Raw genomic sequence first — 144,179 nt, forward strand, 5'->3', positions numbered from 1 at the left:
CCAGCACAGATGTATTAGTGGATGGCAGCATGAACACCGACACACATCAGCAGGATAGGAAGACACAGTCCACCAGGTACCCGGATCCCCACTGAATGCCCACTGGGTACACCCAGCACAGATGTATTAGTGGATGGCAGCATGAACACCGACACATCAGCAGGATAGGAAGACACAGTCCACCAGGTACCCGGATCCCCACTGAATGCCCGCTCGGGTACACCCAGCACAGATGTATTAGTGGATGGCAGCATGAACACCGACACACATCAGCAGGATAGGAAGACACAGTCCACCAGGTACCCGGATCCCCACTGAATGCCCACTCGGGTACACCCAGCACAGATGTATTAGTGGATGGCAGCATGAACACCGACACACATCAGCAGGATAGGGAAGACACAGTCCACCAGGTACCCGGATCCCCACTGAATGCCCACTCGGGTACACCCAGCACAGATGTATTAGTGGATGGCAGCATGAACACCGACACACATCAGCAGGATAGGAAGACACAGTCCACCAGGTACCCGGATCCCCACTGAATGCCCACTCCGGGTACACCCAGCACAGATGTATTAGTGGATGGCAGCATGAACACCGACACACATCAGCAGGATAGGAAGACACAGTCCACCAGGTACCCGGATCCCCACTGAATGCCCACTCGGGTACACCCAGCACAGATGTATTAGTGGATGGCAGCATGAACAGCGACTCTCGCAGGCAGGATAGGAAGACACAGTCCACCAGGTACCCGGATCCCCACTGAATGCCCACTCGGGTACACCCAGCACAGATGTATTAGTGGATGGCAGCATGAACACCGACACACATCAGCAGGATAGGAAGACACAGTCCCCCAGGTACCCGGATCCCCACTGAATGCCCACTCGGGTACACCCAGCACAGATGTATTAGTGGATGGCAGCATGAACAGCGACTCTCGCAGGCAGGATAGGAAGACACAGTCCACCAGGTACCCGGATCCCCACTGAATGCCCACTCGGGTACACCCAGCACAGATGTATTAGTGGATGGCAGAATGAACACCGACACACATCAGCAGGATAGGAAGACACAGTCCACCAGGTACCCGGATCCCCACTGAATGCCCACTCGGGTACACCCAGCACAGATGTATTAGTGGATGGCAGCATGAACATCGACTCTCGCAGGCAGGATAGGAAGACACAGTCCACCAGGTACCCGGATCCCCACTGAATGCCCACTCGGGTACACCCAGCACAGATGTATTAGTGGATGGCAGCATGAACAGCGACTCTCGCAGGCAGGATAGGAAGACACAGTCCACCAGGTACCCGGATCCCCACTGAATGCCCACTCGGGTACACCCAGCACAGATGTATTAGTGGATGGCAGCATGAACATCGACTCTCGATCGCAGGCAGGATAGGAAGACACAGTCCCCCCAGGTACCCGGATCCCCACTGAATGCCCACTCGGGTACACCCAGCACAGATGTATTAGTGGATGGCAGCATGAACAGCGACTCTCGATCGCAGGCAGGATAGGAAGACACAGTCCCCCAGGTACCCGGATCCCCACTGAGTGCCCACTCGGGTACACCCAGCACAGATGTATTAGTGGATGGTAGCATGAACATCGACTCTCGATCGCAGGCAGGATAGGAAGACACAGTCCACCAGGTACCCGGATCCCCACTGAATGCCCACTCGGGTACACCCAGCACAGATGTATTAGTGGATGGCAGCATGAACAGCGACTCTCGCAGGCAGGATAGGAAGACACAGTCCACCAGGTACCCGGATCCCCACTGAATGCCCACTTGGGTACACCCAGCACAGATGTATTAGTGGATGGCAGCATGAACATCGACTCTCGCAGGCAGGATAGGAAGACACAGTCCACCAGGTACCCGGATCCCCACTGAATGCCCACTTGGGTACACCCAGCACAGATGTATTAGTGGATGGCAGCATGAACATCGACTCTCGCAGGCAGGATAGGAAGACACAGTCCCCAGGTACCCGGATCCCCACTGAATGCCCACTTGGGTACACCCAGCACAGATGTATTAGTGGATGGCAGCATGAACATCGACTCTCGCAGGCAGGATAGGAAGACACAGTCCACCAGGTACCCGGATCCCCACTGAATGCCCACTCGGGTACACCCAGCACAGATGTATTAGTGGATGGCAGCATGAACATCGACTCTCGCAGGCAGGATAGGAAGACACAGTCCCCCAGGTACCCGGATCCCCACTGAATGCCCACTCGGGTACACCCAGCACAGATGTATTAGTGGATGGCAGCATGAACATCGACTCTCGCAGGCAGGATAGGAAGACACAGTCCACCAGGTACCCGGATCCCCACTGAATGCCCACTCGGGTACACCCAGCACAGATGTATTAGTGGATGGCAGCATGAACATCGACTCTCGCAGGCAGGATAGGAAGACACAGTCCCCCAGGTACCCGGATCCCCACTGAATGCCCACTCGGGTACACCCAGCACAGATGTATTAGTGGATGGCAGCATGAACATCGACTCTCGCAGGCAGGATAGGAAGACACAGTCCACCAGGTACCCGGATCCCCACTGAATGCCCACTTGGGTACACCCAGCACAGATGTATTAGTGGATGGCAGCATGAACATCGACTCTCGCAGGCAGGATAGGAAGACACAGTCCACCAGGTACCCGGATCCCCACTGAATGCCCACTTGGGTACACCCAGCACAGATGTATTAGTGGATGGCAGCATGAACAGCGACTCTCGATCGCAGGCAGGATAGGAAGACACAGTCCACCAGGTACCCGGATCCCCACTGAATGCCCACTTGGGTACACCCAGCACAGATGTATTAGTGGATGGCAGCATGAACATCGACTCTCGCAGGCAGGATAGGAAGACACAGTCCACCAGGTACCCGGATCCCCACTGAATGCCCACTCGGGTACACCCAGCACAGATGTATTAGTGGATGGCAGCATGAACATCGACTCTCGCAGGCAGGATAGGAAGACACAGTCCCCCAGGTACCCGGATCCCCACTGAATGCCCACTCGGGTACACCCAGCACAGATGTATTAGTGGATGGCAGCATGAACATCGACTCTCGCAGGCAGGATAGGAAGACACAGTCCACCAGGTACCCGGATCCCCACTGAATGCCCACTTGGGTACACCCAGCACAGATGTATTAGTGGATGGCAGCATGAACATCGACTCTCGCAGGCAGGATAGGAAGACACAGTCCCCCAGGTACCCGGATCCCCACTGAATGCCCACTTGGGTACACCCAGCACAGATGTATTAGTGGATGGCAGCATGAACATCGACTCTCGCAGGCAGGATAGGAAGACACAGTCCCCCAGGTACCCGGATCCCCACTGAATGCCCACTTGGGTACACCCAGCACAGATGTATTAGTGGATGGCAGCATGAACATCGACTCTCGCAGGCAGGATAGGAAGACACAGTCCACCAGATACCCGGATCCCCACTGAATGCCCACTCGGGTACAAGAACAAGACTCGAAGCAGATATTTCTTATTTTATTATTTGTAGCAAAATGTACATACACGTTATTTGCAAAACAGTCACCATAGATCTGACAAACTCATTGAAGCGTCAAAACAATGTGTTTACCTACATTTTGAAAATGTACAACCGTCAATACAATACGCCTCATAATTTAGTGTTTTTGAACAAAACCATTTGTACTAAATTTGAACGTAAACCCTTCATCTAAGACATAAACCTAGAAAATAACATGATCAAAGCTGACACAGGTGACAGGTTTCAGTATCAAACTCTAACGTTTCTAAAACAAAATGAAACTAGATATTCGACAGTAGTAAATCGTGGATTGGTTTGAAACAAGATCACCGAATAAAGGTCAGAAGTAGCTATCATTAAAACCTTTCTTCAGTACATTTTGTCGGGTGGCTACCTCAAGAGTATCACATAAGAGAGCTCTATAAGTGGTGCTTGATATATTAATAGTTTGACACAGTAACAGACAGCTTGATCACGAACTATACTACTCGACTTTTCACAGGGATAATACAATTTTCAATTAAACACAAACCAGATTCTCTTAATATATCAATGTATATTTGTACAGAAAGACACCTGTGATTTTCCCTATGGAAAGTAGAGTAGTACATTTGCATCTGTCGTTACTGCTTGAGTGTTAAATCGTCCTAGTATCGACTAAACCTTTGTACACAAAGTTTGAAGTAAAATACGAGTACTTGTATATCTACCAAATGAATCGCCTGAATGTATTTGTAATTGGCGCCTAAGCATTTACGAAGTTGGATAAAACCCATTGAAATCAATTTGAGAAAAAATCCTTTAAAAAATGTTAATAAACCTAAAATTCCATTACAATTTAATAAAACATAACAAAAGTATTGAAAACATCAACATCCAAAAAATTTCGATAAAACATTTGTTAAAAAAATACATTACAATCAATTTGATTATGAATCGTTTACTTTTAAACTTTTCCTTAAAATCATGTTTTCGATGAAATATAATGATACATGTGCTTGTTCATCTAAGTATATACTGATCATTTGCAAGTTATAAGAAATATACAATCTACCTAACGACTGATATTTTCTTAATAATAGCGACCTGTCTGACTTAGATGTTGCCCGATAAGTTTTAATTGGCATTAGTTTCGTCCTTTCACTTTTTCAATCGGCTCACCTCGGTATTAAGTTACGGAAAGAGCCGAGTCGATCCGAATGTGTGTTACCATCATGCATGGTCACAGTGTTGGTGAAAGTCCCACCCTGTGCGGTTATAGATAGAACATACACGGCACATTATACATACATACGGTGAAAACACATACAAGTAACGGTACTCAAGATACCCTCTTACATAGAATGTTTTACACATAAAACTAAGGACCAATAGTCATTTATATCGTACGGAATATATACATAGTCTCAAGGAAGACCCATATGTATAATTTCGATGTTTTAAGTATATATCCCTTTGGTTTTGCATTTTCAAACTATTATTGACTTATAGACCCCACGGCGAGACAACCTGGGATGATTTAAATTTATTCATTATTAAACATGTAATGAAGATTTATGGGAGAAAGTTTTTATGGATGTCAACTTCTTTATCATGAGGAACACAACGTTTCGGAGTATATCCTTGCTCCTTCATCAGGTGAATGAACCTGAAAAGATGGCAACTTCTTTATTATGAGAAACACAACGTTTCGGAGTATATCCTTGCTCCTTCATCAGGTGAATGAACCTGAAAAGATGGCAACTTCTTTATTACCAGGAACACAGCGTTTCGGAGTATATCTTTAATCCTTCATCAGGTGAATGAACCTGATGAAGGAGTAAGGATATACTCCGAAACGCTGTGTCCCTCATAATGAAGAAGTTGACATCCATAAAAACTCTCTTCCTTATGTGTATCACTTCTAAATGCCATTCAAAGACCTGAAAATGAAGATTTAGGCTGAACTGCCAGTAAAATATCGTACTTTGTATGTTAATGATGGATAAGAATGAACCAAACAATAAATTGTATTCTACGGGGAGGCATTTGTTAATGGTACCGTGGTTGTGTTTTGGACCTGACGTCAGAAGCATTTTAGCTGTGTAAACTGGTAACGTTTACTATTTTTGTCAAATCCAAATTTATAATTTTTTATGTCTCACAATTTATACGACTTTGAGACTTAACAATTTTCGAAAATACTTATCGAGCATGGTTCTGGTAGTTTAGTGTTGTCTTCATGTATTGAAGCAAAAATGATAATGAAAAATATTCTTAATTTCTTTCTCGTTCAAACCGTTCACAATTGACAGAAAACACATGTTTCAATTAGTGTAAAGTACACAAAGCAGATGTTACATGTTCGCATTTATGTAATCAATAATTGCATTCTTAATTCTTTGGTAACCATTTTCACTACATAAAAGTACAATCTCCAATTTGAAAGAAAGAACGCGTTTCTTACAGTCACACTAAAATGAATACAAATATCGCAATACGTCTGATTTCGAATACTATAAACAGCCGGAAAAAAAAGATAAATATAAAGTTGGATTCGATAAAAACAATTACAAACGCATTTTCTTCTTTTTCTCGTCAGTTTATTTTTCCTACAATACGACGTTTATAGGTTAATCATTGTATATTTACAAAGGCGAACGTTTGTTTTCACAGCTAATTTGCCCTTGACACCTAAAGGAATCTATTTCAAAGGATAGTCCAAACTGGGTATTTCTTTCACTGGGATTTATATTTAGAAATGAATTCCTATAAGTGTTGGCTCTACAAAATGTTAATTTATTTAATAGTGTTTCTCCGTTGTTGCTCGAAAATGAAAATGAAATGATCTTTTACGTTTGAAACACATGCTGTAATGAAAGCAGAGACTGACATGTAAAATGACATAGCAGAATTTTATTTCACATATGTGGGGAGAATATTTTGGCAGTGATGGCATGTTCACTCAGTGATTTTAAGGATTTAATACAACACTATTCTACATACTACATTTATAAGAAGATCGGTATATCGCGTATCACAATGTTATTGCTTATCATAAACATTCTGAATGACTTCGCTGTCAGGATCTAGCAAACCTACATCAAACAAATGATTGATTTTCAAAAGGAACATTTAGTTTTATACTTTTACCCCAATGAATTATTTTTACTTATTATAAACATTATGTATGACTTCGCTGTCTGCATCACACAAAGCTACATCAAACAGGGAATTGAACCACATGGTATTAAATAATTAATTTTTCAAAACGAATGTTTCGTCTTTAAGTTTTACGTCAATCATTTAATTTTGCTTATTATAAAAAATATGTATGACTTCGGTGTCTGCATCTAACAAACCTACATCAAACATTTTCATAATTTGTGAAACATAAAATGGAACCAATTATTAACAAACGACTGATTTTTTAAAACGAACATCATTTTAAAGAGAGAGAGCGACTTATTTTGCATATAAGACTATACGAACTACAATACAAAATTTCATTTAAAATCTTTTATGTCAATGAATTATTTTTGTTAAGGAAGAAGAAAGTGGAGAACAGTTTAACACTGCGTTGAAACTAATTATGACACATCTATTCAAGTTTCGACAAATATATTGTAAATATTGAATATACTTTGTAAAGTGCGTTCTGCAATTCCACAGCAAACATTTCTAACAAAGTCTGAACTGAGGTATACCTAACAACATATTTCACTGTGTACATGAGGTAAAATATACAACAAAACACTTTTTCTGTGGCGCACGTTTTACAATTTTCACGATTCACGATTACTACACTGCCCAAGACAACACGCGCTTTCAATGAATATGGAAAAATGTAAGTTTGGAAGAAAGTTAAAGAAAGACATCGAGCGGTAGCCAAAGGCGGTAACATATAAAATGTCATGTGAGTTAAACACGTGATATCGGATAACCCGTTTTGCACAGGACACCGACGTTCTTACAATCACTACAGCATCTTGACTTGTGTGTAGAATCAATTATCCTAAAAAGCACAATATTATAAGCCTAGTTTTAGGATTAAGCAGCGTTTGGAATGAACGCTCGATAGTTACCTTTAAATGAATAATTGTTTAAAATATAACTACTTGAAAGGATGAACGATGATCAGCATATTATTTTGGCACAGTGCATTTAAATCCCGGAAATATACACTGCTCAAAACAACTTAAAGAACTTCAGATTCCATTACTTTACTACAGTTAACCTTCAAGGTATATGGTTGCATTATTAAAGTATCAAGTGTTCTTAAATTCTTTCGAGTAGTATACTTCAACAATTTTCCATCTAACAGCAATATCACCTCTCGCATCCCTTTCTTCACAGACCTGTGACGGTTATCAGAATATAAAAGCGTTTGGGGAAATTACATGGCACCAAAGCATTCCAATATCATTGAATCACTGTTACAGAGACAAACACACTTCTCTCTGATGCGATACTATATATGCAAACCGATGGATAAGAGAGATACAGTCTGGTTGTCGTGTATATCACAACAGCGTAAATGTTAATAAATGCATTTGTATACATATTCGATGTCTGCATTGCTGACCCGAAACTGGTTCAGCAATATGTCATGGCGGCCGTAATGAATTTCAGATGTGAACAATGTAGTTTCTTGAAAATACTAAAACATACCGAGGTGAGAGCCTGTAAAACAGTTCGTGTGCTTAAACATATAATCGTAATGTATATGATGTAATGAATATACTTAGCAGAAAAATTAAATGCTATGCACACTTTGATCATAATTTTTATACATGTATGAAGTTGGCGATCAGATGGTATAGTCAGTGGTTCGTGCATTCGGACTGAACCCGACAAACCCAAAGTACTGTGCTAGTAAATACCAGCACCAAACCGTGTTATTTCATACACTGACATTTGCATTCAAACCTGGTTTGGTGACAGTAAAATTTTATTTAATTGTTCGTTATTACTCAATTCTTCAACATGAAAGCACGTTAAGCTATATGTCTTCTCAAATGCCATGGTAGTCTCTCCTAACATGATGAAAACTTTTAAAACTTCTAAACTTACAAATGTTCGGTCCCTAATCAGAAACGTATGGCGAAGAGAAAGTTTAAGTTTGAAAGTCATCCTTCAGACGCAGATTACATAAACATGTTCCTTACATCGCAACTCGGATGAGGTGAGTTCGCCATAGAGTAAATAAATTATCATGTCAGATGGGCATTCTATCATATTCTAAACACATGGGAAATGTTTATACAGATCGCAATATTGCATTTGATATAAATCAGTGTAGTTCTGGGTCCGTTGTCAACTGTATGTCTATCAACTGACATAACAGAGGGACTGGTAGACGTGTATGTTTTGTACGGGCGTGAACCAGTTGATTCCCTTTCTCTCAGTTGAAGAACCCGAGTTTTCCTCCTTATATATAGAACTAGTAATATACAATTAGAAACGTTTCAACCAATATACATTCATATAAACCATCTTTGTTAACACACTATATATTTTGAAAAATGTACAAGTTCCTTTGATCGTCTGCTCAGAAAGCGCCGACGGAAATAAAAGTCTTTTTTTTCCAAAGGGTGGAATATCCCTCAAACGATATCACGAATACAAGTAGTAAAAAGGTCGAACTTGCCAAATGCGAACATTACAACCACGCATGTTCATTTTACAAGGGATCGTCTTGTAAGTCGTGGTGTTGGCAGTTTCTCATGAAGCGTCTATGTTTGGTTTACATCAGTGATCAGTCGACTATCCAAGAGTGTTGAACTGTCGCCGTACCATCCCGACATGAGCGCGTGGTATCTGACGCACAGTTTCTTTGGTTACCCTTGACAACCACGTGGATGGCTTGGCTAAGAAATGGAAATATCTGTTGCAGAAATCCACCGAATTCAATGCACATTGAGTTGCACCATTAACAGTCAATACACTATATGCATATTTAAATAGTGGCAACTCTATTGAAAAACGTCAGCGCATTGAACACCAAGACGCGTGTTTTCCGATTTCAAGAAGCACCTCCAGTGCGGAGGATATGTTCCAGGTCCATGGTACGGACAGTGTACCATTCCCGCTTTCCGGAAGGACTTGGGGAGTCTTGTGAAACATTACTGTGTTTTTTTCACGTGTTCTCTACCTGCATCTGCTCAGCTCAAGTGTTTTGTGGCACGTTTTGCACTTGACATAGCAACACCAGTAGTACTTGCACTCACACCTCTCCACGACCTCCATAGTGAAACTGTGGAAGCCCCGCCCACAGCACATGGAGTCACAGCCGCCGGACTCGTAGCTTCTGTCGTCACAGAACCTGAAATAACAATAATTCAACATTAGTTTTTCCTTGAAATATGAAACCGTAAATCAACTGATAGCGATTGATTCAATGTCTGGGTACCTGGCACAATGTCTTTGAAGAATCGGGGAATCCTATGAACAGACGCCACAGATAATCCTGAAGGAGAGGTGAAATGGAGTTGAACGTCGTACTTAAGAATATTTCGCTCTTATGACGACATGTATGCGTGTGTATGTGGCTGTTTGTACTAGCCCAGATTTAAGCTGGTTTTATAGTGCTAGCTCACTGAGATACCATGCCGCAGTTAAGCATGAATACCCCACTTAGACACATTATACTGAGTCTCAGAGCCGACCAGTCCCATTAATGCCGACTGCCAGGCAGGGACCAACAAGTACCATATTTTAACGTCTTTTGGTATGACGAGGCCGGGATCGAATCCGCGACCTTCCGCTCTCCAGAGAATCCTAGAATCAAGATGGTACAAAACATCACAGGGTAGATGGTACAGAAAATCTTAGGGAATATGGAACAGAAAATCCTAGATTAAAAATGGTACAATACATCATAGGTACAGATGGTACAGGCAATCTCATAGATATAGATACTCCCGGTAGTGTCAGATGTTACAGATAACCACATGGTACAGGCAGTCGTCTGGTCACATGGACAGACAATCATGTAGTCAGCTGTCATACAGACAAACGATCCAATTTCGTCAGTTCTACACCTTTATCTCAGGAAAACAAGGATTTACAACCATTTCAACTTGATCTGAAGCACGCTGTCCAAAGACAACACAACAGACTGGGTGGTAGTAGCGATCCCTGTGTGTTTCCTATCGGCGTGTCAAGTCCACTAAAACTCTCCGTACTATCAAGCAATGAGATATCAAAGGGCGGGCCGATTCTATGTCTCTAAAAAGAGTTCCATAACCTAACATATAACTCTTTCAATCATATTTTGTGCAAACAACGTTAACATGAACCCATTTAATACAAGTGTCCACACATATCTCACTAATGGCTGACATCAGTTCGTTTCAAAATACGAGGACATGTGCATCTACCCGATACTAGACAAGATAGAACACATACAGTCTGAGCTTATGGAGTTCCATGAAGTCGAAGCTCTATAAACATATGGCGTCGATTATTCGGAATCTGAAGGTACTATATCTTATCTAGCGTTGATAGTGTGATACTAAGGTGTGTGAATCTCCTCCGTGACTGTCACTTTGATAATCCTGGCAGCGGACCGATGCTGAATAATGCAGCCTGACAAGGGATATACAGCAGTGTGCGAAATAGTTTCCAAATGTTGCTAGTCAGTCGGACTAACTATGCCTGAAAGTTACTAGCCCACAAAATAATTTACTAGCCCGACATTTGAATGTAGAAACTAAGCAAAAGATCACAAAGACAGATGAGAATAAGATATTGTCGGCATGACACGAGTTTCATCATTAAGCTGCTAATATGATGAACATTTTTATCAGGCCATAACCTTGCATGATTTAACAGTGTATTATAACTTAAGAGTGATAAATTTACAAATTGACCCCATGAAAATTCACTAGCCAGCCGGGCCGGTGACTGTGGAAATTTACTGGCCTACTGAATTTTTACTAGCCACGGGCTAGCGGGCCAGTGGCTGTTTCGCACACTCTGATATACACCACCTGCTTTCAATCACACGTTTCTACCCCGTACACTGCATCACCGTCTCAATAAAGAGTAGCCAATTACAGCTGACACGATATGCGTGGGAACGAATGTTATTTACGACAATATTTCCAGCCATTTCATAGCATTATGTTCTAGTGGTGGTCCGATTAATAAGAAATCATCGAAGATTGGTCGCAGTGCCTAAACGACCAAGCAATCGATCATGTTTTCTCATAATCGAACACAAACAATTCTGGAACACTTGTTTTCATTAACAGTATTTATCACTAGGTTGGTTTTGTCATACATTTCATAAGTCACTAGAAGCTCGTTCCATGTCATGAAATTTATATTCCTAACATACTTGTCATCCTTTAAAGATGATTTTTTTTTTGCCAAAAAACCCAAAGAACTACGTGTTTTTGTCCTAATTTTTTTTTGCATTAACAAATTTCATAAATGACGCTAACCAATTATTTTCAATGATTGATCGGTTGGAATGAACCAATCATCAATTATGAAATTTTAACCAATTCCCAACACTATTATGTTCACAGTGGTATCGTGAGTGAATGGTATGGGACTATTTCTGGTACTGATAATGGTCCAGTAATATTACATCCTGACGGCTGGGGCTAAATCGAAAAAAAGTACCAAAGAAAAGTCCTATACAAGAAAAGTGGCGTTCTGGGTTTAGAAGGACCAAAGGTGTTCGAAGTACTGATGAGATGGTCCATCAGATACTAAGGGTTATTGTTGCTTCTCAGGGTAAGACCCCAACATTGCTACAGTTCGTCAAGTCATTCCTGGTGTCCCCTGCGTGACTACTGAAATATTGTTAAAAGTGACCTAAAACAGTTTGTACCCACTCTATTTCAGACAAATCGGACACTGCCAGAAAATCCTACTCTAACTGTATTTATAATACAGGACACTTATATTTCCAATGAAAAGGTTCACCAGATATTTTGGGGTCGACAAAAAATATTGGGATGTAATGATAAAACCAATTAGAGCACATTTGAACGCACGGCTGTTTCATAATTGTATTGAAAATACAATTCCCAAGCGATAAAAGGAAGAAATTCTCTGAAGCGTTCTTTCCCCTTGCCTTTATTTATTAGTACAAGGGAGGCCATAGCGAGTCTCCTCGTAACGTGAGTGGTCTAAGATGACGCACATTTGCAGAAAATGAGTCTTGTTTCCGTCACTTGGACAATTTATGACTGGCTCTATCACATGTTTACGACGCCGGCATATGTTGTGTCTGGCAAAGCAATATATAGGACTGCACACAGTCTAGAAGGTCTGTGGAATACACCTATGGGAGCATTTCTCTCTAGCGAGTGTTGGAGCTGTTTATTGTATTATAGGTTTGATATTATTATTGGGGAGAACCTGGTATCACTGATTACAAGACAATACTTGGTCATTGCTGCTGTAACCTTAAGTAAGAATGGCACAAAGCGCTGTTTGACGGTGTTCAAACCTCAATAGCAATTCAGAGAGAGAGAGAGAGAAAAGTGAGATAGATAGATAGAGGGGTAGAGAGATACAGAAGGAGAGAGAGGGAGAGATAGGTAGAGAGAGTGAGAGAGACAAGAGAGAAACAGGGGACAGGAGGCGGGAGAGATAGGTAGAGAGAGGGAGAGTGAGAGAGACAAGAGAGAAACAGAGGAAGAGAGGAGGCAGGGAGAGATAGGTAGAGAGAGGGAGAGTGAGTGAGCGAGACAAGAGAGAGACAGAGGGGATCAGAGGAGGGGGGAGAGATATAGATATATAGATAGATAGAGACAGATGCAGAGAAAGAGGGAGAGAGAGCAGAGATAGAGAGGGAGAGACGATAGAGAGAGGAAGAGAGAAAAGAGAGAGAGTTTAGTTTGATGTAGGCGAATATAAAAATCACGTTAAATCATAACAGGAATAATCATAATCGGAAGGAAGAGGAAATAAGTGAGGGATAATTTTCATTACTTAAACGTCAGCATCATGCATATATTTGATCTAGACAGACTGTACATTCAACGCTTTTAAGCATTTGATCATGGATTCTCTGACAGGATCGACAATTAACCCTGTTCAGGATAAGTATTGCAAGCTCTGTCACGTGGAAAGAAAGGAAGAGATCAGAGAGGTACACTAACCTTCCGTGTGTTCCTATTGAGCCTGTCTTCTCGTCCGGACTGCAATAGTCTGGAGACTTTGTATAATATATGAGTTGATCGTCCCGAATGTCTCTGATGTTTTTCCTAATAGGAACTAGCACTTTCATTTTCTTTTTTCTTTTCCTTCTGACTTCCACTGCCAGAGCGTAACGGTCTTTCAAAGAAGCCCCAATGGTCTCGAAATCTGTCAGTGCTTTCCAGCAAGTCTTTATAGAACACGACCCGGACACGCCGTGACACTTGCAGGCCGTTATCAGACTCTCTGTCACCACCTGGAACACAAGTCACGTATTAACGCTGAACGTATAATATACCATATGACCAGTATATCTGTCATATCTTCAGGCCGGAAGATCTACATAAACTTTACGACCCGAAAATAGACGTAAACTTCAGGACTAGAAGTTCTATATAAACTTCACGACCGGAAACTCTTCATAAACTTCAGGCCGAAGATCTACATCAACCTCACGACCGGAAGATCTGCATAAACTTCACGACCGGAAGATCTGCATAAACTTCACGACCGCAAAATTTACATATTCTTCACGAACATGAAGATCTACATAAACTTCAGGCCCGGAAGATCTACATAAACTCAGGCCGGAAGATCTACATAAACTTAGGCCGGAAGATCTGCATAAACTTCACGACCGGAAGATTTACATATACTTCACGACCGGAAGATCTACATAAACTTCAGGCCGGAAGATCTACATAAACTTCACGACCGGAAGATCTGCATAAACGTCAAGACCGGAAGATCTATATAAACATTATGATCGGGAGACGTACACGACCGGTAGATCAATATAAACTAGGTAGCAGGTACATGTATAGTATGACCAGAAATTATTGAGAATTTGAGGAAGATGTTTAATTGGATTTCTAGTATAAACAACCTTGACCAGCTATCAAGTGCTTGGTTTCATTCAAGAGAGACAACTCCGTTAATCCTTTTTCATTAGTTTGTAAAGAGTTATCGCACTTTGTTTACTTGCTAGCAGACGACATTTTCAGTGATCCTCATGGATGATTTAGAGAAGAGGAAGTTGATTTTAGAGTATTATAACAAGGACATCAGATCAACTAAAGTGATTTCAAGTAGAACAGGCATCCCTTTGTCCACTGTTTATCGTGTTTTGAAAAATATTGCAAATGGATATGGCATTGAGCACCAGGGAGGCGCAGGTAGGCCCAGAAAATTGACTGTCGGTGACAGGAGGTGGCTTGGTATTTTTGTTTCTAAAAACAAACGAAGGAGTTTAGAAAACTTAAGGCTGATAGAGGAACTGCGGCTGTCTGTAAGGAGACAATTAGAACTAAGCTGCATGCAATGGGTTGGCAGAAAAGTCGAGGAATTCCATCACTGATCATGAAACCTGAACAAAAGGAGCGAAGGTTGAACTGGTGATTACAGCATAGAAATTTTAACTGGGACAATGTGATTTTCTCAGATGAAAGTTCTGTGTGGCTGTTTCCTAATACACTGAAATTCTGGACCAAACAAACTGAAAAACCTTTGTATCAGCTCCCAAAGTACAGTCCGAAATTTAACGTGTGGGGTGGCATATCTGTGTTAGGGGCAACGCCCCTCTGTATATTTGAAGGGAATATGAACAGTTAGCGGTACACAGATATTCTCGAGGGACATTTACTTCCATCTGCTCATGTGTTCTATGGAAATGTTTGGATTTGCCAGCAGGACAACGACCCAAAACATCGCTCAAAGCATTCACAGGCCTGGTTTCGGACCCAAAATATGACATGATTAGATTGACCAAGCTATAGCCCTGACCTAAATCCAATAGAAAATGTTTGGGGACTTATGAAGGAAAGTGTCAATAAGAAAAATCTGACAAATATTGCTGAAATGAAAGAAGAGGTGGTCCGATATTGGGACAGCATTGACCACGACTTTCTAACTTCTTTGATCAGTAGTATGCCCCGCCGCATTGCTGCCCATGGTGACTTGACAAAATACTAACTGTTCACCTGTCTTTGAATCTAGAGTTATGTTCTGCTAATATTCACATTTGATATGTGAGTAATGAGTGAAAAAAATAAAACATTTACAATCTTTAAATTCTCAATAATTTCTGGTTGTACTGTATATAACATACTGAAATCATTATAAACTACACACGGAAGATACATAAATCACACCAGCAAGATGAACATAAACTACACCAAGCATATCAATATAAACTACGATGCAGGTACATATAAATAACATACAGAAACTGGACGATCAATATAAACCACAAAAGATTGATCAACAGAAACTAAACCAGGTAGATCAACATAAACCACACCAGGTAGATCAACATAAACCACACCAGGTAGATCACCATAAATCACACCACGTAGATCAACAGAAACTAAACCAGGTAGATCAACATAAACCACACCAGGTAGATCAACATAAATCACATCAGGTAGATCAATATAAATCACAGCAGGTAGATCAATATAAATCACACCAGGTAGATCAATATAAATCACACCAGGTAGATCAACAGAAACTAAACCAGGTAGATCAACAGAAACTAAACCAGGTAGATCAACATAAACAACACCCGGTAGATCAACATAAATCACACCAGGTAGATCAATATAAATCACACCAGCTAGATCAATATAAATCACACCAGGTAGATCAACATAAATCACACCAGGTAGATCAATATAAATCACACCAGGTAGATCAATATAAATCACACCAGGCAGATCAATATAAATCACATCAGGTAGATCAATATAAATCACACCAGGTAGATCAACATAAATCACACCAGGTAGATCAATATAAATCACACCAGGTAGATCAACATAAATCACACCAGGCAGATCAATATAAATCACACCAGGCAGATCAATATAAACTAAACCAGGTAGATCAACATAAACCATACCAAGTAGATCAACATAAACCATACCAGGTCGATCAACATAAACCACACCAGGTAGATCAACATAAACTACACTGCGTAGGTCAACAGAAACTAAACCAGGTAAATCAACATAAATCTCAGCAGGTAGATCAACATAAACCACAAAAGATTGATCAACATAAATCACACCAGGTAGATCAATATAAATCACAGCAGGTAGATCAACATAAACCACACCAGGTAGATCAACATAAACCACACCAGGTAGATCAACATAAATCACACCAGGCAGATCAATATAAATCACACCAGGTAGATCAACATAAACAACACCAGGTAGATCAGCACACACCTCACCAGGTAGATCAACATAAACTACACCGGGTAGATCAACAAACTAAACCAGGCAGATCAACATAAATCACACCAGGTAGATCAACATAAACTACACCGGGTAGATCAACAAACTAAACCAGGCAGATCAACATAAATCATACCAGATAGATCAACATAAACCATACCAGGTAGATCAACATACTAAACCAGGCAGATCAACATAAATCACACCAGGTAGATCAACATTAACCACACCAGGTAGATCAACATAAATCACACCAGGTAGATCAACATAAACCACACCAGGTAGATCAGCACACACCTCACCAGGTAGATCAACATAAACTACACCGGGTAGATCAACAAACTAAACCAGGCAGATCAACATAAACCAAACCCGATAGATCAACATAAACCACACCCGATAGATCAACATAAACCACACCAGGTAGATCAACATAAACCACACCAGGTAGATCAACATAAACCACACCAGGTAGATCAACATAAACCACACCAGGTAAGCAGACCTATTTTACGTCTCGACATAACCGTCCTACAATCATTCTCCACATTCATAAGCTAATCGTAAATCACGCTAAGCATTAGATACACATTGACGACATTCCTACTAAAAGAGAACATATATATCTTCCTAACAATGACAGTGAACCTTTAAGAGTGGAATAGTTGCTTCAAAGTTCTGACGCCAGATCCGAAATGAGTGCCCGTCAGTTTCGTGGCAAACATCCCCCGCATCAAAGCTATCTCTGGTCTAATCAAACGAGCTGAAAAAGCTCAAAAAATATTTCTGTCTACTGTGCCTTTCTTGAGATGAGTGTTCTAACTGAATCGCAAATTTCTTATCAGCCAATCGCACTTCTTGTTCCCATTCTCCGCGGAACACTTAAGTGTTTCCGCCATTTTGTCCGTGAGAAGACGAACATTTGTCGAACATAATTTATCGCTGAATTTCAAGACTGCTTGATACAACACAGGCTTATGACTGGCTTTGAAATCTTACAGAGTCAGAAAGAGACATTTGCAGACAAGATAGAAGGAAGCTTATCAGGCAGACAGAATGTGTTGAATTGTGTTGCCAAGATTTAAATAACTGCAGCATTCCCAAAGGTTTAACAGACAAGCCAGCGCTGACTTACAGTAGTTCTTGTTAATAAAACATAATGTTACACAAAGTAACAGTTGAGACACTAATGTCAGGGGTGATTGAATAGTATCTAAAATATTCTAACTATATATCCCATTACACAGTGCACGACAATACAAAATACACAGGCCTGACTAAGGATTATTCAAACTCAGAATGAAAGAGTGTGTGTTGATATTCTATTAATATATCCCATTACACAGTGCATGACAATACAAAATACACAGGCCTGACTAAGGATTATTCAAACTCAGAATGAAAGAGTGTGTGTTGATCAACGCCAGTCGGCAAGGCCACGACAGGCTGTAGATGATCGATCCTGGACCAGGCAAACCAGTGATTCTACTACTATTTGCTACTACTTCATGAACTCTCCACATCTGGTCACTATGATGTGCTAGCAACCTGAAAACCTGATCATCTTTCGTGACAAGAGGAGTATTGTAGCCTTATGGTTGCAGCACTCGTTAGTCACGGCTCGGGTCTGAGTTCGATTCCCCGAATTGGTACACTGTGTGAATCTTATTTCTGCTGGGTAAATTATAGGGGCTGGTTCTCTAGAGAGTGAGCTAGCTATAGCAAAGCGTAATCTTTTACATAATCTGCCATACCGACCCTGAAACAATATATCCAAGGAAGCCTATGCAAGTCTAGAATATGTGGCAAGTCTAGATTTCCAAAACGAAGAAAGTGTCTGGGCTCATTATGTTTTGTGAACAGTTTTCTACTGTAAAATATGTTCACTTCAGAAATTAGATGTTAGTCTATATATCTTACACAAACTGCACTAAAAGATATATGCATGAACAACTTCCTTATAAAAATAGGAGCGATGTTTCGGCATAGGTTCATCGTTATCAAGAAGTGATGAACAGGGTGGATTGAGAGGCACATACACAAACACTGATGAAGTGATGTTACGTATGCTGTTTCTTGCATCACTCAGCAAAGCTCTAAATATTGAAGTTTGGGCGAGACAATCAACAAATTGTTTGGACATACTGAGCACCAATGATGGCTACTGCGATAGCGAAAGGCTTGTTTGTTTCTCAATATTGGTAGAATATATGAAGCTTATTCTTTGACTTCACCGCCATTGTATGACTGGGATACTGTAAAAACAGCTCAAATTCCAACCGAGTGCCTACGAACACACCTCTGTTGACAGAAATTGGTCCGATAAAAAAACCCTGTTACCATGCATCCCTGACCCCTTTGATCTCGTTTTATTACATAATTTATAAGCATCCTAAATAAAAACATCCGAGCGGAGAGACGGTCCCGGCGTTACAGGTGCAGCAGTGAAGACCTTACAGGTATAGAAAGACGTGAGTCAACACCACAGTACACGACAAACACGAGAGCGTAAACGGGGGGAGGGGCTATAGGAACCTAATGAACACAGCTATCGTAAATAATTCTCATTTCGTTTGATATGTTGATCGAATCTCGACAGATGTCCCAGAGGAGCCGGTGTGATTTATCCACGACCACTTGAGCGTGTGGTCAGTTGAATATAGTCCCTTTGATATGACGCATATACAACGTGCTATATATCAACAGAGCGAGGAGCTAAATAGCTAGCAAAACAAGCATTGTTGATATTGCCGAGCTTAATAAAGGCACAGGGCTGAATGCTAAATGCACTTGTGGTCATGATCAACTTCAAAACGTAGGTAGAGTGAAATCGGGTATTTGTTGAAAGCAATTTAAATATAAATTATTACCATACATCTAATATACATGTTTAAATTATTCCCATATTTTTTACAATTGTTCGAAACGTTTTGCTTTTGGAATTGTGAAGTTCACAGAGTTTATTTCTTGGTTTCCTCCCTCGGTGAATTAAGGATGGCTTCGCCTCCAACATGTTTGATGACGTTGTTCGCTTAGTCAAATGGTTCACGTATGGCTATGTGTAAATTAAATTAAAACTATTCCACCACCACGCCCGTATCAACTTGAACACTGCCGACTACGACAGTCATTGAGGGAGTCGTTTAAGGTTTGACAGATCCTCTACACTTTGTGTGATTTGTTTGTTGTTTAACGCCACACTCAGCAATATTCCAGCTATATGGCGGCTGTCTGTAAATTATAAATCAGTGATCAAAATCATCGATCTACGCAGTTAGGATACGATGACATGTGTCAACCAAATCAGCGAGCCTGACCACCCAATCCCTTAAGTCCCTTTACGACAAGCATGGGTTGCTGAAGACCAATTCAATCCCGGATCTTCACGGATCACGCCATGTATGAATGATAATTTACTCCATTGCCGATGTGACGTTAAATATTAACTCACTCACTCACTCATTATTTACTCAGACTCCGGTCATGCAATGTAGGGGATACTCGAAAGTGAACATGTTCACTTGACTTATTCTTAACACCATAGCAGCCATTTCAGTTAATATATCATGTTATTATATCAATTAACAAAAATCAAACACTTTTTGGGATAATCTACCATGAAGTATAGCAGCTATCTAAAAGTGGCAATGTTGATCATCGTGTGATTGATTCAGTAAAGTTCTTCTCCGCTTTTAGCAGTATTCCAATATCACGGTAGGGGTAACAGAAATGGTCTTCACACATTGTACCCATGTTGGGCCTCGACCAGGGGTCTTCGATGTCATGAGCGAACGCTTTACCCACTAGGCTACACCACGGCCTAGATTAAGTGAGAGTATTGGGTTTTACGAAAAATTATATCTATTCCAACCATATCTCGACGGAGTAAACGAATAAAGGAATTCAACTATTGTTCTTTTGTGGAAGCGAAACTGGTTGACTTCGCCATGGCCAGCCAGCACTTTCACCATTGAGTTACTCAACTGTCCAAAGATGGAATATGCGAAGAGATTATATTGTTCCTCTAAATATGGTAACATCAAGTATGTCATATTTTGACTAAATGGGATGAGACAAGGTGGAGGTTTACGTCCCCCGTAAAACAACACAGTAACATTACAGCATTAATGCACATTTTATAATGACGTTAGATATAAAAATGGTTAACTTTTAAAAATTGGAAAAATGTTTAAACTCTTATACATACATGCTACTGGCTGCACATCGCACCATATTTGATAAAACATGTAACCAAGATGAACGGGTATTTGCAATAGAATTCTTTAAGAAAGATAGCTGTCTTGGGGACTGACCTACATATATTGACAAGTGTTACGACCAAATCCATTACCAGGGCTCCAGATAATATTTCCTGATCAGGAGTACATACTCCTTATTTTTCCAATATAGGAGTACTGGAAAACAATAAGAGTACATTTAGAGTACTGAGTGAAATTTAATGGAGTATCAGTAATCTTGTGTTTCGTTTCATATATGCACCACAACATTGCTACTCTTGTGAAAACAGGTAAATAAACAATAAAACAACACTTTTTTTCAGATAAATACGTCAGTAAATGATTCTAAGACCGTACACCGTTGCTGTAGTGCATATCTGCTACGTTTTCTAAATTATTTCCTACCGTATCATGCATATTTTTAATCCGTATATACGCTGATACGGCCCTTATCTGGAGCCCTGCATTACTGTACACCCTAGTCAGCCTCGGGACAAGACATACGTCTCTTATGAACAGTGATGGTGAGGATATTGGGACATAGGTCTTTGTCAAAGTTTGTCCGAATCGTTAAACAGAACTTCATTAAACCCTTTAATGTCTTACGTAACATCAAGCCGTTCCTGAATAGCGCCTTGGGGGTAAAAGGGACATATTTACAAAGTAATGCTGTCTCCTTGAATGAACCCACCCTAGTAGCTGACACCTGTGGCGCTGAGATCAAAGAATCCAGGTGAGGCAATCTTTCTCGCAAGGAAACTACCTGTCTACTTTTTAGACTCAAATTTGAAACAAACAAGGAAATATGCAGACTGGATTCTATCGATTTATTGCTTTAGAAACTGCGTTTCAATATTATCTTAGTCATTCTTTTATGAACGGAAAAACACACCAGGTGTTCTGCATGAGTTGCATGTGGGAGCGGAGCGTTTCCCACCATAATATACCTTTCAGATTTCTTGTAGTGAACTTGAACGGGTTCTGCACCGTTTGGCCACTGATGAAAATACCCCAAAGCACAATATAGAGAAGCCATCAAAAGCAGACTAGCCGTTCATCTGATCTAATCGTCAGAAGTATATTGGACGTTCCAATTTGTCGGTCAGATGGTCAAGTTTGGTATAAAATGGCTACACTGCTTTACGTTCTGTATCTGATGTGAGGAACTGATCGTAAATCAGAAGACGGTGACGGAAATGGGCTGAGAATATACTGCATGTTGGTTGGGTGTTGTTTTTTAACGCCGCACTCAGCAATATTCCAGTTATATGGCGGCGGCCTGTATATAATCGAATCTTGACCAGACAATCGAGTGATCAGCATCATGAGTATCGATCTGCGCAATTGGGAACCGATGACATGTGTCAACCAAGTCAGCAAGCCTGACCACCCGATCCCGTTAGTCGCCTCTTACGACAAGCATGGGTTACTGAAGACCAATTCTAACCTGTATCTTCACGGGCCCACATACTGCATGTAATTAACGGAAAGTTAAGTGAGCCAGTGATATAGTGATGAACAGTTAGAAAGGGTATCAGAACAAAGTGTAACACCTCGCTCTGAGAAGATTGCCCGCTTTCGTCCCTAGTTGATAATGATCCACTAAGACTTACTAATGACACAGTTGGAATCGTACAATGGACTCTGATTTAAGGCGATAGTGATTACAGATTACAGACTTGGTTGACACATGACATCGGTTTCCAATTGCGCAGATCGATGCTCATGATGCTGTTGATCACTGGATTGTCTGGTCCAGACTCGATTATTTACAGACCGCCGCCATATAGCTGGAATGTTACTGAGTGCGGCATAAAACTAAACTCACTCACTCACTCTAAATAGCATTCAAAGACCTTCCCACAGAGCTTTCTTAACCCTTAACCAAACTGCCTCGTGGAACCAAGACCGGCACGAGAGTTGCTGTTACACCAGAAACAGTTCATGACAACTGAGGGGCGGTGGGCTAGCCTAGTGGTTAAAGCGTTCGCTCGTCACGCCGAAGGGTTGGGTTCGATTCCCAAAATGAGTACAATGTGAAACCCTCTTCTGGTGCCCCCATGATATTGCTAGAATATTGCTAAAAGCGGCGTAAAACTATACTCACTCACTGACTACTGCCCGCAAAGAATGACTGATGTCGTTCCGCTATTACTGTCTAATTGAACACATACATTAAGCGCACTATTCATTACATCCGCAACACGCTACCCCATAACGACAACTATAGTCAATTACCGTTATCACCACTCATCAACATCGCACAGCGGGGCCACCATCCTTACCATCAACCTCTCCTTAGTGAACTCTTGGGGTTCCAACCTTATCTATGGGAGGCCGGTAGTGACATATATGCCAAGGCGTTCGTGGTAATGAAATGAATTATCTGCGTAGTTTTCTAATTAATGAATTCTTGTGTTAAGAGGGTGCTTATAATTAACTACACCAGGTGATTGTAGTACTAGCTAGCCCATGAAGTTGGAACGATTGCATTGTTATTGGTGGGAAGTGAGTGAGTTTAGTTTAGCTACATGGGAGTGGTCTGTAAATAATCGAGTCTGGACCAGACAACCCAGTGGTCAACAGCATGAGCATCGATCTGCGCAATTGGGAACCGATGACATATGTCAACCAAGCCACCGAGCCTGACCACCCGATCCCGTTAGTCGCATCTTACGACAAGCATGGGTTACTGAAGGTTAATTCTAACCCGGACCTTCACGGGTCTCATTGGTGGGGAGAAAGGCGGGGTAGCCTAGTGGTTAAAGCGTTCGTTCATCACGTCAAAGACTCGGGTTCGATTCCCTACAGGGAAACAAAGTGTGTGACCCATTCCTGGTGTCCCCAGCTGTGATAATAAGCCAGCCGGTCTTTGGAACTCTCTTCCCTATGATCTGAGATGCTCTCCCTCACAGGACGTTTTCAAAACCCATCTCCAGACCTATCTCTTTGGGAGATATTAACATTGACTTGGACTGTTGTATGTGCTTAGAGCATGCCCATAAGGTATGGAGATCAGAGCTATACAACTGTTCTGATTATTATTATTATCATGTTGCCGGAATATTGTTAAGAGCGGCGTAAAACAATACTCAGCAATAGCACAGCGGGATCTAAATATTGTTATTCAGAGTGACGAGCGGACGCTTTAACCATTAGGCTACCCCACCGCCCCTAGAGGTAACAACGAGACATGAAACGGCCATAATTGCATATACACTATACGCCAAAAGAAACGTTACCCTCCTACCTTTATGAATTACTTAAAAACTACCGAAGATATGTTAGAAGGTTTTAGTTTACAAGAAAGCTTAACAACACAGCTTTATGCAAATCACGAAAAGAAATTCTCAAATGCATTCATATTCAGGTGAAATGCATCTTTTTGAGAAGAGTTAAATTGTCCTATTTTCGTCCAAGGCGAAATAAACCAATAACAGTGATTTAGATGTCAAAAACAAAGGTTGAAATACAATTCTGCTTTGAGACAAAGATAAACCATTGAAAGTCACAATTTTTCAACTATTAAAACAAGAAACAACGGTTGTAGAGTGTGTAAAATTGCAAAAGAATCATTCCTATGATTTCAGTCTTTTAAAACATTTTCTGCTGATTTGCATTAGTGAAAACAAGTAAAACGTGTCTTTGATATTGTGAGAAAATGTTTAGGAACATCTAAAATTATCTTTGTTAACCTGTTTGCTTGGAAAGTAACATTTTCCCATTTTCTGTTTACACATAACAATACCAATCGCCAAAACGCAGCAATATTCAAGCAGTATTTGCATCCATTTCACATGTAGAATGATTCTATAGGGTAAGAAGAGAGCATAAAATACATGATATGATACACAAGTACGAGAAATATGCCACGATTAACAGCTGAAGAGAGAGAAAGAGACAATGGGATGGTGCAGATGGGGTCGACATACAATGCTGTTGCCAACGCCCCCGGATGCCACCGTACTTATAGTGTATCACGGTTCAAAGACGTATTCAGGGCTTCAGACAGACTGGGGTCAGCGTAGACAGACCAAGAAGGGCACGTCCACGCATCACAACGTTAGTTGAAGATAGGTACCCCCGTCAATAGGCAAGGAGGGTAAAGTTTCTTTTGGCGTTTAGTGTATATAGAACGTACCCTCGACCCATATAATGTCTATACTTAGATGTTTAAAGAAGGATTAGAGTACTGCTGAACTCTGGAAAAAGTAGATCCGACAGTCTTGCAACACGGAAATCAGAGTGCAATACGGAATTCACGGAAGCTCGCTGTATTGCCAGGTCTTCTTGCTACCATGACATCAATGGATGTGTGTAATACAAGACGAATAGGATATTGATATTCCCTTGTTACAGTTCTTGATAAATTAATCATATATATCCTTTAAAAAATAAAGGAACAAAATAAATAAAGCTACGACTAACGGTTACTCTGACAACGCAAGCAACGGTCTATAAAACTGACATTACCATAAAACGTCAAATAAACAAGCGTTGGCGTCAAGCACGTGACAAGCCCGGACCACCAACACAGCGAATAAAACAGAATGGCCTGGTCATATCTATTTGAGTTTCTAAGTCTCTAAGAGGCCCTGCATGTCAGTTCATAGCACTAACCTCCTGACTTATCGCCGTCATCTCAGCTTCCGACGGACCAATTTTATCTCATGTGATAACTAGGCAGCGCTAGTGCCAGGATACCGAGGTCTCCACGGAGATGGTTACTGCTATGGCTAGCAGATACCAAAATACGTCTTACGTTTTGCGAATTTATTAAGGCAAATTAATAGTAATAATAATGTAATGATCAGGTGCATTAGCACTGAATATATACAAAATAGAGGAATAGAGGAGTGTACGTGTGTGGTGTGTGACGGGTGGGGGGAGAAAGAGAGAGAGAGAGATAAATAGAGTGAGGAGAGAGAATGGAGAGAGAAGAAAGTTTGGTAATTAGATAGAGGAAGAGAGTGAGAAATAGAGGTGAGAGAGAGAAGAGATATAGATAGAGAGAAGAGAGAGATGGACAGAGTGTGTGAGGGAGAGAGAGAGAAAAAGATAGAGTATATTTCTTAATTTGATGGGAGAAGGATCATGAAAATCATCTCAAATCATTCGGACGAGACGAACGCAATGCACAGAATTCTGATTACAATTTATTTGGGAACGTAAAGGACGTATGTCAATTTCTGTTCTCTATTACACATTACACCTTTTCACAGGTGTGTGTGATGATCATGGAAGCATTTCAGTCTGAATAAATACATTTGTATGACATTAATATTTATAGGGAAGGACTTTTAACTTGAGCGTCAGCGAATGCCCGCAGGTTAAACTATTTGCGTCCAACATCAGCAGAGAGCTTGATAGGATCTCCCCATCAGCAAGCAATGCCGCATCACACCACCTGAACGTATCACAGAGGAATAACATCTCTCTGAGATGCCCTTTACTTCATCGTGGATGGTACATGGTGGGATTCAGTCACTACACTCACTCAATCTTTACTACAACGCTCATGGATGTAATTAGAGGATTGCCTTAATATTTGATCCATATTCTGTTTGGCCATTCAACAGAACTTAAAACCGCATGCAAAGACTGAAGCAATAAATTTCATTTTTATTGATGCACGATGAAAAATGAATTGAATAAACTAGAACATAAATAACAAAAACCTGGAACGCAAAGTGTATAAATGAGAAAAAGAAGAAGGAAAAGAATAACGAAATATTAATGAAAAATATCTTGAACGGAAACTAGATATGGCCTACCTATTAATATATAATACATGCGCTCATAAATTTTGTCGTCAAAAAAGGTTTGACGGAAAACAATTTAAATTTTTTAACATAATATATAATTCCAAAATAAAAACTACCCGTGAGCTGTTGTTAATAAAACAACAAGGCTCTTGTGCTGCTGACTTTGCCCAATCTGTACGCTCCACACAAAGACCCTTCATTATGCATAGATATTGAGACGCGCTATGAGCTGATAAATATTCAAAAGCGAATGGTCAAGAGTCTAGTTCTATTCTTCAAATTGCATTCGAAAACATGTTATAGACATTCATATTCTGTGATAACAACTAAACTGAAGGTTCAGATAGCCCTTCACCGCTTTTTGTCACCCAATAGTCGCTACACGGCTAAATAATGCCGAGACGATGTAAAACTCACTCATTTGAAAAAATAGATGCGCTTCATACAGCAAGGGAGGGAGTGAGTTTAGTTTAACGTCGCTTTTAGCAATATTCCAGTAATATCACGGCCGGGGACACCAGAAATGTGCTCCACATATTGTACCCATGTAAGGAATCGAACCCGTGTTTTCAGCCTGACGAGCGGACGCTTTAACCACTAGGCTGCTCCACCTCCCCTTACAGCAAGTACCTGGCTTCAGTTATGCGCAGTGTCATACAATCTAATTACAAAATTCTTGGAAGAAAAGTATGCCGCATGTCGCCAGACTGAAGACGTCAAGCAGGTCCCAGTGCTCTACCTGGGACTTCAAGTGTCACGGTTGGGACACCCACGTCCCAAGGACTGATAGCCCCTGGTACGTCTCCGCCATGTCGTATCGTCAAGACAACAGCGGGTCAGCTGGATAGTTCATATTTATTTCCGACGAATTAAACTGGCAGGGGAGAGGCTGATGCCTCCCATGGCTTAATATCTACCTGTGTAGGTGAGTTGGCCGGAGGAGACCTATCAGAGATGACGGATGATCCCCTACCCCTCACAGACATCTCATTACCCAGGATGATGGAATGGGGACCCTCCCCGCCTTGACAGTCAGGCGTTGGGGATGGGAGGGGTGTTTGTGATGCGGAAGAGTACAAATTACAATGGGGAGATAAAGTATTCATGTAATTATCAATTTGGGGGGTGGGGATGAATATGGGGTGGGGTAGGAGGATGCGGCTGTTTTTTAGGAATAAGGATACTATTTTCAGGTTGCCGCTCCACAAATCGATCGTAGCGTAAGTCTGTCTTTAAATAGGAGTTACGTCCGTCTTAGCGCTACGATCTCTTTGTGAAACGGGCCCCTGGGTCACGATCCACAAAGCGTCCGTAATGTTACGAGCTATCGTAACTGTATAGTTTGTCATAGACTTACGAATCACGTAGAGGTACGAACGCTTTGAAGATCTGGCTCCAGGGCCCCGTTTCACAAAGCTATGGTAGCGCTACGACTGCCGTAGCTCCTATACTGTAACATAGACTTACGACAGTCGTAGCGCTACGATAGCTTTGTGAAACAGGGCCCTGGTTCGTAAACGTTGATAAGTATTACGACTACAACACGGCTATGGCCCTGTTATGCGGGCCGTTTGTACCATGGCAAGAAAACCAAAATAAAAGCCAAACATATTATTTAAGTTCATACTACTTTAGAACAAAAACGTTTGTATTTCACACTACTTGAAAACGAATGAATGGTAGAATATCACGCATATCAGGGGCTGTTGTACACCCAATACCCGTCCATAGGAAAAAAGGGTATCGGGTGGTCGCAACATTTATAACTTAAGGAGCTTGTAAGAAAATCATGGCGTTCTTGGCACCATCCCAAAATTAGAAAGTATTTTGCTATTCAGAAGTATTTTTTAAAATATATTTATCACCCCACTCGGTTCCATCCCGCCAGTTTTCACAGCTGTATAATAAACTATATAGTTTATAATTCCATGCAGTTTGGTTACCCAGGGATAGGTAGGAATGTGTAATTATTTCCCCCACCCAGCTCTTCCGTTAAAACACCGAATCATAAGTAATACACAGATATGCTGCATAGCGAGTTGCAAGTTATATCACGGATTCATTGCATGAACTGAGATGGTGTTTCAAAACAGCACTCATTATCATAACACAAAAAACTATTTCAATCTGATATTTACTCGTTTCTATGCTGAAATATTGCACAAGCTACATAGTTAAATTACAAAAGCCAGCATGAATAATTATTACCACAGGAAATCGTTTTATCACAAACAACGAAATAAAAACAGAAATTCAGGCCGCAAGGAACCACCAGTAGTCTTCTGAACTTCCTCCATGTGGAACATACATCGATTTATCTCTCGGCACAGCAGTCAACGCAAAAATCATTTTCTACCAATTTTCTTAGTAAATGACAACCGCTGTGTTACCCTTTCTTCTCGTGATTTGTTTAACTTCCAGGGGGCATAAGTTGTCTCCCCTTAGTACACAGATGGCGCCGGAAAGTTTCATTGTGCGATAACATATGTAAAAACGTTTGGATAAAACATATATCTGCCATAAAGTAGTTATTTCATGGGCGACAATTCGCGTGAAGTAGGGATCGTTAAGTCCACAAAAAGAGAAAAAAAACTGAAAGCGAATGTAAAAATTCTACCTCTGCCGTTTGTGTCGTCCATCGAGGCGAGCTAATGGCTGTGTCAGTATCGTTGTGCTATGTTAAGGTAAGGCCGCTGCGGTGGTCATATCAGTAAGAAGTGTCCCTTGATGTTTGGCCCAAAGCGATCGTAGGGGATCGTTTTCAGAAACATTCGGATTGACAAGTGTCTGAATTAACCAATACGTGTCCACATGGTGCGTTGTCCGGAATAACGAAGCATCACTGAAGTGGCAGAACCGTTATGACGTGTCTTTAATACCCGCTAAATCAAACTGGATTTTACTCCAAAATTACAAACATTATTTAAACTCCACGAGGCAGATAACACGCCGAAACACTCAAACTTCAGGTCCAAAGCACATCCATGATACCCGTATCAAAAACATCCACATGATCATTTCATGTTCGTTGAGCCACCAAACAAAGGTGGCCACTTTCTTTTGCTCGGTACGTTACCCGCTAAATCGGTTTGCAGATGTGTAAAGCCTTACATAAAACAAGATATAAGGTAGACCTGAGTCCAGAGCACCATACATCACACATACCTACCACACGTAGGAAACTCGAACCCCCGTAGTAAACGAAATTTAAGAGACAAACAGGATGGTTGAGTCGAATACAAACCAAGACACACAAACCAATAGTTAGTGCTTTACATTTTGTGACAGAGTAGCACACGGCTAGAACCTATGTATAGAACTATCTAGTTACAGAAAGGCAGGGTGGATTGGGAAGACCATATATTACACAGGCGGGTGGTATACCTTTCGCCCCGTATAGCTGATTATAATCTGTTTCCTAGACCCAAGAGGTTATATTAAAAATGAACCCTGAATTCTAAAAATATTTGGCAAGCCTAGATTGCCACATTTCTTAACTAAACTTAGCGACGTACTTGACCCGATTTGTATTTGATTTGTTCCTCTGTAGGTAAATATTTTTAAATTAATGATAATTGATTTCTTAAGCGTCTAAGAAACTCTATTCCTTGGGTGAGTGAGTGAGTTCAGTGTTACGCCGCTTTTATCGATATTCCAGCAATATCACGGCGGGGAACACCAGAAATGCAATATGAATGAACTGACTGGAATCCCAATGCAGTAAAAAAGCCTTGCAGTAACTCTGGACTGTGGAATCAGGAAACCTTGTTAGCTTCGTTAGCTGTGTGGACTTCACACATTGTACCCATCTGGGGAATCGAACCCGGATCTTCGGAATGACGAGCGAACGCTTTAACCACTGGGCTACCCAACTGCACCTTTATCCCTGGAACTTAATGTTAGTCTGATTCAGTTGTAAGGGGATGAATGTGGGAATGTATGACAGCGTTACATTTAGTCCGAAAATAACGGTACCCAGAAATGACGAACGGTAATATAGCGGAACCGCGCTCTTGCCAATACTGCTTCGGTATATCCTTAGATAAGACTAGGGAAACCTGTTGTACCACATACAAACAAAAAAGTCTTGACAACCAGATAAACTGACGTATAAAAGTACACACCTAGTATTTTGGGATTATGTAAAAGGTGTTGTGATTTTGACTGGCAACTTCGCAACTGGGCACAATATCTGTGGTGTTTTTGGCAACATATTAGGAAAGTCTGTGACTTATATATCACTGTAAAAACTCTTTTCAAAACATTTACGTCGCTTTTTGGAAAGTAATCCAAAAGCACCGGGTATGTGATAATCTATCCTGTTCTACACAATCCAGTGACTGAAATCATGAGCAACGTCTGAAACCTTATGGATATGACTACCCGTTCTGTATACAGTAAACTATGGTGTAACTCAAAGAGACCACTAATTTTAGTTCGTTATAACCGTAGTTCGTCATAAGCATTTCGAATCAAATGTACAGTAAGCGGCATGGACACAAAACCCGAACTAACTCGTTATATCCGTCAGTTCGTCACAAGCGCGTTCGTAATAAAAGCAGTTTGCTGAAGTCGCCTTGTAGGACCACGTTCTCTCTGTCTCTCTGCACGTCTCTCCACAAGCGATAACATTCAACGCTTACAACGTTCTTGCATTCAGGTCAAAAATGACCAGTTCGTTATAAGCGTGTTCGCTATAAACAGACCCGTGAAGGTCCGGGTTAGAATTGATCTTCAGTAACCCATGCTTGTCGTAAGAGGCGACTAACGGGATCGGGTGGTCAGGCTCGCTGACTTGGTTGACACATGTCATCGGTTCCCAATTGCGCAGATCGATGCTCATGTTGTTGATCACTTAATTGTCTGGTCCAGACTCGATTATTTACAGACCGCCGCCATATAGCTGGAGTATTGCTGAGTGCGGCGTAAACTAAACTCACTCACTCACTCCTTGGTTATAAATATAGTCTACTATAGGACCACGTTCTCTCTGTCACTCTACCTCTCCACAGGTGATGTCACTCAACACTTACAAACGTTCTCCTATTCAGTAGGCTGGTACAAAAAGGACCAGTTCCTTATAAGCGTGTTATAAACATAGTTCACCGGAACCGCCTCTCTCTGTCTGTCTCTCTACAAGTGATGACACTCGGCACTTACAAATATTCTCGCATTCAGCAGGCAGATACAAAGAAGACCAAGCTAGCTATTCCTGAAACGTTCGTAGCCTTACGAACGTCTTAAGCCCATTCTTAACTCATTGGCTACGATCGATGTTAAGAATTCTTAGGGCTACGAACGTTTCGAGAATAAGGGGCCTGTTGGGTTGGGGTTAGAATAGCCACACATGGTTGTCCTACGAGGCGACCACTGTAAACTTGCTTTATAACGAACAGGGCCCTTATTCTCGAACTGTTCGTAGCCCTAAGTTTGATCGTAGCCAATGTGTTAATATTGGGCTTAAGACGTTCGTAGGGCTACGAACGTTTCGAGAATAGCTAGCCTGGGCCCTTGTTCTCGAACTGTCCGTAGCCCTGTTCGTATTGTTTAACACTCCAGAAGCCTCCATACCCACCGCGTCGAGAGACAAAATCAACAAACAACATTATATTGACGGAGAGGGTATGAGACGAATATGTATGCATTCAAAGAAATATGCAACAGTAAATACGAAAGTATAAAGCTATATTAACAGTTCACAGCCACTCTCGGTGTGGGAAGCCGTCGCTTGACTGGTTTCTATCGCCTTGACAAGATAGGCTTTTAACAGCCAGCGTGGGTTAATGCGACATTAAAATGTCAAGATATGGATGCCCCGAATGCTCATGGGATCATTAAATCTCCCTGGCAAAAGGGGCCCATACTATAAGTTTTATCACAGGATTAACCACTCATGCTTGTGTGGGACTTCAGCCTTCTCAACTTAACCATTGGTTACCGCGGACGCAAAAGATAGGGGGGATATAATCCTGTAAGTCAGTGTGTTAAGCTTTGAAGATACTTCTTCCAATAAACGAATATTATAACGAAATCCCATCTCGTTGATTCGTTTATTTTTGTCAGACCTCTGCAGAGCTTGTGAGTGAGTGAGTGAGTGAGTGAGTTAATATTTAACGTCACATCGGCAATATCTCAGCCATATCGTGACGAAAACAATTTGTACAATAAATAGTGAAAATACTTTGAAGGTTAAAACCTGTCAACGATGGACAGTAAATATACTAGAGAATCACAGCTATGAATATTAAACTAGCGAGCAAAGCTAAGACATTCCAATTAAAGAAGACAATACGGTATAAGAGACGGGCTATAGATCGCCAACAACTGAAGGTAGATCACCATACTAGGAACCATAGGGACTTACATTACTTTTGCTACCTGCATGGACCCTAGCTGGATTTACACATCCCTTCAGCCGCTGGCGATTGTAGGAAAATTTAGCAGGCAGTTAAAAGAACAAAAATACTACGTTTAAAATATGGTAAATTTACATTTTACTTTGAGCAGAGCTTGTGACTGTGGCTTTGTGACGAGGATTGCATTTGTAAATAATAATATCTCTTTGAGAGGGTCCGTTCAGGTGGCCTTGTTGTTCCAAGTGTTAGATCGTCGGGCCGAAGGTATGGCTTCCAAATCGGATATGTATACAAAGTGTGAAGCCAGTTTTGGGGAGTCCCCTGTCATGATATTTCAGCCAAGGAGGAGATCACTTCCCTCATCCTGCCTCACCGGATATACTGGGGATATATAACGCACTATCGTAGACCATTCCTGTATGTTTATCCAGCAGCCAAGAGGTACCCGGTAGTATGAAATGGTAATGGGACTGTACACCTCGCACCGAGGATGAATTGTATGATCCCTAAGGAAGCTGAGAACGAAGTTCGAGTGTACAATTATCCAGTAACTTTGCAATGTTCGCATTTATTGTATTAATGGTATTATGTTTTACAGATTAAAGATATGCAGTAGAGAGGGTTCGGGTGATCCTGGCACAGTCAGGCTGGTAAGGTTCATCATCAGCTCAGGGACCTTGCCCCCTCTACAGGCAGCCCAGACAGCGAAAGGGACTCCTCCCAGGAAACGCTGCCTAGTCGAACCTACCAAGAACCCACCCATCATTATTAATATTATTACCACAGACCAACACCGCAGTGTCGAAGTTAAAGGGACCTATGAAATACTTCGAGTTATCTGAGGTTCGAGACAAGCGAAGTAAGATGAATAAGTAACGAATTTTACAGGCTTTGACTTCGAGACCACGGTGGGTTCGACACAACGGTGGTTGCCTTTGTCATTATTATTACTGACACCGACAACGTAAAGAATGTCTATAGGAACTGTATCTGGCATGGTTAAATACACCACAATCCGCGAGATGTACGAGACATCGTCGTATCAAAAACAAACGAAATAAAGGATTAGAGATCTGTCAGCGTGCTTGGAAATTCCTTTGAGCCCCCTAACGAGGGTAATCAGAAAGCATGTAAGAGTTAATCCCCCTTTTAGAGAACTCTCCTGTTACATGGATGAGAAATAGCTACATGTTTATAAGGGATCGTCTCAAAGGGAGTAACTGGGAGGTAACTCAATACACCACACCTTGTGATCCGAAACATACCATTCCGCGAGAAATCGTCTGGATTACTACATGTCCGCATTAACGTTGTAATATCTTGCCAGCATGTTTTGTTCAGGGGGTATTCCAGCCAGATAAGACATGTCTTCACACCCAATGCTGGTCGTAGTAGCGGGTGTGAGTGAGTGAGTTTAGTTTTACGCTGCTTTCAGCACCAGAAATGGACACCAGAAATGGGTTTCACACATTGTAGCCATGTAGGGAATTGAACCCGGTCCTTCGGCGTGACAAACGAACGCTTTATCCACTAGGCTACCTCGCCGCCCCTAGGTTGTGGAGGAGAACAAATGGAACGGGAGATGAGTTTCCTGGATGAACAAAGATCGGACTCACGAGGTTTCCCCATTACAACATTACAGTCTGGGCTAACGATGTTTCCTGATTTCGCAGTCCGGAATTACTGAAAGTTTTGTTTAATGCACTGGGATTCCAGTCAGTTCATTCATATTGCATTTCTGGTGTCCCCCGCCGTGATATTGCTGGAATATTGATAAAAGCGGCGTAAAACTAAACTCACTCACCCATTCATATTGCAATCGACAGGCAACCTCTTGTTACAAAATCAAATTTGAAATCTCCATAAAACAAATCACCTTACAAACCTTTCAATATAATTTATGAATAACAAAAACATGTATACTATAAACATTCTAATGGGTATTTTTATTAATCGAAGATGAAGTACAGATGTCAACAAGACGACACGACCACTGACAGCTGAACTACCATCAAGTTAAAAAGAATAAACAGTTTCAGTTTGGAGATGACCCCTGAATCACCAGGAAAGAAAACGACCTCGGAAAGAATTACTTCGCGGAATGCAGATCGAGTTTCCCTTCTCCACACTGTATCAACACAAGCAAGAAAAATAAATTTGGTATTGTAAACAATGTGCTGACTTTTAGCCATCGCCACTTGATTTTGTTTGTGTAAATAGGCATCTGAGCATACGAACACATCACGCTACCCACGTGGGGGGCCCGGTCTTGTTGGGGAGACGGTATCCCAGTTGTACATCGCAACACAATCACGCATAATTGACATGCAATATAATTCTTCACGGCTCATTAGCGACGACCAAAACTCAATATTCAAATAATACACAGTTTATGCCTTAGTATGTCTTGGGCGGTGGGGTAGCCTAGTGGATAAAGCTTTCGCGGGTTCGATTTCCAACAAGGGTAGAATGTGTGAAGATCATTTCTAGTGTACCCCGCCGTGATATTGCTGGAATATTGCTAAAAGCGACGTAAAACTAAACTCACCCACTCACCCACCTCAGTATGTCTCACAGTCCCTGATTATTTTCCATTCTGCCTTATCCTCCCTGTATTGCTCATGTCCTATCTTACTGGTTCTCCTTTTCAGTACAAATGGGTTTATTTGTTACTATCAAAAGTATATGTATTCAGAGACTAGGCTTTAGTTTTTATGTTCCTTTATAGGATGTGTTAAAATGTATATAATTCTGAACGAATAGTATCACTGTTAATTTAGTAACCGTTCGCCGAAGATCCGGGTTCGATTCCCCACAAGGGTACAATGTGTGAAGCCCATTTCTGGTGTCCCCCGTCGTGATACTAATCGGCGTAAAACTATACTCACTCACTCACTTAGTACTAGTACTCGTAACCTTAATATGTCATCTAAATATGTCATCACTTACCAGTGATGTGAAATATGTTGATGAATGTCGAGTGATATTATTGTCAAGACCAATTATGGGTAGCTTGTGAGCTCGAGGTTACTGCAATCTGTGATTTGGGATAAGTAAACAAACCATTCATTTATGTGAAAACAATTTTATACTTTCCGGACCCCCAGCGTCTCCTGCTCTGAATAATTGAGATAATTGATTCACGTTTTATTTTTGCCACGAACAGATTATTATTTTTTTTACTAAAAAGTGACAAGTGCTAAGGCAAGCTGTAAAAAGTTTGGTGTTTGGGTAAAGAAAGATTTACGTTCGTTCCGTGACACTAAAATATTTACTTAGGACGAAGTGGCAAGTGCAATTATCAGCAACACAAACACACGGCGAAACCTCAATGATTTGTCAAATTGCTGACACGTGGGTAAATCCTCTAGCATAACTTGTCAACCAAACAGTCAGAGCCGTTCCCACCCGTATCACAACAATCACTGGAAACAGATATCTCGAAGTACACTTCGTAACTCCATTGACAAGACGCCTTGAAGTCATTCTCCTACAGAGCAATCCGTTCACCAATGCACGACGTTTCTCAAGATTATTGAATGTACTTACAGCCTTATGTTTACAACTTATTGATCTAATGTTTTGAGATTGCACAATCGTACAATTCGTCTCCATTCTAAATTTCTCAAGATTATTGAATGTACTTACAACCTTATATTTACAACTTATTTATCTAATCTAGCATTTTGTAATTACACTATCGTAGAAAGGTCTCTACTTAAGGAGACATTTCTCAGGATTATCGAATGTACTTAGACCTTTTTATTTACGATTCTAATCAATCTTTATTCAGTACTGAATGCCACAGGCCTATAGTACAAGGATATACAATGTTCTAAAGCAGAGTAGATTTCTCTTCAAAATAGCATGATAAATAAACAAAGCAACATTGCCAACGAATATACGGTTAGCAGTTGGCAATAGCTGGTTAAATGTGTGTTTTGAAGAGATTTTAAGAGGTATATATTTATAGATTGTTAATTAATTGTTGCTTGTGTCCAAAGACATTGTATTGGAGCGTCGAGTTCTATATACGCACAGTTGCGTTTTCCGGTATAATAGCAGGGGAGAGTAAAATGTGCCCATGCAGCATTACGTGTGTCAAAAAAACTTTTAAGAAAAAATGCACCCGAGAAACTTTTCAATTTTTGACGCAGCCTACCTTTGTATATATAGCGATCAGTAACAGCTCATATTAAAGGTATGTTTAAACGTAAACATTTTTAGGACTAGTTGGGAATATTTTAGCCCCGATGTGACGAGAGATTGGAATGATTGCAGACGCTTGTTTAGTTTCGTGCACTTTCATCTTCTTTTGTTTACCCGTGAGTATTTGGAAATGCATTCGACGGATCGGAGTTTAAATAGCATGTCGACATGCTCTCACAATCTCCCCATAATGTTTAATATCAGAGTGTGAAAATTGAAGCTAACACTTAAACATTGCTATCTCCTACTGAAAACGTCGGTCTTGGTGTTTCTCTTTTGCTGGAGAAGTTATCTGAAAGGTGTCAAAACTCATTGGCCCCCTTCTCTGGTGCAGTCATCACAGGTGACCTAGCGTGGGTTCGGGGGAAATAAACATAGCTCAATCACTCCTGGGGCCACTTTGTTGATTCCAGACAGTATCTGTAGAGTGCACTTAAATCGGCACGTGTTTTTACCTGTATCGCGCGTACAGGAAGTATTATTGTTGGAGGTTGTCAAAGTAGTCTTGGCGTGAAGACGTTCTGCCTTTATGATAAGTTTTTCTGCGGTTGTTTCCAAAACTAACACATCTATATAAAAGAGTGGGGGTTTTATTATCTGTGTTTATCAACAAAACTCTCAATACATACACAGAAGCAAATAAAAGCAAGGCACGAGAACTAATAAAACGGAGGAACCATTGACGAGGAACAGCTGAGCGGTGAGTGAGTATGGCTCTACGCCGTTTTAGTAAAATTCCAGCAATATCAGTGATTGAGTATAGTTTTACGCCGCTTTTAGCAATATTCCAGCAATATTACGGCGGGGGACTCCATAAATGGGCTTCACACATTGTACCCAACTGGGGAATCGACCCCGGGTCTTCAGAGTGATGAGCCAACGCTTTAACCACTAGGCTACCCCACCGTCCCTTCAGCAATATCAAGGCAGGGGACATCAGAAAAGGGTTTCACACATTGTACCGACATGGAAAGTGATCCCGGGTCTTCAGAGTGACGAGCCAACGCTTTAACCACTAGGCTACCCCACCGTCCCTTCAGCAATATGACGGCAGGGGACATCAGAAAAGGGTTTCACGCATTGTACCGACATGGAAAGTGAACCCGGCTTTAGAGTGACGAGCCAACGCTTTAACCACTAGGCTACCCCACCGTCCCTTCAGCAATATCAAGGCAGGGGACATCAGAAAAGGGTTTCACGCATTGTAACGACATGGAAAGTGAACCCGGCTTTAGAGTGACGAGCCAACGCTTTAACCACTAGGCTACCCCACCGTCCCTTCAGCAATATCAAGGCAGGGGACATCAGAAAAGGGTTTCACACATTGTAACGACATGGAAAGCGAACCCTGGTCTTCAGAGTGATGAGCCAACGCTTTAACCACTAGGCTACCCCACCGTCCCTTCAGCAATATGACGGCAGGGGACATCAGAAAAGGGTTTCACGCATTGTAACGACATGGAAAGTGAACCCGGCTTTAGAGTGACGAGCCAACGCTTTAACCACTAGGCTACACCACCGTCCCTTCAGCAATATCACGGCAGGGGACATCAGAAAAGGGTTTTACGCATTGTACCGACATGGAAAGTGAACCCGGCTTTAGAGTGACGAGCCAACGCTTTAACCACTAGGCTACCCCACCGTCCCTTCAGCAATATCAAGGCAGGGGACATCAGAAAAGGGTTTCACGCATTGTAACGACATGGAAAGTGAACCCGGCTTTAGAGTGACGAGCCAACGCTTTAACCACTAGGCTACCCCACCGTCCCTTCAGCAATATGACGGCAGGGGACATCAGAAAAGGGTTTCACGCATTGTAACGACATGGAAAGTGAACCCGGCTTTAGAGTGACGAGCCAACGCTTTAACCACTAGGCTACCCCACCGTCCCTTCAGCAATATCAAGGCAGGGGACATCAGAAAAGGGTTTCACACATTGTAACGACATGGAAAGCGAACCCGGGTCTTCAGAGTGATGAGCCAACGCTTTAACCACTAGGCTACACCACCGTCCCTTCAGCAATATCAAGGCAGGGGACATCAGAAAAGGGTTTCACACATTGTACCGACATGGAAAGTGAACCCGGGTCTTCAGAGTGACGAGCCAACGCTTTAACCACTAGGCTACCCCACCGTCCCTTCAGCAATATCAAGGCAGGGGACATCAGAAAAGGGTTTCACACATTGTACCGACATGGAAAGCGAACCCGGGTCTTCAGCGTGACGAGCCAACGCTTTAACCACTAGGCTACCCCACCGTCCCTCCAGCAATATCAAGGCAGGGGACATCAGAAAAGGGTTTCACACATTGTACCGACATGGAAAGCGAACATGGTCTTCAGAGTGACGAGCCAACGCTTTAACCACTAGGCTACCAACTGCCCTTTAAGCACTGTGATTGTCCCATACTTTAATATAGGCCTATGGTGGTCGTAGCGGTAAGATCGTTGTATGGTACAAGGATCAGCGTCTACCAGTTACATTCGAGCGTTATAATGTTGTCATCCTTTCAAAGGGAAATGTGTCGAAGTCATAAAGTAACACAAGTGTCCAAGAAGGTTTCGAAAACTAGTTTCTAATTAAAGCAGGGGCATTTCGATGAGTGTCTATACTATTAAATGAATTATAATTATTTCTAAATTATTGATAAACCAAAGGTGTCTTAAAAGTTAGGTTGACACATGACATCGTATACCAATTGCGTAGATCATTGCCCATGATGTTTTCATCGGACCGCCGTCAGATATGATCTTACCATGTAGGAAGATGACAGTGTTTCAATGAGATAAGCTGGTCAATCAAAACAATCACTTGGGCATATATATACTTAAAATAGATAAAATGAATTTCTTGTGGAGTCTAATTCAAGATTTGAAAAATCACCGCCACACCTGTCAAGTATCCACATGGAATCTGACAAAACTCATTGTTTTGCTCAAAACAGAACGTCATTTTGCACAAACCAGATTATACCCTATATAGACTTAAAAGCATACCGATCAAAATAAACCATTACACAAGAAAAAGAAAACCCAATTATTCTTCTAATCATAGTCAATATGAAAACAAAAACGCGTGTTCTATAACTTCCTTGGAGAGGAATATCGAGTCAGGCTAGTTTCACTTTTAAACTGTGAGTAGTATATAATATTCGTTTTCTTCAACACACGACCGAAACGGGCTGTATGTCCGTGTTTGTTTTCATCTCGCGCCAGACATACCATTCTTTGGTAAGCAAGGCGAGACGTCGTGTAACTCCCGGAAACCGATCCGTTATCTTCGGTGAACCTCGGGCAGTCAGTCGGAATGTCGGAACCGATACATCATACAGAAAGGGAAGCTATTCCCTTTCAAATGTAATAAAACGTGTCCTATTTGGGCGCTTATACACAGATATGGTTGAAAGACCGCTACATATCGTTTTGTACGGAGAAGGCACTGATCTAATCTCTCAGTGAGACCGCATATTACTGGAAAACGCGAGGCATAATTTTCCCGACGCCATCTCACTGACTCCTATGGTCAGAATGCCGTGGCGAACGTTTAGGCCAACGTCTAATTATAAAATGACGGCCGACGTGCTAAATGACGTGATGGTTGCTGATTTACAATAATGAGATATTTTTATCTGGACACAGTTTTACGGTACAATAAAGAGGCCATTACCAACAGCAGATATGGATGAATGTTTTGGGTGCAAAGACCTTATGATTCATGCAGGCTGATTGTGATTCACACTTCAACTGTAGATAAAGCCAATCACTGCTTTTTTTCTGGTCTCCAAACCAGAAGTAATATGTACCTGTGCATTTATAATCTTAAAATGTAAAAATGTAAATATATTCATAAAATATTTCGCAGCGTTTAGCTATATTCCAGCAAGAGTATGTTGTAGGGAATCAAACCCGGGCCTTCACTGTCACGAGCGAGCGCATGAACCAGTTAGCTACCATGCCGTCCCTATATATCTACATTGGATTCTGAGTCGCGGATTGTACGAATTAGTCAATTAAAACAAACCATAGACAAATAGACACACCATAACTTTAAATGCTCAGAAAAGACCTTAAAAAGCCCCTCCCAGCAAAGCACACAACAACAACAACAACATCAACAAAAACAACGCATCCAACCACAGACCCTGTTCTTTCATCTAATACTTTTCTATTTACATACTGTACCCTTTCAAGGTTCATCCCAAGTGTGAGAGACAGTTCAAACTCTCTTCACTCACGTTCGCGATCTACTATTCGTGATCGACCGACTTAAAGCTGCTTCAGGAAGGTGCCGTCAGCTGACGCCTATTCCAGTCCAGGTCAACCGTTACAAGGAACGCCAGTGTTGAAAAGACTCGGAGACGTTTAGCAGCAGAAACCAAGATGATATAACATAAGGTAAATTCGTTGAAGGGCTCTTTCGGCTTACAATACTAACCCGTGCCGTAACCTTCACCAATTTATCTGCCAAGCAACCCGTTCCCCGTGCGCGTTGAACGTAACCTTAACATTGATTAATCTTTTCACAAAAACAGAAGCGAAAACAGTTCTCTATTCACATTAATCTTACAAGCGAAAGGCAGCAATTAATTTCAGAGGCACGTGGCAAAATGTACAACTGTATACAGGCGTTTACTAAGTGAAGCGATTTCCCAGCATTATTAATGAGTCTGAGACGGACAGCCTATAGCCTGTTTCCATATACATGTAGTATTGAAGTTCACTGAAGCAATGAAAGCCTGTGCTGCTTTTTACGCAAGGTTTCTCGTTCATACCGGGAGTTTGTATGTCTGGTTTTTGTTGAACGCTACGCCCAGCAAGACTATACGACGCAGCATGAACATATTCCAACCTGGACCAGACAATCCGGTGATTGATTTTAAGGTGTGAATATAGTTTTACGCCGCTTTATCAATATTCCAACAATATCACGGCCGGTGACAGTTGGAATGGGCTTAAATCATTGGGGAATCGAATTCTGGTCTTCAGCGTGACAAGCGAACGCTTCAACCACTAATCTATGCTCTTTTTCAGAGCCAATAAAACACATACTCCTACATTTTGGTTGTCGGAAATTCAGGTTTGGCCTAACTAGCACAATCAGGGTGTGTTTACGACACTGCGTTCGCCTCGACCAAATAGTTGAACTCAAAACTAGTGTTGGGAATTGGTTAAAATCTCATAATTGATGATTGGTTCATTACAACCAATCAATCATCGAAAATAATTGGTTAGCGGCATTTATGAAATGTGTTAATGCACAAAAAAATAAGGAAAAAAACATGTAGTTCTTTGGGGTTTTGGGCAAAATGTCACATCTTTAAAGGATGACTAGTATGGAGGAACAGAAATTTCGTAGAGTCTTTAAGATAAATTCAATCATGACTTGGAACGAGCTTGTAGTGCTTATGAAATGTAACAGACATAAACAACCTAGTGAAAAATACTGTTATTGAAAACAAGTGTTCTAGAATTGTTTGTGTTCGATTATGAGAAAACATGATCGATTGCTTGGTCGTTTAGTCACTGCGACCGATCTTCGATTATTTCAATTAATCGGACCACCACTACTCAGAACCACCAGCATGTACCAGAGTCTTCACAGTTTTGTTATCGTGATATTTAAGATAAAAGTTATTTTCTCAATCTCGTGAAAATATTGCAAACCAAGTAAGAAGGAACGGTTTTAATTTCCCCAACTAGATCTGTGAGTGAGTGGGGTAATTTAGGTTTTATGTCGGTTTTAGCTATACTCCAGCAATATCACGGCGGGGGAAACCAGAAACTAGCTCCACACATTGTAACCATGTGGTTAATTCGAACCCGGACTTCGGCGTTACGAGCGAACGCTTTAACCACTAGGCTACCCTACGTCACTGAGGTTCTGAGGCTCACTTTAAAAGTAGGTTTTCAATATTATCGTAAAACCGTCTTAATGACGATAAAAATAGTCACTTTCATTTAGAGAACGTTTTCAAATTATCGAAAAGCTGTCTTCTTCGCGATAAAAAAATAGACATGTCTGAGTAGAAAGTAACACGTGTGTTTACATAACAGACATGCTGTCTGTATGTTTACACATTCATAAAGACATAACTGTCTGAGTTGCTGAACGTGTTTGACATTGTTGCCATGGCAATAGTGGCAGCTTCCATCGGTTCGGAATTCTGACAGCAATTGTGATATTAACTTTGGTGAGACCACACACATAGATTTATAAACACTGTGGCTTTGGGGAAGAGGGTGTATGGTTTTACGCTTTTAGTAATAGTCCTGCAAATACAACAAAAGAAATTCGTTTCACATGTGTTCCTGTGCGGAATCGAACCCTGGCCTTGAGCAACTGCTTTAACCACTAGGCTACCCCGCCGCCCCACACTCGACGACAAGTGAGTGATTATGATACAGGGCTTGATTTAAGCATTTGGAATGAGTGAGAGAGTGAGTATGGTTTTATGCCGCTTCTAACAATATTCCAGCCATATCACGGCGGGGGGACACTAGAAATGGGCTTCACATATTGTACCCATGTGGGGAATCGAACCCGGGTTTTGGTCGTGACGACCAAACGCTTCAACCACTGGGCTACCCCAACGCCCAACCCCACCCCACCCCCACCCCTAGACCCCACCCATTTGGAATGAATGAATGAATAGATAAATGATTATGATTTACGCCGCTTGAACAATATTCCATCAGTATCACGGCGGGGGACACCAGAAATGGGCTTCGCACATTATAACCATATGGGGAATCGAACCCGGGTCTTCAGCGTGACGAGCGGACGCTTTAACCATTAGGCTATCCTACCGCCCCAACACAACACACGAAATTCGTTTCACATGTGTTCACGGGCCTTGAGCCAATGCTTTAACCACTCCGCTACCCCGCCGCCCCATACACGGCGACGAGTGAATGATTATGATACAAGGACTTGACTTAAGCATTTAGAAGTTGCACTGGTGCAACCCGAAACAGCAAAATACAACCTCATATCTGCACCAACGTGGTTATACGCCGCTTGAAGCAAAACCCGGAAATATCACAGCAATGGACTTTGTTTTCATACATTCTGTCCTCTGGGAAATCGAACCCAGACCTCTGTCAGGACAAAACCCATAGGTTTGACCCCAACGCTAACCCATCTCCAATCCCGGGAGATGAAAAATGCCTTTCTGAAAGACTGACAAAGGCTAAAGGAAGGACAAAGGTTTTGTTTGGGTTAAACAACATACCATATGCCTTAAGGCAAAACACCTTGTGCATGATATACTGAATTTAATGAATAACCTAAAAGCTGGGTCAAATATGGTTTAATGTACCTAATGTGCGGGTGAGTGGTGAGTTTACTGCAGTTATTTTGTCATGACACAGTCGACAGGTACAAAGCTATTTGAATATGTGGGTCCTTTTGGAGTGAGTGAGTGAGTTGGGTTTTACGCCGCTTTTAGCAATATTCCAGTGGCGGGGAACACCAGAAATGGGCTTCAAACACTGTACCCATGACGGGAATCGAACCCGGGTCTTCGGTGTGACGAACGAACGCTTTAACCTCTGGGCTTCTCCACCGCCCCGCTTAATGTGCAGTGGTTCTGGTTTTCTAAACCCAAGAAGGTCCGGGTTAGAATAGATCTTCAGTAACCTACGCTTGTCGCAAGAGGCGACTAACAGAATCGGGTGGTCAGGCTCGCTGACTGGATTGACACATGTCATCGTATCCCAGTTACGTAGAACGATACCCATGCTGTTGATCACTGGATTGTCTGGTCCAGACTCGATTATTTACAGACCGCCACCATATAGCTGGAATATTGCTGAGTGCGGCGTAAAACTAAACTCAATCACCCTGGTTTACTAATAACTGTGTCATGTGCACCTGTGTCCACAGGTTGGTTCAGAAAACACAAACAATTGTCAAACTTGATGCTATCAAATGATATATCTAAAAAAGAAGAAAACACACATTGTTTTATCAGCATTCTAGAAACTGGAATGTCAATGAAGTAGATTACAGCTCGATGGATAACACGTTCTTGTTTATTGCAAAGAGCTTTTCGTTTGATAACGGTGTAAGAATCTAACGGAAACGTCGCTCTTTGCAGTAAACAAGAAGTTGTTTTCCATCAAGTTCTAATCTTTGCTAAGCAAACACACAGATGTACATGTTGTCTTACCTTTCTTCCGGCAGCGAAATTATGTTTATTCATCATGGCTTTTTTCGAGGTCTTAATATTGCCTTTCTTTGATTTCAAACCAGAGTTCGTAAACGCCTCGGCAAAATGTAGTCCGAAATTGACGTCATCTCCGCACCCGCCCCATTTGAAAGACCCCGCTGTGTTACTGTTGGGCAGCGCCCCACAACTGCACTTGGTAGTCACCCCGATACTACACGCCCTGGCCACAGAGTGGACCAGAGCCGCCGAGGATATGCCGTACACATAGGCCTGCTCCCTGGTACCTGAAACAAAGGAGACGTCAGTGATCATTGAGTGACTTTGTGAGTTGGTTTAGTTTTACGCCGTACAATATTACAGCTGTATGGCTGCGGTCTGTAAATAATCGAATCTGGACCAGACAGTCCAGTGATGAACAGCATGCTCAGTGGTATGAAGGAGGTCAACAGCTGAGTGAGTGAGTGAGTGGGTGAGTATTAAGTAGATGAGTGAGCTGATTTTAAATTGTAAGTAAAGATTGAGTGGAGTGAGTGAGTAAATTGTAAGTAAAGTAAGTAAAGTCAAATACACATAGTCTTGAACAGTATTCTACTGTTTTAGATAAGGATATTTTTATCACATATCTGATTATCCCTATCAATTGATGAGTGAGTGAGTGAGTTTAGTTTTACGCCGCACAATATTACAGCTATATGGCGGCGGTCTGTACATAATCGAATCTGGACCATACAATCCAGTGATCAACAGCATGATCATTGGTATGAAGGAGGTCAACAGTTGAGTGAGTGAGTGAGTGGGTGAGTATTGAGTAGATGAATGAGCTGATTTTAAATTGTAAGTAAAGTAAGTAAAGTCAAATAAACAGTCTTGAACAGTATTCTACTGCTTTTAGATAAGGATAGGTTTATCACATATCTGATTATCCCTATCAATTGATGGCTAGGTGGGGTAGCCTAGTGGTTAAAGCGTTCGATCGTCACGCCGACGACCCGGGTTCGATTCCCCACATGGGTACAATGTGTAAAGCCCATTTCTGGTGTCCCTCGAAGTGATATTGCTGGAATATTGCTAAAGGCGGTGTAAAACTAAAACTCACTCACTTTCAATTGATGAGGGGTGTATGTCAGTTACATGAAACCCAGTTGACGTTTACCACTTGGGTAAAGCCCACCCTCAGACATGATGCCGACGGAATCTGGAATCCTGGTACCGATTATAGTAACTAGATTATTACATTATATACTCGTGTATTGATCCTATCGATTATACACAGCTCCTGCCCCAGCTCATGTACAACACAAAATCGTGACAGTTGTAAAATTAATACAATCAAGCACTCGCGAAATACCCTTCCCTCCATCCATTTACTCCCTCCCCTAAGCCTCCATCAGAGTAAAACGCCCCAGTTTAACATCTAACGGTCTAGGTTGAAACACAATAAAGATCTAGTCAAACATTTATGGAGACCACCCAATGAAACCAAGGCGGTGAAATTCATTTTATTTCCAGTTTCACGTAAAACGCGGATAAAATCAGCGAAAAGAGGATGTCCCGACAATCACAGAAGGACATCGCTCCAGATTTGCCAGTTACTTGTACAGCGGAGTTAGATCTGTGATAACCGTCTCAGTCCCTCCCTTGATGTGTTTGCTTGGCTTCTAAATGTACAAAGGGAATGACTTGTTGGAAATACTTCTTGCACATAAACAATGTTTCTTGCGAGAATCTGTACACCATAACATCACGAGTCTTACTGCAATTCCATTGAAGTGACGTTCACAGACTCCGTTCATGTTGATGTAAATGCGTGCTGGGTATTCCGATATATAAATAATGATCCTATTGTGATGTACATCTTGAACCATAACACTTTCTTTGAAGCCGCTTGTTCATAATTCATAGATTATTTCCAGGACATCAACTTAAATAAGTTGCGACAGAGCTAGTGGAAAGATAGAAACGGGATTCCACAACCTTGAATAGATTGTATGAAGTTATTGCTCCTTGAGAAAAACAGGAAAAACCGTTTGCTTGTGCGCAGTCAATTAGGAAAACAAATAAAGAACCGGGTATCAAAACAACACAGAATTTTGTTAATGTTATCCACAGATGTTTTATGAATAAACTTGGCTGAGCATGCCAATATGTACAACAAATTTAGCTAGCGCAATTTATGGCCCGTGCGGAGTTGGGACCCGGCGTATTTACGCAGACATTTAACGGCAGCCAGATTTGAATCATACCAAATTTATTTGTGATGGGTGTCATATGTTATCAAGACAATCCCACTTCTGAAACCAGGAGTAATTGAGTTTGCTTACATTACCCTGCTTTAAGCAAACTGAAATGTTTGTTTTATCGAGTGATTATTGATAAAATGTGATTGCAGATTGCTCACCAGAACGAGAATCCATGGTGCGATGTTGGAACCTCCTGGAATCCTTCAAGTCTCAGTTTGAGTATATTTGGAAGTATCACGTTTCAATGATGCAAACCCTTGAATAATATTGACAAAAATGTTTTATTGTTCACATACCTAAGTGCTGTGATAATATAACCAGACATGTTCAAACGCGTACTAACATTACCCTTTTCCTGATTCACTAACCTACAATTCATAATACTGACAAAATGTTTTATTGTTCATATACCAAAGGGCTGCGATGATAGAACCGGACATGTTTAAACGCGTACTGACGTTACCCTTTTCATGATGCACTAACCTACAATTTGCAATTTTTCGTCTGGATGGCTACCTCCATATCTTGCAATGAGTTTACAGTTGTTGCTTGGACTGTAATAACGAGCTGAATCGTTTGGCAGTGTATTATACACCCTGTGAAAGTTATCAACAAAACCATCCTTCAAACCTTACAGTAATCATCGCTTGTGTCAAGTAACTGTTGTAACGGTCGCCCTGGTCTTCGCGACCTGTCAGTATTGGCGCGAGTGAAGACTGTGATTGACAATTAAAGATAATAAACGGTTTATCGACAAGAACGATCATAAAAGAATGAATGTCTCGATCCGAGATGATTAACCGAAGCCGAGAAAAACCTTTCTTAACGCTGAAGGAAGAATAGGCCTGTTGGAGTTCCAGTGAAGCCGATTAGCCCTATGATGAAGTCTAATAGCACGGTAGTTGAATGGAGTAAATAGCTAAAGAATTATCTCAAAGAGTGAGGTGAGGCGAATTATTTCAGAAGAATAGCGGTGGTTGGAGAGGCTCTCCTTGTCGTGGTCCTGTAATTACAGCGTTATTAATTCTTAATGCAGTGAATACAGCAGAGTCTCTATATCTTTGGGCGAATTATACGGCAGCTTACAAGGAGAAAATGATAGACCCATTGTCAGCATATAGAAACGATGGGGGTACAGACAGATGCTCATGAAATGAACTCTACTATTTTGCACATTCCAGAAAACTGGCCATGCGTGACTGATTGGTGGGGAGGTTCAAATGAGATGTTTTCTATGACAAGAGAGGCGGATATAGCTGATACAAATTGACATGCGTGACGAAGAATGGACCTTAATTTTCGTATTCACCAGCGTCTAAGCCAAACACCTGCATTCGCATCTTACCTTTATAGTTTTAATTGCTTACGGAATATAGGTGAAGTCACATGCAGCTCGGTGAAGACTGCCTTTGTCACTATCGGCTCAAAGAAACACTGTTGGAAAGTAGGTCTCCTGTTTAGAAAATTGGGCGAGAACTGACGGTGCAGTCAACGCTATTTGAGCGATGTCGCATCTACCTGTAAATAATTAAATCTGGCCAGGTAAACCACGGATTTAGGGTATGACCTACGTTATGAATACACAATGCCATTTAGAAAGTGGTCAAACGGTGGCTGAGCGGGTTAGGCGGCTGACTTTGTGTGCTGGCGATTAGGTGCCTGACTCTGAGGGTGTGGGTTCGAGTCCCGGATGGGACTCAACCCAACACAAGTACTAGAATCTGTAATCCCAAATATAACATGTTACATGATTTACGTATTATGACACACATCCAAACTAGGCACCCCGTTGGAGCGCATGTGCGCACGATCTTACGTGTGTACTGGAGCAGGCTAATAACGGTTTTATTGTACTACCTCACTGAGATACCATGCCGCAGTTTAACATGGGTAGTGAGTGAGTTCAGTTTTACGCCACTTTTCCAAAAATATCACTTCTTTGTGCCCTGGATGCCAAAAGCCAGACACGGTCACAACAATCGCCGGATTTAGCACCGTCATTTGGTATGGCAGTGACGAGTTCTAACCATCGATCTATTATCCCTCGCGACAAGCGGAACCAGTTCATCTCGGCTTCGAAACGACAGTTTCTTGTCATGAAAGGCATTTTAAATGACCTGTTCGCTTGATCTATCCTCTCTTGTGGGGATTTGTATTACAAAATAGGACCCATTTAAACTTTCTGATTTTGGTCTAATAGGACCGGGTAGCCAATCTCGGTGACATCTTTGATTGAATGCAGCAACCCCCGGAGTGTCTGGTCCACTATTTATAATTTGCAGACCGTTCTCATATAGTTGGTGTATTGTTGGGAGAGGCGTTAATCGACAAACAACGAAAACAAAATGCATATCCGCTACCTATCTCTCGTGTTTGACGAGGGGCGGTGGGGTAGCCTAATGGTTAAAGCGTTGGCTCGTCACGCCGAAGACCCGGGTTCGAATCCCCACATGGGCACAATGTGTGAAGCCCATTTCAGGTGTCCCCCGCCGTGATGTTGCTGGAATATTGCTAAAAGCGGCGTAAAACCAAACTCAGTCAGTCGTGTTTGACGCCATTGTGGGTCGGAAGGACATCCTCGACAGCCTGCTTCATTCCCAGGAGGATGTTCATTATATTACCCTTTGGGGGCCTAGACTCGACCATAACGTGACTGCCATGGTATATTTATAGCTACTGTGAAAAACTAACCGAACATTTACATATCCGCTAGATTTTGAATATATACGGTGTATATGCAAAGAGGCCCAGAAAACAGGTCATTTTAGTACTGATATGACATCTACAAGGGCATATACCCAGAAATAAATACTTCGTCGTCAGAGTGAGTGAGTTTAGTTTTACGCCGCTTTTAGCAATATCAGAATCAATATCACAGCGGAAAATGGCTTCACACATTGTATCAATGTGGGGACTCGAACCCGGGTATCGGTGTAACGAGCGAACCTGTAACCATTAGACTACACCACCGCCCCGCGTCAAGGAAAAAGAACTCCCCCGTGCTTTAAAATATAGGTTTGTAATGCAAACTGACAGCACTTGATAACTTACTTTAAATACCAGCCTTGGTATTGTCCATAATGACGGTATTTACAAACACGTTATTGCACCCTCTGTTACAATACCCGACCACACAAACTTTTACTCTGAAAGGCAGACCGCAAACTGGAACCAAGCCGTAGTTACGTGTGACTTCTGAGCCACGCTTTGTGTGGCCTAATATTTGATGAAATAGAGGTAGTTAAAGCAGCGGTGGAGGGTCGTACCTGTAAACGCTGGCTTTACGTTACCCTGTTGTTGGTGTGGATATCGCCATTAGAGCTGATGTTACGGAAAGCTACAATTTACTCCGTGATATATATTGTCTTGTCACGCTTTGCTGAAAAGTAGTTCTCTCGCGTAAGAATGATATTGCACGGCTTCCTTACAGCGGGTGAGATCGGTGTAACGCAGCTTTCAATAATATTTCAGTCATATGGGGCAGCTTTTAATAATATTTGAGTTATATCACGCCGCTTTCAATAACATTTCAACTATGTCACGCTGTTTCGTCGTAATGCAAGCAAAGCTCGGAATGATGGGAGGCTTTAGACGTTTAGCACATTCGTGAACCCCAGAAGCATTGTTTCCATTCTCCAAAGAAAATCATTTTTACTAAAAAACTAACAAAGACATCGCACATATCGTATCAGCTGTTTATACAGTGGTGAACTGGTACAGTGCCCTTCGTTTCCTAAAGGCTGCTCCAAAGAGCGTCGATAAGCGCAAGCGCTCTTGGTCAGGCAAACCAGTCCAGATACAGTGGTCATTTTCCAGGCACTCGTTTTACTACAAGAGACCACACATTTATTACCGAGAATCTTAGAATTCGCAAACATATTGACCAGCAAAGAATTCACACACATAAAAGTTGAATGTGCCAAAAACAAAAGGGACCAGACCGTTACTGGGCTGAAAACAGTTGGTTTGTTGTTTAACGCCGCACTCAGCAATATTCCAGCTCTATGGCGGCGGTCTGTAAATAATCGAGTCTGGACCAGACAATCCAGTGATCAACAGCATGAGCATCCATCTACGCAACTGGGATCCAATCACATGTGTCAACCAAGTCAGCGAGCCTGACCACCCGATCCCGTTAGTCGCTTTTAACGACAAGCATGGGTGGGTGAAGACCAATTTTAACCCAGATCTTCACGGGTCAGGTATTAATGAAGTTAAGTCGGTTGAGTTTAACAAAACTGTAAAGATTTTAGTCCAATCATATCGTCGCGAGTATCATGACAAAAAGGCTTGGGTTTCACGCAATAACATTTTGGGAATCGAACCCGGGAATTAGGCCTGATCAGAAAAGGCTTCAGCCATGAGGCTTCAGTCTATCAAGCGTATCAGATCAAACAGTCCCTTTAACATACCAGCAACATCCCACTTTCTTCACATGGGTTAAGCTGGATTTCGGGAGCTCCGCTTAAGGCAGTAGTTTATGTTAATCTTTGTGTCAAACAGGTAACATTAACACCACACACAATTCAACCTGCTTTAGAGGACATTAATAAATGTCTTAAGGTGCAGATCCGAGCGCAGATTAACACCTGTCTGAATACACAAATCGTCTTTGTATTTGCTAAGCCGCTTACAGCTACATCACCACAGGCATGTTACTTAATTGTCCCTGGTCGAGATTTAACACTCCTTACCGGAATACACAGGAGTACAAAATACGTGCGCGGTCAAGGTGATTTTCTCCACATTAACACCTGTATGGGTCTACGCACTTAGTGTCAGTATACTTTACCTAACACCAGGATATGTCTTCATTGGCCCACAACAACCTTCTACGTTTAGCCTCAGGCAACGCAGAAAACATTCCTGTCACCGCTAGAACCCCCCAAAAATTATCATTTGTTTCATGATAAAATCTCGTATATTCGTCAAAAAAACATCATCAAGAACACTAATTATGATAACAACAATTGATGATGAAAATAATGATAGTATTCCTTAATATAAGGCATAAATCCATTAACGTATGCTTCAAGCATGCCAATATTATTACCGAGTCCTTGCTCTTTCAATAAGTATAGAAAACCTTATTGTCATGCTGTTACATATAGCCCTAACATGGCTTTCGCTTAAGGTTGTATTATATTTTGATTATATGGCAATGTTTGAAAATATTGATTACACCAATCTGCTTGTTTAAATTACACATGCACTTCAATTTTATTGTTGATAACAGCAGGAGTTATCCCCAACGTTGATCAAGGGGAAGGGAAACTGCCATCATCCACCCCACCCCATTCCAACCCCTTCAACAAAATCACCCCCAGCCCCGCCCCTCCCCAAAAAAATAATATAAATGAATAAATATATAAATATATAATTGAACAAAGAAAACAAATAGATACAGATAAAAAAAGAAAAGAAAAACAACAACAAAGCAAATCTAAACCACCACCACCCGAAAAACTACAAAACAAAACCAAACTGAAACAAACAAAACAAAACGAAACGACAGAAAACAAGCAAAAGATGAAACACAATAATGAACAATCAAGTACAACTGCTATCCTCGGTTGTATCACGATGCTGTAGCACTACAAAGCACCCATTGCTTTTCTGTTGTCTTTACAAGGACCATTGTGTTTTACGTACACGCAACGCACACACAAAACCGGCATTGTGTCGAACAGAAACAACAGTTCCATATTCCGAAATCGCGACTTTGCCAAGGGTAACATAATCTCTGTTCAACCACAAAACCCATTAATGGCAGACACTAAACCAACACACACCCTCCTTCCTCCCCCGAGGGGAGCGTTTTCCAGCCAGTAGTTAAACGGGTGTAGTGACCATGTAATCCAAATTAAAACAATGTGCGCTTTATTTTTATCTCCTCATTGGATCTTTGGACAAAAGAGGAAATCTGATGAGTGATCTCCCTTGAAAGTCGGGCGCATTTGAACGCAGAATGTCTTTTAAGGAGCGTCACAGAGTGCAGGTACACACCACCTGTTGACTTTGAGGCGTGTTGAGACTTAAGTCACTGTCGTACGTACGTAGGTATTTGGTGCGGATCTCTTTAGATACGAAAATAATGCATTGGTCATTATTGCTTACATCAAGTGTTTGAAGTATCCTATCAAGAGAGAGAAAAAAAAACATGTTAAAAGACATTACAAGGTGTGGGTGTGAACAGATTTTGAATCACTGATGTACTGAAATTAGTGATCCTCTCGTCATGATGTTAGCTGAAGCGACGAGAAAAAGAACAAAAGCACAATTTCATAAAATGCATGTAAGTCCCTCCTCTTATGATTCCTATAATTGGTGACCTTAACCTGATTCTGCAATTTTACAGTATATCATATCCCGGTCATGGGTGTGTGTGTGTGTGTGTGTGTGTGTGTGTGTGTGTGGAAAGGAAGAGATACACTTCTACAGTATATCATATCCCGCACATTGGGTGGGATACAGTTTTACAGTATATCATAATCATATCTCGGACATGGGGTGGGATATAGTTCTACAGTATATCATATACCAGACATGGGGTGGGATATAGTTCTACAGTACATCATATACCAGACATTGGGTGGGATACAGTTCTACAGTTTATCATATACCAGACATGGGGTGGGATATAGTTATACAGTATATCATATACCAGACATGGGGTGGGATACAGTTCTACAGTTTATCATATACCAGACATGGGGTGGGATATAGTTCTACAGTATAGTTTATATCATATACCAGACATGGGGTGGGATACAGTTCTACAGTTTATCATATACCAGACATGGGGTGGGATATATCAGTATATACCAGACATGGGGTGGGATATAGTTCTACAGTTTATCATATACCAGACATGGGGTGGGATACAGTTCTACAGTTTATCATATACCAGACATGGGGTGGGATACAGTTCTACAGTTTATCATATACCAGGCATGGGGTGGGATATAGTTCTACAGTATATCATATACCAGACATAGGGTGGGATACAGTTCTACAGTTTATCATATACCAGACATGGGGTGGGATATAGTTCTACAGTATATCATATACCAGACATGGGGTGGGATACAGTTCTACAGTTTATCATATACCAGACATGGGGTGGGATATAATTCTACAGTATACCATATACCAGACATGGGGTGGGATATAGTTTTACAGTATATCATATCCCGCACATAGGGTGGGATACAGTTCTACAGTATATCATATCCCGGAAATGGAGTGGGAACAAGTTTGCGGAGTTTTAATCATGTTACTTTCACTCCCTACTGGGTGCCCGCCAAGTTACACAATGGAACGCAAAGACAATTTTCCATGAAAACCCGAGCACTGAAATACAGTATATTCCCTAAGCTGCAGCATCATATCATGCCTTAAGGCCTTGTGAAATAGTTTCTATAATTATTGTAAGACTGGGTGCGATTTGTCTTGTAACAAATTAATTCGAAACGTGGTAGATTTCACCCGTGTATTTGAACTTAACTATTTCTATGTTACTCGACCGCCACGGTGGTGTAGTGGACAAGGTTCTGCCTGGCATGGAGAACAGCAGTTTGGTGGTTCGTGCAATTCCAAAACACGTCAAAAGATAACACTGGTTGTTTCCCTGACTTGCGAATAGGATTAAGGGGACAAAACAATGACTCTGACGCTCTGAGTCAGTATACTCAATAGTCTGCAATATTCCGGACAAACACGCACGCACGCACGTACGTAAGGGAAATAATAGTGAACGTCATTTCATGTCACGTCACCTTACAAACTTTCGCCAGGAAACACCCATTCTTTGATGAAGCTTACTAAATAGATAAGTTGTTAGTGATCTCAAATAACGTTTGACTCCTCCCATACGTCCAAAGGGACACTCCTTCAATCGGACAAGGGGCGGTGGGGTAGCCTAGTGGTTAAAGCGTTGGCTCGTCACGCCGAAGACCCGGGTTCGAATCCCCACATGGGTACAATGTGTGAAGCCCATTTCCGGTGTTCCCCCGCCGTGATGTTGCTGGAATATTGCTAAAAGCGGCGTAAAACCAAACTCAGTCAGTCAGTCAGTCAATCGGACAAAGTAACGTGGGTCGAAGTTATCTAAATTAACGAAGTTTCACTGCCTACAAGCCCTAATCACATTCAAGACTGCTGGAATTTATTACTCAACATGATGTGAGTAGGTCCCACTAACGTCATTCCACAAGCGATACTGACATATCCAGTTTCATTTGTGCTACCCTTCCCCCTGCTTCCGTCAAAGATTTACTGTGTTCTTGTAGACAAAACACAGAGATATGGTATACGATGTACCTCACAACGTCATCACATGACAACGTTAAAAAAGCAAATTATCTTGTTCAACTTCAACCGAGATTGGGAACATTAAAAGGTTTGTTGTCGATGATATCAGCTTTTGATATTTCAGTAACGTATATCCTAGAGTATGGAATTAACTGATAAATTGCCATAAGATATCTCGATAACAAGCAGATACCACTACCCCTTGCCAGATGCCCGTGTTAATATCTCAGTCTTGGGCTTGCCGTGACTGAAAGGAAGATTGTGCGTCCCAGTAACTCTGACAAGCATTAAGATAAAATTTATCACTTTGGGATTTATGTCTGCCATCTTCAGGGAGCTTAATTCATGGATTGAGAAAATCTAAATCAACGTTAACAACCAGCGCGGGTGTCCCGATTAACTTTAGGCTGACAGAGTTATGCAATAAGGAAAACGTCTTTCATCAAGCGTTTGTTAGCTACTTATTTTATTTTCTTTCTATTAACTTCATCAAGATTGAATACAGCATTCAAAAACATCAAAGACTTCATGGAACTGACTGTGCAGCTGATTCATATTCCATGTAACTGTAATATTCATTATTGGCGTTTTACTGCCTTGTCTGGGAGGGAAGCGATATTATCGGTGCTTCTGTAATGGCGTTCCACATACTGCACCATGATCGACCACGGACGTGCAATGGCTGTGCAGGAGAGATACATTATTAAGACAACCTGCTAGCACAACCTGCTAACGTTTTGTGTTGCACGAAAATGTATAATAACTATAGTCTGTTTGCAGTGAAAACGTACCGATGATTTTCACTTTAAACAAAAACGTAAATCAAGTTAAGTGAAATTAATTTTATTCAACTTAGGATAAAAGTTGTTTAACAAACGATCATAAATTCAAATCGCTATTATTGGTTTGTATTACAAGGGGGTGAGCACAGTAGATGGAACAGTGGAACAAATGCACGTGCGGTACGTGATGAGCGTTAACTTCAACCAACCCTACTTGTTCTCTGTGTTTCATTTAAAGTGCACACCCCCTTGTAATGCAAACCAAAATTAGTGATTTGAAGCTATGATCGTTTGTTAAACAACTTTTATCCTAAGTTGAATAAAATTCTGAGATTTGAATGTTCAATTGGCAAGGTAAGATTATGAGGATTCGCAATCTTAATTTCACTTTATTCGATTTACCTTTTTGTTCAGAGTGAAATTCATCGGTACGTTTTCACTGCAAACAGACTATAGAGTCAGTTATTGAAACGGGGTTTATTTGGTGAAGGGTGAACATCCTGGAAAGGTTGGTAAATTGGGATGATCTGCACACAGTGGCGTTGAGCTGACCTATATTGTGTCATATGGTTAAAATTAGGTCATAGGGATATTCATAGCGTCATATTTAGGTCATGGAGATATTTATAGAGTTATAATGAGGTCGTTAGGATCATGTGGTTATGACGCTTGGCGCTCAGTCAGTACTGTAAATATATCATGTCAGTGGAAGCATTGCTAGTCTCGATTATCAGTCGAGACACATTTTATTAGGAGCAAGGCCGGTGGGGTAGCCTAGTGGTTAAAGCGTTTGCTCGTCCCACCAAAGACCCTGGTTCGATTCTTAACATGGGTACAACGCGCGAAGCCCATTTCTGGTGGCCTCCGCCGTGCTATTGCTGAAATAATGCCTCTGGGATTCGAACCCTCATTCTCATTCTCAGTGATGGGACTCAACCTAACGAAAGTACTTGAATCTGTACTTTACTGAGAAAGTGTAATCCCAAATATGACAAAAGTTAAATGTGATCTAAATGGCATTGTGTATTCGTAAAAGGCAAATGCTGTACGGTGAAAATTGTACGAATGGTTCGCCGAACGACAGTGATGACGCCGCGTGTTCGTGTAAAGGGTAAACATCCCTTGCCCTACCGGTTAAACACTTTCTAAAAGACAAAGGGAATGACTTCAACTTTCCAATAGGCAACTTTCCCTTGATCACTGGCCTATCTGGTCCAGACTCGAGTATTTACAGACTGCCGCCATATAGCTGGAATATTGCAGCGTAAAACTAAACTCGGTCACTTACTCACTCTTTTTGGCAACTTTGACGAACAATCCTTATTGAGTACCATAGATTCCCATGTTTATTTTCGAGTGACTTGCCTTTGCAAGGTTTTTGTGACGGATGATATCGGCAGGGCAGGATATGATAACCCTTTCGATACACATGTATCATCACTGCTTGATAGTGAATCATAAAGACGTGCTCATGATATGTACAATCGACTGGGCTTTTAACAGAAATGGAGAGAGGTTTGTAACGTTTATTAACTATTTATTACCTATTTCTCAAACTAACATTATTTGTGTAAGATAATGTAGATTGTAATCATTATTAATCTTTTTTCCACAAACACAGAATATGTACATTTTCCCGTATTCAACGCTGAGTATGTGTTTTGACACAACCATAATTCTCACGTATTAATTAGCATAGGAATAATTTATCACCTTCGTAAAGCGTGTTTTATTTCCAGATATACATCTACCGACACTAAAACTGACAGGCTGTCAGGATTTATCGTAAAAAATATATACATTGATAACATATACATGTTTTAACCCGCTGTGTGCGTGTGCGTTTAGTTCCGCGCTTATAAATATGATGCGCATGGTATATTACAATTATCACATTTATCGCTTCAGAAAGGATGAAACACAGTTTCATAAAAAATATCTTCGAGTGGATCTGTACTCTCGATGGATGAAACACTGTTTCGTTTGCAGGAGTCACCCATTACAAAAAGGTTTCTCCCATTAAATAGTGTTTTACTAAACTATATAATTAAAATAATCACGTCTTCAGAATACCAATTAGAGACCAGATGGTTTAAGGTTTAATCAGTCGAACCTTGATTCCCTGACGCGTTTCAAATACAACCATGTGAGCTCAACCTAACAGGAATGTATATACTGAGGAGCGAAAGAAAGTATACGCCTATGTTTGAAGTGGCATAAATATGTTTATTTGATAAATATGTATTTCATGCGGGCATCATATGCGAAATTATGTACAATATGTACAATATCAAAGACAATACTTGGCGTACAAATGACGTATCAGAGGGCAACGGGTTCGCAGGTTCCGACTTGGTTGATCCATATAGTCCTGTTCCAATCGCGTAAATCGAAGCTCACGATGTAAACCACTGGATGTTTTGGTCCCACCTCGATTATATACACACCGCTGCCCCACAGCTGGAATATTATTAGAGAAGCGTTAAAGCAAGTGCTTCAGTGTAGTCTGCACCATAGGATTCAGTGCTACCAATTGTAGCAGAACATCGATAACCGAAAAAAAACATATTCGGGAATGGAGTTTTTAACATACATACATATAATTCATCCTTGTCATGATTTACTCTTTCACCAGTCATAAACGTTCCACCGAATACTGGAATCTTTATTAAGGGTTTTAAAGAAAAGAAAACAACTCCCAGTAAGTAATTCGTTCCACAAAGCGATCTTAGGACTAGGTTAGTCGTAATTCGAGGAGTACGTGATCTGAATCTTTGGTTACTACCTACCACAAAACAATCGTAACACACCAAGTCGTAAGTTAAGATCAAAATGTAAAGGTGCTTCTGGCCAACTTTGAATCGCTAAAATTGGTCCTAAATTATATCATTAAAACAAGAGACGACGACGTTACCGTTCCACGATTGGGTCGTGGCGCTACGATTGTAAGATCGAAGCGTTAAGGTGATCGTAAGTCCCATTCTTTAATGTAGACTTACGACGTTCTTAGCACTACGATCGCATTGTGACACTGGAACTTGCGTGTCATTGTACAAAACAACCTTAGTGCTAAGAATTTGTTAAGGTATGGGAGTTACGATCACCTTCGCAAAGATCGCTTTGTACAACGGCACCTAGGACCTAGACGTAAGTCTTTGGTTAAGATTGAACCCTTTTATCCAGATTCTATTGTAAACGAAAACACTGGGGAACGCGTCTTGTTGCGAATCCACATCCCCTCCCGCTCTAACCGCCATTCCTTAAACAAAAAAAATATGCACGTGCGCTTCCGCGTTGCTGCGATCAGACAACAGCTGCTTCCGTATCTCGAGATCCGAAAGGCTGCCGTGATAACACACGATAAGAGCAAGAAGGATGTATTGTTTGAGGACCAGTCAACAGAACAAAGTGATTCTGTCATCTGGACATTCAGATCTCTTCTCAAAGGGACGCTGTTGAATCCAGTATAAGTAAAACAAACAGACATATGTAACTCAAGCATCAGATGAAGGAATGGACCAGAGTTACGACTGGACCGGATTGATATTATACGGGGGGTACTTATTCCACTTATCTCGTAAAAGACTACAAAGCATGTGCATATTTTTGACGGAAGTCGAGAACAGAGGGTCAAATGGCGCCTCAACCTCTGACGGGAAGACGTAATTGGGTAATGCTTCTCTCGTTGAAGCCGGAACGAAAACTTCTGAAGCATTCTTCGGAAGTCGTTGCAAGTCATACATAAAACAAATCTCCCCCTGCAAAGTGTGTTCACAATAAGTTGCACAGATGATTGTATCTACACAGAGGTTGTGTCACGGATCCTTCCTCGTATTGTACTGCTCGCAAACAAATTGCCATAATTTGTACCACATTCCATCAAGGAACAGTTCAAAAGAAACCCGAATTAGGCCCCCATGACGAGTTAGTTTATGATAAATAGGTGTTTTTCACGACCCTTCCGTTAGCGCACCTGCCGAAAGGGACTTGTTTGACACGTCGGGCTCCTTGTTTAGGATCGGATCATTCAGCTTCACATTACTGTCGATGTACACGTGGGTTATGAGCTGTTGGCCCGAGAAATATCGGTACAATTTTAAAGGGCCACTAAAATTATTAAAGAATGATATTACTACCTTTTGAATATTAACACGGTCCGTTGGTTTGTTGGTTTATTGTTTAAAGCCGCCCTCAGCAATATTCCAGCTATATGGCGGCGGTTTGTAAATAATCGAGTCTGGACCAGACAGTCCAGTGATAAACAGCATGAACATCAATCTACGCAACTAAATGAGTTATTTTAATTTAACGCCGCTTTTAGCAATATTCCAGCAATATCACGGCGGTGGACACCAGAAATGGGCTTCTCACAATTTACCCATGTGGGGAATCGAACCAAGGTCTTCGGCGTGACGAGCGAATGCTTTAACCACTAGGCTACCCCACCGCCCCTCTACACAGTTGAGATGCGATAACATGTGTCAACCAAGTCAGCGAGCCTGACCACCCGATCACCACGCCTCTTACCACAAGCAAGGGATGCTGAAGACCAATTCTAACCAGGATCTTCACGGGTTAGAATAATAAGGCAAATTTCCGTTTTAATGACTTTGTCATTGTCGCAGAATTTTCATATTTTAATGACGTCTTATATGAACTTCGTTTTATGAATACCACGGAAAGTGGATACATGTGTGTTGAAAGAAACAAATAATTGGCAAGAGAGAACATATTTATACATTGAGGACAACACCCTGGTTCTCAGTCTACAACCCTGACTCATAACCTCCGTTCCATCTAGATTAACGCTAAGTCTTTGAATAGATATAATTTCGATAGTAACAAATAATCCCATTTAAATTGAAAAGGAGCCCCAGTGAGATGGGGTATGTCTGAACCTGAGGAAATCTAGACTTGCTTCATTTAGGGCTTTAGCATTGCAGGAAGGGCTAGGTAGTAGGGATAATAATGTGGTTCAGGAATTGTGAGACAGACTACATTCCACCCAGCCCATACTGTGATGCAATAGCCTTGAATGAAGCAGCTTGCCAGGTCTGAATCGTACATCGCAATGGAGCTTCTTTTCAATTTATATGTAGTTGTTTATATTTGTGAAGTTTGTGTATATGTTCCACTAGGTGTGGGTTTACTTGGCCTGCCTCAGCTTCCATGCTTATCGCCACAGCCAACTAATACCAATACCCAGTTGCTGCAGTGACCTAGGTCATTTAGTGTCATCGTGCCCGATACTATGTTGCTGACGACTGAGAAGGAAAACGCTGTACGATTTCAACCCTTACGTATCATTGATCATTGTTTTTTAAAAATAAACAGTTAATAATCGCGACATATTCATCAATTCCCTTCAGTTGGTCTATTAATATCTCATTGTCTATAAATATATCGAACGTGAATGAATAAATAAATGAACGAACAGTAAACACACAGTAAACGATATCTTTTTTCCCGAGCTAAAATTTAAAACGTAATATCAAACATTTATACATTAATGTTTTTCGTTTACATTTATACATCACTTTATATATACAGTAGGATAGATGTTAACACAAAAGGTCTCGTCAGAGAATAACCAGTCTCGGTGGTCCGGTTCCATTGGGTGGAAAAGGCAAAACGATACGAATGAACCATTGAAAACAGGTTGAACACCAGACGCCCGCTATAAATACGTGTTCAAGTAAACACAATTCAAAGTCAAGAGAAATACACGTGTTTTAAATAGATGTTGATAATGATAGCGTATAACTGTATATATACATTTCAAATAGATGGCGGTATGGTCTTAACAAATATCCACGTGGTGGGACTAGATACGCTTACCATGTTGTGAACACCTGGTGTCATCAGCTCTCTTTGACAGGGATGCATTAAAAGCATCCTTTTGATATAGAATAGTACAAAGGACCTATCGATGGTTCGATAATCGCTGAAATCGTTAATCCAAACACACTCTCACGTCCTCATTGCGTCGGTTCATCTGTACATACGCTAACTCATTTTCATAGATTTGGGGGTGGGGGTAGGGTAGCCTAGTGGTTAAAGCGTTGGCTCGTCACGCCGAATACCCGGGTTCGAATCCCCACATGGGTACAATGTGTGAAGCCCATTTCTGGTGTCCCCCGCCGTGATGTTGCTGGAATATTGCTAAAAGCGGCGTAAAACCAAACTCAGTCAGTCATAGATTTGGGTACATTTGAAAAATAAACAGTGATCGCTTTATGCCTAAATAAATGTAGACGTGCACTCTGCGGTTTCTTTACTGGACATTGCAAGAGAGTCAAAAGCCACGTCGGTAATATTTCAGCATGCATCCAATACAAACGTGTGTAAGTTCATTATAGTCGTACCGTCAGTTGGGTTACCGGTATGGTAGTATCCCAGTTTTGACAGCGTTTTGGTCACTGATTCGTTAAGGTGTGATGTTTCGCTGTCAAAATTGAGATAACTAGCTGTACCAATTAAGGGTAATTATGTGAATGCAATCAACTGAGAACACAATCATTCCAAGAGCTACCACGTAGAATGCAGGATGAGACTGACTGACTGAGTTTGGTTTTACGCCGCTTTAAGCAATATTCCAGCAACATCAGGGGACACCAGAAATGGGCTTCACACATTGTACCCGTGTAGGGATTTGAACCCGGGTCTTCGGCGTGACGAGCCAACGCTTTAACCATTAGGCTACCCCACAGCCCCTGCAGGATGAGAGAAGTAGCTTTATCAACTACTTGCAAAGTATATATACTCACATATGCATCACGTGTATGTCGTCATGGCTGAGAAAGGTACAATGTCCAACAAAGAAGTGTATATTATGCAGCTGCAAGGTGGGCAGAAACAGATGAAGAGACGTTGTGTAGAAAATGCTTCAGCAACTTTGTACCTACTTCTTTGAGAGGCATTTTAGAAGTTGTATAGATGAAGGAAAACCAAGTTCTATGGATAGTCAACTTCTTTATTGCAATGAGTGCGACGTTTCGGTGTCATCACTTGCTTGATGACGGTGTTAGTACCTACACCGAAACGTCGCACTCATTGCAATAAAGAAGTTGACTATCCATAGAACTTGCTTTTCCTTCAAATTTGCACCTACTTGGTTTGGAATAAATGACATGTGACAGAGTTATGGCGTCATATCTTTCTGCCTGTGGCAGTGTGTTGGCTGACAGTGTTGCTCTGTGATTGGTGACTTTGAAGTAATTGACTGATTGACTTTCAAGAATATACTGTTTTAGTTGTAGTCTTTTTTGTTTTAGTCTTAGTTTTAGTCGTATCCGAAGCTTCTGTTACAGTAGCTCCCACAATCACTGGCTAATTAGGGAGAAATTAACACGAGTGGGCCGAGGACTGTCAAAATTGTGACGACCGGTAAGCTCACTGTCAAAATTGGGACAGCTGGCTAGATCAATTACAGAAGTGTGAAATTTCACTGTCAAAATTTGGACTGTCAAAATCGGTACTAAACCACCGATATCTAATCATCGTTACTTCCAGTGACAATTCCAGTTTACAATCAGTATGTAACATACAAAGAGGCGACTAACGGTATCGAACAGTCAGGCATGCTTGGTTGATGGATGACATCGTATCCTGATGATAATCACTGGATAGTCTGGTCTAGTCTCGGTTACTTAAAGGCCCCCGTCCTACAGCCGAAATATTATTGAGTTCGGTGTTTTCCGGTTTATTGTACAGGATTCGTGTGAAAATACTCGACGAAAATCGGTGAAGAAATTAATTGTCTGCTTGGGCAGTACTGCCACGTTTCGCCCTGACACGTGATGTATGGCGCTTGGACTGAGACTGGTAACATTTCGCGTGTTAGAATGGCTAATGTGGCTGTGATGGCTAACATGGGGAATGTTTTATAGCCCACCAGAACTCATTACCAAGGAACATAGCGGACCAGGCTTGGTACGCGATAGAAGGATGGGGAAATCACTCATAAACTATCGCAGATTTCGTAATAACGGAAGCAGCATTTTCGAGGAAACGTTTCATACTCAGACATGAACAGAGGGTGTTTTATTCCACTTCGCGAATGTAAATTTTTAGGATGCTTGCATCTCGTGGAAGGAAGGCACCTTATTGATGGTTAACATCGGCAACAAGGGAACATCTGCCAATGCTGTTTTGTATTTCGTGAGGAAAAACACTTTTACAGAAAAAAATGAAGATTTCCAACATAACACAAGAAAGGAATAGGAGTTAATGCAGAACCTTGCTGCACACCTTAACACGAAATAAGTCTATATTTCAGTATGTATACATTCGACAGTACGTTCCTAGTCATGCACATAAATATATAACGTCAAAGCTGGAGGATTACCAGACCCAACCCTAAACCGAAGCAGATACCAAAGCCGTAAAACGCAAAATAGCGCTACATGATTGTCATGTTTCATATGTAAGAATGCGTGATTTGAAGGTGACTCTTAATCAGAGTTAGCAAAGGTCTGAAACCATTACGACTGCTATAAACCTTCAAGTTCCCGCTTAACAATATTCAAGCTTTACGAAGGCTGCCTGTGCATAATTGAATCTGGACTAGAAAATCCTGTGGCCAATATTGTAGGCAAAGTTCTACGCAGTCGGGGTACGATGACACTCAGTAAAAGTCATCGAGCCTGACCACCCGATCCATTAGACAAAAAGATATTGTAAAGCTGAATGTACCTTCACGAATCTGTACTTGAAAAAACACTGTTCGGCATAGTAATGTATTTGTGTGTGAGCAAAAGTGAGGTAATACCGTCTGGGAAATGAATTCGTTATTGTATTCTTAAAACTGCCTTACCACGTTTTTCAAGGTATGGGAGTGTTGATACAATCATGGAACACGGAGCTCACAGCAGTTAAAAGTAAGATGCCTGTTATTGCCTGCGATGCAGACTGGGACGACGGGACTCACAGCAACATCAACCAACCATCAACATTTATGTGTTTGCACCCCCAAGCCACACCTGTGGGTCATATAAATCTATCCAAAGGGTCTATTGCTGAATCATTAAGGTACGGAACTCGCATAGGCTACAGATATTACTAAGGAGTTATAGGCAGTGGTGGAGACAATGGATTCTGCTGGCGTTGATGGAAACGCCATGGTGGCACTGTTTCCGTGAGTCTTTGATTGTGGAAGAAACGTTTAGCCATGATATATCATTGTCAGTAGTGGAGGTCTATGAGCATTGTGGGAAGGTCGTTCCTCAAGCCGTCACGGAGATGATGATTGTGGACGGTAATAGATGCATTGAAAGGAGGTCGGCGCTTTGATTACCACATACCTGAAACCTCTAACAGGCACAGGAGTTAACGTTGACTGGGCTAGACAGATGTTTTGAGTTAGCCTTGGTTTCATTGGGTTCTACCATGAGGTTTTGTTTGGCGACATGAGCCCCATGGGGATTCAAGGGCAGAATGTGGCCCAGAATCAAATGCTCGAAGTTCGGGCATGTTAAGTTGTTTCACTGACGTATTGTGTTCAGAAACGGTGACTATCGAAAGCGCACGAGGGGATGCTGTTATTGAAAATATACCACGTCAACGTCAGTGAGTGAGTGAGTATGGTTTTACTCCGCTTTCAGCAATATTCCAGCAAAATCTCGCGGAGGACACCAGAAACAGGCTTCACACATTGTACCCATGTAGGGAATCGAACTCGGGTGTTCGGTGTGACGAGCGACCACATTAACCACTAGGCTACCCCACCGCCCCGGGGTCATGGAATAACCATTCTCGATTTTCCTCATAAACGGTTCCCGGTGGAAACAAAAAAGAGGTGAAAATTGTATTAATGATCACTGAACAGTGAACACAAAACATGCAGGTTATCATGACTCGGTGATGCAAACAAGTGATTGAGAGTATGAACGAAGTGTCACGACGTTGGGGTCCAATGGACCCATACAACCAGGTATATAGGCCAACCAGTGATTGATAGCATGAGCAATCCCACTCAGTCAGGGTCTTTCAGCTTGATAGCTCAGCCTGATAACCTGGCATCCATTTTAGTAGCTTCTTACGACAAACTTCCACGGGTAATAGTGAAAGAAAGAAAAGGACGATGGAATTGTACTGTTTGGAACCATCTGGTAGGTGGTAGCTGTGTTTTAGTTTGGTTGCTTGGTTTATTGTTTAACGCCGCACTCAGCAATATTCCAGCCCTATGACGGCAGTCTGTAAATAATCCGGAGTCCGGACTGACAATCCAGTGATTAACATCATGAGCACCGATCTACGCAAATGGGATGCAGTGTTTTAGACATCCAGTCTGCTTAGAGGCTCCGTAAGAAACGTGAAATATGTCGATTTAACTCTCAAGTGTATACCATTAAGCAATTATTATTATTATAAAGGATGAGTTGCAATACCACAATATAACACATCCAATGAAGAAAATCGTCAGTGACGACACGTCTGTACAGAGGAATGACATTAATCAAGTAGTCGCCCAGAAAACAGGCAACAGGACGTTTATCAGATATTGTGGCCAGCTGTTTCACGATGTACTGGCCCGCTGTCGACTGACCATGTCAGGCTGCCCACAGTGCAGCTGCCCATTTGACAATATGTTGAGATTCGTCGTTAGTGTTAATGGAGGTACACACTTGTACACGTTTTCCTGAAATACACTGTTGCCTAATTCTGTGAATGAAACCTCACAAGCATTACATGTCTGACTGAGGTATTAGTGCCTGATTGAAACCCACTGCTGGTAACTGTCTGTCTGAACCCACACAAGTGGGTGGTAACTGTCTGTCTGAACCCACACAACTGGCCCTAGATTTTCGAAGCTTTCTTAGCGCTAAGATAATCGTAAGTTAATGTTAATGTATGGCACTTACGACTATCTTAGAGCTAAGAGAGCTTCGAAAAGCTAGGCCCTGGTAACTGTCTGATTGGACACAGACTACTGGTAACTGTCTGACTGAACCCCCACTATTGATAACTGTCTGATTAAAACCCGACCACTGATAACTGTGTCCTAATATGGTATAATGTCTTAGTATGAACGCCATATAAGTTTCTGTGTTTGCTCGTTTGTTAACTCTGCCTATCAAAATTTTATTATAGCTGTTTGTAAATAATCGTGTCTGGACCAAACAATCCAGCCATGGACATCATGAACATCGATCTGCGCTATTGGGATACAGTCACTATCCAAATGATGCCAAAGTACGCTTTGCACAAGCTTATTGGTTTGATTTGAATCCCCTATATTCGGCTACGAACATTCTAAGAAGGTCACTTTGATACTGAGTTAATGTTCGCATACAACCGATATTAAACAATGAAACCTACTTCGGCTAATGTTGCATACAACCCAGTTTTGGGTCTACTATTCAGACTGCACCATTAGCCCGATAGCACATGCAAACATCTGGGCTGTTGAACACATAAAACCCACAGCTTGTCCCACCCACAAAGAAGTGCTTCTCTCCGTATCAATTTTACACTTCAAATTGGTTGCGTCGTAGCCTAAGGGACCTACCATTATATGCTCTTGGGGAACGGTGAAAGGGTCCTGAGATTTTTTTCGATTTGTTTTTTTCTTTTCTTGTTTTTGTTTGAAGAATATACATATTTTTTCAACTGCAGATGCAAAGTCACATATTTCTGAAGTTAAAACCATATGCTTAAATATATTTCTGAAAAGCACCTTGCATCAATGTCATTTCTTTGGCAGGCGATATGTATTTATACAAATGCCAGAAGAATAAATTGTTAAAAAAAATTCTGAAAAATTCGTTCTTTTCCCCGATTAAGTCCGCCACTCCCCTAATATCAAAGGGTCGGTCTCCAACCTCAAAGCTGAATATAGAACAGATGGCTTACAAATTGCAAATGAAGGATGTAACATTTTATCAAGTTCCGAAGACAGTGTCAGTAGTTCAGTGATATAAAACAAAATATAAACCCTATATGCCCGTCTATCCTTTTACGTCTTATGCCAGAAGCAGGATGTCAATAAAGACATAATAAGTTTAGGAAAATGTGCCGAGTTCATTGTACGAAATATATTTAAAAGCTTGAACAAACTACGTCTTCTTACTACAAAGGCGAGGGATCTTAAAATTATATCTGGGTTGAGAAACTTAATAAAAATTTCACTGCGAGAATTAAATTTACTTTTCTCATATAATGTTTAATGAGAGGAAATTTCGCATGAGTGATTTCATAAACGTTATCTGTCGTGTACGGTGTTTCTCAATCAAAGTGCCCAAAATCTCAGACGGTATTAAAGCTTCCCCAAAGCATAAAAGTTTATGAAGCAAACAAACGCGGTAATAAAAGTTTATTTACTCGAATTTTATCTTCTCATAGGCTCCATCAAACTCGCTCCCAATTATAACGTTAACAACAATTGAGAAACATGTTTCGCGATATTGCTTTGAACACAATTAGGAGACGTGACAAGCATTTGAACTATGTGTTTGGAGATACATCAGTCAACCAAGCGTTCAAAGTTACTCAATTTTACTGCAGTACTTAAACACAAACTTGTTTCTATGCATTTATCTCAAAATGCGGGCATACATAAAACAGAAAAAATCGATGGCTTATGCAGAGGTAGACGACTGGATGTTTTTTTCTCCGGTGTTAGAGCAACGAACTGTCTTCGGTAATGTAATAAAACTGAGAATAAACACACGAGATATGCGATTCAACACATTTTACTCTGCGAAGATCCGGGTCACGGTCCCGATCCACAGAGCGTTCTTACCGTTACGACCTGTCGTAACTCCATAATTTATCGTAGGCTTACGAATGTCTTAGAGCTACGGACGCTTTGTGGATCAGGACCTAGGATTGGTCTTCAGGAATCTAATACCATACTTGCAAGAGAAGATCAGGGCCTAGATTTTCGAAGCTCTCTTAGCTCTAAGATAGTCGTAAGTGCCATACATTACCATTAACTTACGATTATCTTAGCGCTAAGAGAGCTTCGAAAATCTAGGGCCCAGGTGACTTGGTTGATCGTATCCCAGTTATCAAGATCGATTTTCTTGACTTCAATCACCGGATTGACTGGTTCAGACACGATTATCATATTCTGAGTGCCGTTGTACAAAACGATCTTAGTGCTAAGGTGATCGGAATTCCCATATCTTAACGTAGACTTACGACAGTCGTAGTCGCACTTTGTACAAGAGTCTGTCTCACAGTCCCTGAATCACATCATTTTCCCTTCTGCCTAGCCCTTTCTGCAACGCTAAAGTTACATGAAGCAAGTCTAGATTTCCTCGGGTTCTGAATCTCACATCTCACTGGGCTCCTTTTCAAATAAAAATTAATTGCTTATTTCTATACAAATTACATATATTCAGAGACAAAGCGTTAGTTTGTTTGTACAAAGGCACCGTGGTATATTGCTGAATGCCGCGTCAAGCAATATTCCCCGTGAATAGCTACAAAATTACAAAATGTGTAACTCTGGTGAAGTTGGTGATGAGTACCACTATATTTTTTGGTGTAATTCTTTATTCGAAGACAGAACTAAGTTACTAGTATTAACAAAGTATTTTTGTACAGGACCTAATTATTTTAATGTCTTTTTACAGAAAGAAATTATACAATTATTAGCAAATTAGCAAATTAAATATATTAAATGTATCCATGCAAATCTTTCAAAACTTTAATGATGTTGCCTCGTTGTATTATTTTATCATTATTCGTGTATGGATGTACTATGTGCCCTTGTGAGTGGGTTTAGAGAAAAAATGACCTTGAACTTGAAATTTGCTGATCCGGCGTTAAACTTTACTCACTCACGAAAGTTAAGCAACACAAAAGACTCAATCATATATATTCCTCACGACTTCATGGCCATTGTCGGGGGATGTCTTCCGAGCAATAATTAATACTCTTGAAATATCATCAAGGAAGCCTACTCGGAAACAATGAAAATTTAAAAACAGTCGCGTGTCACGGTGATCTTGTTTGAGAAAACAGCGTTTGTCGCTAGCTGAGTAGCACATTATTGACTTTACCATCGACTCAGAAGCTGTGAAAACACAACTTGTGGCCATTGAGCATTGTAACAGGGCCCTATACCCCTAAAGTAGCCACACATTTATCCAGTTCACTCAATACCAGGAACTTTGTCCGAGCATTCATAATAGTCCCACTTACACATGAAAGAGAAAGTCGCCATTGCCGACAAAAACCTCCCCATACAAAACGACTAAATAAATACTCCCTGTAACAATAGCTTCAAGGGCGCGCATACGTTAGATATAATATTTACCTCACGACTGCCGTTCACCTTTTACCAGACTTTGGCGCACGTGGTGAGGATTAGCCATCAATGAAAAACACCATCTCCACGTGATCGTTTTCTTTTGTTTTCGTTTGAAGGCCAAGCTCCCAGTCTAATTTGAAATTGAAACTAAACATTTTGTACTCCCTCAGGGGCTCGGGCGAGGGATGGGGTTTTGATTATGATGAAGGACGGGCGGTGCCGTGGAGTTGGTTCTGTCTGAAACTTGCATACGCTTACTTGAGGTGAAATTGGCATTTGAGAGCATGGAGCGGAGAGATGTTTTCTTGAAAGGCCAAAAGTGACCTATAGAATTAGAATCTTAGAAGCCCAAAGGGAATACGATTATAAATGGCATGCATGTTGTCATGCTAACGAAATTGTATGATAACACATAACGGCTGTTCCCCATGCTCCCTGCTGTATACGAGCACTGTCTAATATGCATTGAACGTCATAGGAACGATAAACTCGCGTATTTGAAATACTACTTTCCTCATTGGGGGTATTTTAAGTAAAGGAGAGCTATTATCAAGAGCCACGAGTCAACGATCTTCTTATTTTTACCCTTTACGGAAGTTAGACCAATATATATCCCGATACATAGAGAACTATAAGATCCGTGAAGATCCGGGTTAGAATTGATCTTCAGTAACCCATGCTTGTCCTAAGAGGCGGGCAACGGGATCGGGTGGTCAGGCTCGCTGACTTGGTTGACACATGTCATCGTATCCCAATTGGGTAGATCGATGCTCATGCTGTTGATCACTGGTTTGTCTGGTTTAGACTGAATTATTTATAGACCGCTGTTATATAGCTGGAAGATTGCTGAGTGTGGCGTTGAACAACAAACAAACATAAGTTCTGGAACAAAAAGTATACACCAAAACATGGTAGTTGGTCATGACGTTACCGACGTTGTCAAAACGTAAGTAGACTGAAAACTGGAACGAAAAAAAACAACTGGTGATAGAGGTGTTGGGTACATGGAAGACAGAGGAAAACAAGGTGAGTACATTCTGTGAGTGAGTGAATGAGTTTAGTTTTACGCCGAACTCAGCAATATTCCAGCTATATGGCGTCGGTCTGTACATAATCGAGTCTGGACCAGACAATCCAGTGATCAACAGCATGAGCATCGTGCTGCGCAATTGGGACATGATGACATGTGTCAACCCAGCGAGCAAACCTGACCACCCGATCCCGTTAGTCGCCTCTTACGACAACAATAGTCGCCTTTTGTGGCAAGCATGGGTTGCTGAAGACCTACTCTACCCCGGATCTTCACGGGTGAGTACTTTCTGTCAGAGATAGGGATTGATTAGAATGGAACTGGGGTGAGTGTTTTATCACATATTTACTCTCGGGTATATTTAGTTTTAGTACATTTAGGCCATTCATAAATACTTTGGGTTTATAAATTCTTTTTGTAGCAGTACTATGTTTTTTCAAGGTGCTTTGTGGAACATGTGAAGCAGACATAATCTTGAGATTCAACGCAGTGTATTGACGTTTTTGACTGACATGGAACTTGAACGGCATCAGGTCAAATACACACTTTTGAATCTCAAGATTATTTCTGCATCACATTTTCCAAATACATCCTGAAAATCAACTATACCACTGAAAAAGGAACTGAAAGGGATTGTAGATTTCTACAGTACAACTGTCATGACATTAGTTAATGCTTCATGCCATGACTGCATAACAATCGCAAAACACACTGATTTGACTTAAATATATTTTATTCATTGAAAAAATGGGATTGGGCACAAGTTATCCAACTTAATGGAGCGCTCTCCCAATACACAAGAATCTTATCTTCCTTAACTTGTATTGAGCAGAATAATCCTCGAAGTAGACTAAGGCTTAGTCTCTGAATATATATAACTTTGATAGTAACAAACAAGCCCATTCAAATGGAAAAGGAGCCCCAGGGAGACCAGAGATTCAGAACCTGAGGAAATCTAGACTTGCTTTATTTAGGACTTTAGTGAGTGAGTGAGTGAATATGGTTTTACGCCGCTTTTAGCAATATTCCAGCAATATCACGGCGGGGGACACCAGACATTGGCTTCACACTTTGTACCCATGTGGGGAATCGAACCCGGGATTTCGGCGTGACGAGCGAACGCTTTAACCACTAGGCTACCCCACCGCCCCATTTAGGGCTTTAGCACTGCAGAGAGGGCTTGGTAGTAAGGAAAATAATGTGGTTCAGGGACTGTGAGACAGACTAACCTCGAAGCTATAATTTGCTACCAGGTCGTACTTGGCTTCTCCGCCCTGAGACCTGCTTCCTAAATTGTTTCCCCTCATAAAAATGTGACAAGACCTTGAATTTTTCTCACACACGGAAAGGGCCATGGTTTCCTGAAAGTGACTGTTCACCCCTGGCTGAACGAGGTGACATATCAGCGCTAATCAGACTGTTTCAACACGCAGGCCTCAGGTAAGGCCTTATCTGCGACCAATGAAGAATTCACGAGATTCTGTAAACTGACATCAAAGCGACTGGTTATCAAAGTGACCACCGGACGTCCTGGAATGAGTAGCCAGTCGGGAGGTACACGTGGTCGACTGGTCAATCACGTGGCTCAGGGCGGTCAGCCGTTTGAGACGGGAACATTAAAGACGCCAAGTTCTGGACTGTCGAGTCAAATCACGTTATTGTTATTCATGGGACAGGGTGTGCAAATAAAACCTGCAACGTTCTGTAATACTTATTGTGAACATTTGTCACCGCCTTGATTACCGCACCTAACAGACAACCTATGATCAAAGCCTTGCATGTGCTGTCTGTCTACATCAAATATATATATGACGTTTACTATTACGTCATAGACATCCTTTCTCACCCTCTTCCTCCTCTATCTGGGGCTGGGGGAAGCCTAGTGGTTAAATTGTTAACACCAAAGTCCCCGGTTTTATTCCCTACATGGGCACAGTTGTGTAACATTGCTGGAATGTTGCTAAATGCGGAGTAAAACCTCACTCACTCATTCCTTCTCCAGCACACGTTTTCGTTCTCCTCTATCCCAATTCCGTAGATCTATGTTCATGCTTTTGATCACTGGGCTGTCTGGTATATTTTAATCTGCTTAGGTTTTTATATATGTGTTTAGTTAATACGTTTGAGTATATTGTATATAGTGTAGTTAATAGTCTCTCATAACCCTTAATCGGTGGCTCACGTTTTTTATTGCATTTGTATATTGTATTGTTATCATGCACTTGTTAGGTGAGACTTAAATAAATTATCTGTCTATTTGTCTGTCCAGACTCGAGTATTACAGACCGCCGCCATAAAGCTGGAATATTGCTGAGCGCGGCGTTAAACAACAAACATATCATTGCCCACCTATCACTGCCCCATTCCCTACCGGCACAAGCTTCACGTTTTATCTATTTTGGGAATCAAACCCACAGGCCCTCGTGTCTTTGCGAGCATTAAAGATTTTTTTTAAATATATAAATATTTGAGATGACCCCCGACCCCCATCATGATGTATTGTACTGTGAAGCATTTCGAGTCGGGGGTCATCTCAAAAACAAAAGTTTTTTAATCTTTAATCCTCGCACAGATACGAGGGCCTGTGATCAAACCCGGGTTAGCGTGAACGAGCGAACGCTTTAACCACTGACCTACCCACTCCCACACTCCAACAGCATAATCTCGGCTAATTCAATCCCGGGGATAACCTTTTCATTAAATGCCAAGAAAACCACAACCTCCGCTAGTGCACTAGTACATCACCGACACACTGTTCATTAAGCCCTACAAACACGTCCCGGTGTGACACTGACAGGAGCTTATAGCCCTGCTACAAATATAAAATATACATCCTCCCCACAAACAGAAGCCACGGGGGTTCTCCTGAGTACTTACGTATTATACCTGCATCTATTACAGCGTCCCCTACTGCACGGTAACCTGTTGCCGTCTCCATTTAAACGTCTAACTTTCAACAGGTGCGTGCATTAGGTGCAAACTAATGTTTTGACGCGTTCTAAATGTCAAAACATCCATTTAAAGTCCAATATGAAATACAGATTTTCTAATACCACCTGTTAAATTCTTGCTTTCGGCAAAACATGCCCCGACAAACACGACCCTGTCGCTGAAGCGAAAACCATCCTACCCTCCTTCAAGAAGCCTACACTAACAACAACACTTTCTGACTGACGTGACGAGTAATGTTATATGTAATTGAACAAGGGTTCAATTACGACAACGGGCTTGGTAGGAAAAGGCAGTCAGCTCTTACAGAACTGTTGTTTAAACAAGATCGGAGAGCGCGGCGAGACCGTCACCTGTTTTCGTTACCACTCTCGTTTTCAGCCTCTGTTAATCGTTTACTTATGTCGCATGTTAATTGGCAAGGATTGGCAAGGATTGGCAGGATCGATAACAGTTATATGGCTTTGTAATTTCGTACTAAATATTGACAATGGCCAAGATAATCTGTATGCGTTACATCCGGCATTCCAATATTACTGTGTACTGAAAGAGGATCTGGCATAAATTAAATGTTTTTTTGTAGTTTAGACACATGATCTGAAGTATTGGTTTCCAATGGCCTGGAGTATTGTTGGGTGCGGGTTCTTGCGAAATGTGTGAATGGCGCTTGCTACTGATTAAGCTGGGTATGCTTACCCTGTCCGTGAGACCGCCTCTGTGGTGTAGTGGTTAGAGCGTCCGCCCGGAGAGCGGAAGGTTGCGGGTTCGATCCCCGACCGCGTCATACCAAAAGACGTTAAAATATGGTACTTGTTGGTCCCTGCCTGGCGTTCGGCATTAATGGGTACAACAAGGACTGGTCGGCTCGGAGTCAGTAGAATGTGTCTGAGTGGGGTATTCATGCTTCACTGCGGCGTGGTATCTCAGTGGGCTAGCACTATAAAACCAGCTTCAGTCTGGGCTAGTACAAGCAGCCGCACATACACATACACACGCATGCACGTCGTCATATGAGCGAAATATTCTCAAGCACGACGTTAAACCCAATTTCACCTCACCTTTTCACCCCTGTCCGTGAACACCTCGTAATATCATATCCGACTTCAGTGATCCATTCACAAAATTGGGAACACGATATCTTCTGGAATCTGTCTTGGCGGATAATCAAGACTGGTTGTTCTCTGGCATTGCCGTTTTCACATTGCACATTACGTTTTTACCGCGCTTCAGTAACGGTATCTTCACCGTCAGTAACGGATTCTTCAACGTCAGTAGCGGAGTCTACAACGTCCGTAACGGTGCATGCAACGTCAGTAAAAGCTGCGAGTCTTCAACGTCAGTAACGGTGTCTGCAACGTCAGTAGCGGCGTCTGCAACGTCAGTCAGTAGCGGCGTCTACAACGTCCGTAAAGGTGCATGCAACGTCAGTAAAAGCTGCGAGTCTTCAACGTCAGTAACGGTGTCTGCAACGTCAGTAACGGCGTCTACAACGTCAGTAACGGTGTCTGCAACGTCAGTAACGGCGTCTACAACGTCAGTAACGGTGTCTGCAACGTCAGTAGCGGCGTCTACAACGTCCGTAAAGGTGCATGCAACGTCAGTAAAAGCTGCGAGTCTTCAACGTCAGTAACGGTGTCTGCAACGTCAGTAACGGTGTCTGCAACGTCAGTAACGGTGCTGCAGTTATGGTGTTTACAACGCCAGTAACGGTGTCTACAACGTCTAAATAAAGTAGACACAGTTAAAATTTACACCGTAAAGACGCGTAAAGCTTCAAATTGACAAGTGTCATATTGCATTGCTCCTTCGTGGACTTTGTTGCAGCCTATGATGAAAAAAATATACCGAGGGAAGCGAAAGAGGGAACACCACTTAATCGAAGTCTTCCTTTATTTAGTTATAGTTCTTTCACTCACACTGCTTGCGAAGAAACCTAACAAGAATATAGGAATACTTGTGCTTTCATGTGTTTCCTTATTTGTTTCCCTCACTATATACCGAGACAGGCTGTGCTGCGACACTGAATTTAACCTAAGACGATAATACCATATTGAGCGAAAACTGGGCATGAAACCGTATTCATCAACCTTCCCTGATTTCTCAACGTATATCAGTCAAACAAGTACAATAATAAACTTGAAAATTAGAATCGACAAAAATCAGAAACGTTATAAATGTGATAGTCAGAATACTGTTGCCGAAAGTGAACACGTACATGTCCAACATATTATATGGTACAGCTATCAAATACAACACCATCGTATGATTAATTTTCATGATCAGACAACGTTGTATACTTTCGTTTTCAGTATACAATTTACGTTCTAAACTGACGTACAAAAGAAAGTACACACCCGGTGCTTTTGGATTACTTCCAAAAATCGACGTAAACGTTTCGAAAAGAACTTTCCTAATATGTTGCCAAAACACCAGGGATATCGTGCCCAATTGCGAAGTTGCCAGTCAAAATCACAATACTTTTGAAAAAATCTCCCCAAAATAGGTGTGCACTTTCTTTTATACGTCAGTTTATACGTTATAAAAATATACTAGTTATCTGTATAATGAGTGAGTATGGTTTTACGCCGCATTTATTTACAAACCACCGTCATTTAACTGTCATGCTGTGTGGCGTTAGTCTTTCAACAAAATGTCATGGTGCCCCAACATCCTTGGACGTTCTTCATGACATCAACCACTTGGTTATCTTACCATGACGTATGTCCAAGCAGTCATGCATGAGTGAGTATGGTTTTACGCCGCTTTTAGCAATATTCCAGCAATGTCACGGCGGGGACACCAGAAATGGGCTTCACAAATTGTACCCATGCAGGAATCGAACCCGGGTCTTCGGCGTGACGAGCAAACGCTTTTTCCACTGGGCTATCCCACCGCCCCTATCTGCAGACTTAGACTTGCTCCAAGGCTGTACTGAGTGCTAAGCCCATGCATGTATAGTAATTCTATCCTTCAAAGAGGCAAGTCTAGATAAGTGGACATGCAGTCCTCCAGTCTTTTATTTATATATTTTTACCTAATAATTATTACCTAAGAGTCTATGAGTTGATACTCGCGGACAGGAACAACTGCATTAGGGACCGTTCATAATTTACGGCAAGGGTGTGTGTGTGTGTGATGATGATTTTTATGGAAAAGCATGTAGAATGTGAGTGCCCCCATTTTATGTACAAAGTCAGTGACCCCCATTGCAAGTCATGTACAAAATGACCCCCCCTCCTTCCCATATTTTTAAGCATAATACTTAAATATTATTGTGTACAAAATTGCTGACCCCCACCCCCAACAAAATGGTGACAGCACCACCCCTAAAATCATCATTACCCCCCTAGCCAAAAATTATGAACGGTCCCTTAATTTGATAGAAATGGATTAACTTCAAATATTCACAATTCGCGGACACTATCGGGTCGTTAAAGTTCAGCCTCTCGGGTCAATGAAAGCCTGAGAACGTTCAAGCTTCAAACAATCACAGTTGTTGCGGAACATGCGTGATTGACGAGCCATGTACGCATGCTCGAAACATGCACGTGCTCCGAGCTCGTTAATCATAAACCTGTGCTCTCATCACTCATTCCGGTACATGCTACCGTAAAACTATCAACAGGTTATCGTGGCAGGTCCTGGAAACCTGTCGGAAATTTAAAACTCTTAAGTCACGCGTACGTGAATGAGCCTCACGGAACCTAATCATTTTGAAGCTCTAATTTCGACAAATATAAATAAACACATGCACACAAATGTACAAGCACATACACACACCATTGTCACGAACTGTTACGTCATACGCATGATGACGATATAAATTCTAGCGTTATGCGTCGCTATGACTACGCTCGGTTTTCATTTCGCCTGAAGAACCATTGAGCAGCAAAGGATTTTGTGCACATAAACAAGTTTTGACAAGCACGACTATCTTTTATATATTTATTGCCTTTACACCTGAAGAAATCTTATAAAATGATATATGTTTGAAATATGTTTAGAGAAATTCAGACACAACCCGAATAAATATTAGTTTCAGTAATTCGCAAATGCAGCATTATAAGTTTAGAGCTACAGATAACTTTTTGGGTCATTGAGTTACGTACTCGCTTGTGGTCATCTCAATTGTTTTTTTTTTCTTTAATTAACCAAATAAATTATACCCACTTCACTCAAACTCAGTTGGGTGTTTTGTCATTTTCCATTAATTGTAAAATTATAATACAGTTTAAATGTTATTTATATTGGATCTGTAATATGAGAAACTATAAAAAGACTGCAAGTTGTCAAGTTGTACCTCAGTTATTTTATCTATCTATCGGTACGCAAGCAAAGATTTGACATTTTTGTGTGTACGCATGTAAGATCAAATATATTGAGTATTTACAAAACTCAAGCGTACTTGTTCGGAATAGACTTAATAAGAACTGAATTTTCACGTACATATTTGCGTAATTTACGCAGATACGCAGCTTATCTGTACCTCTGATTAGTTATTATACACAAGTATAAATTGTATGACATCTAACCTAAGATTGAAACACGTGGATTGCATTCTTGAACGTCAGCGACCAATCTGACACGACAATCAACACTTCTGACGTTCATGAACTCCTTAGCCTCAGGTTAAGACAAATACTATGGACGCACGGACGTGCTCAACGGCGCCATGTCGTTCTCCCGTCTACGACATGTCCACGAGGCTTTGTTTACAAGCATGACCACATGACATGCTGTTTACGTCACATGATCATACCCGAGGTGACGTGTCAAGTGTCATCATCGACGTTGACGTCCGATGTACAAAGATAATTGATAACCTTGCACGTTATTCCCTGTCGGTAGGGTGTCACTGATTCATCGACATGTCACGTGACCCGTTTGTAGTAGGTCATGTGACACAGGGCTGTCACCATTGACATCGTGTCATTGTCCGTCCGCCATCTTGATGTACATGTCAAAGAAGGGCGGGGCACCTTGCAAATGACCCGGACAAACCCTGGCGGAACTGATAGAACCTCTATTCCGTTCCTTACATATATGTTGAAAGTGACGAAGCATTGCTTGAGTAAATATCCATATACAATTATATAAAAGGTCTTCAGCAAAGTTATGTACAAAACGTACACGCAAGACAAAATTGACACATGTAACCAAACCAAACTGGATGTTTAGAATATAGACGCTCGGTCTTGTATAACAGGAAATGAACGGTCCCCGTGTGGAAACTATACAATAAAAGGTCCCAAATATGCCCCATAGTGTATCAATAATGGGAATAAAACTCGGACTCTTTGTATGGTAGGCCAGCGCTTTATCCACTAGGCTACGTTCACCTTTTCCATTTGAAGTGTTTGTTTGTTGTGTCACGCCGCACTCAGCAATATTGCAGCTGTATATCTACGGTCTGTAAATAATCGAGTCTGGACCAGACAATCCAGTGACTGACATTATGACATCTAAGAAATTAGGAACCGATGACATGTGTCAACCAAGTCAGCGAGTCTGACCACCCGATCCCGTTAGTCGCCTCTTACGACAAGCATGGGTTGCTGAAGACCAACTCTGACCTGTTCAAGGGTCCATTTGAAGTGAGACTATTGTTTCAGAAGTCGTTATGAAATGCAAATAAGTCAAAACAAATTATTAAATAAACCAAATCCTCAGACACTATAAACAAAACTTACCTCTGACCAAATCTCTGGACATGCTTGGTACGTTTTGTATTGACGAACAATTCCACCGTCGATCGGCAAACTGACTTTGACACGTTTCCACAGACACTGACGTTGCAAGCGCCACAGTTTCCATTAAATCCAAATTTTCTTTGCACATTTTCACTTGTCGTGGTACAAGTCCTATTGATTTTGAACAGTTCTTGGAATTATCCCATGACTTATGTTTGATTTTATAAAGTGCCCTGAAACAAAACAAAACAACATCAACGTCAGAAGATACACATTTGAAGCATTCGTAAGACAATTCTCTGCCGCCCCAACATGCGGGAGGGACATGTGGTTTTATTAAGATAAAAGCGACAAAACCCTTTCCACATTCATAATAAATCTCTGCAAAAAGCAAAGTTGATTTTACAATTGTGACAATATCATTAGCATATATTTTACGATGTTGTTTGTAAGCAAATCGAGTCTGGACCAGACAATCCAGTGATTGTCACCATGTGATACGATGACAGAGCATGTGTTTATGAATCACTATGAAATAGTGATGATACCAGGTGTTCGCGAAAAGGTGAGCGTATCCTGCTCCACCGGTGGCATCCGTCATAAACATATGCTAAGTGTAGTCAATTGTTCACCTGAAATAATTCAGAAACGTATGGTACAAGTCAAAATAGGGAATTGCATCGGTCATCATTTTTGTCACTGATGCATCACGAAACGCCTCGAAATGATCGAATCTGGGTTAGGCAAACAAATGGTCGATGTTATGAGCTACTAGTAGACTTAAGTCACAGTATGTATTACGGTCAAAGCATATAAATGCTGTTGTATAGTGTTTAGTGTTGTCAAATAGTTAACAGTGGTAAGTGAGGGTTTTCTGCTACAAAGTCCCATATACAGTACATACAACCTTATTTGTCTCATGAGTCGGGTTGACGGATCATTGACTTGGTTAATGTCAACGTAACCCCATGATAGGACATGTACAGTCGTTCATAATATCAATGACTGTACTGTCTGTTCATACGCGATTACTTAGAGACCTGCATAATATACTGGACAAAATAAGTTAGGGATATATATATATTTTTTTATGATTGATATTTTATCAGTGTGTCAATGAATAAATAGATCATTGTTCATAATCTCAAAATTGACATATATCCCTAAATATTTTTGTCCAGTATAAACTGTACTGATTCTGAGTGAGGCTTTGAACAACACGCACGCACGCACGCACGCACGCGCGCAGGCACACACTGTCAGCCTACTTCTTTACTTATTGTTCTGATTCATGTTCTTTAGCCGTTTCATTCACTTCCTCAACATCTGACACAATTCATTCGCTATAGTATATCATTCATCATGTGAGCGCTAACGTATTGTCCATTGACTGTTAACATAACGCCCGTTATTTTACCAAAGGGGTGCCTCACTTTGGACTAACACGCCGAGCTATAATACAAGACGAAATGATCAAAGAAGGATCAAACCCAACTCACTCACTGTCTGATCACTATCGATAACAGATCACCTACTGCCAAAGCCTTCATGAAGGGTCTGTACAGAATATCGGGATTGCTGCAGGCCTAACACAGGCGCACACGTACCAATGAAGGAACTCAGGTGCATTTCTCTTCAAATCATTACTCAATAAATATGCAATAAAATCTCAGAATGTGTCTGCTTCCATTCTTTGCAAATATTTGCAGCCAAATAGGAATACGAAAAAACACTAAACTATCAAAAACATTTTTCCAGAATGTTTACCTAAATAACAGTTATGGCGTCCAAAAAACTCATCCCGGATGAACTTCAAGAACATTGCCCGATAGAGGCGGTTTTCCCTAAAATAAGAAGCACTGGTTTCCATGGCAACTGTGAAAGCTAATGAAGGCGACGTGCAATAAGAAGTCATCACGCCCAATAAATAAAGACAACACAAAGTCATTAGCTCAAGAACGTGCACATTGGAACCTTTGATTACTTCAAAGAATGGCTTTATTATAGCTTGGAGTAAACAATTATGTGTTTGAAAGATGGCGTAATGCTTCGTCAAGGTTTATTATACGTGGAATATCATATCCACACACACCATAAATTGTGTAAGAGGATTAAAATACACAAAAGCAGTTTGCTGAACACGCTGCATTGGCATCCACGTGTTCAACAGAGCGCAAGGCCAGCAAAACATCAGTGGCCAGGAATGAAAATTGACGACGGATATAAATATTTGGAAAATAGGTCAGTTTTTGCTTCATCTGAAATCCATTTTCAATTAAATTAACGACATTTGTATACCCTAGGAAACGGTTATAAAACAATACTTGATGGTGTTTATTCCTGTTACCGAAAGACTTATAAACCTTTCTCAGACACGTCTTCCGCATTGACGATGCTAGGAGGAGATTACGGTGGCTCTCTCTACCATTATTTGTAAACGTGTTGGGAATTCCAAATAAAAATCGAACACATACATAGAGCCAGTACTCCAAGAACATATCAGAATTACATTGAACCATTACCACGAAGACTGACAAGCGTACCAAGTTTTGTAAATGTATTAGCGAACATTTGATTGCATACTCAATGGAGTTGGGATTTTATACAACTCCGATTAAAAATCGAACATTTAGAAACAGCCAGTACTTCCCAAACAGATCACAATTACATCTAACAGTTATCAGTAAGACTCTGACAAATGTACCAAGTTTTGTAAATGTTTTGACTGGAAGCTGGATGAAGATTAAGGTAGCTGTCTAAATGTGTTGGGAATTTATACCCTTCCAAATACAAGTAAAACATACACAACCAGCACATACTTCCAATACACTTCACAATTTACAAGTTTTGTAAATGTATTAACGAACATCTGGCCTTTAAATATCAAGCATTTCTTCTCCAGAAATATTATATATGATAACGCCTTGTCGTTCTACTCGAAATAGCAGATTCAAGTGCTATGCGTACCAACATTACATAGCGTGTGTTCCCATTAACGTCACGTTACATCTACTGGGTCCATATTGTCCAATGAGCATTCATTAACTACCGCTTAACCTATGCCATTATAACGATATCATGACCGAGCACAAGAGCTGCAGGGATTGGGCGATGCGAGTAGTCACCTTCTGACTATCATATAGCCAATTACCGCAAGTAAATCGCATCCTAAAGATGGACCTTCTGGGCTTGAGGGTGCCCAATTAGATGCAACCGTGCTTTAAGCTCTGTGGTGGCTGGTTGCCGGTTGTGCTGAGACACTTACAGGTGCTTATGTTACCACACTATCTCGGGATTCGGACCACCAAAGGTTTTTTATGTCTGGTGAGGCCCGGCACAGACATGATCAAATATCACTGCTTTATATTTATCGTTTAGTATTGCAAAACAGGTTTAAGAAAATATGTACTCGGAAACTGGACTTAACCAAAACATTACAAACTTTTAGAATGAAAGTGGCTGAAAGCAGTCATTGAAACACTTCAAATTTTAGGCCAAGAATACTTCCTTCTTGAGTATATACTGTTTGAACTCATGGGCAAGAGAACATGTACACTCGAAAATAGGCTTGACCAAACACTTACAAAGGTTATCAAGCTCTACAAAGCTTAAAACAGTTGTCGAAACACTGCCAATTTAGACCCAAAAACGTAAATAGGAATGGGATAAACATTTCATGTTGTTTCATTCTAAAGTACCCTTAAATAATGGTATATACTTTCTCTTTCCCGACTATTATTTATTATGTTTCGTAATTCATAATTGAAAGTTCGAAATTCACAGATGAAAGTCCGTAACTCATAAATGAAAGTCCGTAATTCATAAATGAAAGTTCGACATTCATAGATGAAAGTGCGGAATTCATAAATGAAAGCCCGTAATTCAAAGATGAAAGTCCGTAATTCATAAATGAAAGCCCGTAATTCACAGATGAAAGTCCGTAATTCATACATGAAAGTCCGTAATTCATAAATGAAAGCACGTAAGTCATATATGAAAGTCCGTACTACATACATGAAAGTTCGAAATTCATACATGAAAGTCTATTCGTCCCTCATTCACTCTAGTATGTTAACACGAATCCAGTACTGCCATTTCTATTGAACCGGTTACAATAGGGAGGTGGGTCCAATATAATTGAATGTGGAACAATAATTTCCGCGGAAACATCAAGGTTTTCCAGCGTTCAATTCCTGCTGGCATCATCGTCATTATCATTATTCCTGCTTAATTGTGCAAGAAAAAATAACTCCAGCAACAGATCGGTTAACCCCATTTGACCAAAGCCATATTCAAGTGATAAGAATTATCAGTACCATGACGGTCCTTATCGAAGTATTGTCATGGATGGACATAAACTGGTATAATGCACATAAAGCACGACATGATCATCACCCTTTTGTGTCTTGGTTTGAAACCAGCTGTGGCCGTCTGGCAGACAATGGTTAAATTACAGGATCATTATTGTCCGTATGTCCCACTCGCACTGGGTTGACTTCAAAGCAGGATACCCCAAACCGCTAAAAAGTACAAGGTTTTGAATTTCAAGGCATTAACAAGTGGAATGTAGAGCAAACAGGAGCAGAACGCGAGCCTCTTTGACGCGTTGCCCTGTCCCCACAAAGAACCCCCAATTTAAACCCCAGGGGATACGAGTCTGGAGGAGAACCTTCCCGAAAATGTAACCCCACTTCTCAGCCAAACATCCATCTTGACCTGAAATTCCCCTGGATGTGGCCTCCTTTGAGAGAATTTGGCGTTAATCTGGAGGTTGAGAGGCTGTTTTAACATGGACCTGTTATCTTTTTGTAACAGTCAAGGGTTAAAACGTGTTGGATAGAGTCTTAATCCCCGGCAGAGCAAATTCTTAAAGAGATCACCAATTGAATTGGGAACTACAACCAACTTCATTTAATATCAACGTATCGAGAGATGGTTGTTACTTTTGTCTGTTGCAGTGAACCATCTGGATTGTTCCTCGGCTTCGATATAGATACGGCAAACGTAAGGACATACTGTAATGAACAGTAAGCGGTGGTTTAAGGTCACAGGTCAAATGTCTGATGTCAGGGGGAGTTGTCGACACGGGGGAATGGTGAAGAACATGACACCGAATAAAAACACACATGCAGGGCTCTATTGCGTAATAGAACAACCCTTAATGACGTTTACTTAAGATGTTGAATTGACGATAGCACATATTTTATCAGCTGAGACGGTGCGGTAGGTTTTTCAGCGTTGTCAGCGTGTTTATTACCCGTTTATACGAGTCTTACCTAATGGACATTGCACTTATCTTTTATAACAAATATCACTATTTGTGACGCATATACAAAGGAGATAACAAAAATTAAGTACAGATAATGATTTGTGAGGGTTTGAATTTTGCAGCTGTGCGTGGCGTTTCTCTCTCACACACATATTTTAATCACGTTTTACTTTTTACAATATTTTAGTAGTAGTAGTAGTAGTAGTAGTAGTAGTAGTAGTAGTAGTAGTAGTTTTACTTCAGTAAATTAGACCAAAAGCTCATTTTACAATACATAGTTTGACAATTAAAGATGTTGCGCCAGAAGTACATGTAGTAATGTTTACAATGCAACAATAAGTTATATCTGGAACCATATCCATGTGAATATGGAAGTAATAAGCTATGTTTGAATTTTGCAGTTGTTCGTTGCATTTCCCTCTCTCTCTCTGTCTCACTTTCACTCTCTCTGTCAGAAACATATTCATCTTAAACACATTGTACGGTTTATCACATTATAGGTCATAGGTCTACTGGGGTCTATATTCTATGCTTCACGTTCCTTTCATTGCTTGACCTGAGTGAAAACATAAAGAACCCTAAAGTATCTTCAAGCTCATTTCATTGTTTCTCAGTGTGAAGTAGCTTGTTGAAGTCACGTCTGTAGACAGAAATATGCCATGTGGAAGCCGTAAAATGTGGCCACGCTGTTTGCTCTCGTCCGTGCCTCCTGTTTAGTGGCCAGTTTCAGACTTATAGCTTCACATTAACCATCGGTAAACGATCTTGATGAAATCTCTTGACACCTTTTCGGACCTGTGTGCTCAAAAAAGAAAGAGGTCTTTGTGGTATGTAGGTTGAAACAACCATCTATAATGTTATAAGGAAACCATGTGAGATTTGTACGCCAGGCTCTACCCAGGTGCGTGGAATCTGACTTGACCCTCAACCGTCACAAGAGTCAGATTAGAACACAACTCGAGCAGTTTCTCCCCGTGTTCGCACTTGTTCCCAAAATCTTTCACAAACAGAACAGAAGGCATGCAAATAAACACACTCCAGTGTCAAAGAATACATGCAACTGTATCTCTCCGTCGTTTTTTTCCGGGAGGAGATATTACGAAGCCAGCTAGGCAGGACAGACGATGGGGAAAAGGAAGCAGACGAGAGGCTGGAGTAGCAGACGATAGTTAGGAGAAGCAGACGAGAGCTTAAATGTAGTGGAAGAATGTGTTGAGGGAGATGCAGGGGCTATGTTAACTCTCCAGCTGTTTGCCGATGAAATGAAGCAGTTATGAATGTGATTTAGGTGTATGTCAACGCTTTGACACGGATTTGGGTATGCTTACAATGTTATCATTGAAATAGAGGGGAAAATGTACTGAATAACTCATTGGGATGGTACTTGGAAGTGGTGCTAAGTATATGCCAGTGGCTGGAAAACAGGGTCAGATACATCACAAGCGTTGAAGCATATAGTTACATTGTTAGTTGGAACTGTCGGTCAAATACAGCATGCACTTGAAAATAGGATTTGAATTATTTCAAAACTTATAAAAATGTAACCACATATATAAATGTTACAGTAAATATGTAGGTCGTTTGGGTCAAGTGTTGTAAAACAAATCCTGTTGTTAACTTTTGATCATGTGCTAACTGTATCAGATTTTGATTTCAGTAACTATGTACAATGAATCAGTGTGGATTTCAGTAATCCCAGACGGAATCAGTAAATATACATATTTACTGATCATACATATTTACTGTAACATACATTTATACTGAAAAGTCCCCTAAACGTTGACCCCAATACATCAACGGAACCCTTGCCTACCTGGATAGACTAAGGCTTAGTCTTTGAATATTTATAATTTGAATAGTAACGCAAAACCCTTTTCTTTTGAAGAGGATCCCCCAGTGAGATCGGAGATTCAGAACTAAACCCGAGGAAATCTAGACTTGCTTCATTTAGGGCTTTAGCATTGCAGTGAGGGCTAGGCAGTAGGGAACATAACGTGGTTCAGGGACTGTAAAACAGACCACATCCTGGAATGTTATCAATTAAGTTCTATGATACATTCCCAGATTTATTCTGAATATGATCCAACGTTCATCAGTTCAATGTCTCATCAACGTGGTGAACTAACTGCGTCACTTTGGGCTGGAACGTTACAAATGAACTATTGGTAATATCAGAGGCGAGCTCTGCCTTATCCATACTCCATCTGTAAAGAACAGAACGTGCTTGTAATAATCCTGTGAGAGACTTTGAATCTTGTGTGAATATGAATCTAAAGGACAAGATAAAAGGGACGAAATGCTGGAAGAGAGTTGTGAGATGTGTTCGCATACATGGCATATAGAATGAGTTAAGTCATCCATTGCATGTTCTTGACTTAACACAAAGGTGGAGCCTAGACTTACACAAGTCCCTTAGGCAATAATTATTAGCTCAAATTATAATTTCTAGAAGATATATAATCTTATAAAAAAGTACACTTTGCCTCTAACAGACTGAGGTTCGCTTATTAATAGGCTGACTGACTGAGTTTTGGTTTTACGCCGCTTTTAGCAATATTCCAGCAACATCACGGCGGGGGACACCAGAAATGGGCTTCACACATTTTACCCATGTGGGGATTCGAACCCGGGTCTTCGGCGTGACGAGCCAACGCTTTAACCACTAGGCTACCCCACCGCCCCCTTATTAATAGAATAGAATAGAAATACAATACATGAATTTAACGTTGAGTAAAGCCTTGAAGCAAGGCTAGGTGGAGCAACAAGGGTTGGGAATAATAGTCAATAATACGATGTGCTGTTGAAACCCGGCTAACAACACACCAGTCGACGTTGTTGTATCAACAATGGTGATGATGATGACGATGATGACGAAGTCTGACCCCGTCCATAAATGCTCTCATTAAACGAGAAGGAGACCTCGTGCTGTCCTTTTATTGGAGACGCTAGAAGTTAACACTTATGTCCCGATAGTACCACGCCTCATAGAACAATGGAATAACGACTGCTCGACCAGTGAGATCTGCAAGGCTGTTTCGTCTTGATAATTCCCAGTTTTACTTTTACTGTTTATTTATGAAAAAAATACGTTAAATGCCGATTGTTGAGTAGACATTGAAACATTTCAAACAAACTGACATGATAAACAAATGACATTTGTACCGTCCCCTGTTTATCTGTTTATTATATGCGATTTTGTCCAAGGATCCGATCAAATCCTGACGGGTACCCACTTAATACAGGTGATTCTTTCCAAGGGCAAAGTACTAACAGTGTGATCTTTCATCTAATGAATAATCAAAGCACTTATCCGTGTATTCTTGATACGAATTTAACTTCTTATCCATAGATTCCTGATGTATATAATCTCGTGTCTATATATCATTGAGAGGAGTATAATCTTTAATCAATATATTCCTGATATGCGTTTAACCTTCTCCATGGATTCTTCATATGTGCTTCATAACCTATCCATATTCCCCATGCAAGCTAAACCTCTAAGAGAGTTTCCTTCATGTGAGTGCAACTTTATCTCTTATCCATGGAATCTTGACACAAGTTTGACCACTTATCCATAGATTCTGAACAACAGGTTGACCAATTATCTTCATACGATGTTTACTGTTTGTCTTGACGTAAGTTTAAGAACCTATTCACAGATTCCTGTATGAGACCTTACCCGTGACACAGGTTCGGGGCCCGAGTTTAACTATCAGTAATATTCTTCAGGGGTTAAACTCTTATCCATATTTTCTTTATATGTGTTCAACGTCGTATCCATAGATTCTTGATACGCGTATAACATATCTATATAATTTTCGTATGACTTTAACTCTTATCCATATACTTTACCATCTTATCCGTAGATTCTGGTTCCGAGTTCAACCAGTTATCCACAAGTTCTTGTTCCGAGAAGACAGTGGGTTAACTTAATTGTTAAAGCGTTTTCTCTTCACACCGAAGACCTGGGTTCAATTCCCCAAAGGGTACAACATGTGAAACTCATTTCGGGTGTCCCTATATAAGTTTGCTGGAATATTGCTAAAAAACTTACTCACTCACTCCGAGTTTACATTTCTGGTTCCCCCCACCGTGATATCGCTGGAATATTGTAGTGGTACTAAGAATTAACATGCATTTGATCATACTGCAAAGTCTAAAATAGAAGGGCGGTGGAGTAGCTTAGTGATTAAAGGGTTAGCTCGTCACGCCGAAGACCCGGGTTCGAATCCCCACATGGGTACAACATGTGAAACCCATTTCTGGTGTTTTGCCATAATTGTGCTGGAACATTGCTAAAAGCGGCGTAAAACCATACTCACTCACTCCGAGTTTAACTCCTATCCACAGGTAGCTATGACACACTATTTACGTTGACAACCACGAACCTCCCTCGTGTGCATCCCGGCAGAGATACAGCCCCAGCATTGTATTTCATGGGTACCAACTTCTGGATACTCGAGTTCACGTCCCTGCCTTTCTTTATGAGAATTTTTCTTCTCCTATCTCTAGTTGCCTAAGCTGAAAATTCTATAGCCTGTCGCTGTCCGTTTATTGTCCAATTATGCGTAATCCACTGATGACTTTCCAGATTTCACAGGGAACAGATCTTCACAAATGGTAATTGATATGGCGGTTTTTGCCGAGAGAAATCATTACGACCGAATCTACAGAATTGATGGCTACTCCCCCAGGCTTTAATTCACCCTGACGCGTTTATGGACAATAATGACACTTTATTAGGACAAGACTCAAGTTTAGTGAATGCGTAAACGGCGCCAATAAAACCACAACGAGCATCGGAGGATCCTGAGGAATATCCCCTAACATCCTCTCTTAAAATCTGCTAGGGAGGCCTACGGTGGCTCAATCTACAATTCATTCACTTTGCTTCAAAAACATATTCACGGTCTATGGTTTAGAATAAAGGGGCTTTTATGACGGGATCGGCCTCCGCGGAAGTCCCCCCTCTTTGGATGTTTTCGTGGGCTGGGAAGATTTATCGATGGCGTTACTTACACGACACGTTTACCAGGTTCAACACACGGCGAGGTCTCTGAGACTAACGCTCTCCTGCAATTAAATAGTTCAGTTTCTGCATAGATAAAGGGCGATTAATTTACATTCATATTATTATTTATTTCGGAATGTAATAAAATCGTCAACGAGGCCGGTCCGTGTCTGTGTTAGCAATGGTCCTAATGCGAAGATTAGAGGATGATCACGAAGACTTGAAATTGAGTTTCAACTCTTTTTATTGCAGCGACGGGGTCTGAAATTTCACCATATTGCCTTCTGTGTCGTGTTCGGCAGTATAACGCAACACTCCGAAAACATAATTTGAAAGATGAAAGAGACACGACTGGACATCAAATAGAACCATGATCATGTAAGTTGAGCCATAAACGGGTTTTATATGTTAAAAGTCTGATTTCAGTTTTAGATCTGGATGAATTATGTCTTTAATAGATCTGATCCTGCTTAGTGATGGCCTTATATTCAGTTTTACAACATTAGAAGCAGGGACTGGATTGTTAGAACTAAAGGCGCATGTGAGCTCGAGATTGCCGTGATCGTTATATGCAGCCGTTACATGTCTACAGAATAAGGAGGGGATTTAACTGGGTTTGCTTGTCCCATTTAGGGGCTGGGGTAGCATTGTGGTTAATGCGTTCTCTCGCAGCGATAAGGTCCGGGTTCGATTCCCACAACCGTTTTATGTGTGATGATTTCTAGTGCTCGACACGGAGATATTACTGGAATGTTGCTATAGACGGCATAATGCCAAACTCACTCACTCACGATGACACTGCAAAAATACCACTTACCTAGGAAGCGGTGGGTTAGCCTAGTGGTTAAAGCGTTTGCTCGTCACACTGGTTCGACTCCCCACATGGGTACAATATGTGAAGCCCATTCTGGTGTCCCCCGCCGTGATATTGATGGATTATTGCTAAAGCGGCGTAAAACCATATTCACACACACCAATGACCTAAGATGCAGGTTTCCTTAACGCGAAGGATGCAGGGGTACTACTATGATTGCTCTGATAAATACAGCAAGTTTAAGTCGGTCAGAGGCGGTGTGGTAGCCTGTGGTTAAAATGTTCAATTCCCATGTATGGAGACGATTCTGGCGTCAGATATTGATAAAGTATCGCTTGAAGCTGAACGGATATATATTCCCTCACATCATGAAGGTTTTCCTTAGAGGCGTGTGAACGTGTGTGTGTGTGTGTGTGTGTGTGTGTGCGTGTGCGCGCGTGTGGTTGTAGTGGCCCGTTCTTACTGACGCTGTATTTTAAGGTCACCTGGGCGCTGTATTGTAACCAGATGCTTAGAGTTCGCTCATCACGCCCAAGTTCAAGTTCCATCCTGGTGGCACTCTGGTGACATATTGAAATCTTCCTCAAAGCTGCTCAAAACACCTCAGACACAATTCGCGTAATATCCAAAATACGCAATAGTGAATACACATAGCATTCAAAATGTTTCAGTTAATAAAACGCCGTATGAAATTAAACAACGCCCCTCCGATACCTATACAGTTATGATGCACCAGCATCCGTCCTTGTGAATGGATTATTCTTGAATCAGTTGCTTGTTTAGTTTTTTGTTATGTATCAATAAAAATCTAAGTCGCCAAACGTATTTATTTCAGTGTTTGTTTTTCATAAATGCACCGGCGGCTTGCCTCTGTATGAACAAAAACATTCTCAGACAGCACTCATATTTACAGTGTTGTAAAATAGGCGTTCGAGCACCCTCCGTAATAATATCCCTACCGCTCAACCTTTCAACATAACAAGAACGCTACACCATGCCCGATAATCCGAACTGACACACAATCAACAAAATAAACAGAACGACGGGATAAAAGAGATTACAAATATCTTAATCTGAAGATACGGCCTACTTTTTTACGAGGACGGTTTAAAGAGGTGAGCCAACATACTCACTTTTATATCCCTCCGCCCGCCCACTGATAGCGAAAAGAAATGTTCTGTGTGCCTGTTTGCATAAGACGACCTTATGCCAAATTACATGGATTCTAAGAGCGCCAAATGTTCATTGAAGAAATTTATAATAGAGCCTGCGCTTTACAAAGGATGGATAAAGGTTTCAGTACGGCGTGTTATTAAACTGGGCTCTACAGCAGTAGGTCGTGTTAATATTCCTAGCCACGACACTGACGCAAGGGCACCTGCAGCAGCGTTAACATCTCGGCATACACAATGATGTAAGAAAGTGTAAATAACTTGTACAGATGTATCATTCGGTTGACACTAGTCTGACACAAAGACCCTCGGCTCCCAGTACTACAAAGCCCGTCGCCTGACGCCGAGGTATTACCCTTGAATGGATATCCCTCCGTTGCTAATATATTGCGTTGATATATTTTATCAGGGCTTATGGTTATACATCCTTTTGGAGTCGCACTGAAATAGCAATAACTTTTTGTAAGTGGAGTTTTAGGCCGCTTTCTGAAATGTTTAGCAACTTCGAGTCAGGGGCACTAAGAGTGAGTGAGCATCGTTTTACAATATTCCTGCAATATCTCGGCGCGGGACACCACACATTGGCTTTACACATTGTACAAATGTGGGGTATCGAATCCGCGTTTTGGCCCCACCACCCCAGGGGTACTAAGAAATGGCGTCTTCATGCATGGGAAATCGAACCTACGGGTTCAAAGTCGCTGGGCTATCTCACAGAGAGTTTAATAACTTTTTACAGAATATTTTTGCCATACTGCTAATGGTTCTTATAAAGGAGAGTGAATGTAGTTTTAAGCGAAGTTTTCATTATTATACTATCATAAATGAGAATTGATTAATAAATTAAACAGTTTCACTCTCTTTGACACTGGATATTATTCGAGAACGTCAATGCTGTTTTACGCAACTGTGGGCGATGTCCAGCAATCGAGTCTGGACCTGTATACGTAGACCCAAGGATTGATATCAAGAACACCAATGCAACGATCCACGAAGAACACCAATCCAACGATCCACGAAGAACACCAATCCAACGATCCACGAAGAACACCAATCCAACGATCCACGAAGAACACCAATCCAACGATCCACGAAGAACACCAATCCAACGATCCACGAAGAACACCAATCCAACGATCCACGAAGAACACCAAATCAGATTATAGATAAGATAACTCGTCGACGCCAGAATATAACTAGTCTCAGTTTTCCCTCGTAACAAAAACAACTGAGCGATATTCCAGCAATATAATGGACATCTGAATGGGCTTCACACATTGCACCCATGTGGGGAATTGAACCCGGGCCTTCGGCGTGACGAGCGAACGCTTTAACCACTAGGCTACCCCACCGCTCCCCAACAGTAGAAACACAGTAGAGACACATATTGGTAGTCATTTTTCTTCATTAACACTAACCAAACTGCGTGCGACGTCTTTATGTCTCCGTTATCATTACCAGTTGCAGTGGGAAATAGAACCCGGGTCTTCGGCGTGACGAGCGAACGCTTTAACCACTGAGCTACCCTACGTTAAAGGATAGGATTACGTGTTGTGAAACAGGGCGCAGAATGTCGCAATGTGACTAAATACTTATAAATACTTATTATCCAGGTACTACGATTACAGGGGGCGGTGGTTAAAGCGTTTCGGCGTAAAACCAAACTCACTCACTCACTTAGATTACAGGGGGCGGTGGGGTAGTCTAGTGGTTAAAGCGTTGCGGCGTAAAACCAAACTCACTCACTCACTTAGATTACAGGGGGCGGTGGGGTAGTCTAGTGGTTAAAGCGTTGCGGCGTAAAACCAAACTCACTCACTCACTTACATTACAGCCTGTAGCACCCATATTGCGCACAGTTTCAGTGTCAACTCCATTCACTCGAAGTCTCAAGAGTTTTCAGTCATCTCTCGTTTCAGAGGTCAGTAAAGGGTTGATATTATCCTGATGTGTTGATAAGGTTTCTACCGGGATTGAAAACTTACATCATACCCCGTGAAAATCCGGGTTACAATTGGTCTTCAGCAACTCATGCTTGAAGTGGAAGTAATCGGCGATTAAAGGATAGTCAGACTCGCTGACCCGTTTGACGCATGTCATAATATCCAATTGCCAAGATCGATCGATGCTAATAATATCACTCAATAGATTACCTGGTCCAAACTCGAGTATGTACACACATCCGTCATATAGGTAGAATATTGCTGACCGATGCCTTAGACCACAAATTTAAACAAACATCAACTAACACCACCTAAAAACACCTGTCGAGTTAAAAGTGTTTGACTTAAGAAGTCTCCACTGTATATCCTCGCCAGCTTACAACTATCAGAATAAGAAAAGACATTTACCTTTTCTACTCAGTACTCGAGACATGGTACACAAGTTAAAGTAATTATTGTATTTACATTTTTGTCTGGGCTGTGTATGAGCAGCTTGGCCGTGGACTAGCCCTGTCTCACTGGGGCACACAAAGTTATCTCCCCAATTAATCAGGGAAAGATGCCTGAGATGAGGCGATATGCTGGAACCATACTTATTTATTACAGAAACTAATGTATTCCCCGTCTTCACGCTGTTTCATCCCCACTAATGACTGGAATACTGGTATTTGTATTTCTTTCATTTAACACATTTCAAAATATTAATTCGAGGTAGTTTTTGCAGGAAGGTCAAAAGGTGAGGGATAAAGAGCATCGTGACGGAAGGAAATGAGTTAGGTGGGCTTTGTCGTTCTGAACAATGTTTCAGGAACGTCACGGACGTGGGGAGCCAGCTTGTTTACTAGGGCTGGAACGGGTCCAAATTTTCTTCCCGGGTACCCCACCCCTATTACCCTACCCTATCGTAATACCCGTTATGTTAATTCCTGACATCAAATTTGTAAAAAACGCACTATATTCTTCAGCCCGGAGGTTAAAATGTCAAGTTTTTCAATATCTTACCCATGTATTACATTCAAAACAGGGGACTATAACTTATGTCTAAATCTTCAAAGACAATACAATCTTTCAATCATGAAAGTGAGTGAGTGAGTTGAGTTTTACGCCGCACTCAGCAATATTCCAGCTATATGGCGGTGGTCTGTAAATCATCGAGTCTGGACCAGACAATCCAGTGATCAACATCATGAGCATCGATCTGCGCAATTGGGAACCGATGACATGTGTCAACCAAGTCAGCGTGCCTGACCACCCGATCCCGTTAGTCGCTTCTTACGACAAGCATGGGTTACTGAAGATCGCTATTCTAACCCGGACCTTCACGGGTCTAATCATGAAAGAATACCATATGACATTGTTTAAACTATTAGTCACATGATCATAACGGGTCCGGGTATTGAGACGTTTACCCAGGTCCAACTCATTACCCACCCGACCCGGGTATCCGGGTTACCCGTCCAAGCCCTATTGTTTAACAATCACGAGCCCGGTGCTGATGGAGAAAGCTCCATATTCGAACCCGTGATCAGCGGATCCTGGTCTTTCTAAGGAAGGTAACTTAGCACAGTGAATTGCAACATCTGAAACCATGTGACTACAATTTAAGCCTCGATAATCTCGTTATTCAAGCAACCCACCTGCCGGAGGAATACTGCAAAGAACACTTAAAAGTATAGTTACGCTGGACTGTTCGCGTACCGGACATGGGACATCTACTGGTCGGATAAACGGGGTTTCATTGTAAGCAATTTAGTTCATTACAGGCGCTTTATCTAAAAAGGAAGTCAGCTTATAGTGAGTGAGTTTAGTTTTACGCCACACTCAGGAATATTCCATCTATATGGCGGCTGTCTGTAAATAATCGTTTCTGGACCAGACAATCCAGTGATCAACGAAGACGTATTGTAACACAGAGGATACATGAGATGAGTCTTCAGTTCAAAACACATTCATGCTACGCTGAGTACGTAGGATGTTCCAGCATTTACGGGGCGGTGGGGTAGCCTAGTGGTTAAAAAAGCGTTCGCTCGTCACGCCGAAGACCCGGGTTCGATTCCCCACATGGGTACAATGTGTGAAGCCCATTTCTGGTGTCCCCCGCCGTGATATTGCTGGAATATTGCTAAAAGCGGCGTAAAACCAAACTCACTCACTCACTCCAGCATTTACGACTTTCACAAACAATTACAAATCATAATACTAAATCGTTCAATATCCAGTATTACAAAATTTTGATATTTTCTGCAGAAAATTACAAGCGGAAGGCATATTCTCGACTAATTACATGAATTTAGTTCAGAGAAACTGTATCAACATTGGTTCACTTCCAAACCTAGATTAGGAAAAACGTGCACATCGTTAAACAAATAACACTTGTATTAAGATACGCAGCTCTCGCTATCGCTTTAATTTCACTTTCGTTCCTCTTCAACGAAAGAATTCTTTTTTGCGGTCCCTCCATTACCTAACGGAGGTATTCAGCCTGAGCCGATTCATTCCTGGTACCGACGTATCGGGGTGTCAGTTTTAACAAACACCGGCTTAAAATTGGTGTCACTATCTTTCACTCGAACCGAATATTCGATAATGGATAACCCAGGTAGTCCTTCTTTTGTGCAAAACGTAATAAACGACCATCCATTATGCCTTGCGTAAGTTCCACCTAAGTCGTGTAGGTATGTACCTGCTTAACAGGAAAAAAACCATGCAATTCATTGTGACTGAAATTATTCTAAACCAGACAGCTGATTTGAGTCTAAATTCCTTAACGTCAAAACAACGTTTTATCACACAGACCATGATAAACAAGACTTGGCATGCAAAATTAATAGTTTCAAGACCAATTAATCTTTCTTCTCTTGACAATTCCACGCCTGTAACTTTGAATGTCATTGAACATGTTAATGCTGAACGTTTACAAAGTGCATTACATATTTGATAGATATATCTGCGATTCAACGACAGCGATTAACGATCGGACATATAGAATACATTTTTTAAAGTTCCATGTCGATGACAAAACGATAGACTATTTGCTTTTAAAGAGTTTTATTTGTTTTGTTCAACACTGCTGACTGTCACTCCACAGTCAGTGATATTCCAGCTATATGACAGCGTTCTGGAAATAATGGAGTCTGGACCAGACAATTCAGTGATTGATATCGATCTATTAAATGGAATGAGCACGAGTTGCTGAATACAAATTCAACTCGGATCTTGAAACTTAATAGTGGCTTTTCGGTCCGTTCTTTAAGTGAGTGAGTGAGTGAGTGAGTACTGTTTTACGCCGGTTTTAGCAATATTTCAGCAATATCACGGCGGGGGACACCAGAAATGGGCTTCACACATTATACTCATGTGGGGAATCGAACCCGGATCATCGGCGTGACGAGCGAACGCTTTATCCACTAGGCTACCCCGCCGCCCCTGATGATGATGATGATGATGATGATGATGATGATCTCACGGCGGGGATACCAGAAATGGGCTTCACACATTATACCCATGTGGGGAATCGAACCCGGATCGTCGGCGTGACAAGCGAACGCTTTATCCACTAGGCTACCCCACCGCCCCCGTTCTTTAAGTAATTCTTAGACACCGTATCTTCCTTGATGCTCATCTTCAATGAACTTCAGGACGAGTCCCATAATTGACGCGAAAGGACGGTCAGTTTGCAAAACTTGATGATCTTGAAATATAAGGGAGAGACATCGTTTGTTGTTTTCTACCCGGGCCTTGTCGAAACCACATTCCTGGACCGATCCTCATCTGATATCGACTCATCACAGATAAAATATGTACTTAATGTGATTACTTGCGGGGATAGTCGACTCAACCGAGGTTCGATACAACCTCCGATAAAACCAGGTTCGATTCCCCACATGGTCGATAATGGTTGAATACTGCTAAATGCGGTCTAAAACCAAAATCACTCTTATATGTGCGCATTAATTACTGAACTGCACATATTAATCATCCGGAAAGCTTCGACGGCGAGTCGAATTTCAATATCACAATTCTACTTGTAACATTATGAATATAGAAGAATACGCAATGTTCGAGACAACAATAACTTCGACAAAAGTGTGTCGTCAAGGTGTCTTATGCTTAAAAAGACGTATTTATAGTTATTTATATTTTACCCCCCCCACCCCAACTCCACACACACCCACCCACACATCCTCTCCAATTAAAAAATTGAAGGGGTGACAACCATTATTGGCATGAGTATATGTCTCTCATGTAATAAGCGTCTCATGATCAGAGAATTAGCCTGCTTATGATAACTAGCCTATCTCTTTCAAAATATCCTTATTTCAACAGTTCTTTTAAAACATGTACAAAGTTGGAGCAGCTATGCCTTTTAAAGTTGGAGCAGCTATGCCAGTGAAATTCTATAGAATAATCTCGACAATACCTGCTTTTAATTATATTCAACAATAACGGAGAAACGTCTTATCACTGATAATATAACAGTAATTGTATATCGGCTTCAAATCATCTTTTACTAAGAACAGGCTTTGTATTTCTATCCAAAGTTGGGATTTTAATGTAATAATTGTGTTCATCATGGTGAGGCTGTCATAAATAATCTGGCATGCTGTCACATAGACTTGCACAAGTCTCTATGGCAAAAAATAATAGTTTAAATGATAACTTCTGAAAAATAATAAATAACAGACTGGGGTCCTTAGACTGGGGACTGTGGCAATTGAACTGCCCGCTTATCTAGACTTGCCTTTTCGAAGGATAGAATTACTGTACATCCATGGGCTCAGCATTCAGTACGGCCTTGGAAGCTATATGGCGGCGGTCTGTAAATAATCGAGTCTGGACCAGACCATCCACTGATCAACAGCATGAGCATCGATCTGCGCAATTGGGAACCGATGACATGTGTCAACCAAGTCAGCGAGCCTGACCACCCGATCCCGTTAGTCGCCTCTTACGACAAGCATGGGTTACTGAAGGCTCATTCTAACCCGGACCTTCACGGGTCTACAGCCTTGGAGCAAGGCTAGCTGTCACACTTCACACGCTGATGATCCTGCACGACAAAACTCACAAATAATGGCTGTAGGTTCCTCTTAGAGCGTATCGTGAATACATAACCTGCCAACTGGTATTGTTGATATGATTAATTCGTTGATCCGATTTTAAGCTTTTTTGCAACCTTTTTCTCACAAGAACTCCCAAATAACCTCATACACGGCGTTGAATTAAGTTTTATCTTATTATAAATCACCCAGGTCAAATAAAAAGGCTTAAGGTGATGGCTTGTTATTGTCAACTACACAGAAAGTCACTTTGAGGCGAAGCTGATTAAACTATCCCATTAATCTTATGAAAACTTCCGCACGTGTGCCATTAACTAAAGGTATGCACTACACAGAGTGTGCTCGGCTGGTGTTTAGTTTGATTGGGAGTCCGTGTTTCAAGCAGTGAGCGAAATAACCAATGGCCCGCTAGCCCGTGACTAGTGAAAATCCAGTCGGGCCAGTAAATCTCCAGTCACTGGCCCGACTGGCTGGTGAATTTTCAGGGGGTACTTTTGTAAATATATCACGCTCTCCGACTTGTTAAGTTATAACACACTTACAAATCGTGCAAGATTATGGCCTGATACAAAATGTTCATCATATTAGCAGCTTAATGATGAAACCCGTGTCTACATTCAAATTTTGGACTAATGAATTATTCTGTGGGCTAGTAACTTTCAGGCACATCAGGCCCGACCGGCAAGCAAAATTTGGAAACTATTTCGCACACTGGTCTCGAGCGACGTTGTCGTTGTTGTTGTTCAAAAACACAACATACTACAAATGATATACAAAACTATTATAATAATTATGATAAATCAAATTGTGTTGGGTCTTGGATGAACGTAAATCTCCCACAATAAGAACAGGGGCGGGTGGGGTAGCCTAGTGGTTAAAGCGTTGGCTCGTCACGCCGAAGACCCGGGTTCGATTCCACCACATGGGTACAATATGTGAAGCCCATTTCTGGTGTCCCCGCCGTGATATTGCTGGAATATTGCTGATAGCGGCGTAAAACCATACTCACCCACTCACAAAGATGACAAGAACTAAATAACAACATGTACATGTAATGTACTGTTATCGTACTAGAAATTGAATACACCTTGTTCAGTATCAGCACTTAATTTTCTCCACACAACAACCCATCAAAACCAAACATATATGTAAGTTCAAAGTTGTAAGCAAACGTATTTTACATGAACGAGCGTGTCCTCAGCGCAAAACCTCCTGACCGAAATCATCCATTTGCTTCCCATGTCAGTATGTGTGAAGGAGAGATGGGAAAGCGTGGATGTTTGCAGGTGCGTGTGCATGCGTGTGTGCTTGTCTTTAGGTGTGTGGGGACGTGTGACTGAGTGAGTGAGTTTAGTTTTACGCCGCACCCAGCAATATTCCAGCTATATGGCGGCGGTCTGTAAACAAATCGAGTCTGGACCAGACCATCCAGTGATCAACAGCATGAGCATCGATCTGCACAATTGGGATACAATGACATGTGTCAACCAAGTCAGCGAGCCTGACCAACCGATCCCGTTAGTCGCCTCTTACGACAAGGCATGGGTTACTGAAGATCAATTCTAACCCGGAACTTCACGGGTGTGGGCATGTGTGATCATAGAGAAAATAAATAAATGTATATAAATTTTGTTGGACACAGCTGGTGTAAATATAGCTTGCTCTAAACCTTCCCTTGAACAGGAGAAGTCAAAGGATGCTCCCTTGACCCAGACCAGGAACATGACATCGTTTATACCCTCATGTCGGAGATAGAAATGTTTTACATCGATCTATACCAACAGTTATACACTAAATCGGAGATCAATACAACAGGTATAATATACATAATGTCTATGTAAAACAATTTGTTCCTAACGGTTTGGTTTGGTGGTGGTCGTGGTGGTGGTGCTGTTGGAGGGAATTGTCCCAGACACAAGCCTGCTTAGGCATTTGTAAGTGGAATATTCTACAAACAACGCTTAGAATTACGTATTACTAAAAGCAGATGATTTTATACATCTGGTTTTTGTCTTACTTCTTCAAGGCACCAGAATTCCTAATAATTAATATACTTGTGTGGGTAATTATTTTGTTTTACTACCTCCTGGAACCTTCTGGTTGGAACGTTCGCCCGTCACGCTGACCACTCATCCCCCACCCCGCCACCCGGTAAAACAACATGTTCAGTGCTTCCAGTATTTCAACGAAAGCTTATGGCAGATTTGTCCAAAAAATTGTAAACGTTACCAAGACGTTACAATACTGAAAGCGGTCGCCAAAAAAGTCGTAGGATCCAAAACGCATAAATGATCATTCAATTTTCAGCTGACATCCAACCCCATCAAGCATGGGGTCATACGTTCTTCAGCTCGGCAGTTCACTACCTACATTCAGTGTGAGAAATAACCGCTGGCCCGCTGGCCCGTGGCTAGCAAAATTCCAGTCGGGCCAGTAAATCTCCAGTCACTGGCCCCACTGGCTAGAGAAGTTTCATGGGGGTCATTTTGTAAATGTATTACTCGCCCGTAGAAGATACTGCAGTGTAATATTTTTACGGCGATATTACACTAGTGTAATAACGCTAGACGTATGACGTCACAATGCTAATACCTCTGTCACAATGGTATTAGACCTTGCTTGACTCGTGGAAAGCTGAAAGTCAATACACTTCGTAGGCAGTTTTTATCAGTTTATGTTGGAGAGTAATAAACAGAATACTAAACTCGCTTCCGTGAAATACCATGTTTATTAAACTCGAGAAAGATTTAGCATCAAGCTCGCTTTCGCTCGTTTGATACCAAATCATTAACTCGTTTAATAAAAATGGTATTACACGGAAGGTCGTTTAGTATCCTCTATATATCACTCTCTCCGACTTGTTAAGTTATAATACACTTTTAAATCATGCAAGATTGCGGCCTGATAAAAATGTTCATCATATTAGCAGCTTAATGATGAAACCCGGGTCATGCCGACAATATCTTATTCTTATGTATTTTTGCTTAGTTTCTTCATTCGGGCTAGTGAATTATTTTGTGGGATGGTAACTTTTAGGCAAAGCTAGCCCTACTGGCTAGCAAAATTTGGAAACTATTTCGCACACTGCCTACATTCATAGAACACCGTTAAGCCGTACCCTCACAAGAAGCTTATTTTTAACAGACGCACGTAGTAGTATCTGCACGCTGTCGGCCACGTAGACATCAATCATGCTTCTAATCAGCTATATCTACATCCATTCACAGTCACACTCTAATATACCCATGTGGTACCAGTTATAAATTCATTTATCTAATAGATATGATGTATATCAAATAAATATACCCATACCCCACAGAGGTCACCTAAACCTCTTACTCGCAAGGTCCATTGTCATAAATTCTCAGAAGCTATAAAAAATCGACCCGTGTCGTGCCAGTGTAAGCGCCCAGTCAAGCCTAAAATAACACCATTTTACCAACAGCTTTCACGCCGAAGGACAGAGAGCCGACGGACATCATGGTCCGGTTAATAGTCATTTTTGGCCAGGTATGTCAAGCTGTCCAGAATGGTCGTTTCTCGTTTCTGGTCCATGTCATTAAACAGGTCTTTACCCTCTGAAGGCGAGCTGGATCGCCATGATAAAAATATTGGAAATTGGTCCCAGGATTAAGGAGTCTGACAAGGGCTTGAATGTCTCGTGGTGGGAGGTCACAGGCTGTCGTGGTAACTAAAGGAAATTATTAGCCCAACACTGATGTGATGAAGGTGGCATTACCCCAAACTGGATCTAATGATCAAAGAAGCGTCGCCGAACTTCTGCGATACAGGATGATAACAATTCAAAAATAGCTTACCGAATCTCCAGACATTTTAACCGAAATCTTTTAAATGAGGTTCATTTGTGAGAAGATTAGTTGAGAATGGTTACAAAATCATACATAAAAGAAACCGAAACCGTCAGTTTTGAAGACATGTTGCACCATGTCATTTGTAATCTGGGCTGCGTTTCTGATTACTCTTCAGCGTTATTTCTAATTAGGTAAGTACACATATCACGATTCACGCTGCTTCTCTGGATACGGATTTCTTGAGCATTGTTTCAAGTATACCTTTTCCCCCACTAGTCAACAAAAACAACAACAAACTCATTTGCAAGATTCCCTTTCAACGTTGAACAAAAACATGCCTATTTCCCATACCTGAAGCCACGCTCGAGACGCTGTCTATAGCAAGTTTTTATTTGTGGAATATTTTCAGCGGAAGGCAGTCGCAGAGAGGTGCCTTCAGCTAGCAAATAACCCGTCCATGTGCTGTACGTCTTCTCGCGAACCGCAGTAATAGGGAAGCTTGTCTCTGAAATCCAGACGCTCAAAAAACGAGTTGCCGACGGCCGCCATTGTTTCGTTATTGATGTTGGGGTGCCATGGTTCGCTGAGACAAGTGGTTTCTACTGGCCACGAAGTTGTAACGGAGATACGGCTTTCTGTGTTTTCTCTTCCGATACAACTTTCTGTCTATACAGGAAAACGTCACATGTTGTTATACCATTCGTACAGTGTTTGACTGAACAAAGGTCTCTGTATTTACCATTCCGATATGACTTGAAGCTTGCTATTTCCTGACATTTATCGTGTAACACTCTTAGTTTCTATCTGATAACTGCTGTTTCTTATCTGGTTTTACACACGGTGTGGCGCAAATTGTATGTGGTGTTTTGACATAACATTTAGTAGAGATATATGATCCTCCGCTTATGAATAACCATAAATATCATTTACTGGACGGTACTAGAAATAACTTAGGTTTGCTATTTGTAATGCTTTGTATCTTTACCTTTGGATAAAGTGTCAGGGCTGGAAATATATCGGCTCGGGCCCATGCTGCTTTTTACAAAAACCCAGCATATCGTGATATGGCATATCAAATATTGTATCCGTGCAGGGAATCGAACCTGGGTGTATGGCATGACGGCTAACACTATAACTATTCGGCTACCTGCCTGATGGCTCACGGTTCTATAACTACTCGGCTACCTGCCTGATGGCTCACGGTTCTTCAAATGAGGCAATCGTTATATCAAACGCAATGGAGAAACAATGCGAATATTTCTCCGATTTAAATGACATCATGGTAGATATAATATTTCCCCGTACGTTTTGCAACAGAACAGCAATGGCGTGCTGTCACCATTATGAGTGAGTGAGTTTAGTTTTACGCCGTTTGTAGCAAAATTACGGGAATATCAAGGCGGGGAAACCAGAAACGGGCTTCACACATTATAACCATGTCGGGAATCGAACCCGGGTCTTCAGCGTGACGAGCGAACGCTTTAACCACTAGGCTACCCCACCGTCCCGTCATCATTATGATTTCAATTGCATTGTACAAGTCGAGATGAAGTAATGACTACCTGACCACACTTCAGCATAACACTTAATATATAAGACGACAGACCTCGATCTGCAGGTTAGTAAAATAAAGTTGATGACGTTTTACGCTACTAAAACGGATATTTTCTAGAGGGTCGCAGATGAGACGGTTGCTCGAGTTATCAGAGACACTTACAGGGGTTCAAAATTATTTTAAAAGCCACTTGCCACAGGGAAAGTGACTTTAAGAAAGTAACTTGTCCTGACTAATTTTCCACTTGCCGTGATTTTATGACATAATTATGATGATGTAATTATGAAAGAAGAAATCAACATGATATTTGATGTTAATGTTTACTGGACTATTTATTGAAAAGTGATAAATAGCAAAGAAAGATAAATCTTCTTTATTATCATTGCGAAATGTAATAGCTACATTTTGAGCAGACATGAAATTAAATCCAAGTTTATTTGCGGTTTGAAACCATTAATGGAAATTATCTAGTAGCCCACGGACAAGTAAGATACCATTATTTGATTGCCCGAAATGAAAACTGACTTGTCCCGGGCGTCGGGCGATGGGATTTTTGAACCCCTGACTTAGATGGATGTACTTCCTAATGGTGAGTTTGAATTGAAGATAATTCCCAACAAATATAATGTAGCGGTACCAACGGGTGGACGCTTTCAGACAAAGATGTCTACATGATGATATCAACTGGCTTCCACGGGAGATGACGTCACAATCAACAGACATCAGTTATCTCTCGGCCACTGATGATGAGAAGCTGTACTTTTCATGACTCTGGATTTTGTTATTATCAAACTGTTAATAACATTTTTTGAAAATAAATATATTCTCAACCAAGCGTCTTTGAGGTGTCACAAAAGCTATGTTCAGTGAGTGTATGTAACTATTGTTTTATGCCACGAACAACAACGAACACCTGACGTCCCATAGACAATCGAGTAAGTGAGTGAGTATGGTTCTACGCCGATTTCAGCAATATTCCAGCAATATCATTTCGGGGACACCAGAAATGGGCTTCACAGATTGTACCCATGTGGGGAATCGAACCCGGGTCTTCGGCTACTCCACCGCCCATACAGACACTCGAGAAGGAGACAGCACAACCAAGTCAACAATGAACAAGACTGTCCCACAATGAAAGGGTCAACTACAGGGTATACATTCATGTACGCCTGTTGGCATCACGGCTTAAGCGAAATCAGAAAATTTGAAATTCAAGCGCCAAGGCAAAACAATGGTGGTACAAACTACATGTGAATTAATCACTCGATTAACTTGTTACCCCCTCATTTACACCTGCCAGCTACGTGTGTAAGGAGACGTGCTTGGTAATGTGTATCTCCAGCGTCTACCAGCGTTATTGAAACGACCCTTAACTCAAGTTCAAGTTTACCGATGAAACATGTTTAAACTTCATTTAACGTTTCTAGACCACAGCTTTGTCATGGCAGCCTACATGGGTGGTAGGGTAGCCTAGTGGTTAAAGCGTACGCTCGTCGCACGAAGACCCGGGTTCAATCCCCCACATGGGTACAATGCCTGAAACCCATTTCTGGTGTCCCCCCGCCATGATATTGCTGGAATATTGCTAAAGGCGACGTAAAACCATACTCACTCACTCATGACTGCTTGGACATACGTCATGGTAAGATAAACAAGTGGTTGATGTCATGAAGAACGTCCAAGGATGTTGGGGAACCAAGACATTTTCTTGAAAGACTAACGCCACACAGCATATTGCCAGTTATATAACGGTGGTTGTAAATAATCGAGTCTAGACCAGACAACTCTCTGAAGACATTACGAATGTCGATCTACGCAGTTTGGGATAGAATGACATGTGCCGATCAAGCCATGAAGTCAACCCGATCCATTTCGGTGGCTCCACACAAACTACAGGGATCTGTAAACCTACTCTCGCACGCCCCTTAGGTAAAATCAGAATGTACAGTAGAACAATGGAATGACGATATGAATGGTTCAGATTTTAGACACATATCTACGTACGATTTTGACATTATGGCATAATACTGGCCGAAACAGAATTCCTGTTCCTTGTTCAATTCTCCCCAGTGCACTCCAACACGACTGCCCCGTGAATTTCAGCCATTCGCGTCAGTCTGCTCACCTTTTTGAGTAGACTCAAGAATGCAGGCCAATATTACAAAATATGTCTCTCGATCCTGCCAAGTTCGACCCGGTCTTGTCGACACAAGGAGCCAGGGTGGAATGTTTGTAGGTTCACAAAGTCTTGGCAGCATTCAACCCTATTGGTATTATGGATACGGTTAAGCGGGAAATTCGCTTCCATAGGTAGACGGCCTCCACACGTGTCCATCTATTCTTTAAGTAGTATGATTGGAACCAGATGTCTTGTGAGGCCATATTGAAGGCATTCAGTGTGGATGTAGGTCCCATGCCGTTCCTATACAGCTTACAATAGACAGGTAGCCTTTCATATTAATAGGAAGGCTGAAAGCGATAGTTTTGATGGTTCCTGCTTGGAGTGTTCTTGTTAATGGTAAACAAGGTTGTAAATGCCCATGACAAGGATAATGGTTTTCTTCATGGATCCAGTGCTTGAGTTTAGGTTTACGCCGCTTTTCGCAATATTCCAGCAATATCAAGACAGTGGACACCAGAAATGGGCTTCACACATTGTACCCAAGTGGGGAATCGAACCCGGGTCTTCGGCGCGACGAGCGAACGCTTTAACCACTAGGCTACCCCACCGCCCCTCTTCATGGTTCTACGAGGGTACACTGTGTGAAGCCCATTTCTGGTGTCCCCCGCCGTGATGTTGCTGGAATATTGCTAAAAGCGGCGTAAAACAATACTCAGTCAGTCAGTCTAATATACGAAAGGGTAATTATAACAATTTTCGGAATGTAAGCTAAACTGGAAACTAATTTTAGAAGTTTGCCAGTCTTGAACTGTCGGACAAAAGAAAGAATGCATCCATGTTTGTTTGATTGTAGCTAAGTATGAAACAAATGATTATTCAGAGATGATATATTTAATACGGATATAACGAGTTTCATAACAAGCATTACATGAGTATCTCGCAACAGGCGATTGTTTTCAGACGAGTAACATAGGTAAGCGTTTGACAAAGCCCAATATCCAAGAGTATAGTTTCTTTAACTAGACAGTTGAGTTTATGCAAAAACTGACGTATACTCTAAGCCCTTGAGGTCAAAAGATTAATCGAATTCAAGTGGATTCACCAAATCTGTTTTTGCCAATGGCAATACCTCGATTCAAGTTGGAATATAAATAGTTCCTCGATGACGTCCTATCGTAACAATGGACATAAGGAATAAAATGAAAAAACAATAGTCGGCTAACTATTTTTATCTAAGACTTAGTTCAGAAAGACACGTGAAAAGTGTAATTATCAAAGTTGTTAGTGTTCAGTTATATATAACGGTAATATGTACTTTCCAGAATATCTTAACGATACGTATCATAGAAGGGAAGTACTCCAAACTTTATCATCATAAAAGAAACAAATGCTAACTAACAAGGATCCACTGTCCCATAGTGGTGTTCCGATTAATTGAAATAATCGAAGATTGATCGCAGTGACCAAACGACCAAGCAATCGATCACATTTTCTCATAATCGAACATAAACGAGTTTGGAACTACTGTTTCAGTCTTTGAAATACTTGACAATGGAACATACATATGTTAGAAGTTGACCAGGGCATGAAAACGTGTTTAATTCTTAGAAAACTCACTTCACTAACTGAAAAGCCATGACTGAATATTTCTTGCAGACTCCGGGAAGTTTATGTTCATGATATATTAGTCATCAGTTTGAAGTAGCAAGTTGCATCATGTTATAAATATCTGCAATAACAACCTGGATAGGAAAATCTGAAACATGACGCTAACTAATTTTTTTCGATGATTGTTCGTTGGTAATGAAACAATCATCAATTGTGAGATTTCAACCTATTCCCAACACTACTGTCCAAAATTTCAGACGAAAGGCGAAGCCATGTTTCTGCGGAGTTAAGAAGCCATAATGTTTCTATTTCGTTGAAGCAAAGTTCCTCATTTGTATTTACTTCAGCGATTTCGTATTCGTTCTCCTTCCTTTAATCCCTCGAAGAAAACAACACTACTACCCCGCTAAGATACCTCTTCTAATTCACCACAAAGTAGGTGTTGGTACATCTAAGTAAGCAGATTCTATATCTGTGCCCGTACAAGCAAACAGTGTACATCTCAACAAATCCGTTAATCGTCCCATAGTTCATCCACACCTGCATATTAATAATCTCAGGTAAATCCATAATGAGCCTAAATCCGTTCCGTTAACACTCGGGCCATTCAACAAGCTGTGGAGGCAAATATATTACAAGTGATATCTTATAGTTGACTTGTCGCCAACAATAGACTGACCAGAGTTTAACGTTAAGCGAGGATAATGAAGCCGGCCCACCAAACAGCGACACCTTCTGGAGGCTTACACAGGGAGCCTTTGTGCCTACTTCATTCACGATTCGCTGACAATGCGCGGATGGCCACCGGAGCAAAGACTTTCAGTTCGCGACAACGCACCAACGCAAATATTTTTGTTCATGGTCTTGCAAGACTGTCATCCTTTGTCTCTTAACAGCCGTGGTGAAGTAGAGGAGAAGTGAAAACCTAATTTGTTTTCGTGCTTAAAGGTATTCGCGACCCCGCTAGGTATTTCGTGGTCGGGATTTTTCTACTTTCTCAGGCTGAGCTTACTTTCTGTAGTTTAATCGTACGTGACACGCTTGTTCCAGGCAGGCGACATCAGCCGTATCGTGACAGCGTGACTAGCTCGTGACATATGCTGCACATGGCGATGGAGATAATTATTATCTTCATTGTCTCCTTACCGTATTCCAACTCGCAACTTGTTTGAACTGTGCTTATTCATATGGCGTCAAATTAGGGCTGGATGCGAGCGGTGCCTAGTACGATGACAAATGGTCTATGTTCGCAGGATAATCGGTGAGAATGTTCCGCATTTGGGGATATCACAATACCAATGAACCATTCCGAAATCATTACGGACGGCAGGTTACGTCAGGGGCGTATGATCGAACACATGTTACGTACCCATAATACGTATATTGCGATGTGTACGTATTTGTAGAGTGGTCATTGTCACGTCACCTCGAGAAAAGGTCTTTAAAGTAAGTTAATACATCACTGTTACAAGTATCAAAAGTACCATATTGGTGGATGTGTGCATGTTTATACAGTGGAACCGAATACGTCGATTGCGACGTGTACGTATATTTAGAGTAGTCATTGTCACCTTGACAAAAAGTTTTTAAACTAGACTAATACATCACTGTTAGAATAATCGAAAGTACCATATTGGTGGAATTATGAATCTTTATACAGTGGAACCCTATTAATATGTACCCCTTTTAAAAAGGAACCGGTCCCTCCGATTAACCTCACTATCCGTATGATTGGATTTCGGGCATGCCCGCGTATTTCAGATATTTAATCAGGATATTTGATGATCGGTATGATAGTTGCAAAGTACGGATTGACAGGGTTTCACTGGTCCATTATCACTGATGTATCCGTAACTAAGACGTACGTGACGTCGAAGTCAGCAGTGTTAACCTGTTATCCGTCGTTCGAGACAAGCGGAGTAATGGTAGTCGAACATGTAAAGATACAGGCTCCATTGGGGCCTTACGGTTACTCCATCTTCAGAACGCCTTATCATTAAGGCCGAAAAGAAAAGAAACGTTTTCTGTGGGTCAGTTTATACCTAGCAGTCAATGTTGTGTACCTCGACTTCCATCATTCTTGAATATTCATGTTTAAGTCTTTAATTGTTGTTTATACAAATGTTCTTAAAAAGGCACACCGACAGGGATTGCTCACGTTGCTATTTTAAATGTGGAATTGACGAGAAACTTTTATATGTTGCCTCTTATTTAAACTATCGAGTAAAATTTAGGTGGACGATTCTTTAGCATAAACGCTGGTATTGTTTTGAACATCTATGATATTATTAGTATTGGAAAATATCACTATGGTTTTACTTGTATATAATTTACAATACCAAATAGATCTTAGAATGGTTATAGATGAGAATTTTGAAATACCACATGGATTTACTTGAATTTTAATAATAATAATAATAATAATAAATGCATATTTATAATGCGCCCCTTCCACACCCTAAGGCATGCTCAAAGCGCTACAGAATATTTACACTGGAGTATTTACAGATGAAGTTATACATAGTATACTGAGAAAAGGTGGGTTTTAAGTCTGGACTTAAAAATGTCAATTGTGGCAGAGCTTTTAAGGGCACATGGGAGAGAGTTCCCAGAGCACAGGCGCGGAGTAAGAGAACGATCGGTGTCCGAAGGATTTCAGTTTGTAGGATGGGATGACCAGTCGGTTTTGTGTGTTTGAGCGCAAGTTGCGTGCGGGGACATACGGATGTAGGAGTTCAGACAAGTAGGGGGGAGCCAAACCATGGAGGCACTTGTACGTCAGACAGAGGATCTTAAAGTCAATTCTGGCCCTAACTGGTAGCCAATGCAGTTCTTTCAACACTGGTGTTATATGGGAACGTTTAGAAGTCTTGCTGATGATGCGGGCGGAAGTATTTTGGATCTTCTGAAGCTTATCAAGGAGTTTAGAACTGAGGCCCGAAAGGATGCTGTTACAGTAATCAAGCCTAGATGTAACAAGAGCTCGAACAAGGGCTTGAGTTGCAGCAGTTGTCAGGTATTGCCGAATGTTACCAATGGATCTTAGGTGAAAGTAGCAGGTCCTGCTCAGACGGTTAACATGAGCATCCAGAGTCAAGGAAGAGTCGATGTGGACACCCAAGTCCTTAACCGCATCAGAGAATCTGACGTCAGAGTCTGCGACTGTAAGGGTGTCGGTTTTGACCTTGCTGAGTTGTTGCTTTGTACCAATGAGAACTGCTTCTGTTTTTGTGTCATTAAGTTTAAGCATGTTTCCTGTCATCCAGCACTTGATGTCCTGCGTACATTCAGCGATGCACTGAAGAGACGTAGATAGATCTGACAGATGAAATGCTTTCAGGAGCTGGGTGTCATCAGCGTAGGCATGATGAGAAACTGTGTGGTCTGTAGTTATCCTTCCGACATATCCGGTATACAACACAAACAAGACTGGACCAAGGACTGATCCCTGTGGCACCCCACATGTGATAACAGTGCCTTTTGATCTCTCAGTGCCAACAACAACAGATTGCTGTCGGTCAGACACCAATTATTATTATCATAAAAATTAATATTACTAGAGTTGCACAATACCAGATAGATGTTAATTACCGGTATCGTATAATACCAGAATTATATTGTAAGAGTGTTTTTACTAGCATTGCATCATTTGAATACTGACACTGTACAATACCAGATATCAGTATTGCTTGATGGTATTGTACTATACTGTTTAAATATCGTTGGTACTGAAGCATGATGTTTTTGTTTGTATCACTGGTATTAATTGTATCGTACTGTTCTAATATCACTGGTACTGCATTTATACATTACTGGTATTGTTTTACAATGTTGAAAAATATTGCATTTTACAACACTGGTATGATATATTTTACTGTTTTATATCACGGGTATTGCATTATATTGTTTTATATCACTGGTATTATATTTTACTGTTTTATATCATTGGTATTGTATTTTACTGTTTTACATCAGTGGTATTGTATTTTACTGTTTTATATCACGGGTATTGTATTGTACTGTTTTACATCACGGGTATTGTATTTCATTGTTTTACATAACTGGTATTATATTTTACTGTTTTACATAACTGGTATTATATTTTACTGTTTTACATAACTGGTATTATATTTTACTGTTTTACATAACTGGTATTGTATTTCATTGTTTTACATAACTGGTATCATATTTTACTGTTTTACATCACTGGTGATATATTTTAGCGTGTTGCATCATTTGCATTGTATTGTACTGTTGTTTTTATAAATGCTACTGTACTGGGTTTATATATTACTAGTAATGTAATACACTATTGTTTTCTTACAGGTATCGAATTAAGCTACTTAGACATTTGCGAACGTCGGCCACTCTGACATTAACTACTTATCACACAAAGCTTCCGCCACATCAGCATGGAGACGTGATCATTACCATTACTCAACCATCTACATCAACAAGACATCTTATTGCTTATTGGCTGCTCCGACGCCAAGCAGCACTAGCATTTGACATACTCGTCAGTAAAACATAAAACGTCATCCCCTTGTCATAGTAAAGCATAAAGCGGCATTATACACCAATGAAACAAATCCGACCTGGTTACAAGACATTACATCTGGAAGCAAACCAAACTGACACGAGGTTACATTTATTACAAAACCCTGAAACAGCCAAGAATTTATTACCCAAAACAGCAGTGAAAATACAACATTTCAAACCCAGATTTCAAATTTCAAAGTCCTCGTCGTTCTAACAGGACTTGCGCGTGAAGTTGAAACGAAGTATTTTTGTGAAACGGTTTTACGGAGTTGTAAACCTGACTGATGTGTTTCACGGCCGGTCGATGCCAGATGCCATAGGGATGTGTGAACAGTCCTTCTCTAAGCCCTGAGTCAATTCATGCGCTTTTTTTACACGTCGAGACTCATAAATCAAGACAGTCCTTTCTTCCAAGACAACTCGAAGACGTTAAACTGACTGGCATTTGATTTTTTTCAATCCATGCGATGGAATGTTTAATGTCCGGGGGTTCGTTCGCCTGTGACTTACAACGGTAGTAACGTTTTGTCTTCCGTTATTTGTTTTCAGTACGCGTTGGCGTTTGCTTAAAAACGCAGGCGAAATGTGTGTTAGGGTTGTTGATATGGTTGCATAGAATCTATTTTGTCAATATCTAAGTATATTTATTTTACCCATGTAATTGTGAACATTTAACTTTTCGTATTTATTAAATTTGATCTTCACATAGAAATCCGGTCTTAAAAAACCATTAATTATTTTTCAATTTAAGACAGTTTGATGGCATATATGGGCCACTGGATGGCACATCGAAAATACCGACGTTGTTTGTTTCATTGATAATTTCGTAAAAGTAAACAAATCAATGCTGAGTTTCATTCATGGTAACTTCATATCGAGCATGCTTGTGTTTGAATTCAACTAAAGAGAAGGAGAATTCAATGTGGAATGCATATGACATTCAATTCAGTTTGCAGTTGTTCCCAATTGTCATAGATAAGCAAAGAATGCTAGTTTGGGAACTCAATTTATCTATCCAGCACATTCCTTTCAATTTCACGATCGAATTTATCTATTTAATCGTCTCGTTCTGTATAAACGTCAATCAAGCATTGTCACAAAACGCGCACCTGTTCGCCTGGATCGATTGACAGGCGTTGAAATGTACATGGCAAATTGACACCTCGTACATTCCTCTGCTTATCTCACTACGGTAAATGGAAATTGACAGCAGGAAGGCAAAATGCCACCGACATATTCATATGTAGTCTGACTTGATATTGACGATTGTCAATCACGATATCACAGTATATCATATCCGTGAATTTATTAGAAATGTCAGTTACATATGTGAAGTATTTATGGTTTTAATAACGTATATAGATGAACAAAAACGTGTTATATCTTTAATGCAAGTTATTTTGAAATTATGTATAAATAAAATTAAACATGTTTTTAAAACTTTATTTTAAACTGTTTCATCTTGAAAATGTCAGGGGCTCCACGTGAAATAACCCATGGCATAGAAACTGTATGCCACAATATATTTCTCACATGCTGTAAAGTAAACATAGAATAGAGTAACGGTTTTATACAAGCACGTTCACCTTCAGTTGAACTCTGTATAAATGCCGTATTTAACACGATTGTCTGAGATACGAGAGCGCAAGTCACAAATATAAAGTTTATTTATTTTGCCTCGGTTTTCTAAGTTTCGTGTTACACCAACCACGTGGCCACAAAGAAAACTCGGCTGTTTTAATTGGATTATTTAAGTTTCAAATAACAGAATCTGATCTTGAGTCAAGTGAATGAAACATGCGAGAAATGTTTAAGATGAACCTGTATATTTACAGATACATCAGCACGATTTGGCGGTAATAGTGTATCGGCCGCGTACGCTTCTCGGAAACTCGAGTATTAAACTTCAATGGACAGGCAAACTAACTCTAGGATTTCACCTATGTAACATCTCTCCACCGTATTGACATGAGAGATTAGTGGGTGTTTGGTCTTATGAAAACTTTGGATTGTTATTTCTTAGTCTATTTGATGGTTATTTAGCATAGACCAATTGTTAGGATGGCGTTTCAAAAAAGGCAAGAGCACGTGCTAGAAGATTTTAGTTTCAGTGTGATATATCTCCTCACTAATTTATGTATATATAATGTATATAATGATGATCATATATAAATGAATATTATGATTTATATATCATATTTATAATAAATGTGTTTTAAATATCACATACATGTATATATATAAACACGTGAGATGACGCATTAGGATTATTAAATTCTGATATATTTCATGTACCTTTTGATAAGATCAACGTTTACTTATATTTGTATTTTATTTTATTTTATGATTAGATTATGTAAATTACGTTGTCCATTGAAAGCCACTGTCCACTGAAACATTTAAATACGTTAGACGTCCACTGTCTTTGTGGGTGAATTTTGATTTAGAGTTTGGAGAAAACGGGCGTTGATAATCAGGATTGGCACCGAAATTGTCAGAATTGGCAAAATAAGTGACATCTTAATTAATCAACCACAAACACAAACGGATTTCTTTCTTTGTGTAGGGAGTATATACAGATAAACCTCTGTTCCAAAATCTTCAGATTTCAAGTTAAACAGTCATACCGTTTCTTTCTAAAACAAGACTCATCACTGTGAACGCCTATATATCAAAACTACAAATTAACCATTCATTCTATTTAATGAACATAGTTTTGTTATACACGGTACATTTTTACGTACGTGTTGCTAAAACAATTGCTGAGATTATTTTGTTCCACACAACTGTTCTAAAAGCAGAATAATAAGAACACGTCTTTCATCGCAGTCTCAAACATACTTTATTCATTTAGACATGATTAACAAGAATTAGCCTTAAAGCACTTGTAAGTCAAAATGGGTTTTTAATCACGTATTTCCTGGAATGAAGACACAAGCGGGTTGTCATTGAAGTGGTGACATGATGTCGATTTCACCCATTAACACGTGTTGTAAATGTTGAATTGCGTCATAATTACACTTTCATTTACAGGCAGACAATGACAAGAAATAGCACAGCCACGGGTGCGCACTCCAACATAATTGAACGATTTAGGATCTCGTTGCCCGAGGCGGCGACATTGTCACTGCTCTCTTAATGATTGAATGAGTTAGATATACAATCGGCGATGTAGTCACTGGCTATACAATGTCGTTGCTGCGCTCAATTTTGTCAATGAAACGGCTGACATTTTTCATAAGAAAAACATGTAAAGACGATGCGACTTCGGGGACACAGCAATCTGATAAAATGTCAACTGGTGCTTTTTCACACTATCATTAAGAAAATCTTGAGTAAATTCTCTCTTGTGACAATTTTCAGTGTTGTCGATGAATATAGGAGAACTTCGCGAGTAAAACAGGCCAAGATTCATGAATACAGTGACTGTCGTTAGACGTGTATATGTTCTATCAAAGACGTCACATGTGACATACATTTTCAACAAAATTCATTTTCCCGAGCCTGTTACCATTGCTTATATTATTCATAGTCTACCTGAGTGGGTTTTAATATCCAGGTACGCTTGGTCCTATCGGATTATCTTCAGTTTAATATTTAACGTCCACTAAAACACGTTAACCTTATCTATGATATTTTTAAAGTTGTTTACAATATTTAATATTTTTCTGTAATCATTATGAGGTTTAAAATACACACAGGATATATTTCCATCTTCGTAGTTCCTGATTTTCTAAATGAACTTGACAGTTAAACTTGAAGTATGAACCACATATTCACGAATATTGTAAACATATCTTTCACATAGACAATCGTAATTTTAAAAATAAACAGAACCGGGCTTTTGTAATAATCAGAAAAAGGGGTTTTATCATTTCTCAAAAACATTGCCTCGCGTGTTATAACTTCAATGCAAACACAAATCTAAGAGTTCACGAATGTGAGACGTTACCACCCTTCCTCTGTACGAGATTGGCGGGTGTTTGCCCTAACACAAACTTTCAATTTTTATCTCCCATCTCCACTGGGGATGATTTAGCAAAGCCGAATTGTTTATTTGTAACTATGACTCCTTATAAATACAAAATTCATATGATCCCTTCGTAAAGAACATAAATAAACATATTTATAAGTCATGAATTATGTAGTTGTGTTTATATCTCGGAAGGCCTGACTGTCATATTCCTCTGTTAGAAACATTGCATATTAAACAAGCATTATTTTCACGGTAAATACAGATGCGCTGTTTTCATATTCCACTTACCCCAAAAAAGATTCATCTTTACGAGGGCGGTTGTTGCTAGCAAGGTGACTGGCAGATATCTTAAGTTAGTTTAGAGAAATTCAAGATTCGGGCAGGACTGATAACTCGGAAAGGATAGTTTAGATTGATGCCTTGTGCTCGCTAACACCTGCATCAGACAATTTTCTGGATATTTATTTGTAGAACGTGTGTTTAAATAAAGTTGCCATGTTTGATTAAAAACGTCCTTTGTTTGGCTTTAAACCGAGAGGGACATTTTTATAAATAAAAGATAGTCTGTATTCAGCTTGAACAATACATATCGAATGCAACTAAACATTTAAGCATGTGGTAAAATAAATGCCTCACATTTTGACGACATAGGGGTGGCATGTTTGTTGATAGTGTGATTATGCAAAGCATTATGTCAGAAAATGAGGCAAAATATAAAATTTAAGGAATGCTTGAATGAACGAACACAATTACGTGCCCATTTACAGAACAATGAAATTAAAAGGAAACGATTTACGTAAGATAATATATGTTTATGAATCATAAAATGAACGTCTTTGAAGGTCTCCTTTTTGAAATATTGCAGGTATAAAAATGAAAACAGTACTTACAGCCATTTGACAGCGATTGAGGGGTCAAAACAGAGAAGCGATATCAGCAGAAGCCTTATGCTCAGATGAGCGTTCGGTATCAACATTGTTGTATATAATCCGTACAATAGCTTCAGCTAGAATTCCACACCAGAATCGTACAATTCCTGTGCCCGGGGAACTGAACAAGCAGATACGGGTCTCAAAGATCCACTCGTTATTCTCGAGTTACTTTTCCAAATAAAAAAACATGCAAGTGTTGAAACTGGAGGGTAACACGACACGTTTTCTCATCCTAACTTGCACAATACACTGTGTCGTAATCCCTTGTTGTTTTGGAGAGTTAGCAATCCATTGTGGTAACGCTTTCGTCGAATTGGATTCTGTTTCTTTGGTTGCTCTACCCTCCACAGTTTCACAATGATGCGATTAGGGGTAAGGCGTTGTCATCCACGCACCATGTCACTGTAAAACAGAAAGACGAGATTTCATCCTCAGAACCCAGCACTCGAGAACACAAAGCAGTCTGTAGCTGATTCCCCGTCATCAAATATCCCACTGCCATAATTTAGGAAGAAATTGTTCGAGAGAACCCGCAAAGCTGGGATCATTCACAGAGAGCTCGACCCCTTTACCGTTTAAACCTATTTGGCTCGCCGGTTACCCTTGCTTGAAAGCGTGCGCTTAAAAGTATCGTCTGCTAGCAGGTCACCTGACAGCTACGTCACAGTGCACGCGCTGCGAACCAGGGTATACCTCTCGGCAGTTTGTCTAAGCCGCAGATAACACACACAACTGACCAGATAGGGACGGTTGGGTATGAATTTCAGATTTGATGTACTTCCATGCAAGATGAACCCCTTATGAACAAATTCAGCTTAGAAAAATAATTTAGTAGTGGTTCGTTGAAAAACAGCCATTGTAATTGATATACATACAGGTGAAGAATCTTAACTCGCGCCATTCAGACATTATGTCACTCTGTCCGGTCCGCTGAATGTTGCTATAACTAAGTGTTATTTACGCGCCGTCTTGAATAAAACTATAAACCAATGCAGATGGCCTTTTCGCCTTGCCTGCCCGACGATTTCATTGAGACGGGACTCGGCCGGGCAGGGAGCGCTATGGGTGTTTAACACATAAACGCTTCACTAGACAAAACTCAGCGGCGACGAACAGTCCTGCCTACAGTCCGACCCTTATTAAAGGCGACCCATAACATACCAACACCGCTTCGATTGCAGACCTGAGAAGCAGGTTGAAGGATGCTCGCAAGGAGATACTTCGAGGTGGATTTCTACATAATCGTCAGTAAAGAAAGCAATAAATCTGCGACACGTTTCACGAAGTTACATACAGCGCGAATTGCAGGAGACCAATTGGAGAGATTATGTTTTAAAATATTAGCTTAATCTGCTGCTGAAGTTGCTATAGTGTCGGGGTTTAAAGGGTCGTTATCGCCGTGTTTTCTTTATCAAAGAAAAGTACGTGAAAAAAAAAGTTTTCAAAATTTGTATTCTTGTTCTTACAACAGCGTTTGGCTGTTATCATAAAACACTATACAGGAATATGTATTTCAAGAAACTCCTGCATACTTTGTATATGTACAGACTTGGTCCCGTTGCTATATGGCTGAAATAATGCCGACTCGACGTAAAGTGTAACTCACTCACTCACTCATGAGTACATGGGTACAATGTGTGAAGTCCATTTCTGGTGTCCCTTGCTGGAATAATGCTAAACGCGGCGTAAAACTAAAACTGACTCACTCACGCATCATCATCTTTATTATTATTTTATATTATATTAAAATCTATAAATGTAGAAAAAGATTTCGGCTTATTCTTGTTAATTTATGTTCTGTTCTGTCCTTGGGCTTGATCTTCAGCAACTCATGCTTGTAAGAGGCTACTAACGGGATTTAGTGATCAGGCTCACCGGTTGGCGCATGTCGTCGTAACCCAGTTGCGTGTATGATGCTCCTAATGTCAACCACTGGATTGACTAAGCACTACTATCAGTTCGAATCTGTGATATTTACCACTTTGGTGTAAGCAAACCAAGAATCATAATCACATCGAATCTGAAATTCGAAATGACAATTAGAACGAAACATTGATATTTACCTTAATTGAATTCAGTAGCCAGTACAAATTACTTTTATGGTACAGCTAAAGACATTTTCGGTTAGAGGCCGTATTCTGGGGTAAGTCTATGAGCAGATCCTGCAATGATTAAGGGGAGCAACCCCGCCATGAGAACACCCACTCTTTGCTGAAACCTACGAGTACAAACATGATGCTAAGCACAATCTGGTCGAATTTCAGTGGGAAAACAACCATGGCTACTTACACGGCCCCTAAGGCCCAGGTCATTCTTCTCTGAGAACGGTCAGTGAGGTGAGGTGAGGTGAAATTGGGTTTAACGTCGCGCTGGAGAATATTTCGCTCATATGACGACGTACATGCGTGTGTATGTGTAGGTGCGGCTGCTTGTACTAGCCCAGACTTAAGCTGGTTTTATAGTGCTAGCCCACTGAGATACCATGCCGCAGTGAAGCATGAATACCCCACTCAGACACATTATACTGACTCCGACCCGACCAGTCCTTGTTGTACCCATTAATGCCGAGCGCCAGGCAGGGACCAACAAGTACCATATTTTAACGTCTTTTGGTATGACGCGGTCGGGGATCGAACCCGCGACCTTCCGCTCTCCGGGCGGACGCTCTAACCACTACACCACGGAGGCGGTCCCGGTCAGTGAGGTAGCCTAGTGGTTGAAGCGTTCGCTCGTCACGCAAAATGGCCGGGTTCGATTATCAACATGGGCAAAACGCGAGAAGCCCATTTCTTGTGTTCTATGTTATGTTACAGCTGGAGAGGTCCTTCAGCGGCTTAAAACTATATTCACTCACTTCCCGGGGAACCGAAAGGAGAACTAAGAGAGTTGAACTTGAAATACCCTCTTAGATTTGGCAGATGGTAATTTGACGTTATGAAACATGTCTAAATTATGTTCTTGGTGCGAGCAACTTATTCTTGTCACTCTGTTACAACAAGAGCAGACTGAGATACAAGATCAACTGCATCTTCCGGCAAATACACCCCGTATCCTGTGATGGAACCAGATTCTTGTCCAGAAATGTGAGGTATTTTAATGCACTGTGTTAAACAGGACTGGATGTTGGTAATTATTCTTGACGAATCTTAAAGGAAATGAGGGTAGATGAGTAAAAACGAGTTTGCTTCAGTTCTCGCAACAGATGAGATCATCTGGTAATTAAGTTTCAAGGGGAATTTTGTGGATCACAAATCGCTCAAAACATTTTTGGATTCTCGACAAGCGTTTGACAATAAAGCGAGCTAATTTGAACGGCTTACTTGTAATCTTGGACTATAAACCCTTCAGTTTTAAAACATCCCGGATGAGGCTCTGGGCTTAATTTTGCCAACAGGTGGCGTTAGGAAATAATGCCTGAGTTATCTCCCCATTGAGACCAATCGGGAAGTGCATGAAGGGATTAATAGTAAAACGATGCAATTTAACCCGTCTCTTCGTTTGAAATACGCGTTGTTTATTTCCCCGATGCGTTTCAAAACAGCTGTGCATTGGGAAACGAAATATTGTCAGTGGTTTTAACATTAACGAGAGACTTAATGAGTTGGATACACATGTATAGAGTCGCTTTGCCAGCAATTCAGTATTATCATGTCAACTTAATGTGGAGGGGTTTCGATTGCAGCTCGCCGTGCAGAGTTGCGTCCCTTTGAAACGCTGGGAACCGCTGATCGCTGGTTTGAATATCTTTTATCCCCGATTTTGTATCTAAATTTGTCAGCAGCACCCCATGCGTGTGGGTTTCAGGAAAATAGTAAACGTCCGATATATGAAGCCCGCATACTTTTTGGCTTTCCTCTCACACCACACCAAATGAGGGGCGTTGGGGTAGCCTAGTGGTAAAATCGTTCTCTAACGCCGAAGATCCGGGTTCGATTTCCCACATGGGTACAATGTGTGAAGCCCATTCCTGGTATCCCCGCCTTGATATTGCTGGAATATTGCTACAAGCGGCGTAAAACCATTCTCACTCACTCACTCCCTCACCAAACTGACGCCGTGATATAACTTGTGTGGGGTTGACACATGTCATCGTATCCCAACTGCGTAGATCGATGTTCATGATGTTGATCACTCGATTATTTACAGACCGCCACCATTTAGCTGGAATATTGCTGAGTGCGACGTTAAACAACAAACAAACAAACAACTTGAATCCTATTGAAAGCGATCTCAACCCAACTCACTTTATCTGAACTTCAAATAACGCAGGTAATCGACGTCAACTATTCTGACAGCACCAAAGGACAATGTAAGGATCCACAAGGGATGAAGGGGTATGTTTGTCCGGGTTCAACTCCAAAATGGGTACAATGTGTGAAACATTCCTGGCAATCACCGATTTGCTGTTGATGGAATATTACTGAAAGCGGCTTAGGACATCCCTCGTCCACATCTTGCAACTGCATGGGTGGCCCGCTCTGCAGAGTTCCGTCCCTTGGACACGACCGGAAACAGTGACTGTTGCTTTGAATCCCAGGTCGTCGCAAATATGTTTCTGTATTTGTCATCGCCATACCTATGGAATCCGAGAAGGGACATTGTCGCTATGTCGCATTGTCGCCCTCTCAAAAACAAGTAAAGTGAGGCAAAATAAACCAAAACGCGACACGCGACACGCGACAACGCGACATTTCGCCCATTTGTCGCATTGTCCCGATGTCGCGTGTCGCGTTTTGGTTAATTTTGCTTGTATTTGAGAGGGCGACAACGCGACAATGCGACAACGCGACTATGTCCCTTCCAGGATTCCATACATACCCGTGCTCATGAGTTTCTCTAAAGTGGTGGGGCGGTGGGGCAGCCTAGTGGTTAACACGTCCGCTCGTCACGCCGAAGACCCGGGTTCGATTCCCCAATGGGTACAATGTGTGAAGCCCATTTCTGGTATCCCCGCCGTGAAATCATCATCATCATTATCATCATCAGGTGAGGTGAGGTGAAAGTGGGTTTAACGTCGTGCTTGAGAATATTTCGCTCATATGACGATGTGCATGCGTGTGTATGTGTATGTGCGGCTGCTTGTACTAGCCCAGACTTAAACTGGTTTTATAGTGCTAGCCCACTGAGATACCATGCCGCAGTGAAGCATGAATACCCCACTCAGACACATTATACTGACTCCGAGCCGACCAGTCCTTGTTGTACCCATTAATGCCGAGCGCCAGACAGGGACCAACAAGTACCACATTTTAACGTCTTTTGGTATGACGCGGTCGGGCATCGAACCCGCGACCTTCCGCTCTCCGGGCGGACACTCTAACCACTACACCACGGAGGCGGTCTCATCATCATCAGGGGCGGCGGGGTAGCCTAGTGGTTAAAGCGTCCGCTCGTCACGCCGAAGACCCGGGTTCGATTCCCCCACATGGGTACAATGTGTGAAGCCCATTTCTGGTGTTCCCCACCGTGATATTGCTGGAATATTGCTAAAGGCGGCGTAAAACCATACTCACTCACTCTAAAGTGGTACACGTCTGAGACAAGCATCCCTTAGGGCTTGCACCACACACCTAATATAAACTGGCATTAAACACAAGACACTCACTAACACATTTTCACATCAAACAACTGGTATACAATCATGGACAGAGATAAGCTGTAGATATACTATTTCGGACACGAATGTCTCTTGAGTGTACCAGTTTCTTTCGAGAATTCGATAATTCGACCAGGCTGTTTTCACTCGCAAGAAAAACATTCAAAGTGGGACAGGAGAAAGTATGCACCAAAGTTACCCGAAAGCTATCTTTCAAGAGCCTTGTTTATTCTGGTACATGTCAAAGTTAATTTACTTAAAAACAAGGACGGATTCAAAATAAACATGCGATTTTTTTTACGAGATCCATCATGTCATAGATGTACCGTTTCACCCGTTGAAAACTCCGCACAACAATTTCTATTACTCGCCATTTTGTCCATCAACTGCGCAATATGCTGTAGAGTAAGACGAAAATTGTCATCACTTTCAATTATTTCAAAATCAAGTACTCTTTTCCTGGATTCCGATCAGTGAATCTAATTTTCGATTCCGCGTGAAGCTATGAGTTTGTTGAGTGTACAAAAAAGAACGGAAATGGTTGAGTGAGTGAGTGAGTTTAGTTTTACGCCGCACTCTCAGTAATATTCCAGCTATATGGCGGCGGTCTGTAAATATTCGAGTCTGGACCAGACAATCCAGTGATCAACAACAACAACATGAGCATCGATCTGCGCAATTGGGAACCGATGACATGTGTCAACCAAGTCAGCGAGCCTGACCACCCGATCCCGTTAGTCGCCTCTTACGACAAGCTAGGGTTACTGAAGGCCAATATTCTAACCCGGATCTTCACGGGTCGGAAATGGTTGAAAAGAACAGGGCAGTGTGCTTGTGTTGACGGACAATCTTAATAGAGTGAGTGAGTGAGTGAGTTGGGTTGTACGCCGCTTGTAGTAATAGTCCAGCAATATCAAGGCGGGGGACACCAGAAATGGGGTTCACACATTGTACTCATGTGGGGAATCAAACCCGGGCCCTCGGCGTGACGAGCAAACGCGTTAACCACTGGGCTACCCAGCAATCGTAATGGAATGAGGCGAAATATAACATTAGAGACACGTGTGTGTGTGTGTGTGCGTGCGTGCATACGTGCGTGTGTGTCTGTGTCTCTGTGTTGTGTTTTGCACTGCACTCAGTGATATTCCAGATAGACAACTGTGGCCTGTAAGTACTCGGGTCTGTACTAGAAATTCCAGTGGTCGATATTTTGAGCAACGACCCACGCCCCCGGGGATATGACTACATGCAATCAGTGAGTGAGTTTAGTTTTACGCCGCTTTTAGCAATATTCCAGCAATATCACGGCGGTGGGCACCAGAAATGGGCGCCACACAGTATACCAATGTGAGGAATCGAACCCGGGTCTTCGACGGGACGCACGAACGCTTTAACCACTGGGCTAGATGCAATCAAACAAGCCACCGCGCAGGAACAATCAATATTGCTTCTCTGGGCATAAATCTAAAACACTTCAAACAAGGTAGTGGTATATGGAATTCAAACTCAATTTTTTACTTTTATCTTCACGGAATCAATATTTTTTAGCTGTGTATTATGCGAACATTTTGTCAAATGTTCTATGAAATCAAATTACATTTTATAAACTAAAACGTTGATGAAATATTCTTTGAGTTATGGCAAAACGCAAATACAGTATACGTCCCGTGATGGAATTCGAACCACCGACCTTCTGATCCGAAGTCGGACGCCTTGTCCATATGACCAAAGAGGTTAACACCCGACAGCATGCTGACAAGGTAAGGATGTCATCTGTGGGATGACTCCACGCCCTGCTACTTTATATATATATATATATAGCATCCCTAAAATAGCGTCCGCCCAGAGAGCGGAAAGTCGGGGTTTGATTCCCGGCGGCGTCGTACCAAAAGACGTTAAAATATGGTGCTTATTGGTCCCTGTCTGGCGCTCGGCATTAATAGGTACAACAAGGACTGGTCGGCTCGGAGTTAGTATAATGTGTCTGAGTGGGTATTCATGCTTCACTGCGGCATGGTATCTCAGTGGGCTAGCACTATAAGACCAGTTTAAGTCTAGGTTGGTACAAGCAGCCACACATACACACGCATATGAGCGAAATATTCTTAAGTACGACGTTAAACCTCATTTCACCAAACCTAATATAATTACAGTTGAAACTCAAAGTCACGATAAAATCAGCAGAGAGGTAGAATCGTTTTAGCCTGTCAGTATATTTTATCACTGAATGCATACGGAGATGTTTCGTCATACTGAACTAATGCACTGCCATCGCTTTCATAGCTGGAACAACTGCATGTCGACAAAACGAAACAAATAACATAAAATAACAGTGCATTATCTGACTCGCGCCGCAAAATTGATAAATAATACCTAACCTAATACTCATCCATCATTCATTCATCGTTAACAGTCTCTCTGTTAGACGACATGCTAAATCACAAGTGATCGCGATCGTGCGCACATTTTATTGCTGAATATGTTTGGAGTTTTTGTCAAACCAGTCTACGTATTCCCAGCTTTTTTCTGTCTGAATAACTGCCTGAGAGAAAAGTAATTCCCATAATCGTACTGAAAAATTGATAACTGAGATGTAATATACATTCATCAAATATTGAGCAATAACAGTCTCCCGGTTAGGACGAAATGCTAAATCACAACGGGTCGAGACGAATATTTTATTGCTGAAAGCGTTAACCGTTTTTGCCAAACCTGTCTACAGCACCGCTTATTATATATCGAAATAACCGCAAAAGAAAAATTAATTCACAATTAATAAACTGTATATGTATAATATACATCCATCAAACATTGAGTAATAATAGTCGAAATGTTAGGAAGAAATGCTAAATCACAGCTGTTCGTGGAAGTGTCGCCCTGACATCCTTCTGTATCGCCCGTTGTTGACAGATTGGTCTATGTACATGCACTTCCTTTGATAAACAGGCTGTCCTTATTCAATTTTAGTACAGCTAATTTCCTCACCTTTGTCACATGTTTGTCCTCGATTTGCCCTCGGTACTAGGGGTCCTTGAAGTATAGACATTTAACAACACTTAGATAGAGGGGACGGTTTGGTGTGTTGAGTTTTCAAAATACTTCAAAGCCGTTTACCAATTGTGGCGTTCCTGATTACAGAATGTAAATTGTCCTTGTTTGCTAATAGAGCATTTGATATGGATAAAAGGAATTATGTTACAAATAGTTTTCGGATATAGAAATTGGTTTGTAGGTTCTGATAAACCGAAGAGGCTTAAAACCCCTTGTTACGTACATACAAAGAGATAAGGCCACATAAAAAATCACTTTTTCAAAAAAACATGGGTGCGTGTTTTATTTTTACATTATATTTTATTTTATGTCCAAACCCCTTGATTTCTGTGGAAATTTACACCTTTCCCCGATAGAAAATCAAAACTTAGAAGTGTGAAAAATTCATGCACGTTTTGAGAGTCAAAGTTGCATTTTCTCTTCTGTAAACAATACAAAAAATCTTTGAGTCGGGTCGAATTTTTGGATCGGGCGGTAATGAAAAACAAGAATATTTTTTAAATATGACGTAAGATGACAAACTACAAGAGACTTTCATGAGAATTATTTTATGATATATAATTCTCCAATATGATTTCGTTATAGGGTCGTTGACAGTGAGGTAGCCAAGTTGCCATAGCTCCAGCTCGTAACACAGAAGGCCCGAGTTCGATTCCCCACATCAATGTGTGGACCCCGTTTCTTCTGTCCATGGTGATATTGTTCGAATATTGCTGAACCATACTCGATGCGGCGCAAAACCATACTCACTCTACAGTATTCCATGATCAATTACGAAATCAAAGAAATAACAATGAAACTCCAAAGTATAGAAAGTCAGTGTGAGACAAAATCAACATCACGTGACCCTTCCCCTATTGTTCTCGCGAGACCTGCCCCGTTCATACTCTCGTCAACAATCTCCTCCTACGAGATTCCAAACCCTGACCCCACAAGTAATTACACGCACGCTGTTCACCTGTAGTTAAAGGCAGAATGCCGGAAAAATATGTTCCCAGTTTTCGGTCGTATATATCGTACATTCAAGCGGACCGAGCAGGTCAGGGGTCATCGTTCAATGTCCGAGTGAAATATAGCCTCGGTCAGTGTACGCCGGGACGAAATATATAACTGTTATTAGCGTAAATCTGTTGGTGCAAAGTTGAGCTCAACTGGGCTTAAAGCATCAGTTGGATAGTACCGCATCTAATCCTACCGATTCTTCATCTAAACTGGAAGCATGTTTTCTATCTCTTTGATAGATGAGTTATATCTTTTATCTGCAATGCTATTATCATGTTACGACGACCTACTCTGTAAATCCTGCTGGGTACATTAGCTATTAAGTTGACGCTAATGCCTTTAATGGTTATATTGCTGAGTTTAGATACGGCAACATAAGTGAGTGAGTATGGTTTTACGCCGCTTTTAGCAATATTCCAACAATATCACGGCGGGGACACCAAAAATGGGCTTCACACATTGTACCAATGTGAGAATCGAACCCGGGTCTTCAGCGTTACGAGCAAACGCTTTAACCTCTAGGCTACTCCACCACCCCTCAATATTAGTAGATGATTGATAATAACTCCTGATTCAGTTATAGTGGTAACTGCTAGTGTGTACTGCTTTGTATCGAACTGCAAACAAGAAAGCTAAACTTAAGAGCACACGGGCTGCCAATAGAGCTACAAAGCCAGAGCTACTCTACACAATACCAATGGTTAGAGCGTCCGCCCGGAGTGCGGAAGGTCGCGGGTTCGATCCCCGGCCGCGTCATACCAAAAGACGTTAAAATGTGGTACTTGTTGGTCCCTGCCTGGCGCTCGGCATTTATGGTTACAACAAGGACTGGTCGGCTCGGAGTCACTATAATGTGTCTGAGTGGGGTATTCATGCTTCAATGCGGCATGTTATCTCAGTGAGCTAGCACTATAAAACCAGCTTAAATCTGGGCTAGTACAAGCAGCCTCACATCCACATACACACACATGCACGTCGTCATATGAGCGAAATATTCTCAAGCACGACGTTAAACTCAGTTTCACCTCACCTCACCTCTACACAATACCTCCAAGGGTTACACAAGACCTAAACATACACTAGAGCTTCACGTATACACAAGAATTGCTACTGGAACCAAGCATACACAAGAGCTAAACTTTAATACTCAAACTATTAAAGAGCTGCCAAAACACAACAGCTGCAACAACAACGTAACAGCTACACATACACTTACGACTATACTATACAGATACACATTTGAGCTGAACCAATACTAGAAATCTAACTATTAAAGGGCTACACCATAAAACGCAACAGCTGCAACAACGTAACATAGCTAACAGCTATACAACTTCACATACAACTACAGTAGACACTTAGAGGTACTAAAGACAACAATAGCTACACCTTCTATATACATGACAACAACAGCTACACCTTTGAGCTGCAATTTCACATCGACAACTACAGTAGACAACCATGCACCTACAACAAGATCTATAATTACAACAGCTACACCTTCTATATACAACTTCACATCGGCAACTACAGTAGACCTATGTTTAGAGTGTGCATCCTACAACTATGTTTAGAGGTGCACCTACAACAAGATCTATAATTACAACAGCTACACCTTCTATATACAACTTCACATCGACAACTACAGTAGACCTATGTTTAGAGGTGCACCTACAACAAGATCTATAATTACAACAGCTACACCTTCTATATACAACTTCACATCGACAACTACAGTAGACCTATGTTTAGAGGTGCACCTACAACAAGATCTATAATTACAACAGCTACACCTTCTATATACAACTTCACATCGACAACTACAGTAGACCTATGTTTAGAGGTGCACCTACAACAAGATCTATAATTACAACAGCTACACCTTCTATATACAACTTCACATCGACAACTACAGTAGACCTATGTTTAGAGGTGCACCTACAACAAGATCTATAATTACAACACCTACACCTTCTATATACAACTTCACATCGGCAACTACAGTAGACCTATGTTTAGAGGTGCACCTACAACAAGATCTATAATTACAACAGCTACACCTTCTATATACAACTTCACATCGGCAACTACAGTAGACCTATGTTTAGAGGTGCACCTACAACAAGATCTATAATTACAACAGCTACACCTTCTATATACAACTTCACATCGACAACTACAGTAGACCTATGTTTAGAGGTGCACCTACAACAAGATCTATAATTACAACAGCTACACCTTCTATATACAACTTCACATCGACAACTACAGTAGACCTATGTTTAGAGGTGCACCTACAACAAGATCTATAATTACAACAGCTACACCTTCTATATACAACTTCACATCGACAACTACAGTAGACCTATGTTTAGAGGTGCACCTACAACAAGATCTATACTTACAACACCTACACCTTCTATATACAACTTCACATCGGCAACTACAGTAGATCTAGAGGTGCACCTACAACAAGATCTATACTTACAACACCTACACCTTCTATACAACTTCACATCGACAACTACAGTAGACCTATGTTTAGAGGTGCACCTACAACAAGATCTATAATTACAACAGCTACACCTTCTATATACAACTTCACATCGACAACTACAGTAGACCTATGTTTAGAGGTGCACCTACAACAAGATCTATAATTACAACATCTACATCTTCTATATACAACTTCACATCGACAACTACAGTAGACCTATGTTTAGAGGTGCACCTACAACAAGATCTATACTTACAACAGCTACACCTGATCTACTTCACCAGAGCTACCCATGGGCTACAATCATTTACAACTAAACCTTGCACCATTGAAGCCACAGGTATCTGCTTCCAGTGTACATCGCGTTTCCTTCCCTAACTGCCACAGTGTTAAAGTTTCTCTTATTTATACTGCAGCTGTATCCTATTCCGTTTTAAAACAGTAACAATTTCAACTTTTTGCCTGTCCTTACAGTAGCTCGATCTACAAGCCCTGTGATAAGGTACGCGGGGTAATCAAAAAGAGAAAATTCATACCATTTCCCTTAAACGGATAACATCTTCGGAAAGTCAATAAATACTTACGTCCTTATTGACTATACAGCCGATGGTAACGCCGATGATACTCTGCGACGACAACACTACGACGTCTTATGATCTTTGTGATGAGTTCTGATGTTTTTAATACGGACAAGTTTATGGCCCAGGAATCGATCAATTGGATTGATTCATTCTGAAACGTTTAAAAATGAACGTTTATTTCCACGTCTCCAGTCAACGTTACAGACAACACTTTCATGGGATAAAACAATGTCCTTTCGGCGTTTATTACTTACACAGAGGTCCAACCTCGCGGCGCATTATTTTCTTATTTTTCCTTACCAGTTTGATTTTCTAGACAACGTTATTTCACGAAGACGATGTGTTGACAGCTTGGTGATACCGTGTACCATTCACCGTCGGAACACTCGCACCCCCATTTATGTCCCCAAGGAAATGCTTGTGTCAATCACCAGGGGTCGCCATCAGATGTAAAATGGCGGAAGCAGAGAATGTGATTGAAGGTAATGATAGTGGAATAGTGTCATATAAAGTTAACGCCAATTCTTGAGTGTTTACACGTCAGAATATACCCCGAGGCTCGAACACAGACTAGTTTTCATCTCTTGCTGACATATAATAGCACGGGACTCGCTGGCCTAATGTGAACAGTGAGTTGTTTGTGCCATGGGATATAATCTTCCATGTTTGTATGAATAAGAATCGGAACTATCAGGCTTGACAGTATACCGAGCCTAAATTGTAATGATTCGGTATCATAAACCTTGGACCATGTCGAAAAAATAAATGAATGAACGAACGAACGAACGAATGAATAAATGAATAAATGAATGAACGAACGAATGAATGAATGAATGAACAAAGGAACGACTGAAAGAAGGAAGGAACGAATGAATATACACTTTGTGCCGTATATATATTTGTCTGAACATCTACCCGCCATCCACTCACTCACTAAACTATCCCACTTACTTGTTATTTCAACCACTTTCAACCACTCACCCACCCACCTTTCCCATTCCAACCAATCACTCACTACAAAAATCATCCCCACCTCCTTCGGCTCACTCACCCAATCACTAACTTACTCACCGCCAGTCAACTCAACCACCTACCCATCCACTTTGCAGTTAACCCCAAACCACTCACCACTCAAAACCAACTCTCCCAATCATCTACCCCACTCACTTACCAACTCACTCACCGACAATCACAAACTGTCAAGTTTAACGAAAAATGTATTTTATTATCCCTGTGTTAGTTATATACCTATATTATAGTCATATTCATATAAGCCATAATGGCACTTTGCATTTATTAAAATATATGTATGTACTCTATATCATTTTGTATGATTTATGAGAATAATATAATCCTGAAAATACTGAATCCTGACAATCAACTAATCCGTCCACACTCAGCAATATTCCAGCTATATGGCAGCGGTCTGTAAATAATCGAGTCTGGACCAGACAATCCAGTGATTAACAGCATGAACATCGATCTGCGCAATTGGGAACCGATGACATATGTCAACCAAGTCAGCGAGCCTGACCACCCGATCTCGTTAGTCGCCTCTTACGACTTGTCTGGCAAGGATGGGTTGCTGGAGACCTATTCTACCCCGGATCTTCACGGGTCAATTGCAGATTAGAGTGAATGGGGCTGATAAATACAGACTCACTCACCACACCCGCCCCCTTAACCCTCCAACACCCTCTCCCACACAAACACAAACCGCCTCAAAAACGTCTTTTCAATGCAAACAGCTATCTCTTGCAATTGCTCGACTCAACCGCCAATCATCCTAATCAACACAACCATTCACTCACAAGCCCACTCACCCACAACAACAAAATGGACCTAGTTTATTCCTACCAACTCACTCTACCATTCTCAACCATTCACTCACTAAATTAATCATCCCTACCTCCTGCGACTCACTCACCAACTCACTCACCCAGCAACGACTCAAAACAACCTTTCTAATCCAGACAGCTAACTCAACCATTCAGTCGCCAGACCACTCACCCAACCACAAGATAACAAAATGGACCTAGGTTTGTTTCCCCAGTTACACACACTACTAAAACAACCTTCTTAAGAAATTAATACGTTTCCTTTTCCACCCATTACTTCAATGAACTGTTCCCATGGCAGCGCTGGTTCAAACCTAGACAGAGTTCTCCAGTCAGGGAGATAACGACTTTTATTGCCCACCTTTACCAAACGGTTGAGTGGGATCGCGCAGAGGACACACATAACCGACATAAGAAGGAATGCTTCCTTTTCCCTGTCTTTCAGTCGTGTAAGTGTTGCACGATAACACGACAGCCAGTCCTCGATAACGGGTGATTTGTGCGCATATCCCATGATCCCTTTGATAAATGTCATAACGTCGACATTAAGGCACTCCACTTCTTGAACAAGTACACCACACCAGAATGACACCTTAATTGCAATGGAATTCTGCCCATGAGAGAGCAAGGGCTATCTAAAACTGTGTTATCTTTCGCTGTTGTGAAAACAAATATATGAACAAACAGGATAAAATTAAAGAAAAAAACATGTTTGGCCACAGTGATATCTGGTAAAATATTTACGTGTTTTCATAAAACATTATCACGTCAGGTTTTATTTATTTTTTCGTAATACGAGGAATGAGAAATTCTTTTATTACACTCAATGACGTCCCCGGTTGTTGAAAAAGGTCGTAAAGGCAGAGAAAGCCCATCTTAAACACAATATCTTTACTTAGGTCGGTAAATGACGCCTAATCACGTGACCAGCGAGCAGAGACGACGGAACATTAAACAATTTAACAGACAGAGTGGCTAATGATTATTCAATGGCCAAACAATCTTGTCTGTTGAAATGTAAACATACACAGACTGTTATGCTGCATTACATCCACAACGTAATTGCCCAATACGCCTGCCGTCGGAATGGTGACCTGCGACTTCTCACTGCACTCACGAGATATTCCGAGAACACATTTCGCGAGATCATTGCGATAAGGTGCGAGAGGAGCTTAAGATTGGTAAGGCTGCTTTGGAAAAAACGTTGATAATTAAAGATAGTCTTTTGTTTCATTTCAAAGTATTCCTTATCTACACATCTTCCTCCCGATAAACAAAGCTAACAAAGTCATATGATGTTTATCGGACATTATCACATCGAGTTGTCTGTGAGCGAGAGAGAGAGAGAGAGAGAGAGAGAGAGAGAGAGAGAGAGAGAGAGAGAGAGAGAGAGAGAGAGAGAGAGAGAGGAGAGAGTAGACAGAGAGAGACAGAGAGAGGGAGAGAGAAGACAGAGAGATGGTGAGTGGGGGAGAGAGAGATTAGTAATTTGTCATCTCATCTCTTTTATATGTACGTAACAAGGCATTTTGCGCCTCATCAGTTTATGAGAACCTGCAAACCATTTTTTAAGCGCTTACGGCGGTAACCAGTTTCTATTTTCCGAAAACTATTTGCAACATAATTTCTTTCAGTCATATCAAATGGTCTATTTACCAAATTTCCGATTATTTTATCGGTGTGGCCATGTATTCAACAACCCATTTGTCACTCTGCCCGGACTTCATTTACATTTTAGTTTTATCTGACAGGTTAAATCAAACTATATTAAGTAACCATGGCAACTGTGTATACATCTGACTCTGACTCTCATGATAGGACTCGAAACAACCTTGACGTCTCATAAACTAGATTTAGAGTAGTGTCCCTTAGGTAAAGGTCAGTTACTCTCACGGGGACACCCATTGGCGGATCCAGGGGTGGGGGTGGGTGGGGTGTCAGGGGTTCGACCCCCGTTGAAAATGACTTAAGACCACATTGATGATTTTTTTTTGCGTTGGAGGAGCCCCCTGAACCCCCCATCCCCCTTTCAAAATTCCTGGATCAGCCCATGACACCAATGACCGCGGCAAAAGGCAGGTGGAAACAAACATATCTGCTTTTACCTACCTGTACTTTACGTCACTGTTCAAGCTTCAGATGGAGCTGACAGCCTCCGTGGTGTAGTGGTTAGAGCGTCCACCCGGAGAGCGGAAGGTCGCGGGTTCGATCCCCGACCGCGTCATACCAAAAGACGTTAAAATATGGTACTTGTTGGTCCCTGCCTGGCGTTCGGCATTAATGGGTACAACAAGGACTGGTCGGCTCGGAGTCAGTATAATGTGTCTGTGTGGGGTATTCATGCTTCACTGCGGCATGGTATCTCAGTGGGCTAGCACTATAAAACCAGCTTCAGTCTGGGCTAGTACAAGCAACCTCACATACACATACACACGCATGCACGTCGTCATATGAGTGAAATATTCTCAAGCACGACGTTAAATCCAATTTCACCTCACCTCACCTCAGATGGGGCTATATTCGGACTGCTGGCAATTCGTAATATGCCGTAATATGTACAACAAACTACAGTTATAACGAAGCCAAAGGGACCTTTATGTTAGTTATGACTACAGTTCGTTACATGCATTTCGATAAACTATTCAGCAAGAGACGTTGACCCACGCAATTATATTCGTCAGTTATACACTTGCTCTTCATCAGCAAGGTTTACTGTATCAATGCACACATTCCAGGAAAACCTGTACATTTTAGGTAATGTTCGTAGACATGATATGATTTTTGACGGCAGAATTTAAGAATAGCGTCACTTTATAAAGATGTTATTACGACTATGTTGTTATGTCCTGTATCGTCAAGGCTGAATATAATGTTTATTCCTTAACAAGGATATTTACCAAACAAAGACAAGCTCGCGTTATAATCTCTGTACATTAACTCTATATGTTTACTCAGTATATATCCGATGCAGATTCATAAGTAATGATGAAGAGGTACGAGGTAATGATGAAGAGGCACGAGGTAATGATGAAGAGGCACAAGGTAATGATGAAGAGGTACATGGTAATGATGAAGAGGTACATGGTAATGATGAAGAGGCACAAGGTCATTCTGTAGAGGCACATTGTAATGATGAAGAGGCACGAGATAATGATGTAGAGGCACATTCTAATGATGAAGAGGCATATGCTAATGATGAAGAGGTACATGTTAATGATGAAGAGGCACATGCTAATGATGAAGAGGCACATGCTAATGATGTGGAGGCACATGCTAATGATGAAGAGGCTAATGATGAAGAGGCACATTCATGTGGAGGCACATGCTAATGATGAAGAGGTTAATGATGAAGAGGCACATTCTAATGCACATGCTAATGATGAAGAGGCACATGCTAATGATGAAGAGGCACATGCTAATGATGAAGAGGCACATTCTAATGATGAAGAGGCACATGCTAATGATGAAGAGGCACATGCTAATGATGAAGAGGCACATTCTAATGATGAAGAGGCACATGCTAATGATGAAGAGGCATATTCTAATGATGTGGAGGCACATGCTAATGATGAAGAGGCACATGCTAATGATGAAGAGGCACATGCTAATGATGAGGAGGCACAGCATAATTATGAAGATTCACGTGGTAATGATGAAGATTCAAAAGGTAATGATGAAGAGGCACATGCTAATGATGAAGATTCACGTGGTAATGATGAAGAGGCACGAGGTAATCGTTGGACGTCCTTAAGTAGCACAAACAAGCTGCTATCCATCAATTGGTCGGCATATTCTTCTAAATGCCTATCAAATATGGCTATTAGATATTCAAATGCTGGAACATTTATGATTCGTATTTATTTAGACTCGCCCATCGTCAATATAATTTATATATACATCCTACTACAAAACTTACACAGTCAACGAGTTATAGTGATGGAAATTTGGACCAGCTATTGACGTTGAACCAGTTACCAGATTCGTAGCAATTTAGAAACCTCAAGTTATCTCCCTGTTAAACTCACGCCACCAGAGGGCGTGATTAGCACGATAAAGCTGACAATGTCAGTGCCACGCACGATTGATAGGGCTGTTAATCCCTTTGTTTTTAGTTCATGCCAAAAATGCTTCGAAAATGCGGGGATGAAATTAGCCTTAACAGATACTTGAACTAAGACCCTTGGAGGACCTTTGTTCCCTAAGATACGCCAAGTGAATGCTACAGGGCCGAAATTCCTACTCTGCCTTGACAACGTGTCATAAAAAGTCTGTGTCGTATATCGAACATGAAGTCATTTGTCCAGAATGATTCTGGCTCCATGTTGCTGTTGAACTGGCGGTTCGTCGTGAGAGGAAAAAATAACAACAACTTTGCAATGTCTTTTTTTATATTTAATGCCGTATTCATGAATATTCTCGTTTGTTGACGTCGGTCTTTAAACGAATCTAGACCCGACGATCCAGTGATTGATATAATGAACTACTAAGCTTCTAGGACAAAATGGCATGCATCAACCATGTCATTGAGCCTGACCACTCGATCCCATACGTCGCCTTTTGCTGAGGACAGATTGTTTCAAGCTGTCTGACTGTAAATATAGTCCTGTATGGGCCAGACTATCAAGTGATTGACATCAAGCCCGCAATCTGGATAGATCACTTGCAACCAACCAAGTCATTGAGTCTGGCCTTCTGTGGGCGGTGGGGTAAAGCGCTCGCTCGTCACGCTGAAGACCTCGGTTCGATTCCCCTTATCAGTACAATATGTTGTCCCAAGCCTTGATATTGCTGGAATATTGCTAAAAGTGGCGTAAAACTCACTCACTCACTCACCGTCTACGACCCTATTGTAACCCTAAATCGGCCGCGCATCAATAAATGTTATCCGAATTCCTTTGTCTCGAATTCGCATGTGTCGAGACCTTAATGTGTTAAATTCGAGGTGTGTGTCCGAACCGGAATGTGAGTTCTATCGAAGAAGTTTCGACACATCCGATTTCGAGATTTATCACTATTTTAACTCAACCGAATGCAACTCAATTTCTAGTCCCAAGTTAAAAAAAATACAACGAAGCTGAAGTTAGAATATGGACCCATTCTGTGTCGAAGTCAGAGAGTAGTAAAATCTAATGTGCCGAACCTCGGATAAGTAGAACTGTTCATAGTGTGATTATAAATCACGTCATGATGGCACGAAAACACATACGCACACACGCAAGCTCGCACGCACACGCATACAGACTGAAGGCGATCCGTTTTTTAAGCCACTTAAGACAAGAAGTGAACACTGGAGATACCCCTCCCGAGATCCCCACACGAGTTCAAGACGAATAAGTACCATCGTTTTGTGCCTAACATTCCTTTACTTTTATTAAAGTAGTGTAATAATATCAATTAGCGATGTCAAGATCACTTACAAGATCTTCTTGTGTCAACCAGCACAACAAAACAGAATCAGTTGACATGTCTTCAAATAAAGAACACCTCTGAGGTGTCAGCGTGGCTACCCCCGACCACAATGGAGTGGTTTCGACCTCATTCCAATGCAAATACGTGAAAAGGTGGGGGAACAATTATTGTAATGAGGACTAGGCGATCCAGCGGCAATCTCAATGAGGGTTGATGTCCCAGCATTCCAAACAGCGGGCTTGATAAGGGCTTATTTCTGTCAATATTTTTCTGCTCTCCAGCAAAACACGCTCTTTGGTGTGTCAGTTGCAGGCTGTTGAGTGTTTAGAGAGGGATTTTAGAAGACCCTTGGTGGAAATCTCGTTGACAACGCTGATACGCGAGATTGTCACGGCGGCCATAGTGAGAAGTCAGTAGTAACATTACGCCCTCTTAACTTCATCCGTTGTTGCTATTCGAGTTTCCATGAATTCCACGAAAAGAGGAATAAGTGCTAAATACTTACACCTGCGATGAAAAAGTACTTAATACACCTAGTTAAAGGACGGCATCGAGCGTATATTTTCCAAGCGCTGCTTAAAGGAGAATACTTACGAAAACAGAACTTGTCATAGGGGTAAAGACATTCTAAAAGTCATTCGTGATTAAAATTGAACAAACTGTTTGTAAAATCGCAATAAACACACAGAAAACGTACTCGTATTTCCGCTTATTACGAAAACACCCGACAGTTAAGGAGCAGAGGAGTATCACGTGACATGACTTGATATATGCCTGTTGCCAATGACTTCCTCTTTGAATTTACCTCACAACTTAACAGTGTCCATGGATTCTGAAGCAATAAAAGATATTCCTGATGTCATTTCTGAAATGGATGTTTGACCGTATCAATACGATCCGATTTTACATCTTGCAAGGCAAACTTCCAGTGAAGCTGAAGAAGAATCAAGCGAAATGGAGGCACTGTTTGTCAAAATAATTAAAAAATAGACCATATATATCATCAGGAACAATTTTGGTAAGCAAAATGTGTTTTCTAAACATACGTTCTTAGTGGTAGCACTGGCATGTGCTGAAAGCAAATTCAATGTAGCGTATTTAGTTCACGTGGATGTTTAGGTACTCTAGTCTGTCGGTATCGCTCGATTGCGTCCTCTTTTGTACAATGTGCATTTGTTAACAAGACTACCTGTTGTTTCGGATAGTTTATATTAAAATTAATGTTGTTCTCGAACTTTACAGCCGATCATGTTATTCGTTATCATCATCATTAACTAAGCATCATTTTCTCACAGGTTTCTCTAAAATATCGATATGATATGAGCTTACAGGAAACCAATCAGTGGTTCGATCCTCGGCCGCGTCATACCCAAAGACATTAAGAGAGAGCACTTGTTGCTGCTCTGCCTGCTACTCGGCATAACGGGAATCAAATCAGGAGTCAGTATATTGTGCCTGAGTGGGATATGTCAATTTGCGGCGGGATATCTCAGTGTGCTAGCAATGAAAAAGCGGCATTAGTCTCCAAATGTGGCAAAGTAGATGACATTAGCTTGAAAGCGACGTTAAAACCCATCCCAAGGCATCAAAATTTTAAGAAGATGTTTTTCAGAATAAAATCGTTAAAGTTGTAAAACCTCTCCTAAAAACGCGTCTCACATATTTCCAGTGTTCACATGTAAAACATGAAATGAAATGATAAATACATTTCAGAAGTAATAACAATCCTAAATGTATTTTATTGTATATTTTATTTTATTTCATTCGAAATACGTTTAGATGAAACATGTTTCGCCGTTAAACACATCCTGTCTTGCAGTTTAAATAATGTTTCGTACGCACAATATTTGAATTCGACACAAACAGTGGGTCTCATGTGTAATGCTTTGTTATTTGCTGTTGAACAATGTTACAATTTCCCAAATCAATTGAAAGCGAGTGAACCGTGTCTCGAATGAATGAATGAATGAATGTTACCTAAAAACCCCGTTTCCTGCATTTCTAATCTCTGGTAAAAGCAAAGCCAATAAACAAACGAATGAATGAATGGATCAGTCAATCAATGAATCATTCTATCAATGAATCAATGAACAGATGAATGAATGAACGAACGATTAATCCCGACAAAATCTCTTAACCAATGCAAATGAAATACATGTATCAGTTAAAAGAAAACCCAATAAATGAATGAATGTCTAAAAATCCCTGCAAATGAAATATCTCTTAAAAGCAAAGTCGACTTACAACTCCAGCTATATCGATTATATCGACTGTATTAGATCCTGCTTTGATCATTTGGTCATTGCAGACATCGTATTGACAGTTTAGAGAGATCAAATAAACCGTTAATGCTGATAAAGCGTCATTGATTTGAAGGCGTGGCAAAGACAAAAGACATACTTGAGACAAACACACATACCACAACTGACTTAGCACTAATGCATGTCCAAATACACACCACTAGTGATGGATTTAGTTGTTTGTTTTCCCGGTGACGTATTGCACTATTTCACACATTACTAAGTCGGTAATCCATAAGCATGAACCCTCAAGAAACACGTTAATCGAAAGTTTTCTCAACACTTATTCACGGGTTGATATAAATCCCTTTATCCACAAAGCAACAGGTTAAAATGTCTCTAATAAGGGCATTGTGGTTCGTCACTTTATGTCAAATAAAATTGATTAAACTTCTCAATTGTCTACAACGCCTCCCACATACTATGGAAGCTAAGATTCTGCCGCTGCCAACTTTTGAAGTTCGGAATTTGCAGGGGAATAAATGAATGTATCCCCCTTAAAGAGTGGTAGTGTTTGATGATCGGTTCAGATGAGCTGACCCTAGTTTATTCACCTGCCTGGGACATCATGCAGGGACGGTAGTTAACATGCAAATACGTGTTTACATTGTATTTGGTATTTGTGTTTCTACTTTGAAACATAACCTGAGGGTACGACTTCACAAACAGACAAAGAAACCTAAGATTGATGAATTGTCAAACTCCTTTCTTCTATTTAAGCTTCCCGGTTGACGTATGGACGTATGACAACCAAGGACCAGAATCTTGATAAGAAATGATAGGATCCGGGTACTCCTAAGGGAGGTAATTCTCCTTCTCGCAATGGCGTCCTGTACGACTGAGTTATCAATGTTCCAGTCTGAGCACTATGGTTTCATTGTGGTTAACATACAAATATATTACAGGATATATAATCTTTGTAAGATAGAAGGTATGAAACATGAAACGCTATAGTGATATCTGGACTATTGTCAAAATGCGAACATTTTCACGATGTGACTTGATTTTGTTCCGTGTTATTTCAGGTGGAAAGCTTTTGCATTTGGTTATGACAGGTTGGTTGGTTGGTTGTTTAACGCCACACTCAGCAATATTCCAGCTATGTGGCTTCGGTCTGTAAATAATCGAGTCTCGGCCAGACAATCCAGTGATCCACATCATGAGAATCGACCTATGCAGTTGGGTTTACGACAGGAGCCACCGATGGTGCAGACTACGCTTATTTCTCACGAACATCGGATATCATCACTACTTGATAGCGATTCACAAGCACATGCTCATAATATTGTCAATGAACTGTTTGGGGCAGAGATTTCTTTTGAATGTGGAACCGGATATATAATCTTTGACTAGTGGTTGGCTGCTTGGTTGGTTGGCTAACGCCGCACTCAGCAATATTCGAGCTATATGGCGTTCTGTAAATACTAGTCTGTAATAGTGTATGGACCAGATAATCCGGTGATCAACAGCATGAGCATCGTAATTGGGCTTCACACATTGCACCCATTTTGGGAATCGAACCCGGGTCTTCGGCGTGACGAGCGAACGCTTTACCACGGGGCTACCCCTAACGCCCCCATTTCAATTGTAACTAATATTTGTTACATACATCATATGCAGACATGATTGATTCGAAGGGGATTGAACGACTTCCCACATACAACTTAAGAACATGTATTTAAATAGTCTGGGTCTTTGATTTTCGAGAATCCAAAGCACCCTGAATAAATCATTTAAGAACACAATCGTCTCGCAATCATCTGATGGATTTAGGTAAACAGGCTTGACACGTGTACTTCAACAAAAGCTTATTCAGAACAGTCGTATTTAAAACTTGTAAAGCCAGTTCGCAGATTCAGAGATCACATTATGTAAACAGCTTTTGCATTTGTTTGTTTCTTGCTTAACGCAGCTACGTGACGACGGTCTGTAAATAATCAAGTCTGGACCAGACAGCCCCGTGATTGACATCAAGAGCATGTCAGCGAGTCTGACCACCTGATCTCGTTATCGGATGCCGAAGATCAATACTAACATGGATCTTCATGCGTCAACAACTGTTACATGATATGATATCACATACAGATAGTGATACATACATATATGCTAGGGGCGATGGACAGGTGGTTAAAGCATTCAAATCGTCGAACCAAAGACCCATGTTCTGATTCCCCAAATTGGTACAATGTGTGAAGCCCACTCACATTCTAATTTTATAGTGTCGATTTCCGCCGTGATATTAAATTGGAATATTGAAAGGATTTTGCGTCTTAAAGCTAAACTCACACACTCACATATATTCTAATTTTATAGTCGGAATTGTTCAGTCGATTTCGCTTTTGGTAGAGATTTATTGATAAATTAATTATTAATATTGAAAGGATTTTGTCCTTTTCTGTTCTCAGAAACAATATCCGTTTGGTATAAAGGGAAAAAGAGCAGTGAAAATTTTCAACAATGTTTCGACATAGATCTTAATGTCGTTGTCACTTGCTTGACAACGACAATAGACAATATTCCAGTAATATCACGGCGGGGGGACACCAGGGATGGGCTTCACAGAGTGTACCCATGTGGGGAATCGAACACGGCCTTCGGAGTGACGAGCGAACGCTTAAACCACTTGGCTACCCCACCGCCCCTCGGGGCTTCAGAACAAAATAACATCTTGTGTACTGTCTATACCAACATGTACTTCCTTCGCCTCATAAATTTGTAGAGTGATTTACTCATCGTGGTGCTGTAGTGTGACGCCCACGTCGCCTGTGGTAATTTCATGCACATCTACAGATTCACATAAATCCTTCATAGTCTCTGATTTGTGTCCCCCCGACGGATGTAAATTGCAGCGGCTCTGTTGTAAATGTCCGATATGGAGTTGACAGGCAGGTTACATGTACATAGATATAAGATGTATGTATCACAGAACTGATGTACATTGCTGGTGATTGTCAGACCCCTTGGATGTCACTGAGGGAGAAAATTGGCCTCCCGGATGTGTCTATAGTGGTGTTGGGCTTGTGCCGTGTGCTCACATTGAAGATGTTCATGTATGTGTGTGTGTGTGTGGTGCTTTTTTAGTTGTTTTTGTGTGTGTGTACGAGATGTATGTGTGTCTGTGGTTTGTGTGTGTGGTGTGTGTTCTGATGTATGTTTCTC

General features: G+C 41.1%; 1 protein-coding gene across 1 annotated transcript; it reads right to left on the reverse strand.

Annotated features, from left to right (window-relative positions):
- Window positions 1-9,507: 9,507 nt before the first annotated feature.
- LOC124292344 (protein Wnt-11b-2-like) lies at window positions 9,508-82,226 on the reverse strand. Its single transcript, XM_046729439.1, has 5 exons — window positions 82,210-82,226; window positions 80,934-81,166; window positions 45,670-45,953; window positions 13,656-13,948; window positions 9,508-9,856 (listed from the first exon to the last, which is right to left on the reverse strand). Exons 1-5 carry the CDS (start codon window positions 82,224-82,226, stop codon window positions 9,682-9,684), a joined length of 1,002 nt encoding a protein of 333 aa, XP_046585395.1. The 3' UTR covers window positions 9,508-9,681.
- Window positions 82,227-144,179: the final 61,953 nt, after the last annotated feature.

This window comes from Haliotis rubra, unplaced genomic scaffold (assembly GCF_003918875.1).
Source record: "Haliotis rubra isolate DU_JTF1 unplaced genomic scaffold, ASM391887v1 Scf514, whole genome shotgun sequence".
Taxonomy (NCBI): Eukaryota; Metazoa; Mollusca; class Gastropoda; order Lepetellida; family Haliotidae; genus Haliotis; species Haliotis rubra.

Bases quoted from the DNA above. Each gene is read 5' to 3' on its own strand.
- LOC124292344 (XM_046729439.1), bottom strand. The intron at 13,949-45,669 runs GTAAGACAACAT...CTTGTGTTCCAG, and splicing joins ATTTCGCTGCCGGAAGAAAG to GTGGTGACAGAGAGTCTGAT. The intron at 9,857-13,655 runs GTTAGTGTACCT...TTGTTATTTCAG, and splicing joins TCAATAGGAACACACGGAAG to GTTCTGTGACGACAGAAGCT.